Genomic DNA, 121896 nt, shown 5'->3' on the forward strand with positions numbered 1-121896 from the left:
TTCAAGCATCTTGGTGAAAAGTTTAAGTGCCACCTCTCCTTCCCCATGCAAAGCCAACCCAAGAATTACAGAAGTATATGTAAACACATCTCTATGCTCCATGCGTTCAAAAACTCCTAGAGCGTCTACTATGCTTCCGCACTTTGCATACATATCTACAAGAGCATTCCCCAGAAACCCATCTGCCTTAATTTGGCTTCTATCCAAATAGGAATGAACCCACTTCCCCAAGTCAAGTACACCTAAATTAGCACAGGAGTTAAGGACAGCAATTAAAGTCGTCGCATCTGGCTTAATACTATTAACCTGCATTTCCCTGAACAAATTCATAGCTCCATCAAAATCTCCTTTCTGAGCTAGTCCAGATATCAGAGAATTCCAAGAAACAACATTTGTCGCTGGCATCTCTTTGAAAACTCTACAAGCAGATTCAGCATCGCCACATTTAAGATACATATCCACCAATGCATTCCCAACAAATACATCAAAATTCACGTTGTTGTGGACTACATACTCATGTAACTTCTTACCAAGACTAAAATCCCCTAATTTAGCACATGCAGAGATTACAACAACCATCATCTTCTCATCAGCTCTTTGTCCTGATTCACACATGTCAAAAAACATGTCTATTCCTTCTCTCCAGTGCCCATTGTCCACATACCCTTGAATCAACGTAGTCCAAGACACCAAGTCCCGCTCAGGACTTCCATCAAACACCTTCCTAACACCGTCAACAACTCCACAAGCACCATATAAACGCATCAACGTGTTTACAACATACAAATCTAAGAAAAACCCCGTTTTCACCAGATGGGCATGAATCATTTCCCCTTCGCTCAAGGCATTTAACTGCGCACACGCTCTCAAAACAAAAGGGTATGTATAGCTATCAGCAACTAATCCATTTTTCATCAGCTCAAGATAAAATAACAGCACAACTATACAAGTTTCCTTGTTCTTGGAACCGGAAAAACATCGAATAACGGTGTTATAGAGATTGATATCTGGGTCAGACAATTGAGCAAACAGGGAGTGGATGTAGCTGAGATCAGTAAAGGGGGTAAAGCAAGCACATAAAGGTAGCATCTTGGAGTATAGTAGCTGTTGTATTTCAATTGATGGGCTTGTTTTCACGATCAAAGCATGGATTTGCTTAAGTTCTTTTATGGATTTGCATGAGTGGAGGAATGAGAAATCCTTCAGGCATTTGAACGGAAAATCTCGGGAGTTAATCAAATGGTGTGGTGAGAACGATGAAGAACAGGTTACCATGGTGGTTGCGAATTTTGATGGATGTTGGAGATGAACGGCTGGAAATTGGATAAGTTTCAAGAGCCCGAATTAACTGTTTTAACGGTATGACTACTGGCGGGAAAGTGGACCAAAGTAATAGTCTAATGAAAATATTTGCATCTTTGCCTCCTATACTTTTATTTCACGGTTTTTTATTAGTATGGTTTTCGGTTTGCTAGTTTAAGTCTGGGTTTTTGTACTTTTTTTTTTTTTTTTGGAAAAGGTTTTTGTATGTCATAATAATCAACAATTGATAGCCTCAACCCTCCTCGCTTTTTAAATCTTATTCCTCCTTTTGATACAAAAAAATTGATAATTTAGACTACTGATGTTATATTATAATTTTTTTAATTATTTGCTTTGCTTCAAAAGAAAGAGATAATTTTAAAATGAAAAGAGTAAAATATGCATAGAACTGTATAAAAGCCCATAGTACTAAGTTACAAAAACATCAGCATAAGAAGCACTTGTCACTTTTCTTTAACAAGACTGAGAAAAAAAGAATAAACAACAAAAACACAATTAAAAAAAGGACGGAAAAAAAAAAAACAATGATCACGAAACAACCTAAAAGTTTTTTAGCATCAATGGTGTGGTTGGGTTGATAATTTCATTTAAATATTTTCTCATTTTGTTAGCAGATGAACAAGTTGTCTATGAATGAATCACCTTTCTAGACAACCAAAAACAATACAATAAATAAAAAAAAAAGATCACTATGTCTAAATAAGAAAAATAGCACTTCTTTTATATTCTCATGGCTAGAAAAAAAATTGTAACTTGATTAGGTCAATATCACTTTGAAATGAGAAAGTAATATGTAGGGTTAATTCCAATAAACTTCCTAAAGAAAAATTTTTTTTTTTTTTTTAAAAAAGAAGCCTTTTCTTTACATTGCCCCCTTGAAAGTTTAATTGAACCAATCCCATCCTTATGCTATTACAACTTTCCCAATCAAATAGAATTGGGTCAAGCAATTCAATTTTAGGCTAAATTAGTCGTATGCAGTGGGAAATGATTTCGTGAATTGACTAAATTATCTTGCCCTTGCTATTTATAATCTCATAAAAAAAAAAGTTTTGCACAAACTTTCGAACTAATAAAATAAATCAAGATGAACTTTAGATAATTAGACTTGTAGAAAAAAATTTTGAAGTAATAAAACATAATAGAGTGCAATGTACTAAACAATCATGTTTTTCATTATGTTCTTATATGTAATAAAGAAACAACAAGAATTAGTAGCCATAAGCTAATAGATTTTAGTAGCCATGAACCAATATACACTAAAATAAACTTCAATTATGAGAATCAATAAACTAAAAGGTACACAAAATTAGAACTTTTGAGGGGGGTAATTTGGTCACTTCACAAGACCATGCGCATTGCACATGACACATGACCATTTTAGCCAATGATTGGATCACCCACAAGGCTGGATTTGGGGCAGGGACGGTCATCAGTATGACCGTCCCTGCACGGTTCATGGTCCAGATTGGACCTCAAAAAAATGTGCGGCTCAGATAACAAGTGGTAACTCGATTTCCGCGCCAAGTGTGGGGCCCACCACTATCTGTTGTGAAAATACAACCTGTGGAAAAAAAGTTACACGGTGAACAAAAGAAGTTACGCGCTGTTGATGAAGAGGAAATTTGTCAGGGACGGTTGCACCTGTCCCACAAGGCAACCGTCCCTGCCCCGAGTCCCACAAGGCTTGAATTGGTTCAATTATAAGTGGGGTTTTTTTTTTTTAAATTGGGATTAAACTAAAATTCGTACATTTCAGACAATATGCGAAGCAAGAGTAGCTTAATGGTTGAGAAGATGGAGTAGCCTTAAGCGTCATCTTACATGATTTTGATGGGCAGAACCATAATTATGTGATATGCGTTCAGTCTCATCTTACATGATTTTGATGGGCAGGAATATTAATTAATTAATTAATTATGATATGCGCTCTTTGTTAACGCATAACAACAACGTTGTAATAATTGTTAATAGGATAAATCAAACAGCTCTTTATGGTGATCAATCACATCAATTGATGTCTTCATGGTTTATATTTAGCAAATGATGGTAAAAACTAACCAAGAACTCAATAATTTTGTTTGGACGTCAGATTATTTGTCGAATTTTATTTGTTTACATTATCAACGTCTCTTCTGATTACTATTTTATCTTATATACATCGCATCTAAAAACGCATTACACTATTTGTTCAAAAAAATTATCTCAAATAATTTACTATCCAATAAAATAGAGACATTGCATATCGAGTCATTTCACAATATTGAAATGACTCGACGTGCATAAGTAGAAAACTAAATAAGAGTCAATATATGCAGCAATAAACATGGACACATACTTCTGACCAATTAATCATGTCAAGATTCAAGAACCCCGTGTACGGTATCCTGATGTTTGAACTTAAATTAATTGTTGCTATTGTGCCCCAATCCTGATTATATTACATGGGATTTGCACGCTCTATTCTATAAATACCCACGTCCATCAACCTTCCTGTCAATACAAATAATGGCATCCAAATCAGAGACTTCAGTTGCATTTTCCTTGTTAGTATTGCTATCAGTAGCACTCGGTTCTAATGCAGGTGGAATAGCCATCTACTGGGGTCAAAATGGAAACGAGGGTACATTATCTGAAACCTGTGCCACAGGGAACTACAAATTTGTGAACTTGGCTTTCCTTTGTGTGTTTGGCAATGGACAGACTCCTCAACTCAATCTCGCAGGCCATTGCGATCCATCTGTCAATGGCTGCACAGGTTTGGGTTCCGAAATCAAATCCTGCCAAGCCAAAGGAATCAAGGTGATGCTGTCCATAGGAGGAGGTGCAGGGAGTTACTATCTTGCCTCTGCTGAGGATGCCAGACAAGTTGCAACATACCTGTGGAACAACTACTTGGGAGGACATTCATCATCAAGGCCTTTAGGGGATGCTGTTTTAGATGGAATCGACTTCGACATCGAGGGAGGAACAAACCAGTACTGGGATGTTCTTGCCAAATACCTCTCTGCTTATAGCCAACGCGGAAAGAAGGTCTATTTGACGGCAGCACCTCAGTGTCCTTATCCTGATGCTTGGGTTGGAGGTGCCCTTCAGACGGGTCTTTTCGACTATGTTTGGGTACAATTTTACAACAATCCTCCATGCCAGTATTCTGGTGGGAACTTGAGGAATCTTGAGGATGCATGGAAGCAATGGACTTCAATCCCAGCTGGGGAGGTGTTCCTTGGATTGCCTGCAGCTCCTGATGCTGCTGGAAGTGGCTTCATTCCTGCTGGTGATCTTACCTCGCAAGTGCTTCCTGCAATCAAGGGTTCCAGCAAGTATGGAGGCGTTATGCTGTGGTCTAAGTTTTACGATGACCAAACTGGATATAGCAATTCCATTAAGAGTCATGTCTAAACACTAAACAACTTCTTCTTGTTTTCACCCGTGGACTGAGCATGAAATGTATGATTCTACGGTGTCCTTTGCTGTCAATCGGTATAATAAAAATTTGGGCAAATTCCACTTTATCCCCTGTGATTTAGTATTTTTTTACATAACCCCCCTATGGTTTCAAAAGCTATACATAACCCCTCATAGTTTGGATTAAAGTGTCAAAGTGACGGGAATGATCATTCTTAATGGTGTCACCTAAAATGTCAAAAATACCCTTATGTAAAGTTGAAAATTATTTATTAACCAATGGGGGTTATGTATATATTTTAAAAATCATAAGGGAGTTATATGGTAAAATATTAAACCATAAGGGGGTTATATGGTAAAATATAAAAATCATACGAGATTAATGTGTCATGTATTTATAAGGGTAATTTCGACATTTTTAGAAGTTCCGTTACAAATGACTATTTCCCTCACTTTAACACTTTAATCCAAATCATGAGAGAATTATGTATAACTTTTGAAACCATAGGGGGGTTATGTAAAAAAATGCTAAACCACACGGGGTAAAGTGTAATTTGCCCTAAAAATTTTGTCCAAAAATGTTAATAATTCCCTAATTTTCAATAACCCTTCTTGAGATTTTGGTTGCCAATTCACTTATTAATGAATACTGATTTTTTTAAATCTTGGTTTAATTATAAATTGTAAGTGCCAATAAAATAGAAATCACATAGATCAACTTGATGAATTTAACAAGATTCCATGTCCAAGACTTCACCTAAATCATTTGGGCAGCTAATGTGGTTCAATGGTATGTACTAACTATTTTCCCTCATGCTTCAATTCCACCACTATATTATATTTGCCTTTTTGAGTATCAAGTAAAGGGTGTTTTGGAATCTTTCCCAAACAAGCTAAGGGTAAGCAATAAATGATTCTTTAATTCTTTCAATAGACTTCTTCAAAGAAATATTATTGCTCCAAGCACTCAATTAAGACTTTTCGAATATACTCATGATTTCTATTAATTTAATATCAATGAAATAAGAAATAAGCTTGCGTACACATTTGAAAGATTAAAAATGTCTTTTTCTTTGTTTTATAAAAAGTCCTATTTCGTTGTGGATTAGTCGTTCCTACACACGGCCAACATTAGATAAATAATAATTATGCAAAATTTAAATTTAAAATTCAAATTTTACATATATGGCATGGATCTAACGGTAATAGTATATATACTATTCACGTAGACAAAAATTTACTCTGTGGTTATTATAATTCTTGACAATATGTGCACTTCAGAGTTTAGTTGACCCTATCTTTTCCATGTGATAAATAAAGTTATATGATACAATCATACAATTAAATACTTTAGTGTCAATTTATGCTATTGATATTCATGTTATGTTAAGGATCAAATGTAATTATACCAATATTATATGCCTTTTCAAGCCTAATCAAATAAATAGTAGCAAAGATTGAAGTCTTAGAACAGTTTTGGATTCTAATTCCTTTGTCCCTTCCTCGCTTCTTAAATCTCACCCCTCCCTTGCTAGATTTTTTTTATATATATAAAATATGCCTAATCAAATAGGATTTATTTTCTTCAAAAATTGTGAAAAACAAAAAGATATAGAAATTATGTATTACAATTTGCTTGATTACTGGCTACTACATATTTTATAAGAACCACCACGTTGTTGGTGAAACTATTGCTTGGTCAAAAAAATATTGACACGATTATTATTTTATCATAGCTCATAGGTAATTTAATCATTTAGTAAGGTAGATTAATGAAAATAATTTCTCCATCTATTTTAATATACACCTGAGAAGAAGGCGAAAGCAGGCTAATCCAATCACAGTTTCAGCACCTCTTTATAGAAACCCAATTACCACATTTCACATCTAGTAAGAACAAGAAGTTTAACCTATATGGGAATCGTTGATGGTTTAGCAATTGGGACAGTTTTTTCTTATTGCACACCAAGTGTTTGATATAATGTCCACGCTAATGGTGCTGCTATTCTTGTACAGGAGAGAGTGATCAGTGCGAGATGGCAAAGGGTCTGATATGGGCAACAGCAGAGGACTTAGCAAGAAACAGAGGAAGAGTGCTTTCACTGTATAGACAGATTTTAAGGAGCCTCAACTCGCCTGCTTTGCCTTTGAATTTGGCTGCTAGATTGTCCAAGAAAGCCGAAGTTCGTGCAATCTTTATGCTGGGTTCTGAAGAACGATCCATCCACAACATTGAGGACCTTATAGATGCCGCAGAGTACTCTCTATCTCTGTTGAGGAAAGGTGAAATCCCAAAGCACATCCAGTAAATGAGTGATGGATGTCTATATCACTTCCTATGGACTAAGCAAGTGGAATTACTGTTGAGAGATGCTAACTTAGTTGTGTTCTTAGAGAGTAGGTACTAGGTAGTTTTATTTTATTTTATTATTATTATTATTATTTTGTGTGTGTGTCCAATTTTACTTTCTTTTGAACTAAGATGGGAAGATGATGGAGCTTCTCGGATTTGTTCGATTGGAAATTTCTGAATCTCTCAACAAATTCTGTCTTGTGGGTTGCCTATGGTTCTGCAAAAACTCATATTCTCTCAGCCTTCTAAAATTGAGCTATTAGATAGGTCTGTATAGCCATTTAATTGAGCATACTTGATCCTGTTGCTGAATTTTACGATGACATGCTCTCTGGTTCATTTCCCATGAAAGTTACTGCAATTTGAAGTTGCAGTCATGCACTCCAGTGATTAGTGGGAGATCTCAAGTGGATGGTTTCAGCATAATGATTCTAGAAATGTACTTCATAATTTCTATGCACTCTGGAGTTATCTGTGACTGAAAAGACAAGGTAAATGTGGTGTGCCCGTGTTCGTTACCAGATAACAGCTTGGATGATGCATAGAGAAATAATGGTTTAACTTTGCAAAATACGCAATCAAAGATTTCAGTACAAGACCCTGCACTTGCTGTGGAGAATGGAAAAAGATCTGATTTATAACTTGCCAAATTCACAAATTGGCGCATAAGGAATGTAAAACCATACTGCTCAGAAGATCAAGAAAGGCATCCGATTTGCCAAATACAGTGGTGAATTGAATTCCATGCAAATAACATTCTTGAACGGAAGATAAAAGGGGTGCAAAGTGAAGCCACTGAGATGCGCTAGAAAGTTATAAATGACAAAATTGAAAATGGATCGATTTTTGAGTGAATGTGCAGGGTTCCAGAAGAAGTGCCATTGCAACATCATCTATACTCATGAATATTCGCAGACGTAACATTTGTTTCACTATACATTGGCAGTCATGGATTCCTAGTCTTTTCCAATGAAGTAAGAAAGACCGTGGATCAAACTAGCACTGAACCTTTGGCAAAGTGAAGCCCTTTAATGAATTTACACAGATACTAGTTGTCCTTAAAAGCCGCTTAAATTCCATTAAGAAGTAAGAACAAGCTCTCACATACTCACATGAACGTAGACAGGAAACAAATGATTATAGACACAAGCTGGACACATTTACATGACACTTCAAGGAGTTAAAGTTTACAGATGCCTAACATCAAGGATTTTTTTAGGCATCACCCTTGATGGATTTACTATATCCAGTTTCATCATCATAATACTTAGACCACAGCATAACACCTCCATACTTGTCAGAGTCCTTAACTGCAGGAAGCACTTGTGAGGTAAGATCAGTAGCAGGAATAAAGCCGCTTCCAGCTGCATCGGGAGCAGCTGGCAATCCAAGGAAGACCTTCCCTGCAGGGATGGATGTCCATTGCTTCCACGCATCCTCAAGGTTGCTCAAATCTCCACCAGAATATTGGCATGGAGGATTGTTGTAGAATTGTACCCAAACATAGTCGAAAAGACCAGTCTGAAGTGCACCTCCAACCCATGCATCAGGATAAGGACACTGAGGTGCTGCTGTTAAGTAAACTTTCTTGCCGCGGTTGCTATAAGCAGAAAGATATTTTGCAAGAACATCCCAGTATTGGTTTGTTCCTCCTTCGATATCAAAATCAACCCCGTCCAAAACAGCATCACCTAAGGGCCGTGAAGATGACTGTCCTCCTAAATAGTTGTTCCACAAGTAAGTTGCAACTTGTCGGGCATCTTCTGCAGAGGCAAGGTAATAGCTCCCTGCTCCTCCTCCAATGGAGAGAATGACCTTGACTCCTTTGGCTTGGCAAGATTTGACATCAGAACTCAAACCGGTGCAGCCATTGACTGATGGATCGCAGTGACCTGCAAGGTTGAGTTGAGGAGTCTGTCCATTACCAAATGTACAAAGGAAAGCTAAGTTCACAAAATCATAGTTCCCGGAGGCACAAGTATCTGCTAATGTGCCTTCATTTCCATTCTGACCCCAGTAGATAGCTATTTCACCAGCATTAGAACCCACAGCAAATGCTAACAGAAACAAGAAGGAGAATGTTGCTGAAGTTGCTGGTTTAGATGCCATTTGTGGTAAGAATTTATGTTCTTCAATTTGCAGTGCTTGGACGTTTTCAAGAGCCTGACTTTTATAGAGGAATATTTGGACATCCAACTAGAGAACAGAAGTTGATGCTGTTGCGTTGTCTTATGGATTGGCGTAGCTAAACAGTAAAGCTCAAACATCAGGACAGCGTATACGGGGGTCGTGATGATTAAATACACAGGCAAAAGTTCATCCGTTGCTACAAAAGTTGACTCCTTTTCAGTTCTTTAGCAGGGCTAAAGGCCCTTGACTCAACCATCCCTTTGCCATAATGCGTTCAAGCTGATAAATGTAACTTTGATGGATCTTTGAGTGTCATCCTTTGATTTCATATTGATTGTAATTGAATGCTCCATAAGTTGTTAAATGGCTTCAAACTCATTCCGGACCTTAATAATTGAGCCCAATTGTCTTGAACCATTCCTTCTGAGGTTGTTTTAATGTTTTATGCAGCCATCAAATTTGCATCTACGGCAAAAGATTGATTTAAAAAGCTGGTGCAACTTTGAAAATATTCAAATTGAAGTACCCATTACCCCTCGAACCACATAGGCTGCCTCTTTACATAACTCAATTTTAAATAAACTTTTGACTCTTTAAGAACACTTCAGAATGTCTTTGTAAACTGTGTATTCTGAGAGTAAAATCATACCATCAGAAGTCAGGTTGATGGACTTCAAAGAGAAAAAAAAAAAAGGATGGTTGGTAGGGATGGCAATTGGGACGGGTACTCGCAGAAACTTGATGGAGGCAGAGCGGGGGATCATTTTCTACCCCTACTAAAAATGGATTTAAGAATTTGTGTTTTTTACTAATTAGTAATACCAATACATTTAAGAATTTGTGTTTTTTACTCAGGAACTGCAACATTTCCCCTTCTCATAATTCTTTTTCTGTTAGATGTCCAATTGTCTCTTGCTTTTTCTTCTTTTCACTTCCTTTCCTCTGTTTCGTTGTGCAGAAGTTGTTTTTATGGCATGTGCACGTATATGAATTTTGTATTGCAACCAGTTTAATCAAACATAAAATGCCAGAGCCATGCAATCATGTGTATTGCTGTTTTGCATGGTAATGTATAGAATTCATGTAAAATTAGTGTTGTAAATATAGACTTCATGCATAGGCAAATTTCTATTAGCCCACAAGAAGTGGATGCTGCTGAGCCGATTTCAATAGGTAGGGGTGCAATTTGCAAACCACGACAATGAAGATGGAATGCTAATGTACCATAGCTCAAGAGGCTAGCAAGTGACTTTCGCTTAAATCTTGTACTTCTCAAAATTTTTGGAATCTTCAACGGTTAAAGTGGTGAATTTGAAGTTGGGACTTTTTCCAAAATTTCAATAGAAATCATCACCAAATTCCTCTGATTTTGTGCATGGCCAAGGTGTAAGCATGATTAAGTTGTCTACAGATGGACTAAGCTCCAAAATAACCAATCCTCTCATTCACAGGTGCAAAAGTAAGAAAATCCAACAATGAGCTTGTAATCAACTAAACAACAATGAGAACAGGCATGATAAAATATAGGAGGAAAGAAAGATTCTTTCCTGTCTGTTTCTGTTGCAGCTGGCAAACAGGGTTTCTCAATCAAAACAAAAGAGTAGTTGAACATCTTCTAAAGTCGGCAACACCACATCTTCAAGATCAAATCCTCTTGTAAAATAAGCAATTACAAGCACAAGACATAAAAACCAAGTAAAGATGATTCATTGGGACCAGAAACCGGCACATGTATGCAGCGGACCAAATGCCAATTTTTGGGACCTTTTAGCTGAGGAACTCAAAAACCACACCACTGAGGATCAAAAATGGTGTCCATTTGTTGAAGACAGAGTAGTAATTAAATTGCACGCTACTCAATCGAAGACTGGATGGATGGAGAGTGAAGCAAGTTTGATCATAATACTTTAAATGTACAAGCATCCAAATGAAGTGCAATAACAACATCATCTGATTCAGAAGTAAACAGACACATTCATAGAACTAATTACATCCATAATGAAGTCCAGAAAAGAGAGTTTCCACGCTTCATGCAGGTTTTCTTCCAAGAAGATAAATTTCAAAGTTACATTACACTGACCATTGATGCACAAAATTCAATTCAACAAAATTCATCGCCTAATAGACTGTCATTACAGAGTGAAACAAGGCTTTAAATCTTCCTCAAGAGTAAAAACAACCTTTGATCAACCTTGTATCCATGCATCTTTATGGGAGCACCCCTTACCATCAGCTGAAGCCCTCCAAATGATATATACACGACCCTGCAGAAATATTTTGCAAGCTAAATCATCAGGGCTAATCCATGTGGAAACTCAACATTAAGCAAAAAGCTTGAAATTTTCTCTTCCAGTTATGAAAATCGTTTAATCAGTGGTACAGTTTTCTGAGATTTGTTCCCAATCCAGACAGGACTGCCAGTTCAACCGGAAATAGTCCTTGTCAAGTCTGGTCCTAAATAACACTCAAATTAGTTAACCGGTAAAGACTGATCAAATAGATGAAATTGGAGTTGGCTCCCCATTTTTTTGCAATTCCTTTTTTCTGATTTCTTTCCTCAAAGAACTTGACATAATCCTTCAGTTTGGCAAGACTCAAAACCAGCCAGAACAGCAACCTATTCAGTTGCTCGTCAATTTTGACATCTAACCATGTTGAGTATGATTTGCAGTAAATACCGATGTGTTTCAAATATGAACCAAGAAAAGACATAACCACATGATGATCACCTCTAATACCAAGAGGATTGTAAAACGAGAAACAGGCAACACACTTCTCATGAATAAGCAGGCACAGAATACATACACTTTTACACCAGCTTTTGCTTTCTCCTCCGAGATCTTATACAGCAGGCCGTGCATGACATACTCAAATTTGTCTGCAAGAGACTTCTGCTTGGCCTGCAATCAGAAAGCAGATAAGTTTATTAACCACTGCAGGCCTTTAAGATTTTGAGATCAAACACAAAAGTTCATCATCAGAGACCAAACATCCTGAATTGCTATAAATGACAGTAACCAAAAATAAAATAAAATATAACAAAATTTTAAAAAATCAACTTTTCGATTGTTAATCAAAGTTTCTAATTCAGGAATTGAACTAGGATAACAATATAATACTTTGATCTACAGACTCAAGAGAAGGGAAATAGTTTTGTGTATAACCAAAATAGAAGCGTAAAATAAACAATTGCCGAAAATTAAATGAGCATACTTTAAAAGAATCACGAGAAAGGTAATAGCCACATAAACAGCACTAATTCAGCTGCAAGAGATAAGCTGCAAATCTATGTTAACAAAGAAAAGAACTGCAGAAGTTTAAGAGCACTAACAAAAATCAGAGGGTTTGTACTTTCAAAAAACTCATGCATAAAGTAGTATCAACTTGCTGTTTTCTCATTATACAAAAGACAACAAACATGATATGCTGTTATCCGTAGAGAAACAACATTTGAACTGTGTTATCCATAGAATTCCAAGGGCTTGATATGCTGAGAGTCAAACTTACAACAATCAGCAAAAAGCAGAAAACGGAAAAAAGGATGAAGCTCCTTTCGAACACAACTTGTCCTGGCCCTAAATCAGTTATGCTCCATCAACTCAGAATATCAATCCTCATTTTGTTCCATTAGTACATTTAAACACAAATGGAATACGTATAGATACACTGAAAGAAACTAAATTACCTTTACAACGTTATCAAATATTGACCTTTTCTCTTGATATCACTACGTTCAAGCAGTAATTACACTATCTATCAGTAGACTCTGAAAAAAAGGGAAATAAAATAACTTGCATCCCCATTTTAACAAGTCTTGACCCTTAATTTTCCTTATATTAATACATGCACTGACAAGAAAAGAAATTTAGCATGAGGTAACAACATTACCCCGCTTACAAGCCAACTAAAGAGTTATTTCATCATGTGGTGTAACTGTCATAAATAACTTCTCATATGATAATTTTTATATTGTAATCTGGACTACAGACTACCATCTCAAACCTTTGTGAGAGCCTTCTAAAGTTCAATTTATATTGAGATACTCCAAGCTTTGTTGTTTCCAGGACCATAGTCACCAAAAAAGAAGGGAAAAAAAGCAATAATAATTCACAGTGGTCAGTATCTTGAATCCCAGAAGCTACAAAACCATGTGTAAATCCACAAGGTCAAAGAAGAAAACTACGCAAAGCACCACTGAGACAACTGATAACATGAGAAGGAGCAATTAGTCACTCATTATGCCAGAATCCTACAGCAGCAACCTGTATGTATAATTTAGTTTTATCATGGAAGAAGTATCCATACAAAACGCAAAACAAGAGTGAAGTACGTTAACTAGGAAAGACACTAAAAATACCAAACGATGATTGGTCCATGTTATAATTTGGTCTTCAAACAGGACGAGTACCATTTCTGGAAATACAATTTTCTGATTTGCAAAGAAGAAGCATGTGATATTAGAATACCAACATAATTTTTTATTAAATTCCAGCTGTCCGCAAAAAGCATAACATAAACTAAAACATTCTAGAAAAATGATGCTGAGGGAATTTCGTTTGCAGTCTTTTAAGTTCAACTCCAGACAGAGAAGAGTAGCAGAATTTTAGAAGGAAACTGACATCCGGATAAGAAATTGTGACCGACAAAATGAAAATTGAAGTTTTCTTCCCTCAAACCTTGGTCAGAACAAAAACACATACTGTAAAAGGACGAAGAAGGAAAGAGCACCTCAGAATGGCTTGTAACAGCTGTCCCATCTAAGTTCAAAGTCTCAGATAACACCATCCTGTACTTTTCTTTTGGATGCATAGGGTATAACTCGGAGTTCACATCTAGCTGCATATAGATCTCACCATCCTCACTCTTTGCATCGACACGAGAAACTGTACAAACGCATCAGCAAATCTTAGCTAAATCTCCAGTAAATGCAATTGCATGAGACAGAGACATCCAAAATACCTACTTGATCATGTTAATTACATAATTTTCACAGTAAAGTTGAACTCAATCTAGAGCACAAAACCATTTCCATTTTCCTGAACTGTTTTAAATGTATTGCCATTACAAAGATATGAAATCACCAAATGATGTTAAGAAAGTTATGAAACACCTCTATAAATAAGATTAGGTAATCACTTCAGGAAAATGAACAATAAACAAAATACTATATCATGAATGTCCATGGGCACCAATCAAACATGTCCAGGACAGGAAAATGAGGATGGTTCCCTTTTGAACTGGCCAATGTGAAAAATTCAGTATTCAAAACCAATTGCATGATTTTAATATTTTAAATGTATCTTCCAAACAATAGCCAACAATGCAGCATTACCAAAATCTACCAATCAATTGACTAACAAAATAGTGAAATTCTTTGTAATATGCATAATATGATAAAAGGCACTACAACTCATCAAAATCACACCACATCAAACATATCAGGGAAACACACTTTGTAGCTGAAATCTCCTAACACGATTTCATAAATGCTATCCTTCAATGCAATACAATGGAAAAACAAAAGCCTAAATCCTTTGTTGCAGGCTCATATATCTAAGTCCACAACTAGAGACCTGGAAGAAGCATGAGATGCTATTCTTTGCTTCCCCTGCCTGGACCTAAATAATTTTTGGGATCTTATCTATGTACACAGAGTGATAGAATAAAGGTAAAGATACAACCAAAACAAGACTGCAGGGATTAAATCGATGAAGAAACAAATCCATCACAATCTAAAGCACAAGAAGACATGAATACAAAGTCTATCCATAGAAAAGCTCTCTAAACATCAACTGGAATGGGAAAATCCAAACCCCAATAAGAATTTTGTTGCAATTATATACAGCCAAACATGAACATTCTGGAAGCAAGCATTATTCAGGAAAAATCAATAGCGGGCGAAAAGCATTGTTTTCACAAAGAGTAGACAGAAGGTAAAATACCTTTGTCATACTTTTTGCCCTCAACATTCACATCCTGAACCTCAATGATGTCATCAAAATGAAATTTCACCATCTTCACCGGAACTAAACCTCCCCAAAGTGATAAACCTATTCCAATATACAATCTGCACAAACCAAAAATTAGTCGACCTGTTAGTCTAAGTACGAATCGTAATAGCATCCGCAAGCTTATAAAACAAGCGGGCTTTGACATATAATTCAACATTACAAAATCAAAAGCCTAAAATATAAAGATGAAAAAAGAATCTTCCAAATACTAAACATTCCCCCTCCCCTCCCCCTCCCCCCCCCCTCCCGCCGCCCCCAACACAGACACAACAAAAGGAAGTTGGGGGATGTGAAAAGGGGAGGGGGGGGGGAGGGTTTAATTCACCAGCTAAAACCACTGGACCAGCTAAAAGCACCACTTAAAAATGTTCAGTAAAGAAAAATCTGCCTTTTTCTCACAGAAGGAAGAAGAAAAGAACGCAATTTGCAAATGTGCATCAAACCCAGAATTTTTAAATGTAAACATTTCAAGTCAATTAAGACAAGGAAAAGGGCAAAAAAAAAAAAACCATCAAGAAAACCACCTTATTCTCTGTGCAGCAAATTAGTCAATTAATAGAAAAAGACAGAATAAACACCAGCACTATAGTTTAATGGGAGACAGAGAACCGACCTATAATGGTGGTAGCTTAATTGGTTGGAAATGGAACGAAGAAACGGGTAAAAATTGGTGAGAAAGGAAGGGTTTATAGGGTTTAGGGAACGACAACGTGAGCGGAGAGCCGAAACGAATGAAGGGATCGTTCCCTTTTGTATTTGTTTCCTTTTTTACTGGGTAAATAACGAAAAAGCCAATCCCAATGGTTTCAAATCATACACATCGTAGTACCTCATAGTTTAAAATAAAGTAAAAAATCAAAAGAAATTATTAAATTTAACGGGTGTGATGTACACGTGCTCGAAATGCACATGATTCTTCTAAAAAATAGTTTTTTTGCTTATATTATTAGTGAATGAAACTAATGAATCCAAAATCGTTTGTTTTAGACTATTTTTTGCTTATATTATTAGGGTATTTCTTTCATGTCACTTAAAACCGTTTGTTTTAACGATTTTCATTATTATTCAAATTCTTGCAAACCATGAGATACTAATACGTATGATTTTAAATCATAGGGAGCTTTTTTGTAAGATAGCTATACACAGGAATTTTTTTGTTGTTTACCCTTTTTTATTTCCCCTGAGATTGAATATGATATGAAAGCAATTACGTAATATATATATATTTAAAGAATGATCCTGGAGCTTATGTCATGTGACAATTTGGCCCCTTATGCTTTTGCAAACTATGGAATTCGCCTTCTTCTCCCCCCGGCCCCTCTCAATCATCTAAAATTTACCGAAATATTGATAATGATGAGAAAGAAAGTCCAAAGTCAATATAGTGACTCTATTTTGTTGTTTTTCAATGCAAAATGGAAGGCATCGTGTTGTGGTTAGGACTATAAACGAATCAAGTCATTCACGATTTCTCGCAAGTCAGTTCGATCAAAATTTGACTCGAACTTGGTCAATATCGAATTCAAATTCAAGTACAAAAATACTCAACTTGTTAACTTGCGAGCGCTCGATATGTTATTTTTTATTTCATTTGTAAAATTACATATGTATTCCTAATATTTAAATATTTGTTAAGAAAATAATAATTATTTTATTAATTTAAAAAATAAAATAATTATTTTTTATTATTTAAGCTCCAGCAGATTCAAGTTTGAACTCAACTTGACTCGAATTTGACATCAAACTCGAGTCAAGTTCAAATTTGGTAAAATTGAATCGAAACTCGATTCAATTAGACCAAAACTCGACCCAATTTGATTTGTTTGCCATCCTAGTTGTGGCGATTGATTGATTAAAGATTAAACAGTATGTATATATATATATATGATAACTAATTTGAATATATATTATTATCATAATTAATTTAAATTTAAATTTAAAATATAAATTTTATATGTGTGTCAATACATCAATACTATACTATTATATAATAGTAGTAATTATCTTAACTCCTGATTGAATGATTGACCACCAACCTTCCAAACTCCAAAGCTCAAATATTAAAATATCTCACGGGAACCAGCAGACCACTAGATGTTCTGTAGTAGGTCCTTAGCACACGCTACTCTTCATCTCCAGAAAGCAAAAACCTTCTTCCTGCAACGAAAACCGTCCCTGCCCCATTTCTCTTCCTCCTGTCATCTGCTCCAAAGCCATGGGACAAATTCTTGACAAAGTCCAAGGTAAGATTAAGAATTTCAGCTTTTTTTTTTAGCGTTGTATAATAACATGCAAATACAAACTCACATGACACGCTGTTTTCTTGAATTCTTTGTGTTTTAGTTATAGCGATTGAACTGATTTTGTTCTTTTTGTCTATTAATCCAAGTGGGCATGCATTTGTTTGGTTATTTAATTGATGTAAGTGCTGATAAATGGATTATTTTCATCGCTCCATGAATAATTTTTTCTGGGATGTTACTGGATTAGTGAATTGTTTCCGAGTGCTGTGTTAAAAGTCAAACTTTTGGAAGCTATCATATTATTTAACTGACATCCTATTCTTGAAAAATTAGATGCTTATCTTTATTGTCTTGTTCATTTAAATAAGAGTTGCAACTTTTCACGGCCTAATGGTCTTTAGGTTGTACGTATCAGAAATAGGAACTTTCTTTTGCGTTTCTTTATTTTTCTGGGTTTGGTGGCTTGGTGGACGTGGGGTTTTTTTTTTGGGGGGGGGGGGGGGGGGGCGGCGGCGTGGTTGATGGTTAATTTGTTATTTCTTTTCCTTTTGAAATGGAATTCTGAGGGGGGAAAAAGGTTTCTACTAGTACCTTGGTCTAATTGAATTGGTTGTGAAGTTGGAGCACTTGATATGTATGGAGAATAATGAGGGCTTATAGCAGAAGATAAGTTGAATTATTTCAGCTAGTTCATTTGGATTTTGAGATCTGTATGTGATTTTATTCTAAGACGAATGAACATACCATTGCCTCTGTATAATCAATTTAATTTTCTCATTTGCTGGTGCAATTTAAAATCCCAAAATTTTGCTTCAATTTCACTGTTTTTTGTCATCTCAACAAATTAATGTCATGCTGCTGAATTATATGCATTTGTATAATGTTTTGACAATTTATTAAATGATTTTCTGCCTATCAGAATATGGGATTTTGCATAGGTTTCTCACCTTGTATTGATGTTAGGTTCTGATGGAGATCATTCATAAAGATGTCATTCTCTAACCCTTATGAAAATGGTCCCATGTTTTAATTCCAAAATCAGTGTGTTGGTTTCTTGGGTTCTTTTTTTTCTTCCAGAGATTCAGCAAGCTTGTTTTCTTTTGAATTGGGATGTTTTGACTTTTGGTTGGATATGTTGTCTATGCTGCCATTCTCATTGTTTGACTTGGTGTCAAAATATTGTAATTTCTTTGCTTTTTCATGTGCTGATTTGATGAAACATATGAAAACCTTTGTTGCAGTTTCTGCAAATTCATTCTTGACTTGGTAGGGGAAAACAACTTGGTCTGGTTGCCTTACGTATGAGTCTTGCAATAATGTTCTAAGTTAAATAGTTTGGTTCATCTAAGGATCATGTCTTGCTAATGTAACTTGAATTAGTCAACAGCATCTGGCCATCTTGTGTTCACATTAATGGAGATGAACACGAGAGTTTTGTAGGAAATTGCAAACCCTGAATGAAGCATTTGGAGCACCATTTAGTTTTGTGCCTCTTTTGGACTGGGGATACACATACATGGATACATCCTCCTAGAAGTGTTGTGCTATAGTTCTAGTTAGTAAAACATTGTGTATTTTGGAAGCAACCGTTCACCAAGACAAAAGAGTTGTACGTATTTTGAAAAATGTTTAAGGTTAAAATTAACTGTTAGCAGTTGTAACAAGGTGGAAATGGATTTATAACTCAAAGCAGTCTGTTTAAAGAATCTTGTTGCACTGTAGAAATCAGTGAGGTTCACTACATGGTCAAGTAATTGGGATGGTCTTTCTTTCTTTTTCTGGCTGGGTTTAGTATCATTATCTTAAGCCTACATCAGAGAAAATCATCGAAGTGCATTGAGACTGTTAACTAACTATTTATTGTGCCTGGTGAACTTGTGGTCATTTGGTCCAGCTTCCTTGTCTACTTACCAGAGCATGCCAGCGTTTGTATGAGATTCACATTTTCACCACCTTATGCAGGTAAGGAATGGAGACAAAGGCAAATCAGAAAAATAACAGACAAGGTCTTTGATCGTTTCAAGAATGAGCAAGGAAGGGCTAATTTGACATTTGAAGATCTGTATATTGCTGTGCTCTTGGTGTTCAAGTAAAATATTACTCCCAGACATATAGCAAACTCTTAGCATTCTTGACCACTTATGGTATTTGTAGAAGTATTCTTATCACAGTTCAACTCTTTGATTGTTAGTGATATTAATAAGCGCTTGCCTGGGCCTCATTTTGATCCCCCCTCAAAGGAGCAAGTCAGAGCCTTGATGCAGGTGTGTAATACATATTGTTCTCCTACATCGTTACCTGAAGTACATAGCAACCAAAGTGCTTGTTAATGACTTAAGATAACATCTGCCATTTGAGTAGTTTATTACTTTATTACATATTCACTCTTCCTGAGGCAGTATTGACATCTTATTGATTGTGCAGTAAATTCATTGAGCTTATCCTGACAATAGTATAAATCTGGCTGCAAATTATCATGTAACTGCCACCAACGCAATCTGGAAGTTTCTTAACAGAACAAATGATGATCTAATGTGACAGTATCCAATAACTGTTTTCAGACCTTTTTCTGAATTTAATCCATGTACTTGTCATAACTACATTGTATACAGGATACCTTCATCTTGGCCACGAGTTTTATGCTAGAGTAAACATTTAACCCGTGACCTTCTACTTTTTTGCAATATGATTAAAGGCCATAGCTCTTAAGCAATAAGAAGGATAGTAAGCATTCTGATTCAGCTGACTGTGTGAGAGTTGCTCTCTGTGGAATTCTGAATTGGTTATGTTGTTCAGGAGTGCGATATCAACCTCGACGGTGAATTGAACCGTGAAGAGTTTGTGAAGTTCATTCAACAGCTAACAAAAGATACGTTCATCACGGTTAGTCAGGGATTGATCATCACTTTGGCTGTGGCACCAACTGTTGCTCTGGTGACAAAGAGGACAACGGAAGGCGTTCCTGGCGTTGGAAAGGTGGTGCAGAAATTGCCTAATTCTGTTTATGCATCTCTGGTGACTCTTGCAATTGTTCTGTTCCAGAAGGCAGCAGCTCTGAAGGAATAGATCCTTAAAGTCCCCTTGTAAATAAAAAGATACCAAGTAGCACTGAATACCTAAGCTAGAACTTCTGCGATTATAGTTTTCAAGCTTCTTATGTTTGTTGACAATACGTGCTATGGTTGGAATGTCTGGCAACCAACTTCATAAATATTTATACTGAATTACTTTTGGCATGTAAAGGTAAATTATGGGCCACTTGTCCTTGTTTTCTTTTCTTTCTTGGTGGCAAGATACAATCATCAAGATCGCTTTCATGTCATAATTAATCTTGCCCATTTTTGTGGGAGGTATTGGTACACATAGATGCATGGTTAAACTGTCTGCCTAGAAGAAGTCGAGAGCTTATTGTCAGTTTATCAGGAACATTAACATTCTTAGTCCGACAGCTATTTATATGGTTTTGCATATTGGGTTTGACAAAACAATGCATTAGGAACCAATAGCATAGTTGCGTATCAAAAGCAGAGTCATCAATTGTATGGGCTAGCTGACTTCAGTAATGAAGGAACATGAAACAACCCCCCCCCCCCCCCCAACAACAAAAACCCCCTAAAACTACAGCTACTACCACATGAAAAATGTTGGAAATAGTGTATTTGGAAAGAGTATTATTTAAAATATTATTTGGAATAATTACTGTAGCACTTTTTATGATGTAATGTATGTAAGATAAAAAGTATTTGAGAATATAAAAAAGTAAATTAAAAAATGTGTTTATAATACAAGTGAAATATTATTTGAGATAAATTTGCAATCCAGGCAACTATCTCTTGACGGGATTGCAGCATGCATGCTGACACCAAGTTAATATGAGGCGTTCTATTTCCTTTTCCTTGGCAACACAACTCATAGAACATTTGGATCAAAATATCAACAATTCGAACACAAAAGTAACCTAATAAAACTCGAGGAACTGTATTTGCATCACCATCATATGAATTTACTGACAAAAGACTTGGAAGAACAAACTAGGTGAGTTCCAAACCCCCGGAATAGATTAGATATCAGTAACTCTCTTTTTTAGCTCACATCTTCAATTCTGTTGTCCAGGTACCCTGAACACTAGGGTGCTTGGTAACGTGCCGAGTTTTCAACTTGACCACCTTTCTTCCAAGTGAATTTCTTAGCCTGGTTGCACATGGTAGTATGTCCTCGGGAGTCATATTTTTAACAGATACAACCCGCTCATTTTTGTTCCTATACAGTCCCTTTAAATATGGATGCTGACCACGATTAAGCTCCGTTACAACCTCCAGCTGGGGGGAGATCTCTTTAAAAGCTGGCAAATGAGATTCCATAAATGCTCTGACACCTCGGCTGCTCCCTCCCCAATCACAATAGCTAACAATCAGCTTATTTAACTGCCAGACACCTCTCAGTGCCATCTCGATAGAGTTTAAAGAGTAAACAATGAGCTTGGTTTTGGAGCTTGATTTTAGTCACTCAGCTGCTGCACCTTGACTTTGGCAATATCCAATTGTTCTGTCCAATAGTCAAACAGCAGCAATAAGAAAAAAAGGTACTAGAATAACCACAGAAAATACGAGGCAACCATGGAATTCAGTGGAAGATCTCTCACTCTGTGCTGAAGCAATTGCTTTCTGGATAGTTGTACGAAAAAGAATGTTCCCGTTTCTCTGGTAGACACCCTGAGAATCAAGCAATATAACTACTTAAATGGGTTAAAGGCTTAAGGCAACTTCACCATATTCGAATCATAATAATCTGCAGTTGGAGCAGTTAATGGTTGCAAACTAGACACAATAGGGCAGTCAAGTGCTTTCCAGACAGTGCTAAACTTGAATAGGAATTGACCATGGTTAACAAAATGAATTTAATACTCACTAGACAAATGTTATTTAGCTCCCCCATCCTCTGGAAAGGGATAGTATCAGACTTGTGCTTAATTTAATGAAACTCACCAACTTAGCTCAGATTCTAATCAGGCCAAACTCAACCCTTGAGAAATCAAACCAAGCTTGAGAGTCAGATATATTGAACTTGGTTCAGCTATGTCCATCCACCCCTACCCCTAATTGGACCTCCATTATTCAAGAAGAAACACGCTTTATCTAGATCTTTATGTCTCAAGGCTTGGAGAAATAAACAAATGAGAAATGTTGAAAAGGTTCTCATCTTCTGTAACTAAAAAGCTTAAAGAATATGCACCTTTAAATTCTCATCTAAATGTCTACTTTTTATTACCAAACAACCTATATGCACCTTGGAGCACAAACTAAAGCCCAAAATGCTAAGTTTCAAGACAAAAAATGGTTTTACCCCCTACTTATACTACATCTTTAGTCAATGTAACACAATACATGAGACAAACGAACTATAAAAATTATAACAAATTTAAAAAAAGTGAAAAAATATGGGACACGAAAGTTTCCACTTCATTAACAGAACAGATGCACAAAATTTTTTCCCCTTGTAGAAACTTCCCACCTTTTCTCCATTCAACAGTAGTGGACTCCATGAACCCATAATCAAACATTGGCTTCTCATTTCTCTGCTTGGTAACTCAATTGTATATTACAAACTCACTAAAGAGAACAGTTGAACATTTTTCTCACTCTTTTATTTATTTATTTTATTTTCTTAGTTTTTGCTCCAAAACCCACCAAGCTTGTCTATGCTCTTCCCTTCTGCAGAAATCCTTCATAACAGATACTTATCGGCAATTAGACTTAAATCTATTTCAATATACAGGTTAAGGGTTAAATCTACACTAGTGTTTGTTCTTTCTCTATGACTGGACCCCTTGTCCTAATGATCTCAAGAGTCAAGGAGGGGAAAAAAGACAAGATTTTCAATACTCACAACCAGTCAGTCCCATCTCCTGGCATATCTTAAGGAAACCACATAAAACTTCCAACCCACTAAACTAAATCTTCTCAATAACTGTAAGTAACAAATTTCAAACTACAGATACATTTTCTCTTATTTTCTCTTTTGGACAGTCTGATACATGTCAATTACTTGCTCTTCTTCAGGTACCAAGAATTTATATACTCCTATACTCCCAAATGCCATCTTATAACATGATTTTTAACAAAAAAAAAAAGGAGCAAATAACATATTTCTTTCCTACTTTCTTTAACCACATGCATACCCTTGAAGAGGATAGACTGTTGAGCTCAGCTATGGCAATTTCGTGACTCCTTATCTGTATTATTCAACAACAACAACAACAAAACCCATTAATATTTCTTCAATTTCTGACATTTATGAACCAACCCACAACTTAGAATTGAAAGACTTGCCTGTTTGAGAAGATCCCGGTGAGATTCTGCGGCGGCTGTGTTGGAGGGCTTTGGTGCAGACGATGAAGATACTGATGCCATACAAGTTGTACACTGGCTTACTATCGGTGCGATTTTACGGAAACTCGTGCTGTCTTCAAAGGTTAATAGCGCCCCGCTTTTCCGAATTTTAGAAGAGGTCCTTTCTTCTTTTCTTCCTTCTTTTTCTTTCCTTGTAACATTGACACACCTCTTGTAAGGCTCCAATGTATATTTTGTCTACTATACATGTTTTGGAATAAACATGTTCGAATGCATTTTGTGCAAACACAAAGAATTTTAATACTACATGAAGGTTGTGGGCAATAAATTTAAATTATATAATACGATAATTGTGCATGCGGCACACTAACTTTCTCTATAATATATCATTAAAATTGATTTTTTTTTGGTTTTTCTAAATCCATGATGCAGTGAAAACTCCAAAGTTATACATACTATGGTAGTCTTAATTAGTGTTGATCTTCCCAGTGTTTTTGTGAAAAATTTGTGTTGAGTGAGATAAGTTACTGGCTAATGAATAATAAAGGGACTGAATTGGCGTAATTGTCGAATACAAAAGGACTAAAGCATAATTTTGTCCCTCAACTTTCTTACTCTTGCATTTTTATCCTTCCCTTGATTAGTTACCTAAGACTTCGTTTGGGAGTTGAAGATTGGGGTAAAAAAGAATGGAAAGGAAGAGAAATATAAACTTTAACTTTTATTTAGGAGCTTTTTCGCCATGAAAAGTAAAACAAACTGGGGCTACACCGCTACAGTTTAAAAAAGTTTTCTGCCTAGTCCGTAAAAAAGGACTGAAAGCTGGCAGGAGTTTTTATACAACTTTTTAAATGTTAATTTTATCATTATATGTCTACAACACAATTTTTTATTTACGTATCTATCCCCTATTCTTCACTTTTATTCTTTAAACTCCATACAATTCTAGTTCATTTGTTTTTTTTTTTCCCTAAACAATAACAAACTTGTATTGATCACGATAATCTTTACACTTTGGAGCAAAGGCTGTTCATTTCTATGCACGAAAGTGCATCAATAGCATAGAGGATTAATCCATTCCTCATCATGTAAAATACCTAAAGCACAGTCACTAATTCTATTACTAACATGGTTATCATTCTTAGTCATAAGGCAAAAGGAGCACATGTAAAACAAAGCTCTTAAGCTAAGTATATCCTCAACTAGAGTGTGCATTTTGATATTTGTCACACTACGAGATTGGATCTGCTGGAGTCATTGCTTATTGCAGCTCTGGATTATGATCTTCTTCCACCTCTTCATTGCCAGTTTACTTATGACTAGCTTAATTGCCTCAACTTCATCCAGTTGTTTGATAGTTGTAGCTTCTTTCATGCATTGTCCAAGCTGCCACTATGATATCCCCTTCGATCATAGCAGTCCCACCTATGCCAACCTCATTAGTTTTCGTTCTCCTGTGAGTAGCAATACTCACTTTAATCAACCCTGCATCCTCCACTTCTGTACTCTTGAGTTTGGTTAGCTGCTGTTTCTTCTGTGCTCATCTTCTCCGAATCTTTGTATGCTTGACTGTATTCTATCCACTCCACTTGAGCTTTCTGCACTGTTACCATTGCATGTCTTTGTTTGTTGTTGAATTCCCACTCATTTCTGCACTGTTTTTCCTAGTTCACTTGTTTCAGTCCTTAGTATTTCTAGTTTATTTGTGTCACTCCGTATATGAAATGCCACTATCAACTCCTACCATCCAATCGATGCCTTTTCAGTCCTACAATTTAGTTAGTTGGCCTTGCTCAACTATAGAGTTCTGGGAGAAATTTCACGTTCAATTGCTTCCCCTTACCACGCCAAAATGAGCTGGCTTAGACCTGCTTTAAAATTTTGTTAATCATCACAGTCTAATCAGTTCCTGTTTTGTAAATTCGATAAACTGCAATAAGAAAGGATGGAACTAGTTTGCCAGGTACTAGCTATACATTATGTTTTTTTCAAGAATTTCCCAGATATTCATCAAATCATCTTCTTGCGGAAATTTTTTGGTCAGAAAGCCAGCAAATCAGAAATAAACGGCCAATCCAGCACTAATCAATATTCAGAGTGCCAATTTCTTATGGCACAGGTACAGATATACCAATATGATTGTGCTGGTAGTAAGATTTCCATAATAACCAAAAAGGACTAAGTAAGTACATGATCCAAACAACAAGCATCATTTGGTTTAGGTAGCTTTACACTTGTGAAACTGAAAACGATGAACTGAGCCAATTCCAGTCTGGAGAGTGAACGTCAATGAGCAATACAAAGAGACCTCCTAATTCCTTTCCCACCTAATATGCTTCCAAACCCAACCCACCCCCCCCCCCCCACCACCCAACAAAAAAAAAACCCACCCCACTTCCCACCCCAATGCACGACATCCATCTTATCTTGTTTGGCCATGCTGAGATGCATATAGAACAGTAGAATTTTAAAAACTTCCACCCCCGTGCATGCTAATCAAAGGCCCCTCTAATACCATCCAGGCTCTCTCCTAAAGATACTCTGCCAAAAAAGAAACAAACGTCTGATAAGCAGCAGCAACATTGAAAAGAAACAAAAGATAAAACAGGAAGGATGAAAGAGTGACAGATGATTAGGGATCAAGTGATTATCATAGTTAATTATAGACAAGTAAACAATGTAGAGATGTGTAACTTGAAATAAAAAAGAAATCATTACAGCTGTTGCAGAACACAGAGACATGCAGCTTATATTCTAATTACTGATGATTGTAAAGCCATCTTGATTGAGGGTGCAAACTGGTTTAGTATTTGGGGATATCTTCCTAGTGAATGGGCACAGCTTACTTTAGATTAATATTGGTCCCTCCACCATTATCACTGTCCCAAAAAATGATCGTCTAATCTAAGCCCCTGAATCCCACCCCCTTCAGGCTTCCTGGGCCTTGCCAAATGCCTCCTGAAGTTGCGGTATAGAATTCTCCTGGTATAACCCGGCTAGTCACTGAACTCATTTTGTTACTAAATGAGAATTGTGCCTTTTGACAATGTCCCTAAAGGGTAATGCAATGGAGGACATGGACTTGAGCTGGCCAACACAGTTTTCTTCTGAACTACTCCTCACTGGACCTCACTGATTCACAACAGGCAGCTGGTTTACGGAACCCACCCAGTATTAAGATAAAAATTCTCCAAAATACAAACATCAATTGCCACAGATTTCATCCACCGCCTTCCTCTCGTAATCCAAAACACTGTCAAGATCGTTTTGCTTCTCGAGCAGTAAAGCACTTTCATTTATGTTATCAATAAGCCTGTTGGTTATGTTATCATAACCATTCGACTTTCTGATGAATAAATCGTTTCAGCATGACACCGAGTCTCTTCAAATTTGAGGTTGAGTAACAGTTGAATTCCAATATTTCATGACATGCGGATTTTACTGGAATCAATCTCTACAAACTACTCAATTTTCAATTAATTTCTCCCCGCCTATTATGCATTTCATTCTACCAAGACTTCGGAAGAAGAGGCCCTGACACTAGTTACTGTAGCTGCCAGAATTTTCTCATACTATTATTGCTTCTCTTACCTTACTCTTCCACCCTTGAGTCAACAGGCAATTATTTGGCTTCTCTCACCAAACAGTAAGCTTGTGGAGCTGTAGTGATGCAATTATTTATGTTTCACATCTTTTCCACAAATAGAAAAGGCAACGATTGATTCAATCTGAGTTTTGAAAGTGAAATAAGCATCATAAAATGTCGTAATGGATGCAAAACACATTCAAAGAACCCACAGGCAACATATTCTATCAATCATTCTGGATTAATTATCATCGTAGATGCTAATGCAGTTAAGCAAGGCACATATGGCAAAAGAAACATTAAAACATGATATTCCATATAATTCTCCAGATATACAAGGCATCTGTCTTACTTGTGCATGCAGTACTTGTACTCTTGACTCCTGATGTAATCTTTTTCTCCTTCTTCCAACTAATTCAAGAAAACCAAAAAAAAAAAGAGAAGAAAATTCAGATTAATCATCAGCCACCACAAAAATTGCACAAGCAGACCACAAGTACCATTATTAACATTCATTTTCCTTTTCCTTTTCCAAAAAGCAAAATCAACTAGATGCTACTATCAAAGTTCATACCAGTCCATTTAATCCTGAATCATCTCAAACAATGTAGTATCAAAACAAACTCTTTTTGCAATAAAATCAGTCAAATCATAATTTTTTACATAAAAATCCATACAAAAATTTTCCAGACCGACTTTGATCCTTACCGGATCACTCTCATAGACGAGCTGATAACAGGTTGGTGAGAGGCAATTCAAGGCACAATTCTCCTTTGCTATCTTGGAAGATTTACATTGCTGACCCCATAATCCACTATTCACCAAAAATTGCACCATTCAACAAAAAATTAGACATACCAAAACACCACAAGACTAAGTAAGACACAATGAATTAAAGATAAAACAGAATGATTCCTTTCTTCTTGACTATCACCCCCTTTTATGCCAAATAATGATAATTATACACAAAACCCATCAAAAACCCTAACTTTCCATCTTAAACGCGTATCTAATTGAGTTAGTCTCGAGAAATAGATACAATTTGAAAAAAGAAAAAAAAAACTTTCTTTAAACTGAAAGTACCTTTCAATGTCTGCATAGCACTGGTTTCTTCTCTCTCGAATCTCGGATTCCTCTCAAAAATAAATGAATAAGAGGAACAAGATCATAAAACCTTAAAAATTATGTAAAGATCACACCTGACAGCAAAAAATAAAATAAAAGGATAAACTTACAGAGATTGGCTGACGAGATTTAGCTGCTACATCAATGGAGGAAAGCAGAAAAACAAGAGCCCATATGGTTAAAACTATGTAACTTTTGTGTTGTTCAAGGAAACTCATGTTCTAGCTCTTGTTTTAATTGTTTATGAGGTTGGTTTTTTCACTCTGATTCGAAGGACTGGCTGGGGAAAACTGTGTAGTCTTATGGAAAGTGGTGGTGTTGGAAACTTGAATGCTGAATATTTGCAGTTTTGTGCCCTCAGGATTAGTTTAATTTCTTATTTTCCCCTTTCGTTTAGAAATTGGTGTTTTTGCTGACCCAAAGAAGAAAATATTAGTTTTATGTCCTTTTAAAATATGGAAAGGGGAAAAATTCGTTTTGATGTTTTCAAAGTAGAGTATGCAGTATGCCTTGTAGATTTATAGTTTTTTAACTAAGGAGTAAGGAACATATTTATATTTATCAATTAAAAGTAGTGTTTCTTCTGTTCACATCTATTTCTTACTTACACTAGCATAAAATTTTGATTTGTTACACACTTATTTCAATGTAGCTTAATTTGATTTCTTGCTCAAAATTATACATTCTTTTGATCTGTATTGAAGTTTCTCCAAAAAATTTATTTATCTACCACTAAAAAGTTTTGCTAATTTCAGTAATTTTGAATCCCTAATTAGATTTGCTAATTGCCGTAATTGAGAATGGCATTGAGTTTAAAAGGTATATTATTTTAAGTCATGATTGAAATGAGTCTTTAACTAGAACTTTACAAATTTATACATCATTGATGAAGTCGGGGGCAAAACTCATAAGTAATCTTCGAGGTAATTTTCTTTTTGTAGGAAGATTGATTGGAAATTGAAGTTTTATCTGTGGAACAATATCTTGAACCATGGCGGTGATGGCTTTACGTTTTCTCTCCAAGGTTTTGATATCTACACAATTAATTCCAGAACAGAACTGCTATCAAGTCAAGTCGAGTTCGAATAGAACTCGAGTAGTAGTGCACTACTCAACCTCTACTCAAGTAAAAATGCTTGAGTTTGAGGTTGAGTAGAGGTTGAAGTTGAGCTAGTCGAATTCTTCAAAGTAAAGTTCGAGTTCATTTTACCTTACTCAAGTTCAAGTTCGAATTCAACCAAATTGAGTTTAATTAAGTTCAATCAAGTTTAATCTAGTTTAATTAAGTTTTCAAGTTCGATTTTTTTATTAAATTTCATAATTTTTATATATAAATACGCTACTTCATAAAGTTCGATGAGTACTCGAGTTTTGATTTTTTTCTACTGGAATTCGAATCGATTACCTTATCCTGTAACTCGAACTTGACTTAAACTTAGTCAATGTTGAGTTTGTGTCCAACCTTTCATCAAGTTACTGTATTTCTGAACAAATTCCTGGATAACAAGTCTAAAGATTTTCTTGTTGGTGATATCAATATTGATCATAGTGACGATATTGATGCTAGTGACGATATCGATCATGACCTTGATATGGAGTTGGAGTTGCTAACTATGATGATGCGCTAACTATGGATATGATGCCGAAAATAGACCAATTTTATATCATCCTTCAATTTGAATTAGCAAAATAACCTTGCATAATATGAATTCCAAACATTATGATTTGGATGTGATTGAGTCAAGTTTTTCGAGTTGAATAGTTTGATTAATTTACATTCCTCCTCTGGGACGAACCTCATAACCTTCTTTCACACCTAATTGTCCGTCCAAGACCTTCCATCATATCCCTTCACTCGAAAACCATCACTGTTTGGAAAGAACAAATTTTAGAAAGCAAACTTGGAGGTGGAATACTTCTTTTTGCTAATAATCTCATGATCGTACTTCAATAATAATTACTGCTTTGAAAAGACTTACAATTGTTTTTATAGTGAATTTAAAATGGTGATAGTATTATTTGGTTGATTCTAAGATTGTCTTCAAGACTTGATGCTCGATTTAGTTGCCGTTGTCTAATTCATCTACACCTGAGATAATTGTTACTTGTGATTATCCATTGACTAGAATGAATTAGTTTTCCATTTCCTTCTTTTAGAGTAGTTTAAAGCTCGGGCCGTTATGTGATATAACAAAATTTTGTCATTCATGATGTCAATTTACTCTTATTTCAGGTTGGTCCACGATAAAATTTTTTTTGTCCCTTACCTTGATAAAATTCTCATGGTCTAGTTCTTTAAGTAATCCACAAATTTTAATTAGGAAAAGATTAAGCTACTTTTGTTTCCCTTCCCTACGGTTTATCTCTCATTCAGCTCATGGAATAAGAGTTTTTTTTTTCCTTAAACGTCTTACAATAATGTTCAATTCTTAAAACTAGCTATTTTTCTTTCTTGGCAAAAACTAAATAAGTAGAATTAGTTTTCTACTAGCAAAACTGATTTTTGCGTCAAATGCATCACCATATACAACTCCCTTGATCAATATTCTCATAAAAAAGCTTCCCGCATTATTCTCCCCTTGTTTTCCTTCTTGAAAAATTTCATCATTACATAATTTTCTTGCAACTCAACCCTAGATCTGGAAGACAAATGAAACATTCTTGAACATCAGCTTCTTCCCAACAAAAAAAGAAAAAAGAGAAAAAAAATTTAACCTAAAGACAGAGAAAGAAAATCCCGAAAGAAAATCCCAAAAGAAAATAAAAAGGAATAGAGGATCTACAACATCTATAGAGGGTGACAGGCCCTTGAGCAAAAAATTAAACAAGAATGGAGGAATCAAGGGAAGGAGATTGTAGGGTTCCTTTGATCTCTTCCATATTTTGTGTATGCGTAACGACCGGTGGAGTCCTCCTGGCTATGTATGTTTTCATGCCTTCAGTCTCTGAACCATGGTTTCCAATTGCAGCATTCATTTTGATAGGTTCCCCATGGATTTTTTGGGTTTTTACATATATATATACCTGCATAAAAGCTTGTTGTCGTCATAATGGTCTTAATGATCGAAGATTGTCAAGGAGGAGGAACGCCACGATTTCAAACAACGCAATGGCAAGAAATGAATCCATCAACGATCAGCCTTCTGCTGCTTCTGCTGCTGCTGTGAATTCTCCGCGCGAAGGAAAACATGTGCAATTTGGTGGTGTGGTTGTAATGGATAGCGAAAACAGCAATGGTCACGAAAGCCACCAAGATCCATCGGTTGCCTCTTCTAAAGAATGTGAGATGCCATTACATTTAGGCGTTTCATCTTCATGATAGGAGTTATGGGTAATTCTTCCCTTTTTTTTTTTTGGTCATTTTTGTGGAATATGAGGATAGTTTGTATCGTGATCTCCTATGCATTAATAAGTGGAGATTAATCCTTTACTATCATGGATAGATAATGAGATTATTTGATGGAAATATCAGATGAATTGTTGAGAACAAATTGATAAATCTTGGTCGGCCAATGTGACAACATCTTTATGGTGTATTAGTATTTGGGACGTAAATGGTTGATGCTGATCATTAAAACTTAAGAAGGGAAACGACTACTTTTTCGATCCAGCTCATAGAAGAAAAGAAAAGAAAAAAAAAAAGGAATGTGATCCTGATCTCCCTTAATTTCTTCGATATTTTCTTCTTAGTTTCTCTTCATATTTTTCTTTATAATTTTCACTATTCCCATTGACATTCTACCTTAATTTGCCTTTGGTTGACGAACTCTTAAAATGGTTTTAGTTGTGCAGCTTAAGTCAATTTAAAGATGGGTTTGATGCATAATCTAATTCATTTGGAATTGTTTGTTGTTCTGTGTTCATTGTTGCTGCTCTCCTAGTTGAAATAAAAGCTTTTTTTTTTTGTTTGAAACATTCCTTCAATTCTTCAACTGGCACTTACTGCAGCTTCAATTGAAAATAAACAAGGAAAAGGTTAAATAATCTTTTAGTTTAAGATGTTTAATGATGCAACTCTATGAAGAATTCAACATCATATATAAAAGGCTTAGAAGCACCAGCTTTGATTTGTAAACCGCAACATATAAACTGAAAGCATCCATTATGCATATCTACCGTGGACTTGGATTAAATAAGCATCCAAATATTTTTGAGAGTTTAGCTATAAGGTATTTATCTTTCCTATTTATTTCTCTGTGATTTTGGTCATTAATGAATGGTATGTTAGGAGAATGTACAAACTTATGAATCAGGAATGACTATTTATAGAAGAGGAATGGGACAGGGTTCAGATAAGTTTTGCACCATTTTGTTGGATTGGTGTAATTCTTACTATATTTGATGTAGTTCCCACTAAACTTGAATACAAACAAAATTCACAATAAAACCTAAATTGTTTGGATTTACACTAAATTTTATAAAAACTACAATGAGTGGTTAAAAGTACCTTAAAGGAATTAGTAAACTTCTTTAGTTCTTTAGTTCTTTTTAGCAGAGTTTACTATTAAAGAAGGTCAAAAACTTCAGGGGAGATTTCTTGCTATTGCATTTGGCACCCTTAAACTTTAAAAAATTTTACTTGGTTCCTCTACTTTAAACTTTTTGTAACATTTGAAATTCATTTCAAAATATAATATTAAAAATCTCATTTTTTGAGAGAGGATACAATTTCAATCCAAATTTGTATTTTTCTTGTGCTAATTATCATAACAGACTAAATTTGTCTCTTAATTTTTCTTAATTGATCGATATTGTTCTTTAATGAAACTTTAAAATTCTTTAATAGATAACAAGATCAAAAAATTTCTTTAATATTTTTGTGTCATTGATTTGAACAAGAAATGTTAAATTATTTAAAATTATGAATGACTTATAATACTCTTACAAATAAATTGCAATAATTTACAACTATGAGAATCTATTTTTGTATTAGCTTATAAACAATGCAAACAAATTTATATATAATTTTTTGGTATCTTATATCTTTCATTTTTCAAGCCATCGATTTGGAAAAAATTATAAAATTGAAAAATATGTAAAAGATTTACTATAAAACTTCTTAAATTAACTCAAAACACAGCACATGAGAAAGAAAATATTATCTTTGTAATTTGCAAAAACTTTAATAATCATTCAAATGTTAACGTTTGATATTTGAAAAACACACTACATTTTGTCTAGTTAGAATAAATCTTCATATCTTTTGTTTTTGTTTTTAATTTGTTATTAATATACTCATAATTGTGGTAATAAAAAGTTAGACAACAAAAGGGCGAATTTGGAATGAGAATATATTTACTCTCTCAAAATGAATTTTTTAATATTCTATTTTAAAATGGGTTATAAATGAAACAAAAAACTTAAAGTAAGGGAGGCAAGTAAGATTTTTTAAAGTTTGAAAGTACCAAGTGAAACTGTCAAAAACCTTAGGAGAGGTTTTTGAAATTATCCCATTAAAGAATGTATATTCCATTATCTATGTGAAATTCTCAAATTAGACAAGACAAATTTTATTGGTCATCTGATGGGACAAATTCTTTTAGTCACAGAAGTATGTCAATGCATGATTGTCGTCCTGGTCCCTTCCAATTACCTGCTTATACTTGTATAAAATACTTTGTCGTTAATAATGTATAAGATGTGCATATTATGTCATTTCAATTTCTGCTAATACCATTTAATGTTTATCGGTGATGACGGTCCCCAGATAATACCATAACTAATCTTCCTTTTTTCTCTTTTCCTTTGCTAAAAATAGGAAATCTTCAGTTTTTTGAATTTCTGTCCCAGTCCCTTCTCAACTGTCTAACTTTTTGGCTTTCTTTGTTCAAAAAAATCACACCACCTGACTAATTTTATACCATACTTCTACTTATAGCTGTCAAACAAATTCATTTAATTAAGTTTACCCATACCCGCCCATGAATAGATGAGTATGGGTATCTTAAAATTTTACATATGGATATAAATGAGTTACCCAATAATACCCATTTCCATTTAGAATTGTCTTCCCCAAAACCTCCTCTCTTCTCCCACTCATTTTTTTTCAAATTTTTCATTTTGTCATGATGTTAACTGCTTTTGTTTCATTATTATTATTATTTATTGATTTTATCTTATCATTTTATTTTCTCTTAGTTTGTTAACTTGCTCATTTTTCAGTATTACCAATTTATGACAAGTTTTAGCCTCTTTTCTTACTTTTCCAAAATGAAATTTTAAATTTACACATGAAAAAAAGTTAGAGGTTCAAAATTTTTGGATTAACTTTTTATGTTAACTTTTATAGTACTTAGTTCAAAATTTTATATTCTTATTGTTTAATTATTAAATAGTATGTAATTTTGCGACATAGAGTACAGATGAAAAAAAAATTGATAATTAGGTTTATTGAGCATTATAAATAAATATTTAAAACTAATGATGGGTGCAAATGATGGTATAAATTGATAACTTAGTTTGCAAAAATGAATTTAAATGAATTTACAAAAAGCTAAAATAAATGGGTTATAAATGGGTAATTGTTACCCAATTCATTTTTTGACTTACCCATTTATACCTATCTAATTAAATGGGTATAAATGGGTTGACTCACTTATACCCATTACCCATTTTATCCAACCCAAACCCGTCCAAATCACCCATTTTGACACCTCTACTTCTACTTTATATTGTTACATAGTCTGTCACATTTGAAACACCCAATACACAACATATTATTATCAATAATAATATATTCACCTGGCTTAATACGAACCAAGGTCTAGTTTAATTTGAAATATTATTTCAACATCAAATGGTGTTCCTAAAATTTATGTGAAAAATTAAGATGACAGTTAGAATAGTAGAAGATCTTGATTTTTGTTGGTAATTAACTACTGATGTGCAGCTGCACAATAGGTGGTGGCCAACAATTGCAGAAAAAAATTTACAATTCACAAAGGTTTTGGGACGCGGTTGCAGCACAACATTTTGCTATTGCATGCTTTTTCTTAGTAAACGACATGTTGCCTTAATTCTTCTTTTGTTTCTAATTTTTCAACCTCGTAAATGAGAATACAAGTTCCCAAACTTAGAGCGTGGAAAATGTAATAGCTCACGCACTGGGCATAAGATCCAGAAAACACCACAATTCTATGTCACCAGGGCCAAAAAGTTCTTTGGAATACCAAAGTTTTGACATCAAATCTTAATGAAAGTAGTACCAGCCCGATAGTGTCCATGATGCATTTGGCATTTTCTTCTTCTTTTTTTTTTAGGACATAGCCAATTTTTGCTGTTATGATTCCCAATACATCTTGACCAAAATAGGAAAAAAATAAATAAATAACCACAAAGTATCCCTGTTTCCATCTGATAACGATACAATGAACCATGTGATTTTTGTTCTACTATCTATTAAAACAAAAACCACTCTATTGTCTTACATAACCATTGTCTAAGGACACATATTAAAAAGGCCATAGCTAATTTTGTGTGGCCTGACATTTTCTGTGCGATATGCAACAGCAGGCACCTTTTCTGTTGTCTTCATACGTTGAATGCATATCGTGAATACACTAGAAAGAAGGATCATACACAGCTGCAGCAGGGTCAGAAAATAAGGACAATATGACGTCCAGACGAAAAGAAAAAGGACAAATACCTCAATACCAATAGGCAATACTAGGCAAAAAATCTGTCCAAGTTTCCCAATTAATCCTCTATGGCTTTCTGAAAATGAGCTCACAAGGACAAGGCATGTGAAGGGCAGCAAACAAGTCTAGTTGAGTTAAGTTTTGCCTTAATCAATTTGATTCTTGATTTAATTTTATCAAACTTGAACTCGACGAGTTTTCAATGTAAAGTTTGAACTTGAGTTCAACCTTAGTCAAGTTTGAGCTAGAGCTCAAGTTTAAAAAATAAAAAATAATTATTTTATTTCTAAAAACTAAATAAAATAGTAATTTTTCTTGATAAATAATAAAATATTAGAAATATATATATGTATATATATATAATTGAACCGACATGTGAAACGAGTTGAATATTTTTGAACTTGAGTTTGACTTGATCAGTTCGAATTTAACTCAAGTTTGATGTTGACTGAATTCGAATCTATTTTTAACTCAAACTGCTCATGAGCCGACTCGTATGCAGCCTTACGTGGACCATCATGCCAAACCAAGAAAGAGTGGCAACAAAGGAACCTTAGCTACGTAAACAAAACTAGTCAAACTACATGTGTCTGGCACGTGAGACTTATTATCATGCATGCAAAAAAAAACTAATAATAATAATAAATAAATAAAAAGTTAATGAGAGCTAAAGCTGTGTTTGGTAAAGGGGTTCAACTTTCTATTTGGGAATGGGAAAACGAACCAAAATTTATGAGCTCACAAGAATGTATGCAAGTCTTTCAATCCTCTGTGGTTTTCTGCAAAATGAGCTCATAATGCATGTGGAACATTATGCTGGACCAGGAAGCGGTGAGCGACAACAAAGGTAGCTTAGCTAGGTAAACAAAACTACTCCCGCAAGATGTGTAGGACACGTGGACATATTATCATGCATGCAAACAGAATTGGTAAAGGGATTTCAACTTTCCACCACAAGAATGGGAAATCATACCAAACTTTTTGTTTAATCAATCAGCAATGGAATTGATTCGTGAGAAGTGTTTGGAAAAATTTAAAGTTGCTAGGACCAAAAATTTAAAAAAAATAAATCAAAGTTAATTCCCCTAAGTGTTTGGAAAGAAAAAACCCATTGAAGTACATTTTTCCCACTCTCTCGATCTTTCTTCCAAGATATTGAAAAGTTTTTCAAGAAATCCACGGCCCCGTTTGGCAAGTGAGTTTTTTGGGTGTTTGTCTAAAATTTTACTGTAACTTACTGTAAAAATTTTTAAAAAAATTTTTAAAGTGTGTTTTTTTTGAATAATTTGAAATGTATAGTTTAAAAACTTTGAGAAATTTTTTGATGTTACTGTAACTAAAGTTTTTAAAAAACTTGTAGCAAACAAACTTTGACAAAAAACTTGGCTGTCAAACAAGGCCCACAGTTTTAGCCTCTAATCAGCTAAAGTATCTATTTATCAAACGTGGGTGACCAATAACATTGATTACGTTCCTCCACATGATCATCATTTATAATTAAAACACGTCCTGATCATCATTATATACTGTATTACGTTTCAATTAGTGATGTTTTGCTTTAGGGGTATAGGATCAAGAATGGATATCAAGTTTAATGATATCCATCCGACTTGTTATATGTGGTGAAATATTAAAGGAAATATTAATTTGAAGGAAATAAGATTGTTAAAATATTATCTTTTATCATCCTATGTAACTTAATTTTCAAATCTTCTTCCAAACATTCTATCGAAGGGCTAAAGGAGAAGTTGACTGCACAACGGAACACATTGACCCTGTCCCACACTTTAGAAGAGACAATAAGTACTGCATATTTTGAAAAAAATTACCCTAATCATCTCTTATATATTCCTGATGATAATTTTTTATCCCCCAACATCAAAATGAATGATATTAGTGTCTTACAATTAAAAAATGCTTATGTTTTGACCATAGTCATTTATCCACTCAAATTTTGACCGGAATAAATCATGGACATTTCATGTTATCAATATTTAAAGGACAAATTTAACAGCTCATTTAATGTTGATCCAATTTCTCAACTATTCTTAAACACAAGAAGTGAAATTGGGTCAATTCACTCAATTGTTGATCCAATTTTTCTAAAACACCTTCTTCACCCTCCCTCCCTCCTCTTCTCTCTCTCTCTTTTCTCTCTCTCTCTTCTTTTTTATCCATCCATCACCCTTTCCCCCCTCCTCCTTCCTCTCCCTCTTAAATTTTCACTTCTACTACCTCCCTTATTTTCTCTTTCCTCTTCCCTACCCCTATCTCTTCTGCTTAACTCCCGTTTTCCTTTGCTCCCCTTCCCCCTATTTAGTCTCGCGACTAGATGGGGGATAAATGGGGAGAAGGAGGAGACACGGGGGTTGTGGAGAGCAAGTAGGGGAAGGAAAAAATAGGGAACATGGTGGAGGTGGAAAGAGGGGGAGTGGGTGAGACTAGAGGAATTGGAGGTGAAAAAAGGGTGGCAGGTAAAGAGAAGGAGGGAGAAGAGAAAGAAGATGAGGGAAAGAAGAGGAGGATAGAGGGAGAAGGACAAAGGTAGAAACGAAGAGTGAGAGAGGGTCAAGAACACCAGAACTGTGGTAGCGATTTCTGGTGAAAGTGGGAATAGTAGTGATAGAATAGAGAAATAATGACGTAGTTTCGGGTTTGAGAAATTAGAGTTTGGATGAAGAAAAATGGATAAAATTAGTGAATTAAATGAAATATTGGGCTATTATTAAGTGAATTGACATATTTGCCTTTAAATATTGACAATATGTTATTTTCATGACTTATTTAGACCAAAATTTGATTAAAAATGTGACTACAAATAAAACGAGAACGTTTTTTTATTTGATAAGAACCAAAATCACTCAATTTTTATTTTGAAAGACTAAAATTTATCATCGATCATTGATATGTGAGGAAGGATTTGTGCAAAATTTTCATACATTTTCTAATATTTTTGGCTTTACCAGTTTTTTTAAATCCAAGAAAGAAAGTAATCTTTTAGTAAAGCTGTGGTCCGGTATTCTTCCTTTTACAGTTTTTGTTTGCTTGAATATTCCTTTATGGAGTGGTTGAATCATTGATGCTTGCCTTTTACTCCCTCAAGTCATCATAACCGACTTAAACATCTATGCATATAATAAAATGGAAAAAAAGATTAATAAAAGAAAAGGCACAACCACCCAGCTTTGCTCCGGCACCACATATATATACATATATTCCATGAAAAGTGAGAAAAGCTACTTATTTGCTCATTCTCAAAAGGCTCAATATCCCAAACCCAAAAAATCACAGCCATGAATGCACCCACGGGAATGTGCAAAAGGCAAGACAGATCTAAAACTGATGACAACCATCAAACACACGATGAAGATCAGATGGTGCTGATTCCAGGCCTACCAAACCACCTTGCACATCTTTGCCTCTCAGCCCTTTGCCCTTCCCTCCTCAATTCAGTTTGCCAATCTTGGCGCCGGTTCATATATTCCCCAAACTTCCCTCCATTCTTCTCCCTCTATGCCCTTCTTTCCTCAACTTCACCAACCTCGAACTCGGTTGAATTCTTCTGCTTCGACCCCATTTCATTAGCATGGGAATCTCTCCCCAGCCCACTGTCCAATCCACCCCTGAAGCTCCTCCGCCGCCATTCATCTTTCATATCAAGAATCCTCCCAATTCAGTCCCTAACTGTTTCTGGTCGGTTAGTTCTCATTGCCGCGACTAATGACAAGTTCCTTCCTGCCTTCCATCGTCCGTTAGGCTTCGACCCTCTATCGAACAAGTGGTTTTTCGGCCCTCCACTTCTCACCCCGCGTAGATGGTGCATCACTGGCTCAGCTGATGGAGCAATCTACGTCGTAAGCGGCGTCGGATCGAACTACAGAGGGGATGTAGCAAGGTCTGTGGAGAAATGGGATATGAAGAAAAAGGAAACTGAATGGAATTGGGAACAAATGGCAGCACTGAAAGATGGGAGATACAGTAGAGAAGCTGTTGAAGCTGTCGGATACAATGGGAAGCTATGCATTGTTAACGTTAAAGGGAATGCTATTAAAGAAGCTGCTGTTTACAATATCATGACGAATCAGTGGGAGGTGATGCCTGAGGGGATGCGTGGAGGATGGAATGGACCAACCGCGACGGACGATGGAGGAGTAATGTATGTGGTGGACGAGACAACGGGGGTTTTAAGCAGGTATACATCTGAGAATGATCATTGGGAGGAGTTGATTGAATCGGAGCTTTTGAAAGGTGCTGATCAAATAGCTGCTGGAAGAGGAAGAGTTTGCGCAGTTTGCGCTGATGGTGCACGTATTGCTGTGGTGGATGTGGTGGATAAACCAGCAAGAATTTGGATAGTGAATCCCCCACCTAAGACGGAAGCTGTTGCTGTTCATATATTGCCAAGGATGATCCGACAAGATTATGATTAGACTAATGTTGAAAACCTGTGCATTGATTAATCTGATTAGTTATTATGGAAGAAGATATATATGACCAATAAAAAAAAAATAGAGTGTTTCGAGCTCATAATGTTTATCTAGTGCCCTTAACTGGTTGTAAAGTTTGTACCTCATGATCTTTCCCCTGCAGAATTAGTGTGTTGTATTCTGGGGAATTTTATAATGTATTACGTTAAATTTTACATAAATATGTATGTCATTTGTTTATTAATATTTCTTCAATCTTGTGGTTTAGAAGGAACATCCAAATTAATCTGATGGACTAATTAACTTGAAGAGTAGTAATGCCCTCGCCATGGTGTTGGAGGTAATTATAGTAGTGTATTCTGCTGTCTGAAATCCTGTACTAGAACTGTATGAAGAGCTTCAGGGAAAAATTTGTTTTCGGTTATCCTCATGACAAAAAGTTAGAAGAGTCATGACTCAGATATTTTGTAATATCCTTCCATTTTTTTTTGGAAGGCTTTTCTTTTAAATCAGGGAAATTTACCTTGGTTTTTAATCATCTTCATTGCCTACAGCAAAAGAAAAAAAAAACCCTTTTTTTTTTGAGGTAAGAAAATCATCATCCTTCTTCAAAAATATATGAATGCCTAATATGTTTGGAAAGATGAACTTGACCATCTTTTATGGACCCTTGCATCGGAAGGAATATCTCTCTTTTGGACATGTATGCGTATCTTCAAACAGTATCATGTTCCTCAATAGACATTCATTAGGTATATGGCATGATCATCATACTTCTGTTTCATGAGCAAGTGGCTAAATGGGGCAAAAGGTTTATGAAATAATTGATCAATTCAAGAAACATTTTCAGTGAAGTAATCTTAGCTTGATTATGTGAACATCTCTACAATAATAATAAAACCTCCGTAAATGTTAACTTTATCTGTTTTCAAATTTACCCTTATCTCTATTATTAATTAGTCGTTATCTCTATTATCAATTGACACAAATCTTACTCAACCAAAATCACCTCCTTTCAATTCTCACCTTCTCCCTTACTAACGATTTTTTTTACTTCCAATTATACATATATCTGCATAATACACTTTTTATTACATATTACATAAAATAGTTATATCCACGTAGGGCTGTCAACGGGCCGGGTCCGGGCCGGAATTCATTATTCCGGACCCGGACCCGAATTACTATGCCGGATCCGGATCCGACCCGTTTACCCGACGGATCTTTTATTCTATGTTCCGGATCCGGATCCGGCCGGATCCGGGTCTACCCGAACAAATTTACCAAAATTTATAATTTCTAATAAAAATGAGAAAAAAATATATTTGTAAACTAATTTCTAACTAATGCAAAGAAAAAACCAAATAAGAAAAGAAATCAAATTAACTTTATTAAAATACATCACCCTAATCAAATTATATTGATAAATATATATTTTTTAAATTATTAATTCATTTATATCCGGATCCGGGTCTAATACGGGTCGGAATACTATATTCCGTATCCGACCCGTTTTTTTGTTTGACAAAACGGATCCGGATCCGGATCCGGGAAACGGAATTAAATCCCTACCCATACCCGCAATAATTTCACGGATCCGGGTCTAGACCCGACCCGTTGACAGGCCTATATCCACGTACACTATTTTTGTGATTCTTTCAATTAAAAATATTTTTTTACAAGTTACACACATCAAATATGCTTCGATAGCTAGTTATGATAAATCCAGCCTGATAGTTAGCTCAAGCAAGCAACTTTCTTTGCGTCCCTGCCCACCTTTAAGCTGGATTAATGCCGAGTATCAACCCATCTCTTTCTGAAATCCTAACATATTGTCTTCACAAATATGGTAATGTAACGTTCTAAAATCGAAACAAAAGGAGCAAACTGCTCATACGAAGTTGCCCTCCATTATCTGATCAACTAACCCACGTAAAATTATGTAAGAAATTTGTCCTGCAAGAAACACGAAAGAAAAGACCAACAAATCTTGAAACTTCTTGAAGAATAACAAAAGTCAATTTGATGCTTGGACTGACTTTTGTTGATCTTCCAAAACGTAGATAACACGTTAGACCGCATGAAAGCAATTGTAAAGATGCCAAGATGAAAACTTTTTTTGTTGGAATGCGACAAGAAGTGGTTAATAAAAAGCCAAGTTCAAAAGCCTTAAATCTGAACCTCTCCAACTCTAACTTTTGACTCTTTTTCGCAATCCACTATTTATTTATTCCCCCTCCTTCCTACTCCTACGTTCCTTCTCATATCAAAATTCATACTATAAATTGTCGGACCAAATCTTAGTTGATTTGAGACCCAAATAATTTATAAACAAACAATTTTGATATAAGTACTTTTAAATTATCAAAAATTCGACTCATGAAATCACAAAAAATTAGCTATCAAACATCTTTAAAATACTTTTAGTACTTAAAAGCGCTTTTTTTTTTTTTTTTTTTGTAAATGCATAGCAATGCTAACCGGGTCTTTAGAACCTCTTTGTCATTCTCAGTAGGCGTCATTTTGAGATGGAATAAGTAGAATTGAGAAAAAGAAACTAAATATTTTTTTCTATAAGGCTTTTTTTAAAGATTAAAAGAAATCATGTTAGCCAAAAGCAAAAAAACTAGAGTTGTACTTCAATCTTTATATGACGGTACTTTTTGCTTCATTTTTAGTGGGTTTGCAACTATGTCCATCATCAAAAGTTCTTTTTATTTAACCTACTTAGAATTCTATTTTTTTTTTAATTTCTAGATAATACCTCCATATTTAAACATTTTTATTGGACAATTTGGTAGTAATTTGAGTTCATTTATTTCTCAAATTATAGAAGATGTTCATTCTAACTTCTCAAACTATCTAGTAGTTTCCTTCTACAGCAACGCCAAAAGAAAACAACCCTTTTTAAGTTCTCTTTTATGGCACTATATTTAGAAAATGCTTACATTGATATCTTGTTTTCATCACAAGTGATATACATCATACCTTATTCGACAGATTGCTGGCTTATGCAGTTTTAGAAGTCACCACATACGAAATTTATAGCAAACTGCGTACCAAAAAGTATTGAAGTTAGAATCCAAAAAAAAAAAATTTTTTAAATTTTTGTTTGGGTGCACATCACAAGGACTCAATAAAATTATGTTTTATATGGTTCTGTTCAGTCGTTGTATATATTTAAATTTTTTGTGTATAAATACACCGTAATATTATATTAAATATTTTATTTATATCTATCTCAAATATAATAATAAAATATAGGGAAAATCGTCCAAAACGTCCCTCACATTTTGTAAAATAACTTTTTTCGTCCCTCACTTTTAAAAGTATAATTTTATATCCCTTACATATTCACTTCGGACAAATTTAGTCCCTAACTAGGTTTCCGATCATTTTTTGGCCGGAATCCATCATGTGCAAGGCACGTGATCATTTTTTAAGGGTAAATTTGTCAAATTATATTTTACATAATCTGATCTATAGTCCTCCACATTTTATAAAATAAATTTTTTCGTCATTTTATAAAATGATTTTTTTCATCCCTCACATTTCACAAAATGAATTTCTCCATCCCTCATATTTCAAAAAATGAAATTTTCATTTCTTACTAATTATGTGTGTGAATACATTTTTTTAAACACATGTATATGCTTATTTGATTTTGCTTAATAATAATAGCATAAACACATGTATGTAATTGGGCCCAACTTGTGGGCTATCTTCTCTTTTTGTATGATTATGACTAATATTTACCAATAGAACCTTAATTTGCATATTTTTATTGTATTTTGACCGAAAATAGTTTTATTAGCCAACTTGACAATGAATGTAAGATTATTTACTAGCTAATACCAGATGAAATCAAATGATCACGTATAATATATGGTATTCGTATTGTTAAGTGAAATCAAATAGACACATACATATATTTATGCTATTCGTATTATTAAGCAAAATCAAATAGACATATACATGTGTTTAAACAAAATGTATTCACACACATATTTTTTTAGGATTTCCCTCACATACATTATTAGTGAGGGATGGAAATATTCATTTTTTGAAATGTAAGGGATGGAGAAATTCATTTTGTGAAATGTGAGGGATGAAAAAATCATTTTATAAAATGTGAGGGACGAAAAAATTTATTTTATAAAATGTGGAGGACTATAGATCAGATTATGTAAAATATAATTTGACAAATTTACCCTTCAAAAATGATCACGTGCCTTGCACATGATGGATTCCGGCTAGAGATGTAATCGAGCCGAGTCGAGCTCGAGTAGTGCTATACTCGAGCTCGACTCGACTCATATATCCCTAGGCTCGAGCTCGGCTCGAGCTCGATCGAGTCAAAAAAATTGATACTCGAAACTCGACTCGATGTACTCGCGAGTAGCTCGAAACTCGACTCGATAACGAAGGGTATTTTGTAAATTCCATATAACTTATACCCATAATGGTCATTTTATAATTATAATACATATATATTATTTAAATTATAAATATATTATTTAAATAACCCCGGTTCGACGAGCCTCGAGTCGGGGATTTTTGACTCGAAACTCGACTCGATTTTCATTCGAGGTACTCGAAACTCGGCTCGAACTCGGTCAACCCGAGTTCGAGCCAAGTCGTTGACCAAGCTACTCGCGAGTAGCTCGCGAGTAGCTTGGCTCGCGTACACCCCTAATTCCGGCCAAAAAATGATCGGAAACCTAGTTAGGGACTAAATTTGTCCGAAGTGAATATGTAAGGGACATAAAATTACACTTTTAAAAATGAGGGACGAAAAAAGTCATTTTACAAAATGTGAGGGATGTTTTGGACGATTTTCCCTAAAATATAATTATACACCAAATAATGTAAAAAATATAATAACCAACGTGCTAGGTTTCAACAGCCCCTAACACAACAGTACGGAAATCCAATGGGCTGAACCAGACCTTAGCCGAGTGACAAAAAAGCAATGAATGGAGGAAGGTGCTTTTCTCTATCCAGTATCCTCAGCTGACTCAAATATCAAGTTAACATCGGAAAGATCAAAATCAAAACAAACAAGAAGTGATAACCACCAGGAAGGGATTTAAGTCCCTCCTTGGGTAACCCTCACCAGCAGCGAAAAAAATCTAAGGGTTGTGTTATAACACTCTCTTGGTCTAGTTGGGTCTGCTTGGGTCTGCATTTGTTGCTCACAAAAAAAAAAGAAGCTATTTTTTTCCCCCCCAGATTCGGGTTGAGATATAATTTCATTGCCCAGATCCAGATTATGCTCGTTTATTCTAATAAAGAAGTGAGTCGAATACGGAATATAGGATTTCAATCTGTATCTGATCTGGCTCCATTAAATAAATTAATAATTATAAAATATAAATACTTCTTAATACAATAATACTTCTTTTTCCAAATTACCAAACCCTAATATTCCATATAAAATGCATTATTTTGTCAAGTTTTATTTCTGCCAGATAGACCCGAGACCCCACCCGGGATCAGTCGGATCCGGTTCCAAGATTATAAGTATATGACTTGTTGAGTAGACGGTTCGAATCCAAAACGGGTAAATTATAACGGGTTCAAATTCGGAATGTTCAATTTCGATCCGGACCTAACCCGCCTACTTATAACTCACATTTTGGCGCTCGATTGTATTGATCGCTCATCTCTTAACTTTTCAGTTTTCTTTGGTTGCAAGTGAGGTGTATGTTTGAGGAATATAAGTTTTTTTTTTCTATTTAGGCAATTATATTTTCTATCAATTGTATTCATTATGGCATTCGGGGAAAGATATAAAACTTGTGAACCTTTAGAAGAATTTGCAAATTTCACCTAGGGCCTGTTTGGGACATGAGGGCTTTACCAAATTTGTTAGTTACTAGTTTTTTAATAACTTTAGCTACAAGAACCTAAAAAAAATTATCAAATTTTTTAACCTACACACTTCAAAATATCTAATACACAAAAAAATTCCTCTTTTCTTCTTCTTTCTCTCCCACCCCGATCCACCACATCTTCATCACTGGCTACCACCTCCGTAGCTGCTTCCGGTGCAGGCCTTCCTTTTTTTTTTTTTTTTCCTTTCTCCCTCTCCCCCTCTCCTACCCCCCCTCCCCCCTTTGACCGATCTGTGACTCCTCTCTTTTCTTTTTTCTTTTTTTTTTCTCTCCCTCCCCCTTTCCTTCCCTCCCCTCTCCCCCTTTCCTCCCCCTCCCCCGCCACCCTCCCCTTTCCCCTAGCTGCAATTTGGTCGCGCGACCAGATCGCAGCCAGTCGCGGAACCAGACCGCATCTGCGATTTGGTCACACGACCAAATTGGGGGAGAGGGAGATGGAGAAGAGGGGGAGAGAAAAAGGAAAAAAAAAAAAACCATGGCTGCTGGTTCTCTGGCTTCGAGAGGGTGAAGGGGAGTAGAGGGGGAGAGGGGAGCAGAGAGGGAGAGGGACAAGAGGGGAAGAGAAAAAGAAAAAAATTTTGGACCATGGCTGCTGGTTCTTCAACGCCGGAGGCAGAGGTGGCGGGGGAGGGAAGGGGGAGGGGGAAGGAAAAAGAAGAAGAAGAGAGGAAAGAAAGAAAAAGAAAGAGAAAGAGAAAAAAAAGGTTTTTATCTTAAAAAATTTTTCCAAAAATTTCTACAGTGCACTACAGTAAAATTTTAGACAAACTTCCAAAAAACTCAGGTGCCAAATGGGGCTCTACCACTCTAGTTTGACAAGATATACAGGGAGTTCAAACCTCATCTAGTACATCACAAGGAAGCATAATGCTTCCTTGTTTTTAAAAAATTCAGATAGTGCAATAGTGCACTTATCTAGTTTGGAATTTCATTCCCTAACCCCATATACAAGTTCCTTTGGACTCTCTTCCTCCATAGTGTAGAATCAATCCGCTTGCACTTGTCTAGTTTAGAGGATCACCTCCCAATCTCCATACAAATCCCATTGGGCTCCTTCTTCCCCATGGTGTAGGATTAGTGTAGATTAGTGTCGAAGCAGTGTAGAATGTTACTGTTGTCCTAAAAAAAAAAAAAAGATATACTGTAAGGTAGAATTAAAACTGTCGGGCCGAAGTAGAAAGGAGTGCTTAAAAATCTACTGCATGTATTGATAAACCACTGCTAAAAGGACGCACATTAGGCCAGTTTGTGATCTGGCCTAGTGAATCCATAATATTGGGTCATCTCTATGGATAGCCGACAATACGTACTCGTTTCTATGCACAAACTTATGTGGACTTACGAGGTACGGGCTGTAGTGCAAAATCAATACCTTTTTTGGGTTTTCTACCAAAGAAAAAAAAGAAAAATGCCCGATAGCTTTTACATTGCGCCTTAGATAATAGATAGTAGATGAAAAGTGAAAATTTCCAGTGGTAAAGAAACAACCCATGCGCTTATTAATTTTGCTCACAAGACAGTAATTCACAACAGCTAGAATTTCATTAGTTGTGTGGTTTTTATTGACTATTGGGTCATCTAAAATAATTTTTAAACATTTTCTCTACAACGTTTCACCAGCTAGCAATTGTTAGAAAAGGGGAAAAAAATGGGGGTTCAAGACTGAAAAACAAAAGCTGTAAAGCTCATCTTGCAACAATAGTTATATTTGTTAATTTTCTCTCCAAGTATGTGCTTCTATAAGGATAAGACATGGACTTGCATATAAAGAAGGGATAATTTTAGAAACCTCGTTTAAGGTTTGTGACAATATCACTTAGCTGGACTTGGAAAAATATCACCTGCCTCCCTAATATTTAATTTTTTGTAACATTATCAGCTTATTTTAAAATATATTATTAAAAAACTCATTAGAAGGTGGAGAATATATTTTCATTCCAATATTACCCTTTTCCAGTAAACCATTTTAGTTTCATAAGAAATCTAATTAGTCCCTTTACTTTTGAAAACTCTGTTGATATAATTTTTTAATTAGGAAGTACATGGGTTAACAAGGTTTAAAGATCTATTAATAATTTTTGTGTTGTTAGTCCACACAAGAAAAATAGCGAAATTTTGAGATTCTAAATAATTTAGAAAATCCATAAAGTTATCTGAGAATTTTACAATGAAAAAAATAACATTTTGCACTTTAAAAGCACCTCAAATAAGTTTCTAAATATATAGTTAAGAATTATATTTTTCAAGCCATTGATCTAGGTAAACAATAGGAAATTCAAAAAACTTTTGCGTAATTTATAAATCTTTAAATTCATTCGCAAGCATCTTTTGAATTAAAAAATAAAAATTGCCATTGAAAAACCCTCAAATGATTTTGTAATCATAAATATTTCATTGTTTTCTAGTTTTCAAGTCATCAATCTAAACAAGAAATTTAGAAAATTTTAAAAATTGTCAAAATTTGAAAAAATTCCTCAAATAGATTGAAAACACTTCACAATAAAGGAATAGTCTTTTTGGCTTGAAAACACATTGAATATATTTCTAAAACAAATTTTTTAATGTCAAAATACCTATTGTTATATTGTGTTTATAAAAATTACACATTTATACAATTTGTCCTTATTTTCAACTTTTTATTACATATATTCAATTTTGAAAAAAAATTAGGACAATAAAGGGCATTTTTGGAATGAAAACATCTACTCTATTCAATAATGAGTTTTTAAATAATATATTTTGAAATTGGTTGACAATGTTACAAAAAGTTAAAAGTAGGGCGGCAAGTGATTTTTGCTAAGTAAAATTGTCACAAACCTCAAGGGTGATTTCTGAAATTATCCCCATAAAGAATTCTAGTACACTCAATTGGTCAATTGTATTTTGGTTAATTATCTCTTGGGTTTTTCAAGTTTGATCTTTTAACTCAATTAGGACGGGCCTGCCTCTTGTTAAATCACAGACCACAACAACATATCTTCCCCGGCAATGTCCAGTAGCTTCCCAATTTCAGCAAATTTGACACAGAAACTATGGTCCGGCTAAAGCACCGACTCCTTCCAGAAAAGTTATTCAGACATGTTACAACACAATTTGTTTTAATCAGCTTTCATGGTAGAAATACCCAAGTGCAACTATTTTAATTTGTTAATGACTGTATCCATTTACAAAACTATGGAACAACTGACCAATTCCTAGAACACAAGTCTTATATATATATATATATATATATAAGTTTTGATAAGTTCGATTTCAATCATCACTACGAGTCATGGCATATCTCGAGAACCATAGATCACTTACAAATTGCCTACTAACATAACCTTCATATCGACAACATGATTGGAACATACGATTTTTTGTGAGGAAGTGATTTGTCCTTATCAATTGAATCAATTTGTGTTGTTACAAGAGTCATGGTTACCAGTAATCCATATAAACTTATTGCACTGGAAATTTGGATTGTTCAAACAAACTATCAAAAACTTTAAGTTTGGATAATTAGCTTCGAAATTTTCTTCCATTTCTTGGATTAACCCACCATCCAATTGCAGAACAGAAGAATCTCAAAACACTAATCATATCCTTCGACAAAAACCTTGTGCGGTGAATTATAGGCAAAATTTTTGGTTATTTGATCAGCTTCATCTATGTGACAGTGATTGGAAACAGACATCCACTTCAAATAACACCAATCGTACAGGACAAAGACGGCCAATTGAATTAAAGCCAGTATCTAAATTCCACATAGGGCCTGCGATGTTACCTAATTAAGTTGACAAAAATAAAGTGAACCATCATAAACAAACAAAGGAAAAGACGATTAAAACACGTCTGCTCAGAACTGATTGAGCTGAAGAAACCTTTTTTCTACATAACATAGCCATTCCAGGTTGCTTGCCAAGGCACTATGGCAGAAGAAGTGAAGCTTTTCAGGACATGGTCCAGCCCATATGCTTTGAGGATTGTCTGGGCACTGAAGCTTAAAGGGATAGAGTATGAGACCATCTTTGAGGATCTTACCAACAAGAGCCCTTCACTTCTCCAGTATAATCCTATTCATGGAAAGGTGCCCGTGCTCGTGCACGATGGTAAACCAGTCTGTGAATCTCTTGTGATTCTTGAGTACGTTGACGAGACATGGAAGCATAATCCTCTCCTACCTCAAGATCCTTATGAGAAATCCATGGCACGATTCTGGGCGAATTTTGGAGATGATAAGGTATGAAAACGTTTGCTAGCTCAAATGGTTTAAATCATTTGCCCTGCAATACAATATAACACTAAGCATTTCAGCATGTTTGTTCCAGCTTTTGGTCATTTGAAAATATTATGTGATGCTAAACCTTAATTTCCAAGTGTAGCTCATGAAATCAATATGGCAACTTTTCATTGCACATGAGAAAGATCAAGATGTAGCAGCAGTTGCAGCACTGGAGAATCTAAAACTTGTTGAAGAGCAACTAAAAGGAAAGAAATTCTTTCACGGAGAGACAATTGGGTACCTTGATCTCGCATTTGGTTGGATCGCTAACATAGTTAGCATTCTAGAAGAAATAATGAGTCTAAAGTTGGTAGATGGAGAGAGATTCCCTCACTTGTCATCCTGGATCCAACATTTCATGGATGCTCCAGTAATCAGAGACTGCTGGCCACCTCGAGACAAAATGATCATCAAGTTCCAAGTTATGCGCGAGAATTATCTTGCACCAGCAACACCCAAGTGAAGCCGAATCTAGCAAGACTTCCCATAATAAACACCATCCAGCATGGTGCCTTCACTCTTGTCAAACAAAATGGATTTTACATGACATTAGAAGTGCAACTTAATTGCTGAAGCAGCACACTTCCTTGCATTGTAAGATATTTATAGTCACCGGCTACCTTAAGAACAAGGAATCCACAACAAAAGTAGTACATCTATTTCAAGCATCTACAGTTTGTAACTTCTCCTTGGAATGTTTTATAGCATAAAAAATGTTTCTGCAATGCAACACAAGTGAAAGAAGAAAAGTTATTTGAACAAGATTGTCCCCAAAATTATAAATTTTAGAAAAGTTCTTTTTATTAGTAGCAGGAGGTTAAAACTCATCAACACCATCATAATGCATTATAAGCTTTAAGCAAAACAAATTTGACACATCTTGTGATAATCAAAGGACATGAATAAACGCATCTTACTTCTTTTTTTTTGAATTTTCGCAACTTCTTTTAAAATTATACATCATCTTACATGTTCTGAATCGCCTATTAAATCTTGTTATTTCTGGAATTGGTTAAGCGAAATCCCAGCTAACCACTTTGTCAGTCACTTTAATAAAGCAGGGGATTTAATTGAACATAAGGAAAGAAGAAAAGTGCGGTAACACTTCCAATAAGGACACCATATCAATTTCCAAAAGACAAAAGTAAAAAGACTATAATTCAGAGTACAGAATAATTGCATTGGAACGCCCTCAGTTAACCTTTTCTGAAATGGCATTAACCAAACATGCATCAAGATAGTATGAACTTAGACAAAAGCAAATAATCATCTGCAACAGCAAAGCAATGCATCTGAGCTTCTCCATTTTCCCTTCATACAAATTAGAAAACAAAAGCCTAGTGCTTATCTTGTTTGTACACAGCATTTGAATTGCAAAAAATACTGCTGTCCATTCTACATTTGCCTGCCCCTAGTATCATGCCAGGCTGCAATCATGTTGTGGATTATTTTCAATTTTAGCCAGAGGAAAAACAAACAAAATACATGTCCTTTTGCCATACTAGTTGTGGGATATTATGCCAGTTATTTCCACCACCCTGACTGGCACTGCAATGGGTGCATCCACCTATAATGAGAAGCTCTAAAAAGTAGACAGTTAGGGCTTTTAACAGGATCTTTTATTTAGCTATGGAGTACCATTATTTTGTAGTCTTTCTTCGTGGAGAAGTCAAGAATTGAACTCATGATCTCCAGAACATGGAGCATGCATTGAATCCCTGGGCTATCGATCCCTTTTCCACCAGGACAGACTTTGCCGCCACTAATAACAGCAACAGGGGCTAAAATTAGTCATTGGCACTTTCTGAGAAGGGGTACAAAAGTTATCCACCACCATGTTTTAGTACCTACAGTTTCAAGTAAAGAAATAATTAATTACTTAACAAAATGCATATTCAAACTGGATGTGACATGTTACAAAAACCAAATTATGCGGCAGTTCCAAGAATGCATATTCAAACTGGATATGACATGTTACAAAAATCAAATTATGCAGCTGTAAGGTAAGAAATATACAGAGAAGATTAGAATGTAACTTCTCTTATTGCTGTTAAAAGTTACTTTAAAACTCATACTCTGTCACAAAGTAGCTCAATTTCCTCCCCTCCTATAACCATGGGTGCATAAAGCAAAACCTCTCTCAGCTAACAAACAGAAATGAATATCGTAATCTCTTTCAACCAAGAGATTAGGACCATCAAACTTGAAAACCATACGAGGGAGACTGACTAAAGATGCTAAGCTACCAGGCTGAAATAAAAAATATGGGAATATGAGCTTATAGACTCTGTAACAGTTTAGCCATCAATACTTTCCATTAAAAAGATAAAACTATTAGTAACTTCAAAACTCTCTCAATATAGGTAGACTTTCAGGTGCCAAGCTCCAATGCTGTAACACCACTTCCAACGTAAGTGCCATTTTGACAGAAAAACACCTACCTGCTATCATAAGCATCACAAATAGTGCACTAGTTCAATCTACCGGTCATAAAAATGTAAATTTCTTTGGGCAAGGACCTTGTCCATTACTAGTAGCACCTCCAATTCTTAACATACTGTGCAGTAAATTCTAACCTTACAGATTTGGAAGATTGCAGGCTCTTTTCTCTAGTTCCAACTTCCTTGGTGCCAATGGGCACACACATGCTCCAACATCAATCAAGTATAGAACCCAGTTCATTGAATGTTAAGTCCTGGAAATTTTGCAGTTTCTCACATGCGAATGCTGAGGATTTACTACAATTATTATGTACAACAAATGTGCTGTGAATAAAAATAGGAAAAGGATAAGCTAATTTAATCTTTTTTTTCACAGAGAGCTGTAGCAAACAGACGTAATTCTAATATTGCCCTTCATCAGAATTTACGTATAACAAAACTATCACCAATGATCTCCACAGCTACAAGTTCCATCCTTGAATAAATGAAGCCTATTTGCATCTCTGACTAAAATTACTCGTTGCAAGATCTTCGATATATATTTGGTTGCAGTATGGCAATCTCCACAAACACGTAGGTTCTTCATTATTTGCAAAGGGGAACCTGGTTCTGTATTCAACACACCAAATGCAATGGCAAGCCTTTCACTATGCCCACAAAGCATTTCAACCTTTTCATCATCTTCAACATCATGCAAGGCAAATCTTAGATCAGCCACATAACCTTCCTTGGCCATTAGATCTGAAAGGACAACAAGGAAATCATGCACCTCTTTGTACTGTTCAAAGAACCTGTGTCCGGTGCCAAAAATATAAACCCTATTTTGAATCTCCAACCAACTAAATCCAGGTTGCTTTTTCAGACCTCTTGCTCTCAAGGATTTTCTTATCATTTTCACTTTATCCCACTTCCCTAAGGCAGCTTAAACATTTGATGCTAAAACATGATATCCTGGATCATCTGAATTTAATTCAAGTAGACGTTTTGACACACGTTCAGCAATCTTAATATCTCCACTGGATCGGCAAGCACTAAACAGAGCTCCCCATATACTTGCATCTGGTTTTTGTGGCATCAAAAGGATGAAATCCTCTGCTTCAGCTAACAGGGCAGATCGAGATAGAAGATCAACCATGCATGCATAATGTTCTTTCCTTGGCTCAATACTATAGTCATTCTTCATTTGGTAAAAGCAATCCCATCCTTCTTGCACCAAACCAGAATGGCAACATGCAAACAATATGGCAACAAACACAACATGATCAGGAGCAATACCAACTTTCTTCATCCTCTGAAAAACTTTTAGAGCTTTCATTCCTTCACCGTACATTCCATATGCAGAGATCAGTGCAGTCCATGATATGACATCCTTTGTTTTCATGAGCTTAAAAACTCTCATGGAGTACCACAAAATTCCACTTTTGGAGTACATTTCAATCACTGCATTGCCAATTGAAACATCTGACTCAAAACCAAGCCTGAAAATGCAGCCATGCAACTCTTTAGCTTGACATTTGGCACCTAGAAAGGAACACAACGATAAGGTGCTCAACAGGGTAGGTACCTCAAAAGTAATTCCTTCATTCCGCATTCTGCTGATCATTCTTAAACCTAAACTACAGTCTTCGCAATGACCACAAGCAGCTATAATAGTATTCCATGTCACTACATCCCGAGCTTCCATGTTCTCAATTGTTTCAAAGAATTGTCCAGTTCTCCAACTTTGGCATACATATCTATGAGTGAGTTACCCACAGTTATGATGGAATCAAATCCTTGCTTTAAGAGAGTGCAATGTAGCTGTGTCGCAAAATATCTGTTAGTAGATTGTATACACAGAGTTAAAAGAATCACATACGTGATGGAATCAGGCTCCAATTCCATCTTCATCATGTTGAAAAGCTCTATTGCTTCCTCATAAAATTCATTTTCAGCATAACCACTAATCATAGAGTTCCAAGACACTAAATCTCTGCTTTTCATACTGTCAAAAACTTCCCTTGAAGCCAATAATTCACCGCACTTTGTATACATGTTTATTAGGAGATTGTTAGCTGTTATGTCACCCGTGTATCTATTTTTCACCATGTAGTCATGCACTGATCTTCCCGACTTCAAGTCCCTGACATGACCACAAGCTTGCAAAACAGATGAAAGTGTTATTGTATCAGGTTCAAAATCATGCACCATTTGAAAAAACAACCTGATTGATTCTTCATACAAGGAAGAATGAAAGAACCCACAGATCATAGTATTCCAAGTGACTGTATCTCTAACATCCATCTTATTAAAAACTTTTTCACAATCGACTAACTTATCGAATTTGAATTACATAGAAAGCAAACCATTACTCACAATGACGTCTCTCATAACACCAATCTTCTCCACTAAACCATGAATTAGTTGACCCTCCACAACCTCCATTAAGCCACCACATGCTGGTAAAACACTCGACACAGTAAAGCAATCCGGTAGCAAACCAACCATTCTCAACTTATAAAAGAATTCCAATGCTTCATCTCAATACCCATTTGAACTATACCCAGAAATCAAACTATTCCAGGTAATCAAATCTCTTTTAGACATTCCATCAAACACATTCCTTGCTCTATCCAAGTTATTCAGCCGCGAATACATATCTATCAAAGCATTGCATATATACAAATCTGAACCAAAACCCACCTCTAAAACATGATCGTGAACAAGTTTTGCCGTCTCAAAATCCAACAAATTCGCACACGAATTAATAACCGACGGAAGGGTATAATTATCAGGCACAATCCTTAATTCCCGCATCTGGGTGTAAAAATCTAGTGCTGTAGAGTATAATCCATTATGGGTCATGGCTCTAATGATTGTATTCCACAAATAAACATTCTTTTTATGCGAACTTTGTCCAAAAATCGACAATGAAGCAAGTGGGTCTTTAAATTGGGAGTACTTGGAAATGAGTTTTCCTGAGAACAGTACAGAATTGTGCAGGCCCAATGTAATTATCAAAGAATGGATTCTGCGGAGGTTTCTTTGGTTTGTAACGGAGGACAATGCATTTGATAGTGAAGTGTAAAAGAAGTCTCGGCTTCCTGCGCTTAAGCTACACAACTTCCTGGTGTTCATTTGGCATTGCAGCAGCAACACCGCAGCAACAACATCAAGTGACCTGGAAGCCACCGAAGAAGGGACTCATTAAGATAAATAAAGAAGCAGCCATATCAGCACAGATGATAAGGACAGGGAAAGGGAATCGTAGCTAGGCGCTGGACTGAGAACATAATGAAAGCAAAAGGGATTATGGAACCCAAGAGAGGGGGAAAGCAATCGAGGAAGAAGCTCTAGCAGTAAGGACTGCATTAATGATGACCAAAGGATACAGGATGGACTAGGATGGACTAGGATGACCAAAGAAGCAAATGTAGGACTTTTTAGGGATAATTTCAGAAACCTCCCCTGAGGTTTCTGACACTTTCACTGACATCCCCTGAGGTTTTCAAAATTTCACTTACCTCCCTTGATAAAAAATTGCGCCCCTTTTCTGACGTCATCAGGGCCAAAATTACAGATATATCCCAAGTAGTTGGGGTTAATTACTACCGTTTATGTTTAAGTTACATAATGAATTTTCTTATTCTTTACGTACCTATTCTTGTCATGCAAGATTACACGCCTGACTTCAAATTACGTACTTTGCAAGAAAATGTCTGTGGAGTCATTTGTTACAAGACAAGAAGTTCAATCAAATAAGAACAATTTATGTACACAGGTGGGATTGGGAATTCAAGCTTGTCCTTTTTGGTATTTAGGATAATGTTTTTATATGAACTCAAGGAAGATGGATAGCCTATTTTGCAAGGTTATTAGGCAATTTACCTTTGTGGAATTCTTGATATCAAGCCATTTGATTGCTAATGTGGACAGGTGGCTTAAGCGCGTAATAAGTGCCATGGATTCGAAGTTCGGCTGAAATATCACATATCGAACGAAGTCTTTATTAGAAACCTAATTAGAAACCTATTAGAGTTCAGTGAGCTCTCGTACTAAGCTCCACCGCCAACCCTCCATTTCGAAAAAAAAAAGACAAAAGCAAACACACGAAGCGCAGAATAACGTTGAAACCCGCAAGCGGGATTATGTGTTTTTTCTATTTCAAGGTTAGCTCGCATGCGGGTTAATGTTATATTTGAGCGCGAGAAGAAAAAATTGGTAATTAGGCTCTTTGGGCATTATAAGTAAATATTTAAATTAATGGCAGTTTTATTACACCAATATTATTGTATTATCATTATTATGATTATTGTATTATTTCTTATGCAAATATAACATTTAATTATTTAAATTTGATTTTATTTTTACAATTTATAAAATTTTTATCACTTATATAATATTTTTAAAACCCTAATACATCTAAATTTGATTTTATTTTTCAAATTTATAAGATTTTTATTTAAAAAAATGGGATACGGATAAGATATCCGGTTGGTTCGATTTGCATAGGTGCATATGAGAATATCCGAATACTCCTGAAACCCGCAAGCGGGATTCTGTGTTTTTTCTATTTCAAGGTTAGCTCGCATGCGGGTTAATGTTATATTTAAGCGCGAGAAGAAAAAATTGGTAATTAGGCTCTTTGGGCATTATAAGTAAATATTTAAATTAATGGCAGTTTTATTACACCAATATTATTGTATTATCATTATTATGATTATTGTATTATTTCTTATGCAAATATAACATTTAATTATCCAAGCAGTTTGATTTTATTTTTACAATTTATAAAATTTTTATCACTTATATAATATTTTTAAAACCCTAATACATCTAAATTTGAATCTAATTTTCTACAAGTCATACTTATAAATGCGAAATCTAACAAAAAAGTTAAATACAATTTTTGCAGGTCAAATTTAACAAATGCGAGCTATTTGCAAAATTTTAAATATTTGCAACATTTTTTAAAACAAAAATTAGAAGCTTTCTGCAAATAATTCCCTACCTCTCAAAAAATACCAAAATAAAAAAGATAAGAGCTCGCATTTGCTTCCTAGAAATAATTCCCTAGCTCTTAAAAAAGGAAAAAAAAAAATTGAGAAGAGCTCGCATTCGTGGAATGCGAGCTCAATAACCAGAGCTCGCATTCCACGAATGCGAGCTCTTGTAAGCTCGCATTTGTGAAATTCACAAATGCGAAGACCCCCCTGACGGAAATTAAACCCAAAATCACCCCTTTTGTAGAATTTTTTTAAAATTCATCACAAAGTTGGAAATTTCTCAATAGAAATACAACTTGTCTGGATTCCTTTCACTCTCTGATATCATTACGGTTGCTTTGCGATTACAGCGGCAAAACCTGTTTTTAATGGAGAAAGATGTAGGTGAATTCCATGATTCTCCCCTATGGCTTGAAGAGGCCATGGTTGCAGCTAAAACTTTTTACTCAGAGCTCTAATTGTAGCACAGCAAATGCACTTGTTATCATTCCAAATTAGTAGCAAAGAATGTTAATAGCTTGAAACCTCAGAGGTAGTTAAGTTGCTTTGCTTTATATGCTATTGCTACTGAAACAGCAAACCTTCTGGCCGTTGCAATTTGCAGCTAGCCGTTGCAAAATCTGCCAAATAACTGTTGCATGGCACATCTGGTGCATGCAATTTTTTGTATTGCACTTACCCCCCCCTCAACTTTACTAATTAGTCCAAATCATTTATTCTTCTTTGAATCTTCTACTAATACAACTTCTGCAAAGGGTAGCTATGGAATAAAAATATCTTCTCACACATGAAAATAATATTTTAATCTGATTTGGACTGGATTGTTACCACAAAATCAAAAACAAGGGAGGTAAGTGAAATTTTGAGAACCTCAGGGGATGTCAGTGAAAGTGTCAGAAACCTCAGGGGAGGTTTCTGAAATTATCCCGACTTTTTATTACATTTTACTCACTTCGCGTGGACCAACAGTGGTATAATTGTCACACTTGCTTAATCTGCTGCAATTATTCGAAAGACACAGATTAGAGATCATTACAAAAAGGGGTAAGCATCTGGGTTTGAAGACATTAGGTCTCATCACAATTTCCCAATTCTATCTGCAAAGGTGCATATGTAAGATGCATCAAAGGAGAGAGTATTTCAATAGAGCATCAAGTTCGTGCAGCTACCAACACTCAAATCATAAAGATGAAGAAAGCGAAAAAATATCAGGGGTGAAGAGAGAGAAGGTAAATCAGTACAATGGAGATGAGACTGTGTTTCGTGATTGTGATGAACCATGTCGAATAGCTACTTCGTGGACATTGTCCAATCCAGAAAAAGGATTCCACGGCTGCAAGAATTATGGAGTATTTTTTCTATTTTGTTAATTATTTCAGGGGAATTAATTTTTTTATTTTGGCAGTATAATCAGATATGGGTATTTAGTAGTAATTTCTGCTTTAGATTAATTCTGCAATCTAATTGGGGTATTGATATTGATCATAGTCACCGAAGGCTTACAAGTACTTTTTGTGGTATGATCCACCAATGCTGGAGATGACAAAAAATACAATGGCAAAACTTTTAAAGGAACTAAGGAAAGCTGAACAAGAGAACCAGTTCATGAAGATTGAACTTGCAAGGCTAAAAGAAGAGAAGAAGATTATGAAAGGTGAAATTCGAAAGCTAAGAAATAAGAGCAAGTTGCTAGTTTTTGTTGTTCGTTGTGGTTGCTTGTTAATTGCTGTGCTTGTTGGCAACGAGAAAAGAGGACATGGTAAAAAAGACTTGGGGCTTCAAATGTTAGTTTAGATGAATTAGAGAAACCTATGTAGTTACATTTAGCCTTTTGTTCATGAAGTTGCAAGGTGGCTATGATTGGCCTTAATTTTGTCGGATTGTAAGACTGTGCTCATTAAATGCAAGTGGTCACTACTCCTCTTCTCTCTATATATAGTACACTGCCTGTGCAGTTGGGTCATTCTTCTTCTTCCCCAGTTCCAGTCATCTGTTTAAGCTATACGGACCAATAAAGGAGCTTCTATCTGAAACCAACCTACCTTTATACAGGAAAGTTAGTAACATGGAATACACTACTGCATACCAAAAAAATGTAAGGCACCGGACTTCAACTCTGGTTGTAATCTGAAACAGAAAGTCTAATTTGGATTTGAAATCTGAAACAGTGATTCTGTAGCTGCTAATTTAGAGCCTTGGCAGGATGAAAACATAACATGCTCAGATGATAAAACCAGGCCTTCAAAAGGCTTTAAATCTCAGTCTTGATCGAAAGAAAGTCTAATTTGGATTTGAAATCTGAAACAATGATTCTGTAGCTGATAATTAAGAGCCTTGACAGGATGAAAACATAACCTGCTCAGATGATAAAACCAAGCCTTCAAAAGGCTTTAAATCTCAGTCTTGATCGATGGTTTAGTGAAAATTTAAATCTTTAAACACCTCTGTGGCAGTCAAACGCATGATGATGATAGAACACAGAAGCATAGACTTCAAGAGCAATCAACAAAAAATATTAGGAAAGCTGTCATATAACCAGTGAATTCCAGTTGTCCACAAGAGATCAATGCCAACAGCACAAGTTGAAAGTCATGTCTAGACAACGAGATACATGCCAAGGTAATATAGGCAGGCTTTTACAAAACAATCACATAGTTCATTCCCTATTCTTTCCCCCACAAGATCAGTACGCTATAATTACAATTGTAAGATCTATATTAGAGAGACTCCATTCTCTAAACATATGCAACAAAAAATTTGGCAGTCAAGGGTGTTGACATGCTTTTCTTCATCCCTCCAGTATCGTTATGTCAGCTTCATCATCATCTTCATCTAACAACCTAAGTGCCTGCATAAATCACTTACATGCGTTGGGGAATAGACTAGACAATGAATTCATATTTGGTTAACAATTATACAAGCAAACTGACCGTTTGTTTTCTCCTGGTCCCTTTCCCTTTTGAAGGAGGAAATGGATCATAAACTGACATAGCAGCCCGTCTTCTTATCCAAGATCGAGCCTGAAAGGTATCACATGTTTGCCTATTATGTCCAGTTTTCTTGCAAACTGAACACTTCATGACCTTTTCAGGCAAATCAGCAGAATTTGCTTGGGGAGCCGAAAGCTGAAAGTCTATCATCTTAGCATCTTCCGAACCAGCTTTTGTAATTCCACCTGGGACTAGGAAAGCTTACAATTAATTGAGCAAAAGAACAGCAGAAATTAAATTAACTGAAGTCAGAAAAAATTAGAAAAATATATAATTGCACAAACCATTATTTAATGAAGATACAGTAGCAGGTTTTGGAAGGTCTCTTCCACTTTCCTCATCATTGAAAGCTTGCTATACATCTATTAAACAAAAAATAACAATCATTCTGTTAGTTTCATATTAATCATAAAAAAAAAATAATTGAGCAAGCAATCTTAATTACCAGCAGTGGCAGTTGAGTCATGGTCTTCATTCGCATTACTCTCATTTGTCTTGCTTAGTTGTGGACAAATTCTCTTGTTATGGCTTTTCTCCTTACAAAAGTTGCATTTATTGAAGTTAGACGATGGTGGCCTACTAGAGCAAGAACCGGGGAGCTCATTCGCTGGAATGATCAGTGGGCATTTTTTAACAGTATGACATTCTTCATGGCAGTTTGAACACTTCATTTTCACAAGTCCTCTTCTAGGCAATTTTGTTACACCTACGGAATTGGGCCTTGGTTCAGCAGGCTCTCTTCTCCGTACTTTTCGTGGCCTACCAGGGAGTTTTAACTTCTTTGGAGGTAGCATCGGCTCTTTTTTTTACTGGACCCAAGTATTCGGACCACTCATTGGAGCTATGGCTGGTTCATATGCTTTCAAATAATTGTCTTTTGAGTAATATTGATGAACCATCGATTCAAGAGTTGTACCAGTCAAGGAAATACAACATATGCATGGCAACAAGGCCAGCTAGTCAGGTCCCATCTTCGGTACGTGCACGTTTGGTTTTTGAGATCAACCACATACTTTCTGCCAAACGCATGTGTCACTTCAAACTGGTCCTCCTTGGACCATCGTGCAATGTTTGAAACAGCTTTTATTTCTGCCTTCTCAAGTTTTTTTTTGAATTTTGGGACATATCTTGTCATTCCCCTTGTTCATCCACTCTCTTTTGGTTCTAAGTCTTTCCATTAGATAAATTTTGAGTGTCTCAAGCATTCCCAAAATTGGTTTTTCCCTAGCATCCATAATGACTGAATTAAAGCTCGCATAAATTGTTGAGCAGAATATCGCACTTTGGTGTGGTCCGAAAGTGGGATCTTGACCAATGATAAGGTGATGTGTTTTCAATTAGCCATTTCCATGCTTGTTCATCATATTCCTTCAAGCTCTTCATCCGATTTTCAATCATTGTCATGTAGGACGACTGAGTACAAGTCCAAAATCTCTCATTCAATGCTTCGCCCGGGTTCAACTTCTTAAAAGTTGTTGTAGAGGTGCCTGACACAGTGTCTATACTCAATTTCTGGAAGCACCTCATGAATTGCAGTCCCTAAACCCTGTTATAAAAGCATTACATATTAAATTAAATATTAAATTTTAGTAAAAATGAAAATTAATTAATTCAGCAAAAATTAACCTTTTGTCTATCACTAATAAGTGTCCATTTTCTTGGTCATAAATATCCAAGTCGTACTTCAAAAATTCGATGAACCACTTCCAATACTTCTTGTTTTCAGCCTCTACCACTGCATAAGCAATGGGATACAGGCAATCATTCGGATCAATCCCAACAATTGTCAATAGCACTCCGGGATGTGGACCTTGTAAATGGCAGCCATCCACTGCAATGACGGGCCTACATGCAGACTTAAATCCTTTTTTTAGTGCCCCAAAGCAGACATATAGCCTTTGGAATCTCTCTTTCCCAATGTTTTCATCTAACTCTGCTCCATGTACACAGTAGAACCCGAATTACATTTTAGCAGCTCGTCACAATAATCTCAAAGCCTTTTAAACTGTTCTTTATAGCTCCCATGGATTATGATCTTGGCTTTCATGAATGTCTTGTAGACCTGTGCTACAGTGATGTTAACATTAAGTTTCGAATGCACCTTCTCTCTAAATTTCTCAACAGTCATTCTCTTATTCAATCTTAAAATGTCTGCATACTTTCTAACCAGAAAACCTGAAGTAGCTCTCTTGTGGTAGAATGTCCGGCCACAGGTGTGCTCATGTCCCATAGTTTTCATCACAAGAGAGTCATCACCGGCCTCAACTTTAGAGGCAAACAGCATCCATTGACAATTTTTTGCCTTGCATTTAACTCTCATCCGTGTAGCATCTTGTTTTACCCATTGAATATCCTTGCCCCACTTGACTGTGTAGTTGTCCACAGCTAACTTGAACAATTGTTTATTATCGAAAACCTATCCAACATGAAATTTAGGATCTTCCATATCAACTTCAGGCCTAAATCTCACAAGACTCAGGTTCTTAGCCTTTTTCTTCTTTTTATTGTCTTCATCCGAGGAGGACTGATAACTTTTCAACTCATCTGAGGCAAGTGAATCAGATTCCTCATGGACTGGAATCTGATCTCCTTTATCTAAGTGCAAGTCCTTAAAATAATTATCTTTAGCTTCATCTTTTTTTTTTCTTAGCTGCGGGCAATGACATTTTCTGTTTGTTACACTCCTTGCCCCTGCTTTTTCCTTCACCATCAGGTTGTATCTTTCCAATTCGACCACCTAACTCTTGCTTAGGTGTAACAACGCAACCCTGGAATATCACATCTTCATCATCATGTCTAAAATCATAATCGCTGTCATGGAAGCTTTCAGCTGTGGATGAATCCAAATGGACATCATCATCATCATCATCATTTCCTCCATGTTCAGCAGGCTCTGTTTTTTTATTTTTTGACTTCACATGCTCCATCATTTGCTTCACACGAACAGGTATTTCTTCGAAGTCAACTAGATTAATATCATTAAAGGTTATATCCACATATAAATTATTATCTTCTAGTTGAATCTCCTCAACTATTACTGCACCTAAATCAGTGTTGCTATTAACATCTCTTATATGGAATTCATAGATATCATACACATCAACTTTTTCATATTTTTTATCAATACAAGCCACGTCTATTACATCATCATCACTATCTATTTGCCGAAGTTTCAGCACATTTTTTTCATAGGGGATTCTATACATCATCTTTGAATCCTCCGGATAGCCCACAACTGTGCAAAAGTCATGCAAAATTGACTTACTAACTCTCTCTGGAATAACTCTTTCAAATGTTTCCACGCTACCCCTACGTATGCTTCTTGTGGATCTTTAACATACACACCACCATAATGTACTTTCAAAGTAAAATAGTCCACATCTTGACCTGTTTTTTTATTTAAAGAAATAGAAATCTGGGTTTATTTAGAATTTTCAGAATTTTGGCTCCAATTATGTCTCACTTTTCATCAACATGAAAGCAACGGCATAATATAGTTTAAAGGAACAGGGACCACATCATAGTTCACAAACAAACAAATTTGCTTTAACCGAGACCAAATTTCACCACCACAGACAAAAGCATACATATTCAATTAAAAAATTACCAACATTTCAACATCACAAATGTCAAGAAAATAAAGTAAAATTTTTAAAGCACCATACCAAGCTAAATTCTTTATCTTTTCCATGTGGAATCTATAAGTACTTTAACAAAAATTTCAACATCCCCTAACCTATTCATGCCCACCACTGCTATATAATACTGCCAAATTAAACCCCCCTCCCTCAAGTCCCTCCATTATCAATGCTTTTATCATCATTCCAACACACTAGTGGCAGTCAACTCAAGCCCCTCATGCATACGGTTGATGAGGTTTAGGTTTGAAGTGCAGACTTACTTGATCTTGTTGATGACTCCACTTGATCATTGCCATCCTTGTCAGAATCGCCATTGTCCATTGCCTGAGGTCATGGCGTTCCCTGTTCGATTCTGGCCTCCATCGTCCGTTCATCTCAGCCCTAGTTCTAATCCCAATTTTCCCCAATTTTGTTCTATTTTCCACGGTTAATTGCATTGAAGGGGAATGTCTTTCGAATAATTGCAGCAGATTAAACAAGTGTGACAATTATACCCCTGTTGGTCCACGCGAAGTGAGTAAAATGTAGCAAAAAATCCTACATTGAAAGTAAAAAACTAGTTCAAGGACTAAATTGGTTAAAATATTTCATTAAGGACGAAATTGGTTTAAGTGAAAATGTTTAGGGATCAAAATGGCAAAATTCCCTTTTTCTTTTGTGCATGGGTCAAGAAATACAAGTAATCATATACTAGTTCAAAATGCAATTAGGCTAGTTAAGGGCATAGAATGTTGCTCGTATGGCTAATGAACATAGCAAATAAAGAAATGAGGGTAGTTGTCCATTTCATAACTAAATCCTGTATTATCAAGTGTTAACATATATAAGGAAAATTTGCCAATTTGATACCCACATTTTCAAGAAAAACTTTTATTGTCCTTCGCATTCAAATTCAGCCAAAATAATCACTCAAATATATTTTTAAAAAAAGTACGCCTATTTGGTTCTAAAGCTCATTTTCGCTTATTTCTCCAATCAAAAACTGCATACTTGCTTCATAATAAAACCTATAAAAAAGGAATGGGACAGGGTTCAAATAAGTTTTGCACCATTTTGTTCGATTGGTGTAATTCTTACTATATTTGATGTAGTTCCCACTAAACTTGAATACAAACAAAATTCACAATGAAACCTAAATTGTTTGGATTTACACTAAATTTTATAAAAACTACAATGAGTGGTTAGAAGTACTAGGGGTGAGCATCGAATTATAAATCGGTAATTCGGTAGTTTGAAATCGATAATTTTCTGAAAATTGTTCTGGAAATATTCGACCTAATTCGCATTTGAAATAGAAATTATCGAATTCGAATTCAATCCGAATTCAATTCGGAAAACGGACATTTACCGATTTAACCGAATTTCAGAAAACAAATTCTTTGGACCATTTTTCATCAGCAAACAACAATGCTAGGCTAACTGAGCCACAAACATGAGTTGTAGTCTGAACAATCTATAACACACTGATCCACAAATTACAAACTGATGAGTTGTAACGGATCACAAATGCACAAATCACTCCAGAAATCACAAATATCACACTGATCATTGAAATCCAGAAATCATAAACAAATCCACAAACAAATTACATTGATCCACAAACAAATCACAAATCACAAACAAATCCAGAAATCACAAATCACAAATCCACAAATCACAAATTACACTGATCCACAATCATAAATCAATCCAGAAATCATAACTCAACAGAAATAAAAGTCTAAATTAACTTGTCCAGAAATCATAAAAAACAATCCACAATCCAGAAAGCCAATTATCCAGAAACTGCAACTTGCAAGAAGAGTTGGTTTAACTCTCAAAATGCAAACTTCAGCATTTGTGACCTCTCAAAGGTCAATTATAGTTGGTTCAACTCCGGTCTTCAACAACTCTGCAAGAACAAACAAAATTCATGATGTATCATAAAGGCAATTATTAGAAATAAAGAAATACTTCAAATTCTGCAATAAAAATTTTGATAGCTTACCAGATTCGAAGGTTTCAAGCTCTTCCAGATTTTCTTCTACATTTAATTTTGTCTTGAAGGACCGAAGTCAATCTTGAGCACATATTAAACCTTGCACAATTCTAGGAGTCAAAAAACTCCTAAATGTATCAAGAACACGACCTCCAGTACTAAAAGCAGATTCGGAGGCCACGGTAGAAATTGAGACTACTAACACATCACGAGCAACTTTGGAAAAGATTGGGAATCTAAGGCTATTGGCCTTCCACCATAACAAGATATCAAATCTCTCATCATCTTCCTCACAATTTTCATTCAAATATTTCTCTAATTCAGATTTTGCATCCCTATCCCCAAGTTCCAATTTTCTCTTCTTAAACTCCAACTTGTACCTATCAGTGATTGTTTTAGAGGCATCCGCATGTCCACGAAATGTAGTTTTACTCCATTGAGAATCACTTGAAAGTGAAGAAGCATGAGACGCAGAATGTGAGATAGGTGTGTTGAGCATCTTGTATTCATTAAACAGCTCAAACATTGCATCTTTTGCAAGGCCAGCTATTGTTGTACTATTGGACTCACCATACATTTGGCAAACCACAAATTCAAGATATTCAAGTTTAGCTCGAGAATCAAGAATGGAGGAAATAAAAATCAGCATATTCATCTTTTCAATCTTTTCCCAATACTTATCATATTTCTCCCTTATTGATCTTGCCATTAAACTCAATTCATCATTATCACTTGCTGTTATTTTATTTAAAATGCCATGAATGTGACTAATATCAGTGAAAAAATTATTTTAAGTCACATATTTGGAACCGGAAACCTTCACAGTTAGCTGATAAAAGTTTTCAAAAAAATTACCAAGAATCTAGCTTTTGTCCAATCAGATTTTGTTGGTAGATTTTCTAACTCTTAAAGCATATAAGGATCCTGCTCCTCAAACCTCTCAAAAGCCCACTCAAACCTTTGAGCTTTGTCTAGCATTAGATATGTAGAATTCCACCTAGTAGAGACATCTAAACTGAGCAATCTTTTGCATTCAATTTTTTCAATTTCAACACACTGCTTGAATTTTTTCAATCTAGAAGGTGACTGTCTAACATATCTAACTGCTGCCCTGATACAATCATCTGAATCCCTAAGTTTTTTGATGTCATCATTAACAATTAGATTCACTATGTGAGCTACACATCTCACATGAGTCCATTTCCCCCCTAGCACAGCTTTTCCCCAATTTTGAAGTTTTTCTTGTAAATACTGGACAGTTACATCGTTGGAACTTGCATTGTCAACTGTAACAGTTAGGATATCATCAACTCTCCATTCTAGTAGACACTTTTCTATGGCCTTACCAACTTCAGTTCCCTTGTGACTAGCAATAGGACAGAAATTTAGGATCTTTTTGTTCAGTTTCCAATCATTATCTATGAAATGGGCAGTAAGGCACATATAGTTTATCCTTTGAATGGATGTCCAGGAATCTGTGGTTAGACAAATTCTGCCACTGTTATTCTTCAAGAGTGTTCCAACTTAATTTTTTCATGGGCAAATTATCCAATTGGCCCTTGAACTCTTTGTCTAGGTAAAAATAAGCCCCTCATCTATTTTTTGTCGACTTTAAGCTCTCGAACTTGTAAAATTGGGCACCCGTGACCCTTTTAGCCAGTTTCTCCGATTTTGCAACCGGAAGGCCAATTCACAAGAATACCAGTGTGTTTCTTCAAAGGGCATTTTTGTCCGCATCTTCTAAGCAAAAAGAGAATAACTCCTCCTTCTTCCCTCCATCTAACCTAACCCAACTGCTAACTTATTCAACAAACGAATTGCATAAGGAAGAGAGAGAAGTCTGCAAAGAAACAAAAAAGGGAAGAAGGTAAGGAACATAGCAGAATATCTGCAAATATCTATCATACATCAAAATGCAAATTATCCCGGTAAAATGCATAAAATGGTATGAATGTTGGTGCAACCAAAAAGCATCAATATTCCTTTGGAGGTTGGAGGACGAGACCAGGATCACACATGGTGGCTAACAAGAGAAGGTTGTTTTCCCTTGATGCGGTTACTGCAATAGTCTCGGTCATGTCTAAGTCGTTGTAGTTGAGGCCAATGGCCAGTCAAAGCAGTAGAGCAGAAGAGCTAAAGGGAGCTCAACATTCGCTAAACCAAAAGAAATTCCAAGACAAATCCTCCTTCTTGCTCCAAATAGGAGATACTCAAAGTTGTTTCCAGTGAAATCAACAGGATGGTTCTCGAATCTCTCAGGTTTAAAACTCTCCGCATCATCCCAATACTTGGGGTCCCTTCCAATTGCCCAAGCATTGACCATAACTCGTGTTTTAATTGGGATGACATATCCATCAATTTCACATTCCTCCCTGCATTCTCTGGGAACCAATAAAGGAATAGGCGGATGTAACCTGAGAGTTTCTTTTATCACTAATTTTAGGTATGGCAATTTCTCAACATCAGTTTCTTCAATTGTTTTGATTCCCATGAAAGCTTTCCTAATTTCATTCTGTGCCTTGGCCATCACATTTGGATTCCTAATCACCTCAGACATTGCCCATTCCACCGTTGTGGATGAAGTTTCAGTCCCACCTGTGAATATATCTTGCATCAATATCAAAACCTTCTTTTTAGGGAATGCCATCAATTGATCAATTCTTTATCACAGTATAGGAGTTAAACTTTGACTATTGACATCTGCCTTGACCAAAGAATCAGAAATTGAAAAGAAAAAGTAAGGCGTGAAGCAAAAGCTCATTACAATAGCATTTTACCATCAGAACAGCTTTGATATTATTGTTGGTAACTGGAAAGGTAAGGTCTCCACTTTCTTTAACTCTTAATAGAACATCAACTAGATCTTCATTTCCAGACTCGCCTGTGAGGACCCATAATTTTATTATTTCAAAATATTGTTAAATTGGTCATTTTAAAAATATTTCGTACTCGAGTTACCCAAAAAAAAAAATTAATAAAATAAAAATAAAATAAAATATACTAAAGTACATGAATTTCTCGAAAATAAATTTTTCCGCTCGGTTCTTTACGCGCATATTATTTTAATGCCCAAATTTATTCAAGATGAATTGCTTATCGTGATTTTTATTGTTATATATATATACTTGGATTATCATATTTTAGAGTTTTAGAATCGAATAAGTTGAATTTCCAAGTTCAAACAAGAAAACCCTTAAGTTTGACCTTTATACGCGCGCGTGCCGAAAAGACCCCGACAGGCACATTAATTTGATTAATTGGAGATTTTAAGAACATGATATTAGACTACTAGTAATATACTATTAATGTACTAGGGAAATTACCTCAGAGGTTTAGTGCACAAAAGTTGCAAACGAGCGCGAAAATTGGACACGCAAAGACCCTAAACGGACCTAGCATGAGTTGACACTTAGACTTAACCATTAAGTCACCAATTCTCTCCACTTTCATTACAATACCTGATTTCACTCTCTCTCCTCTCGTCACTCTCTAGTTGGCCGAAGATGGGAAGAAAAAAAAATCTAGCCAAAATCCTCACAAACTTGCTTCAATCCACTTCCAAATTTCATCATCCATTAGAGGGCTTTGATCCTAGCATGGAAGAGGGGGCTGTTCATCGGTTTTCTTGGAGGAATTTCAGTCAAGATTTCTGCCCTAAAGCTGTCCAACTAAGTTCTTGAGGTAACTCACCCACCCACACTTCAATCTTGCAAAATTATAGCTCAAATGGAGCAAAGGTAGCATGGGTTTGCAACCTATGGCAGAATTTTGGTTGATTAATTATTTGATTGCAATTTCATGACATGTTGGACGGCTTGAGGATGCTTATTGGTGGCTGATTTGATGAATTAACATGTTTTGGTTGCTGATATTGTGCTATGTTACATGTATATAGAATGATTGATGGAATGAAGTTGGAAGAAAGTTAGAAATTTGGAGAAGGTACTGTCTGAAATTTCTGACTTGCTGCCGACTTTCTTGTTTGCTGCTGCCCTGTAATTTCGAAAATTTTCTGGTGCAAATTGAGCTTCCAAATTGGTGTAGATATGTTGTGCAATGTGTATTGTGGTTGTCTACCAAAAATCAACCGAAATGGTTGGTTAAATTTTGAGTTACAAGTAAAGAAGCAAAACTGGAACAAGCTCCAGAATTTTCTGACCAGCAACATTTGTGTAGCTATAACGTTTTGCTCGTTGATCAAAATGGAGTGCCATTTGTGGCATTTGAAAGTAGACTCTTAGAGCTTTAAAATGGTACCAAGCTCATTTTCTAGTTCGTCCCGAGCGATTCGTGGCGAGTTTTGAAAGTTGGCTGCCTGTTTATTACTGTTCATCCGAGACTGTCCAGAAAATTCATTTTGTTGCTTGATTTTGAACCGCTTATGTCTGGATTTTGGAAATGATTTCTTCTACACAAATATAGCCTTGTAAACCTAGTTTCTAAAGCCACCAGCCATTTTCAATTTCACTGAGAATCGAGTGAGATACGGCCTAATTAGCGAAGTGCTTTAAATCTGGAAAATTTCTGGAAAGGCCAACAGTCCAGGAATTTTAGCAAACTTCAACTTTTTATTTCTTGAGCTAGGAACATCGGAATCGAGTTCCGTTTTTTTTATTTGAAACCTGGATTGGAAATTTACATGCATGTCAAATTTCAAAGGCTGGTTTTGATTCTATGATTTTGGTAAAAATTCCAAAGTTATTGGAAAAACTTGGACTGTTTTGACCTATCTTCAATGCATAGTAAACTTTCTTGGAGAAATTGACTTGTTTCTGAGTTGATTATTGGAAAGTGACCCTCTGTAAAGTTGTTATGCTTCGAATGAAGTTTTTGACGGTGTAAAATTTTCCATTTTTAGACTTTCCGAACTTCCGGACTGATTTTTCTAAGAATGACTCGAAAAGTGAAAATTTCCAATTTGAACCTAAATGTTCTTTTAAGGGCCTAGGTTACATTTTTACAACTCTTAGAGCATTTCAAACCTATTTTCATGGTGAACTTGAGTTCACCTATCACTTGAGACCTCATTTGAAAGTCGGTTCCTTATGAACTGAAATACTTTGGAAACTGGAATATTGGAGTCAAAATTGACTGTTTCTTTTCCTTACACGAATACTGTATGGCCTGGAATTTGATATACAATGCATTATTGCATACCTTCAGGATCTCAAGAGGACTTCGAGGGAACTCCCGGCGAAGCGTCTTAGAGCTAATTTCTCAAACTTTGATTTTTGATACTTGGTGAGTATCAAGTGCATGTGAAGTGTATAAATGAAATGATTCTTGTACTTGCTAGTTAAGGAGGCTAGGGCGTACTTTATCGCCCTTGTCCTCTCTTTCATGAAATTGCTTGCTTGATAAGTGATACGTGTTACATGTGAATGCAAATTAAAGTGTTTTTCGTGAGCATTGAGCGGCAGAATGTATCATGCCCTTTTAGGGTAGGAGGTACCGCTCATCCCGTCTCAATGCTATGACCAAATCTTGTCGATTGGAGCTTCGTCTCATCGACCTAAAAGTGAATGGGGGGGACGCCCCAACCCATTGGCTAGCCTTGTAACTCGAGCCGGCAAGGGCTTGGTCGAGAAACTTGGTGAACCTTGGGAAGTATTATAGCTTGATCCAAATAAGGGATCTTGCTAGGTATACTTGTTAAGTGATACCACCTACATGCTTGTTTGGTTACGGATCCAAGAGGGTGTCATGGTGGCTGGAGGTAGTAAGTGGAGTTCTACATGGATAACTGCGAAAGTTGACGGAGGGTCAACTACCTGAGCTTGGATCGCACGTGGATTAGCTCCTGAGAGCTCCTGTATCCTTTTATTGTGATTAAATTCCCTAATTGCTTAATGTTTCGCAGTTACTTGTTACTCGAGTTATTGCTTTATATTGTGTCTTTGCTAGCATGCTTGCATGTTTTTCCCTTGGCCTCACTGAGCGTTAGCTCACCCCAATTTATTTTCCTTAACAGGTTTGGAAGTGGAAGTTCTGAGGCTTAATTAGTGACCCCCAAAAATAATTTTTCCCCATAGGGCTCGAGGCCAAAGAAAGCGCTTGTATTAAGTTATTAGTGCCTGAAGGGATATCTCATATATAATTTGAATTTGATTCACTTGATAAGTATTTGATGTAATTATTTGAGAACTGAGAACTTTTGTCTTATTCGGGGAATGATACCCTTACTTGAGATTTGTAATGTATCTTATCTCATTCTAAGTTTGAAAAATGTTATTTTGTTTATTCTTGAGGTTGTACCCTATGTTATTGGATGTGAGTGATGTATTTTAATTGAGAACTGTAGTGAGTCCCGGCGAGAGCTGGGCAGGCGGTCCGCCAAACCCTTTGGTTCGCCTTAGGGGGAGGTGGGGCTGTCACATCGCCCATGCCCCTTTTTGTTCTTTTTAGGTTCTCAACATGCTCAGCAATTATTATATCAAAAATTTTATCAATTCTTTGGTGCACCTTCATTAACTTAGGCTTAACTCTACTTAACGGATGAAGTATCTGGTATGAAGGAAACAGATCTGAAATCTCAAAAGCACTTGAAATAGGCAGTGATTTCTTTAGAAGTCGCAAGAAATGTCATTTGGTGAACTTTGCTTACTTTCCCAAATGCTGCTGTCAAAACCATAGAACTTGTGTACGTGGAAAAATGCACATTTTTTCCTTCCCTTCACAAAGATGTTACCTTCTTCCCTTTTTTTGTTTCTTTGCAGACTTCTCTCTCTTCCCTCTGCAATTCGTTTGTTGAATAAGTTAGTGGATGGATTAGGTTAGATGAAGGGAAGAAAGAGGAGTTGTTCTCTTTTTGCTTAGAAAATGCGGACAAAAATTGTGACGACCCCACCTCCCCCTAAGGCGAACCAGAGGGTTCGGCGGGCCGCCTGCCCGACTCTCGCCGGGACTCAGTCGTTCACTAAAGTCCTCAAATGAATTACAAGAATAAACCTCAAATATATATCACATGGTCCACAAATATACATCCAAGTCTCCAATAATTACATGTCACAAATGCAGCGGAAACAATTCTCAACTATACATAAAATGATTTTCAAATCCAAACTGTACAAGATATAGGCCATCCAGACATGTGAATAAGCACAACAAGCCCTCCTTCGCCACGAGCCCTGTGAAGGGGAATAAAATATTTTTGGGGTGAGTTAGAATCTCAGCGAATAACCAGTAAAAGTAGTCATCAAATATATTTCACAGCAATGCATTTCAATGATGTCATGATTCCAAGATCAAATGTACGTTTATTGCTCTCGTGAGCCAGTGAAATCGTTGCACTTGAACACCCAACGCTCAAATAGATCATTTAACATTAACAGAAAGGGAGCCCCTTTTTGAGCTCTAGATACACATGAACATGAACCATAAACAGAGTGGAGACGTTGGTGTCCAGCACAAGACTTTCCCAGAACTCATTGAAGCCAAATCATGTCATGAATTCACATGCAAGCACGCATGATATGCAATCGAATAAATAATGCAAGAAACATTTCACAAGTACTTTGGAAATAGTTTAGGGTCACTCACCTCCATGGCTCAGAAACCATCCATCATATATTATTGCCTTGCTCAAATCCAAGTCTTAGATCACAAACTCAATGCAAACAAGTTCCTTCAAAGTTCGGACAGCACTTCCCCTGAATTTACTAACTTTTCCAACCATCATGGCTTCATTATTTCCTCATTCCAACCCAAAGGTACACACACAATAACAAGTTCATCCGATAGCCATTCAGCAAGCTCCAAGTAGTACTAATACAAGTCAAGCTAGGGAAAAGTTCGGAAATGAAAGTTAAGCTCAAAACCAGAAAAACAGTTTTGACGTCATTTTACGGTAATGGCACCAAAGGCGGTACGATTGTCGGATGAAGGTCCAAGACCCACCGTTTTGAAGCTTAGAGATAGGGGTACAATATTGCAGAAGGTCACTCAACCCAGTTTCGAGTGTAACCAGGTCAAAAATGCAAGAAACTATACCAGAATCACAAAAACAGATTCACAAAACGCATTCTAGCGGAAACATCATAACTCAGGCTCTCCAAGTCAAAATCCATAAATTCCAAAACCATCTGAAAGCTAAGAAACAGGGCTACATTTCATCAGAAGGCCTCAACAACCAATTCGGAAGCAATTCCAGCCAAAACAACCAATTACAGTCGCAAATCCCAATTTCGGGTAAAACCAGAACAGCAATAGTAATTTTGACTTTTCTCACTCTACGCTACTCCGATTGACCTGAAATTTTGTAGGCACATTTAAAATGTCATTTCCTACAACTTTCATGTTTTGAGCTAAGGCCAATTCGGACTCTATCTAGGACCTAAAAATTCGGACAGAATGCTCCTTCACAAAACCTGATTTTCTGAAACTTCTTCCAAAACAGAAATTGATTGCAATTAATCACTTTTTCCACCTCATAGAGTCCTTAAATATCATTTCCAATCATCATACATGACCCCATAATCATATTCATATGAAAACAGAAAAATCCCCAATAATTATAAAACTTCATCAATTCAACCAAAACTCAAGAAATAATCCATAAAACCATCTCTTTAGCCATCACAAGTCTCTAATTTAGCATAATCAAGAACAAAGAAAGGATGGCTAGACATGATACCTTCAAATATCAAGAAAGGTGATGACTTAGGGATTTTTCTTCCAAAACAACTCCACCAAGAGCTTCAATCTTCCTTAGCTAGCAAGTTTTATGGAGTGATTTGCAATTTAATCGGTTGGAACTCAAGATTTGGACAAGAAATTGAAGTGCAAGATGATGGATTTTCTCTCTCTTTTGCTCTCAAAATTTCGTCCAAGACAAGCTAAAATGGAGAGAAATTGGGTCCAAATTGGTTTTAGTAAAGTTAGAAAAGTCTTGGTCAAAAGTCAAGGTCCAATGGTTTTGTGACAAATGGTCCTTTAGGGTTTTAATCTTATCTTTTTGTCTCTCCAATACAAATATCTTAACACATTGTAAAATAATATCACTTAATACAAAATTCCAACAAGTTGTCAAAAATATAATGCATTTATCGCACTTGCGGGTCCCACGTCCAAAATACGCTTTTAATTTCTCAAAAACTAACCGATACTAGAAAAATCATTTTAAAACTATTTTTGCTCATAAACTTTATTTGGGGAATTTTTCTAATCAAGAAAATGTAGAAAAGGCGGGCGTTAAAAAAATAAACCCTAGAAAATTAGAAAATTTCCGGGTTCTCAAACTCATTTTTTTCGGGGCGTCACAAAAATGCCCTTTGAAGAAGCACACTGGCATTTGTGTGAATTGGCCTTCCGGTTAAAAAATCGGAGAAACTGGTTAAAAGGGTCACGGGTACCCAATTTTACAAGTTCGAGAGCTTAAAGTTAGCAAAAAATAGATGAGGGACTTATTTTTACCTAGACAAAGAGTTTAAGGGTCAATTGGATAATTTGCCCTTTTTTCATCTAAATACAGCTGATAGCAATCTCTAAAAATAGTCCATCTCGAAGGAATTCTAAATGATGGACAAGCAGTCCGCATCATATATTGAAAACCTCTTCCCTCTACATGTTTAAATGGCAATTCATCAACAATTACCATATAAGCTATGCTTTTTCTAATGGCTTCCGCATCAAATTCCCAACTTATGAGTGCCCCTTTAACCTCTCCCTCTAAGGTTTCAGTTTCACCCAAACACAAAGTAGCCTGGCCAATGTGCTTATTTTTAGGATTTAGAGGACATTTAGCTACATGAGTATTAAGGGGAGTCATACCATGACTTTTGGGATCCGCAGCTATGTCCTTCTCACAGTACTTGCAAATTGCATGACGAACTCTATTCACATGTTTTACATGAAAGATCCCAAGCTTTGGATCTCTTCTTGTACTCTCCTCTTTTCTTGACAAAACCAGATTCTTCACAACTTTGTGTAGTAGGACTAGGATGAAGAGTTCCAGATGATCCTTCTTGTTCCAACTCATCGCGACTTGGATTACACTCACTATCAGTAGTAGACATAGTTTCAGTTTTTTGAAAATCTGAGCAAGTAAATTATATAATTTAGTGCAATAATCAATTATCAATAAATACGAATTCACTTACAAAGTGAATCCCCTGGCACTTGTTTAGAAGTAAAATCACTTATAAAAACTTGACAGCACAATAATGACAGCAATCATCCCCTGGCACTTGGAAATCATGTTGCTTGTTTATGCAGAAGTAAAAACCACTTCTTTAGTACTAATTTGGCATCTGATTAGAGTCAATTATCATTTTGCCAACAAGACTCGTTTTGCACATCTCATTAGTGTCAACAATGACAGCACTCATTTGATCATCAATACAGAATTGTCATCACTGGATAGTAGAAGTACTAATTACTATGCTGACAGACAACCGACAGTAGAAAAAAAAAACTCTTTTTGTGCTTGTGCGTGAGTCAATGACAACAAAATTTTTTCAGTTTCACACTTTCACCCAAAATTACACATGTTTCAAATCAAATAAATTTTGAAATTAGGGCAACTTATTAATCTACAAAGTAAAGCACTAAACTTACCTTCGGCACTAGTGAATAGGGATGGCAATGGGGGCAGGTGCCCGCGGGCAACCGCCCCGCGGGGGGCTCTCGGGGCGGGGGTTGGGGCGGGGGCGGGGGGGGTATTTTTTCCCCCTGTTTAGAAACGGGGCGGGGGGGCAGGGGAGTATACCCCGCCCCATCCCCCGCCCCGCCACCCGGAAAAAAAATTATATATATATAATTATATATAATATGTAATTTAATTAGTTACAAACTTATGATAATGATATTATTAGTTAGATGTATTATATAATGTATAATAGTGTATGTAATATAATTAATATTATCAATTATATGAATAATTAGACATGTCTACTAATAGAATTTATTAATTAGTTATACTAAATTTACTAATACATTTATACTAAATTTCTATTTACACTTAATAGAATAACACCTTTTTCTAAAAAAAAAAAAACACAAACACAATAATGAATTAGTGATTGTATTTGTACCAAAAGTGAAAACTTAACTATTTTAGTTGTATTTATTTCATCATGTTGGATTGTATTCAAATAATTTTTGTTTGATTGTTTTTATGAGTTTCAATTATAAAATTAAAATGAATAATAACTTGATGATGTGTTGATATTTTAGTACTTGATTATTTATTAAAATTTAACTATAATTAAATTTTATTAACCCAGCGGGAAAAATTTTATTAACCCTGCGGGGGAAGCGGGGCGGGGCGGGGCGGGGGGAGTTTGTAGGTAGCGGGGCGGGGGATGGGGGAGAGGTCCCCCGCCCCAACCCCACCCCGTTGCCATCCCTACTAGTGAACCGTGGTCCTGGTGATGGTGGAGGCTCGATCAGCAATGGTGGAGGCCCAGTAAGCAATGGTAATTAGTGATATGGAGAGAGACAGGCATGGACCATCTGCATGGTGAGTGAGCCTGTGAGTATGGAGAGAACCACAGATAGAGAAAAACAGAGACTCAGAGAGGCCTGACTTGCAAGGAGCCGGTTGGAGGAGGCTTAGGGTTTCTATCTTCAGTTGAGAAACCAGAAACAGAAAGCAAAAAGCAAGCAAAAACAGAACGAGAAACGGAGAAAGTAGTTCTGTTACTTCTGTAGTTGAGGAGAGGAGAGGAGAAACTGAGAAAGTGTCTTCAGTTGAGGAGAGGGGAAACAGCTTAGGCTTAGACTTCAGTGGGCGGCGGCGCAAAGGAACGAGAGGAGAGCAGAAATAGTCAAATTAGAACGAATGCTAATTTAGGGTATGGAATATCCAGACATATTATTTCATATTAAGCTTTATTCGGAATTTCGAATTTGAAAACGGTAATATTTTACCGTTTTACTGAAATAAATTCGAATTCGGTAAATCCGAATTCAAAAACCTCAAAACCATTTTTAACCCTAATTCGATTCTTACTAATTCGATATCACCGATTTACCGATCGAATTCCCGAATTACCAATTTCGAATTACCAAATTCAAATCGATTTTGGTCGGTAATTCGGTAATTATCGTAATTGCTCACCCTTAAGAAGTACCTTAAAGGACTTAGTAAACTTCTTTAGTTCTTCAGTTCTTCTTACCAGAGTTTACTATTAAAGAAAGTGAAAAACTTCAGGGGAGATTTCTTGCTATTTCATTTGGCACCCTTAAATTTTAAAAAAATTTACTTGGTTCCTCTACTCTAAACTTTTTGTAACATTTGAAATTCATTTTAAAATATAATATTAAAAATCTCATTTTATGAGAGAGAATACAATTTCAATTCAAATTTGTACTTTTCTTGTGCTTAATTATCATAACAGACTAAATTTATCTCTTAATTTTTCTTAATTGATCGATATTGTTCTTTAATGAAACTTTAAAAGTAGATAACAAGATCAAAAAAATTCTTTAATAGTTTGTGTGTCTTTGATTTGAACTAGAAATGTTAAATTATTTAAAATTATGAATGACTTATAATACTCTTGAAAATAACTCACAATAATTTACAACTCTGAGAATATCTTTTTGCATTAGCTTGAAATCAATACAAACAAATTTATATATAATTTTTAGCATGTTATATCTTTTTTACTTTTCAAGCCATCGATTTGAAAAAAATTGGAAAATTAAAAAATATGTAAAAGATTTATAAAACTTCTTAAATTAACTCAAAACACTTTACAATAAAGAAAATATTAACTTTGTAATCTGTAAAAGCTTTAATAAACATTTAACTATTAACTTTTGATATTTAAAAAACACACTATATTTTATCCAGTTAGAATAAATCTTCATATATTTTGTTTTTGTTTTTCATTTGATATTAATATAAATCTTCATATCTTTTGTTTTTGTTTTTGTTTTTCATTTGTGGTAATAAAAAGTAAGACAACAAAATGAGAATATATTGACTCTCCCAAAATTAATTTTTTAATATTCTATTTTAAAATGGGTTGTAAATGATACAAAAAAATCTAAAGCAAGAGAGGCAAGTAAAATTTTTTAAAGTTTGAAAGTGCCAAGTGAAACTGTCAAAAATAGGTTTCTGAAATTATCCTATTAAAGAATATATATTCCATTATTAGGAAGGTGTATGCAGCATCTATAGATGTGAAATTCTCAAATTAGACAAGACAAATTTTATTGGTCATCTAATGGGACAAATTCAGAAGTATGTCAATGCATGATTGTTGTCCTGGTCCCTTCCAATTACCTGCTTATACTTGTATAAAATACTTGGTTGTTTTTTGCCAAGCCCACAGGCCAGATAGAAACACACACACACCCAAAGTTAAATTAACACTCAGGAAGTCACCAAAGATTCGGCCCAAACGGACAGTCTAAGGGGGACCCACAAAGCAATCCTGTGCAGCCAATTGATAACTGAACAGAGCACCTGTGTATATAAAATACTTGGTTGTTAATAATGATAAGATGTGCGTATTATGTCATTTCAATCGTACAGGACAAAGACGGCCAATTGAATTAAAGCCAGCATCTAAATTCCACATAGGGCCTGGGATGCTACCTAACTAAGTTGACAAAAATAAGGTGAAAACACGTCTGCTCACAGTCTAGTTTATGAAAAACAGGGGAATCCAAACAAAGCCTAGCCATTCCAGGTTGCTTGCCAAGGCACTATGGCAGAAGAAGTGAAGCTTTTCAGGACATGGTCCAGCCGATATTCTTTGAGGATTGTCTGGGCACTGAAGCTTAAAGGGATAGAGTATGAGACCATCTTTGAGGATCTTACCAACAAGAGCCCTTCACTTCTCCAGTATAATCCTATTCATGGAAAGGTGCCCGTGCTCGTGCACGATGGTAAACCAGTCTGTGAATCTCTTGTGATTCTCGAGTACGTTGACGACACATGGAAGCATAATCCTCTCCTACCTCAAGATCCTTATGAGAAATCCATGGCACGCTTCTGGGCGAATTTTGGAGATGATAAGGTATGAAAACGTTTGCTAGCTCAAATAGTTTAAATCATTTGCCCCTGCAATACAAAATAACACTAAGCATTTCAGCATGTTTGTTCCAGCTTTTGGTCATTTGAAAATATTATGTGATGCTTAACCTTAATTTCCAAGTGTAGCTCATGAAATCAATATGGCAACTTTTCATTGCACATGAGAAAGATCAAGATGTAGCAGCAGTTGCAGCACTGGAGAATCTAAAAATTGTTGAAGAGCAACTAAAAGGAAAGAAATTCTTTCACGGAGAGACAATTGGGTACCTTGATCTCGCATTTGGTTGGATCGCTAACTTAGTTAGCATTATTGAAGAAATAATGAGTCTAAAGTTGGTAGATGGAGAGAGATTCCCTCACTTGTCATCCTGGATCCAAAATTTCATGGATGCTCCAGTTATCAGAGACTGCTGGCCACCTCGAGACAAAATGATCATCAAGTACCAAGTTGGGCGCGAGAAGCATCTTGCAGCAGCAACACCCAAGTGAAGCCGAATCTAGCAAGACTTCCCATAATAAACACCATCCAGCATGATGCCTTCAATCTTGTCAAACAAAAACGATTTTACATGACATTAGAAGTGCAACTTAATTGATGAAGCAGCACACTTTCTTGCATTGTAAGATATTTATAGTCACTGGCTACCTTAAGAACAAGGAATCCACAACACAATTAGTACATCTATTTCAAGCATCTGCAGTTTGTAACTTCTCCTTGGAATGTTTTATCGCATAAAAAATGTTTCTGCAATGTCACGCAAGTGAAAGAAGGAAAGTTACTTGAGTAAGATTGCCCCCAAAATTATAAATTTTAGAAAAGTTCTTTTTACAAGTAGCAGGAGGTTAAAACTCATCAACACCATGGTAATGCATTATAAGCTTTAAGCAAAACAAATTTGACACAGCTTGTGATAATCAAAGGACATGAATAAACGCATCTTACTTCTTTTTTTTTTGAATTTTCGCAACTTCTTTTGAAATTATACATCATCTTACATGTTCTGAATCGCGTATTAAATGTTGTTATTTCTGGAATTGGTTAAGCGAAATCCCAGCTAACCACTTTGTCAGTCACTTTAATAAAGCAGGGGATTTAATTGAACATAAGGAAAGAAGAAAAGTGCGGTAACACTTCCAATAAGGACACCATATCAATTTGCAAAAGACAAAAGTAAAAAGACTATAATTCAGAGTACAGAATAATTGCATTGGAACGCCCTCAGTTAACCTTTTCTGAAATGGCATTAACCAAACATGCATCAAGATAGTATGAACTTAGACAAAAGCAAATAATCATCTGCAACAGCAAAACAATGCATCTGAGCTTCTTCATTTTCCCTTCATACAAATTAGAAAACAAAAGCCTAGTGCTTATCTTGTTTGTACGCAGCATTTGAATTGCAAAAAATACTGCTGTCCATTCTACATTTGCCTGCCCCTAGTATTATGCCAGGCTGCAATCATGTTGTGGATTATTTTCAATTTTAGCCAGAGGAAAAACAAACAAAATACATGTCCTTTTGTCATACTAGTTGTGGGATATTATGCCAGTTATTTCTACTACTCTGACAGGCACTGCAATGGGTGCATTGGATTCTTCCGCCTATAATAACAAGCTCTAAAAAGTAGACAGTAAGGGCTTTTGTCAGGATCTTTTCTTTAGCTATGGAGTACCATTATTTTGTAGTCTTTCTTCATGGAGAAGTCAAGAATTGAACTCATGATCTCCAGAACATGGAGCATGCATTGATTCCTTGGGCTATCAACCTCTTTTCCACGAGGACAGACTTTGCTGCCACTAATAACAGCAACAGGGGCTAAAATTAGTCATTGGCACTTTCTGAGAAGGGGCACAAAAGTTATCCACCACCATGTTTTAGTACCTACAGTTTCAAGTAAAGAAATAATTAATTACTTAACAAAATGCACATTCAAACTGGATGTGACATGTTACAAAAACCAAATTATGCGGCGGTTCCAAGAATGCATATTCAAACTGGATATGACATGTTACAAAAACCAAATTATGCGGCTGTAAGGTAAGAAATATACAGAGAAGATTAGAATGTAACTTCTCTTGGCCCTATTGCTGATTAAAAGTTACTTTAAAACTCATACTCTGTCACAAAGTAGCTCAATTTCCTCCACTCCTATAACCATGGGTGCATAAAGCAAAACCTCTCTCAGCTAACAAACAGAAATGAATATCGTAATCTCTTTCAACCAAGAGATTTGGACCATCAAACTTGAAAACCATACGAGGGAGACTGACTAAAGATGCTAAGCTACCAGGCTGAAATAAAAATATGGGAACACGAACTTATAGACTCTGTGACAGTTTAGCCATCAATACTTTCCATTAAAAAGATAAAACTATTATTTAACTTCAAAACTCTCTCAAAATAGGTAGACTTTCGGGTGCCAAGCTCCAATGCTGTAACACCACTTCCAAGGTAAGTGCCATTTTGACAGAAAAACACCTACCTGCTATCATAAGCATCACTAATAGTGCACTAGTTCAATCTACCGGTCATAGAAACATGAAAAATGTAAATTTCTTTGGGCAAGGACCTTGTCCATTACTAGTAGCACCTCCAATTCTTAACATACTGTGCAGTCAATTCTAACCTTACAGATTTGGAAGATTGCAGGCTCTTTTCTCTGGTTCCAACTTCCTTGGTGCCACTGGGCACACACATGCTCCAACATCAATCAAGTATAGAACCCAGCAATCAAGTATAGAACCCAGTTCATTGAATGTTAAGTCCTGGAAATTTTGCAGTTTCTCATATGCGAATGCTGAGGATTTACTGCAATTATTATGTACAACAAATGTGCTGTGAATAAAAATAGGAAAAGGAATAAGCTAATCTAATCTTTTTCTTCACAGAGAGCTGTAGCAAACAGACGTAATTCTAATATTGCCCTTCATCAGAATTTATGAATAACAAGACTATCACCAATGATCTCCACAGCTACAAGTTCCATCCTTGAATAAATGAAACCTATTTGCATCTCTGACTAAAATTACTCGTTGCAAGATCTTCGATATATATTTGGTTGCAGTATGGCAATCTCCACAAACACGTAGGTTCTTCATTATTTGCAAAGGGGAACCTGGTTCTGTATTCAACACACCAAATGCAATGGCAAGCCTTTCACTATGCCCACAAAGCATTTCAACCTTTTCATCATCTTCAACATCATGCAAGGCAAATCTTAGATCAGCCACATAACCTTCCTTGGCCATTAGATCTGAAAGGACAACAAGGAAATCATGCACCTCTTTGTACTGTTCAAAGAACCTGTGTCCGGTGCCAAAAATATAAACCCTATTTTGAATCTCCAACCAACTAAATCCAGGTTGCTTTTTCAGACCTCTTGCTCTCAAGGATTTTCTCATCATTTTCACTTTATCCCACTTCCCTAAGGCAGCATAAACATTTGATGCTAAAACATGATATCCTGGATCATCTGAATTTAATTCAAGTAGACGTTTTGACACACGTTCAGCAATCTTAATATCTCCACTGGATCGGCAAGCACTAAGCAGAGCTCCCCATATACTTGCATCTGGTTTTTGTGGCATCGAAAGGATGAAATCCTCTGCTTCAGCTAACAGGCCAGATCGAGATAGAAGATCAACCATGCATGCATAATGTTCTTTCCTTGGCTCAATACTATAGTCATTCTTCATTTGGTAAAAGCAATCCCATCCTTCTTGCACCAAACCAGAATGGCTACATGCAAACAATATGGCAACAAACACAACATGATCAGGAACAATACCAACTTTCTTCATCTTCTGAAAAATTTTTAGAGCTTTCATTCCTTCACCGTACATTCCATATGCAGAGATCAGTGCAGTCCACGATATGACATCCTTTGTTTTCATGAGCTTAAAAACTCTCATGGAGTACCACAAAATTCCACTTTTGGAGTACATTTCAATCACTGCATTCCCAATTGAAACATCTGACTCAAAACCAAGCCTGAAAATGCAGCCATGCAACTCTTTTGCTTGACGTTTGGCACCTAGAAAGGAACACAGCGTTAAGGTGCTCAACAGGGTAGGTACCTCAAAAGTAATTCCTTTATTCCGCATCCTACTGATCATTCTTAAACCTAAACTACAGTCTTCACAATGACCACAAGCAGCTATAATAGTATTCCATGTCACTACATCCCGAGCTTCCATGTTCTCAAATTGTTCCAAAGAATTGTCCAGTTCTCCAACTTTGGCATACATATCTATGAGTGAGTTACCCACAGTTATGATGGAATCAAATCCTTGCTTTAAGAGAGTGCAATGTAGCTGTGTCGCAAAATATCTGTTAGTAGATTGTGTACACAACGTTAAAAGAATCACATAAGTGATGGAATCAGGCTCCAATTCCATCTTCATCATGTTAAACAGCTCTATTGCTTCCTCATAAAATTCATTTTCAGCATAACCAATAATCATAGAGTTCCAAGACACTAAATCTCTGCTTTTCATACTGTCAAAAACTTCCCTTGAAGCCAATAATTCACCACACTTCGTATACGTGTTTATTAGGAGATTGTTAGCTGTTATGTCACCTGTGTATCTATTTTTCACCATGTAGTCATGCACTGATCTTCCGGACTTCAAGTCCCTGACATGACCACAAGCTTGCAAAACAGATGAAAGTGTTATTGTATCAGGTTCAAAATCATGCACCATTTGAAAAAACAACCTGATTGATTCGTCGTACAAGGAAGAATTAAAGAACCCACAGATCATAGTATTCCAAGTGACTGTATCTCTAACATCCATCTTATTAAAAACTTTTTCACAATCGACTAACTTATCGAATTTGAAGTACATAGAAAGCAGACCATTACTCACAATGACGTCTCTCATAACACCAATCTTCTCCACTAAACCATGAATTAGTTGACCCTCCACAACCTCCATTAAGCCACTACATGCTGGTAAAACACTCGACACAGTAAAGCAATCCGGTAGCAAACCAACCATTCTCAACTTGTAAAAGAATTCCAATGCTTCATCCCAATACCCATTTGAACTATACCCAGAAATCAAACTATTCCAGGTAATCAAATCTCTTTTAGACATTCCATCAAACACATTCCTTGCTCTATCCAAGTTATTCAGCCGCGAATACATATCTATCAAAGCATTGCATATATACAAATCTGAACCAAAACCCACCTCTAAAACATGATCATGAACAAGTTTTGCCGTCTCAAAATCCAACAAATTCGCACACGAATTAATAACCGACGGAAGGGTATAATTATCAGGCACAATCCTTAATTCCCGCATCTGGGTGTAAAAATCTAGTGCTGTAGAGTATAATCCATTATGGGTCATGGCTCTAATGATTGTATTCCACAAATAAACATTCTTTTTATGCGAACTTTGTCCAAAAATCGACAATGAAGCAAGTGGGTCTTTAAATTGGGAGTATTTGGAAATGAGTTTTCCTGAGAACAGTACAGAATTGTGCAGGCCTAATGTAATTATCAAAGAATGGATTCTGCGGAGGTTTCTTTGGTTTGTAACGGAGGACAATGCATTTGATAGTGAAGTGTAAAAGAAGTCTCGGCTTCCTGCGCTTAAGCTACACAACTTCCTGGTGTTCATTTGGCATTGCAGCAACAACACCGCAGCAACAACATCAAGTGACCTGGAAGCCACCGAAGAAGGGACTCATTAAGATAAATAAAGAAGCAGCCATATCAGCTCAGATGATAAGGACAGGGAAAGGGAATCGTAGCTAGGCGCTGGACTGAGAAAATAATGAAAGCAAAAGGGATTATGGAATCCAAGAGAGGGGGAAAGCAATCGAGGAAGAAGCTCGAGCAGTAAGGACTGCATTAATGATGACCAAAGATGCAGGATGGACTAGAATGGAAGTCCAATCAGACTGTAAATCAGTTGTGGACCAAATCAGGAGGACATCGAGAATTGGAAATGGGGCAGGGACGGTTGCCCAGATTCCCTCTAAAAAATTTGTGCGGCTGAGATAACAAGTTTTAACTCGATTTTCGTGCTGTGTGTGGGTCCCACAAAAATTTGCTCTAAAGTTACGCGATGTATTAAAAAAGTTACACGATGTACAAAGAAAATTACGCGCAGTTGATAATGACCAAAACTGGCAGGGACGGTTGCACCTCCGTGCCCCGAGTCCGAGAGAATTTGATAAAAGGTTTTTTAGTTTTTTAGTTTTTTGAGGGAACGAGAAAAAGTTTTGAGCAATATAATTTTTCTTTTGTGCATGGGTCAAGAAATGCAAGTAACTATATGCTAGTAGAATATGCAATCAGGCTATTTAAGGACATGGAATGCTGCCCGTGCCGCTAATGTACGTAGCAAAGAAAGAAATGAGGGTAGTTGTCCATTTCTGTAACTAACTCTTGTACTATCAATCAGGTGTTAGCATATATAAAAAAAAATTTGTTAATTTGGTCCCTCACATTTTCAAGAAAAGCTTTTATTATCCTTCGTATTCAAAATCAGCTAAAATAATTCCTCAAATATAAAAAAAAAATATGCTTATTTGGTTGTAAAGCTCATTTTCGCTTATTTCTCCGAAACAAAATTGCATACTTGCTTCACGTGCTCTCCTTTGTGAGCGTGACTTATGCTTGAAATTATGGATAAATGAGGGAGGGTGCATTTTTGGGCCAGGGTAGTGAGCAAAAATGAGATTTGGAACCAAACAGGCAGACTTTTTCATATTTGAGGGATTATTTTGGCTGATTTTGAATGTGGAGGACTAAAAAAGTTTTCTACAAAAATATGAGGGATCAAATTAGCGAATTTCCCTATGTATAAAATGCTGCATTTGTAGGGAAAAAAAATTGGCATCCTGAAAAGTTACCATAAGAAGTTAGAATGGAGTGGTAAGGTTGGCCGACCACTACAATGATAGAAAGGAAAAATCATTTAAAACATCTCTTATATTTTAATAAATGAATTTTGTTCTGTTTCATTAATAAAATTTTAATTCTATGTCTCTTATAAATTCAAGTCAACAAATATTGGTATCAACTTTGATTTTCTATCACTTTTTACACTGAATCTATTACATAACTCACACATGGTCATTTTTTAGGCATAAAAAAATTAGATTCCATTTATAACTAAAAAAATGATTGATCTATATTCAATTTTTCTCTAAAAAAGTGAAATTTGATCCAAAATTTATTTATTTTTCTCCTAAAAGGTAAGTTCTTATCCGATTCATATTTATTTTTGCCCTTAAACAAGTGGCATCTTGATGTTTTTGTATTCAAAAAATGAGCGCATGTGAATTACATGGTGATTTCAGATTAAAAGATGTTCAGAAATTCAAGTTGGAACCAAATTTTTCTAACTTAAATTTTTGAAGGACATAAAGTTAATATTTTAAAAGTGAAAGACGAAAAAATTCATTTAGCTAGGGAAATATAAGAGACATTTTGAACGATTTTACCTAATATGAGTAAAAAATAACAAAAAAAAAGAGATTTTTTTTGCTTTTTGCCTTTTGTTTGAAAAAAAAGGGATAATTGTACTACTATATTGATTGATTATTGACTTTTTTGTTTTCCATTTTCAAGTGCTTGATTATTGATTTTTTTTTAATTCCAAAACTGGCTCTCTTTGGCCAGACGTGACTAGTATGTAATCGGTTCTAGCAACCAATCCCACTTGATTGAACTTTGGAGCCAATTAGACACAACATCAAAATGAACCTAGCGAAGGTACCCTCAAAAAAAAAAAAAAAAAAAAACTAGAGAAGGTGCTAGAGTGACACTCATTTAAGAATTTGGATATCATTGGAGTCATTTACTCATAAATAATTCTATCCCACAAAAGTACAAAGTAACTGGACAGATACCAATTTAAAGAAAAGGTAATTAATATGCAAATTGTAAGACAAGGTACCAAAGTGTCACTTGTTAAAAATTTTAGCTATCATTAGTGTCATTTACTCATAAATAATTCAATGGCATAATGAAATTTGCTTTTTAAAAAAAAAAAAAAAAAAAACCCCATGGCACAAATGTCCAAAGTAATTAAATGGATACCTCCAGCTCAAAGCAAAGCATTCACGATCCACTCACTAAAACCATACACTTGAAATTGGATAGATTCAGTCTACAAACTCACTTATAAGTTCTTTAGGCTATTGTACCGATGAAATTAAATTCATCATTGAATATGAAATAAGAACTATCAACCCTTAGATTATTTCAAAAGTTTAAACCACTAAACGATGCATCAAGATATAAATGGATTAGAATCATACGTTTTATGTCAAAAGGGATTGTAGCATTTTCTGTAAATTGTATGGATGACATTGATTTTTTTACATCACTCTTCTAATACCATCCCATATCACTATATCCTTGTGGCTACTACATATACTTACATGTTCTACAAATTGACTTGTAAATCAGTTATATCCAACTATTTTCCTAGCTGAATACAAATCTTGTTCACTCCTTCCACATTAGATTCATTCTACTATAAAGAGTTTGAAAGCAATACTTACCGGTGATGTATGCGCATCCTAAACGTGCGTGCAATTTTGTAAAAACTTCATCTATGTGTATAATTCGTCGAATATGTATCCATTAATATGTTTTTTTATGACCTTGAAATACTAAATAAAAAATTGAAAAGCAATAAATGATGAGGACATTTAAGGAATTAGCAATTTTGAAAAGTGTTATACCAAAGCAATAATGTTTCATTCTGTAAAGCAGTAATACTCTTATGTTTCTCATAAAAATTTTAAGTTTGGGAGAAGTGGAAAAAATGTGGGGGAGGGGATAAAACACTGTTTTTAAACATGAATGATATTAAAGACCCGTCACTACTTATTCCTCGATAATCATTTACTTTGTTTGTAAATCAATAGGATATACTTTTATATTTATTTAGGTACATTGCGGTGAAGGGATTCTAGACTCGTATTCCTTATTTATTCTTACTCTTAATAACGGTTTGTTTTTCAACTGAAAATAATACTACTAATTTTTGTTAATGGGTCCATCTAACGACTGAGTACCCCGTTAAAATGTATTTTAGATGTCATATTTTTGAAAATATAAAATTAATTACGAAAAGTAAATAAATATAAGAGAAGGTAAGTAAGATTAAATAGTGAAAGTATATAAATACAATGAATGGTAATAATTATTAGTATATGCATATACATAATAGATTAGATAAATTATAGGTGTGTTAATGAGTGTCCAATGGGCACCCGTTAAAAAAAATCCTTTGTTAATTATTAATTGTTGATATATAATTGCTTAAGATGCTTGATGCTTCATTGGTGCCCAAAATAAAAAGTGCAATTATCTTTTGTTAAAATAAATGTCAAGATAGCAAAATCAATGTTTGATTAAGTTAGAAGCGCTCATGATAATACAAATATCCTAAACAACAATTTAAAACTCCGAAATGATTTAAAACTGATTAATTCACTAACTAGTACAATCAGTAGGCTTAAAGGAAATTATCCACTTTTCTATGTCATATCCTACCTTGATATTAGTTTGTGCCACATTACCAAATATGGGAACACTTTCACTTGGTCTAAATGCAAAAGCACAAAGAAGTCTCAGAAGTTCTCACAAAAATGTTCTGATGTGAACTCGATTCTCCAAGTTCCCGCTCTAGAAGAAACGAATTGCACAGACAGCGGAAGGATCTATTTTGACTAGGTTATGGATACAAAGATAGAACAACCTCGACCCCTCCAACCCAAGAAATTGCGAATCTTGAATTTAATCGTGACCCACAACTCAACAAGATAGCGAACCAAAATGTGTTGGTAGAATGGCGCCATATTCAACATGGTCTTGAATTGATAAGCCAAAACTCGAACAAAAGAGATCGCTCACTTTGTATCAAGAAACGTTCCCAAGGAACAAGAAAGAGAAACTCTCAAATTTTATTCATCATCTGACTTGATTATAAAAAACGTTGACCCTTGACATTTATTTATAGCCTTTTACAAGACTCAAAGACCTAAACCAATTTGGAAACAATTAACTATTTTCCTAAAACTCTAACTAGACTAGAATAGAAAACTAACTAACTCAAATTGACTTAACTATGATCAACATGACCTTAGTCTTTATTGTATGAAACTAATGACTCAACATCAACTAATTAACCACCTACTCTTTGCTGGAAATAGCGAAACACACATGGCTGGAATTTGTCAAACAAATGATGCATAATAGTTATAAGTTAAAATAATGACAAACTATAGAATACTACTCCAAACCAAGGAAGGGATCCAAATTTGTTGAGATTCAATGGATCAACCGCTCTTTTATCTTGAATCATCTTTAGAATTTTACACCAATGATCACATATTCGTATCATGTTCAGTGGCTTTAACTTCAAATCTGCACCCTTGAAATGTACTGTCACGGAGGGTACATTTGTATCATCCATTGAAGAATAGCACAGGTCAAAAATTTCCTCAGGATCAGGCACGATTTTCTTCTTGATTTCATGTTTTATAGTTGATCCCAATTGATTGTAGAAATCATGTGGAAGATAGGATAAGGTTGTTCCCGAGTCTATAATAATGTTGCCTTCACGAAACATCTTTTCAGGATTTTGAAACTTCAATGTTGTGTTTGAAACACTGATCCCTTCAAGAATTGTCACATAAAAGTGCTCTGAAAATAATGGAGTTGAAACCGCTCCTTTACCAGAAACCAAAGCATGATTTCCAAAACTTATTTTTCCAGGCTTTGAAGCTTCATCTGATGGCCCTAAACACTAGGAAAATTTACCTCGAATTGAAGAAATTAATTGAGAAGTAAGTGAAAATCCCCCTGGCCCTAAACCAACTAGGCCAGTCCCCTTATCCGGGAATGTACCACCATTATCATGTCAACATCCAAACACAAAATTTTGGAATGACAATTTTTTGTGCTGAGAACCCAGGGTGATAGCGTCTGTTGCAAGATCACCATAAGTATAAGACGAATCTGCATGGGAAACTTGGTATTCACAAGGTTTATGGCTTGATTTTGAATAGCAAGTATGTTTCTGTTCAAGAAAATCATGACATATTTTTGAGGTACAAGGAACAGACCTAAATGTTGAAGAGTTCTTGGGATCAAATGGTTGATAGTTTTCCTTGTAGCAGTGAATACAAGGTAAACATTATTGTAACCATGTAACATGACTACCAGTATCAATAAGGGCTAATGTCTCAAATGGTGGTGTACCATATGATATTTTCATCGGATATTCACCACCACTTGGTATTACTTTAGCTGATGCCAAATGATTTGCACACTTGAATGAACGTCTAAAAGCATTGTTTGCATGATGAAGAGGGGTTAGGGAAGGATTGTACAAAGGAGATTTTGGTGAATCCCGATGTAGAAGATCAAGTGTAAAACCCCCATTGTTAGCTTCTATTGTAAGAAGCACAGCAAAAAATATAAGGTGAAAACAATGAAGGCTCCGGTTTCTTGGCATGGTATAATTTTGATTTTTTGAGCTAAACAGAAATAGTACATTAGCAAGTGGTAACCATATTTATAGAGTCTAAAAATCTCAGTCATCATTTATTTAACTTTTTTCCCCCTTGTAAGGAGGAATATGATTCGTCAGAAAATTATCTAGTGGTATTATAATGATGGATCAATATACTATGCCAAATTTGGTGCACAAATTTACTTTCAATGAATATAGGAACATCAATATTGCAGTTATGTCCAATGAATTAGCTATTGAGAAGTTGGTAAAACAGAATCAAGCCGGCTGTATTTAAATCTCTAAGATACTCACAATTAGTTGATAAAACAAAGCAATGGAGTCCTTGTGTCTTTCTTTGTTTTGGGTGTTCTGATTTTTCATTGTTTTATTCTGAGTCCGAACTTACCTCATTTCACAATTGTTCCAACTTTTTATCAAACTTTGGCAATTTTTTTGCTATTCTGAAGGTTTTGCGCTGCCGTGAATGTTTTAAGGATTAGATTAGTGCAGAATTACATGATAATGTGATAATAATTAAAACTTGAAAAAAAACGAGTGCCTACTCATTAGTACTTTTTTTTCCATACCTATCTTAACTGTTACACACTCATTATTTATTCTTCACTACTATTAAACACTAATCTAATTTAATTTCACTTTTCCAAAAAAATTAAAACTTGATACTTGTTTTAAGGAGTCCTTACAAGGCATAAGTCAAACAATCCCATGTGGAATATGCACTGTTTTATTGGGATAAAATACAAAAAAGCCCCTCATGGTTAACCTAACCTACGGAAAATCCCCTTATGATTTCAAATCATACATTTCGACTCCTCATGGTTTGAACTAATGTGAAACAGCAACGAAAATCGTCAAAACTAACAGAGTTAGATGAAATGACACAATTACCCTAATATATATAAGCAATAAAAGACCTTCTAACAACGATCCTATTGAGCAAACTTACAGAAAAGCTCCATGTGGTTAAGCCAATTCTACTAAAAAGCCCCCTATGATTACATGTTACTTTTATTTATTTATTTATTTATTTTGTGCATAGGAATAAGGTAAGTTGTATTTGAAAGTTTTTATTTATTTATTTTGTATATAGAAATAATGGTTAGTTTTATTTGAAAATTTTTATTTATTTATTTTATTCATAGAAATAAGGAGAGTTGTATTTGGGAGTTTTGGATTTTTTCTGCAAATTTTATGAGTTCTAAGGGGTTTAATAGGTATATCAGCTAAAAATTTGATTTAAAAATTTATTTTCCATGTGAAGCAACCTCAAACTCGTTAATTTAAATGAATTTTGTCAATTCTTACATTAGTTCAAACCACGAGGTACTGAGTTGTATGATTTGAAACCATAAGGGACGTTTCTATAAGTTTGCTTAACCACATGGGGCTTTTCTGTATTATAACTCTAAGGATATATTAGGTATATCAACTAAAAATTTGTTTGTTTCCAATAGAAATACTCTCAAAAGATTCTCATGTATTTCAAACCTGTTAATTCAGACGGTTTCTATCACTTTTTAAATTAGTTCAAACCACGAAATATTGGAGCGTATGTTCTGAAACTATGGAAAACTTTTTTGTATGTTGGCTTAACTTTAAAGGATTTTTCTATATTTTACCCATAATGAGATGCACACCAGTCTGTGCGTGCTGCAAACTTAAAGATGGATCAGTCCGTAGTCATGCATATACATGTCAAACACAACCAAACAATGCTTTAATAATTTGTTACAAAAACTGCGATTCTAATATTCAGTCGCAAAGGTCAACATTTATTAGATTAACCTATTAGTACTATGCTAGCAGTGAAAAGGTAATCAATGTATTCTGGGTGAAGACAAAATTTTCCGGGTTAATGCGGTTAATTGTCAGAAATAGTCAAAATTTAATGAATGAACAAAGGCATATATTTGACCAAAAAAAAAAACAAAGACATATAGTAATTAAAACTTATAAAAAGTGAAAGGAACACAAAAACTCCAAAATTGATTACGTTTTTTGTGAATATATTTTTTAATTAATTTTTTATGTCACGTATATCAAATCGTTACAGTATATTTTTTTATAAAAACTTCAAAAAAAAAAAAAAGGAATCCAAACAAGACCCTAGTATGCAAGATGATGGTACGGAATTAAACAACCATGCTGCCATTGCTAATAGTTTTTTACTCCTGTGCATTATTCCGTATTTTACAATATATTGTATTTTATTTCAGAATTCCAATGTATCCCTTTATTTGTTTGTTAGGTTTCTTACCTATCTCCTTAATTTTGTTCTAAGTTGGTAGATTCCATTTATTCCTTTCTTTTATTTTTCTTCTATAGATGTGCTAGAATCTCAGGTTGTTTGTATTGTTCTTCTAAAATACTTGTTTTTATATAACTCTTAATATATTTTATGACTGTCTAACTGGTACCTATTGGACACTCATTAAAGTGTATCACAAGAGTTAGATTTTTGAAAAGTTAAGATTAATTAAACAAAAAGTGTATAAATGCAAGAATTGGTAGTAATTATTAATGTGTGTATATACATGATAAGTTATGTAAAATTTGGATGGGTTTAACAAGTACCTATTGGGCACCCGTTAGAAAAATTCTATATTTTATAATCAATTCTTTATCTCACATATTTTTTTTTTAAAAAAAAATGGAAGATACTAGCGCTCGTGTTGACTAAATAAATTCTTTATTGTAAATATTTTGGAATTGGCAAGCGGGGTTTTCTTTCCATGTATGTTTTCTTCCATGACAACTCATCAATTTTGGTCTTATGTCAGATAACAGCTAGGAAAAGTAAAAGTAAATTAAATTAGCATTTAGCAGCCAACACAAGCCTTCACACAGTTCTAGCTAACTAAAAGTTTAAACAGTTTGACTAACAGGTGTTTAATAGACATTCGTTAAGAGGAGTCTCAATTTTTTGTTATTTTAAAAAAATATAATTAATTTCAAAAAGTATCTAAATACTGGGGTGTAATAAATGTAATTGTGTGTATTCACACGATAAGTTTGATATAATTTAAATGCGCTAACGAATATCCACCTGTTAGAAAATTGAAATTTCAAAACATGAGAATATGGAAAGCGCGTTAAAGCTTTGGGAGGACTTGAATATTGGCTCTCATGGAAAAGAGTCTAATAATTTTTGTAATAGCTGGATACATTTATGGCTCTATGGTAGGAGATTTAGACTAAAAACTTACTCAAAATTGCCCAAAAAAAAAAAGAAAAAAGAACCTACATTTATGGCATACATTTAATCACTAAACACTAATAGGATGATACAATTGTTCTAAACAAAGATTACAAATCCAGTTCTGGCATCCAATAAAACTGAAAAATCTCATTTATGAGAACAATCTTTTGGCATAAAGGAAATAATCTTCTTCACTAAGTCATATCCCACCTTGACATTCATATGTGCCACATTGCCAAGTATAGCAACAGAATTACTCGGGAGAAAAGCTAAGCAAACTGAAGTATTAGAAGTTCTGTAAAATAAATTCACAGGCTCTAACTTCAAATCTGCACCCTGGAAATGGAATGTGACTGCAGGCACCTTTGTTTCATTCACAGAGGCATAGCATAACTCAAAATTGCTGAATGGATCTGGCACGGTTTTGTTTCCCATTGCACCACCTACAGCTGATCTTAATCCAACGTATAAATCAAGAGGAAGAAACGTTATTGTAGTTCCTGAGTCTATGATAATATTTCCTTGTACTTGAGGCATACTCGAAAGGTAATTAGGGAACTTCAACGTTGTATTTGCAACACTAATTCCTTGGAGATTTATCATATAGTAAGGTGATCCAAGTTCTGTAAAAAATGGAGTTGAAACCACCCCTTTACTATAAGTTATGGACTGATCATTTCCAAAACTGATTTCACCAGGCTTTGCACTAGTGTCGAATGATAGCCCTAAGCAATAGGAAAACTTACCACTAAATGTAGGATATAATTGTGAAATAAGTGAAAATTCCCCGTAGCCTAGACCAACTAGGCCACTCCCCAGATAAGGGAAAGTCGTACCAACATTTTCATATCCACATCCAAAACCAAAGCGTTGGAAGGACCTAATTTTGTTGGAATCACCCAAGCTGATAGTATCAAATGCAAGAACACCTCTAGTATACGATCGATCGTTGTACACAATACCATAAGGACAGGGCATGCTAGGTTTGATTGAATTTGCTCCGCAGGTATTATTATTTGCGTAGTATAAATGACAAGTGTCCGAGCTACAAGGGACAACCCTAAATGTTGAAGATTTTTTGGGACTAAAGGGACGAAATTTTTCCTTGTAACAGTTGATACAAGGTGAACATTGGACCCAAGAAAGAACGCTACCTGTATCAACAACGGCTAGTGTCTCTTCTGGTGGAGTACCATATGATATTCTCATGAGGTACTCCCCACCATTTGGCAGAACTCCTGAAGAATCTAAAGTAAGAGCACGATCAAATGAACGCTGGACAGCATATTTGGCACGCTGGAAAGGAGTCAAGGAAGGATTGTGCAAGGGAGACTCTGGTGAATCTCGGTGGATGAGGTCAAGAATCAAGCCATTTCTATCTGCTTGAATGGTGAGAAACATATAAAAGGATGCAAGAAACAATGGAAGATAAGTAGGGGAAGGACAAAGAAGGATAAATCTTTTTGACATGGTTTTGGATGCTAATACTTTATGAGTTGGTTATACGAGGAGAAAGCAGCTTAATGCCATATTTATAGTGAGGAAAAATCTTGAGTAATTATACAGTGTTAATGTTCTTTGCAATTAAGCAGGAGAGAATACATGAACACGTAATCTGATTGGGTTCTGCCAAATTTGGAGCGAAATCTCAACTAGCATGCCTTAAATGCATGATGAATAAATTCAATTCTAATAATTCTAGTCAATTTTGATTCTTGAGTAGGAAAATTAATGTTGATAAATAACGGATCAGTGTTTAAGATTAAAGAAGCTGGTAGACTGGGTTAAAAATAAGGGCAAATTACACTTTACTGCCTGTAGTTTAGTGTTTTTATACATAACGCTCCTATAGTTTCAAAAGCTATACATAACCCCCTAATTGTTTGGATTAAAGCGTCAAAGTAACGTAATTTGCAATCTATAACGAAATCACCTAAAATATCAAAAACACATCTATGTAAAGTTGAAAATTATTTATTAACCACGAGGGAATTATATGTTTTGAAAACTATAAGAGGTTTATATGGTAAAATATAAAACCATATGGAGTTAGTGTGTCATGTATATTATGTTTATATATTTTGGTTACTTCACCCATTTTAATTTTTAAATAAGGGTAATTTCGATATTTTCAAATGTTCCGTTACGAATGATCATTTCCGTCCCTTTGATACTTTAATCTAAATTATGATGGGGTTATGTATAACTTTTGAAATCATAGAGGGATTATGTACAAAAATACTAAATCATAGGGGGATAAAATGTAATTTGTCCTAAAAATAAACAGTTTGTCTAATGGGTGCCCTATGAACACTCTTTAGATATATTTCAAGTGTTAGATTTTTAGAAATATAAGATTAATTTAGGAAAGCATATAAATGTAAGGGAATTAATTAGGGAAGATGTATAAATACAAGACAATGTAGTAATTGTTAGTGTGTGTGTATATATATGATAGATAGAGTGGAATGTAAGTGTGTTAATGATAGAAAAACCCAAAAATAAATTATATCTGAACTTGTATGAGTTTTTACTTTTTAGAAATGTTGTATGAAGGTTTGTCCATATTTCGTTTTTGGATTTTTCACCCAAGTATCGATGAGGATTTATTAGCATGCATAATTGCAGAACAAATGTACAACTCACAATTATTACTCCATTTTGCATTATATACTATTCGAATTTTATTTACATTTTCAAATGCTAAAATTTGAACCCTCTCTTAGTGTGTCCTTTGCAAACCGGTAAGATAAAATCCTCCTCTTTTTGAGCTTTTAGTTGATTTCTTCTTTTTTCCTCTTTAAGCCCAAATGAACTTCGAACCTAGTAGTAGCAATGTTTTGAAACTCGGATAGTTATTGAATCGGTGAAACATTCAGATCAAAGTTCAACTGGTTGGACCAGTTCAACTCTGGTCAATGAATTTTTTAAAAAATAACTTATATAAATATATACGCACAAAATAAGACATGCATTGGACTAATTTGGGTCTTTATATGATGAAAAGTTTAATATTTTTTCAAAAAACCTGGATTTTCACAAATAAATTTTTAATTATAAGTTAAAATAAATAAATTTCATCTTAATCTCAATTGTATCTATCAAAAAATTAATTTTAAATCCAACCCAAAAGTACCATAATATCCTGAAATTATAAAAAATTCACATCTATGGGAATTAGACATTGTAAGTTTAAATTTTAATTCATGTTTTATAGATTTAGAGATTGCAACTTAAAAAAAAAAAGTTTGAAATTTAGACGAAGTCAAAAAAATAGAAAATAGAGATACAAACTCAATAAGAGGCAAAAAATGAGAAGAAAATGAGTGGATGTTGCATTTAATAATTAGTTTTTAGAGTTAAGGAAAACCTATTCTTTTTTTTTTCAATTTAATAGATAAAAATTAAAAATCGCTGGTTCAACGGTTCAATCCGATTTTTAAATCCAATCAACCCAAAATATGAATCGGATCAAAACTATGACCGATTCGCAGTCCAATCAATCGAATCGGCCGGTCTGGTTCGATTTTCAAAACAATGAGTAGAATATAGGAAACAACCTGCCAATCCGACTACAATGGAGCTGCTGATGGGGCCTCGCAAGTATTATTTCTTACAAGTTTACTCTTGGGCGCAAGTCAGTTGAAAGATGTTATAACAAAAATTTTAATATGGCGTAATTAAATTAAAATTTAATCTAACAAAAATCGAAATTACTATTTCAATCCGAAATGGAGTAAATAGAACCTGTGAGACCCCCCCTGGATCCCAGCCGAGCCACCCTTGAGACCAATTTAGTTTTCAAAATGACTAACCAATTAAACATGCACCAATTTTGACCCTTCTAATTATTGATTCTTTAAGTTTGTACTCGAGATCTTTTAACTCTCTATATTTCCCTGGGAAGTATCTTGGAAGAGGAATTTTTGTTCTATTTAGTTGGTTTAAGTTATAGCTATTGGGATACAATGCCAACCTTTTATAGATGGAACAGATTACTCCAATCCAAGGCACATCCAAAAAAAAAATAAAAACTACTTATATATCTTGAGTTAAACGTAAGATAAAATCACTAAATTAAGAAAACCAATATGCAATGTAGATTGGTCCTCCAAGATTTGTCAAATGGTGGAATTAAAGGATATCAAATCACCAAATCAAGAAACCCAATGAGAGCAAAGAATTGTATATCCTAAAAAGGTCTCAGCCAAGAAACTCTTAATATTTCACCTTCTATTCACTCTTCTCCATCCCATAAACTATTTGTGGCATACATAAAATTACTTAACTTTAATGGGATGATACAAAATTGCTAAACAAAGAATATAAAATTAAACTCTAGCATCCATCCAATTAAGCTGAAAACCTCACTAATTACTAGAACAATCTGTGGGCTTGAAGGAAATAATCTTGTTTACTAAGTCGTATCCCACCTTCACATTCATTTGTGCAACATTCCCAAACACAGGAAAATCTGTACTTGGGATAGATGCCAAGCACACTGAAGTATCAGAAGAAGCACATCAGTTTCATTCACTGAACCGTAGCACAAGTCAAAAGATCTCGTTGGATCTGGCACGGTTTTGTTTCCCATTTCTGCTACAAAAGATGATCTTAACCCATAGTAATAATCCACTGGAAGAAATGTTAATGCAGTCCCCGAGTCTATGATAATATTGCCTTGTCGAGAAGTATTTGAAGGATAATTAGGAAAGTTGATTGTTGTGATATTCTGTTACTGTTCACGTGAGTTCTATATATAATAACTGCGTCTCTATTGTAAAGTTTTATAAGTAATTCACGTAGAATTACATCTCGTTCAAAAAAAGTTGCACTGATTTGTGTCCCTGGTCCGAATGCAGGATCCTCAACCCAACGGACTAATGTAATTACCTGACAATTTGGGTCCAAATACTACCAAATTAAACACACATGGTCTTTCTGTCTTGTCACCTCTTACTGGACAAAAAGATTTTAATTCTGTGGCTAATCTAAGCAGTATCATGAATCCAATGAACAAACCAGAACTCCGAAAACTTGGATACAAAAAACACGAACAAGGTATCCATCCATTGTTACAGGAAAAAAAAAATTCTTAGTATTCAACCAGCAGCGTCAGAAAAAGCATACCATTCATAGAACTTTCAAAACCATGATTTAGAATTCTATTCTATTAATATTGGAGTTGCCACAGTCTCACCATTCACTTGTGCCTGCAGTTCACTGGGGAAGTCACCTCGAATTATTTGAACTTTAAAGCTCACCTTCTCATCACTGCTCTCCATTAATTCCCAGAAAATCGCGTCTCCAACTTTCAGACCATTGTCACTAGCAAACCGTTTCCAAGATTGTACTTCGAAACGTAATTTTTGGCTGCCTCCCAAGAACGTCATCTCCCAAGATTTTCCGCGACAAGTGACAACAGCAGGAACTGTTTTAGCAGGAAGATTAGACCGCAGTCTGCTAGGAAACACCTACAATATTCAGAATCACAAACGCATAAAGATATTCATTAAACTCATGGTTGCTACCTTATACAGCCATAACCAGTTTGTGCACAGAAAATAAGTCCATACGACCTGATTAAACTTACTTGGTTGAGGTTAATTAGAATATCTAGTTACAGTACTTACCATGTGACATAGTTTATTAACATGTGACAATGAAACAACATGATGGTAAAATGGTTCTTCGGAAAGTGGCGAAAACTCATCATCAACCAGACTTTGGTCCAACCCATCATTGTCGTGGTGGAGTTCAATATCTTTTGCCTCTGAATCCTGTACATTTACATCAATAACTTCTCCATCGGCTGTATATGCGGAGGAATCCACCTAATATGAGTGACCCACAAGTTTAAAGGACAAAATATATATAAAGCTGTCTTGATTCATGTAAAGAAACAATATAAGTGAATATTGATAAAAATGAGTTCATGTATACTACAATGACTTCATGTGCACAACATGGATGGTTGCTGTGAAAGAAGAGCTTCACAATACGGGTGCAAACCGTCTATAAACCGAACCATAAAAGATATCATTTACTTGTTTTAGATTAGTCAAAATCCGCTTTGACTGTTAGACAATGTCCGCATGCAAAATGGATTCTAGTTTTAGTGCCATTGATAGTCAGAAGCATTCTTCCACATATATTGCCAACAAGCAGGAGAAGTAACAACAGAAATTGACCAGAAGGAGCAAAATAATTTTCTGAAGGCAATAATCACATTCCATGCTATATATAACGAACTGAATGCTTGGAAAAGCAAAGCGAAGCGAAGTATAAAGAAAATGTATATTAGGAGAAATTGAAAAACATCTTACATGGCACTGTGGAATAAATAAAATCTTTGTATTTCAAATGAAAAATCATACTCAAAAAAGGAATACAGAGCAACAACTTTTTAACTACAAGTTATAGCTTTCAGTACTATTTAACCAAGGTTTAACTAAATGATCAAAGCATAATACATTGTACTTATGAAATCATATCCTAGTGAAGAGATACCTTAAGACACCCTTATGAACAAAATCATGCACTTATTTACATCTTTTTCCAAAAGATATTGAAACTAAGTGCAAACAGCTAGGCATAAAGATGTGCAGTTTGAGGTCTGTAGATGCATTCATGTAAGCACTTAAAGCAGGTACTAATCAAGAAGCTTATCTCTTAACTCCAAATCTCTACAAACTATGCACATATGCAAAATATTAAATTGAAATAAACAGCCCTTAAAGCTTTAGGTGAACCACCTTCTCGTTTGATTCCATTTTGCCCTCCTCAGACATTGCTTGCCTAGTAGCCTGCCTGGCAGATATTCACAAGAAATTAACGAATAAATCAATGAAAGAACTGAAGTTATTCTTAATTTGAATGATAATGCAGATCATGTTATTCAGTTTCCAAAGCAAAGTAGAACTCTCAACACCGATAGATGTTTCTGGTCATGGACACCAGTCACATTATAAAAATTGTTTGTGATAAGAGGGAAAAAAAGAAGAAGAAGAAGACCATTTTGACTCCATCTACATCAACATAAGGCACCAAGATCTAAAAAAATAAATATTGTAAATCACAAATAAATTCTAGTAATCAGATTAATCAATATTTTTCACGTTCTCCAAAACCTTTAGTTAATTCCTAGTACCAAAAGGAGACAGCTTCTATTTATGATCCTTGAACTGTGGAACTATAGATCCACCATATCTGATTCCCTGGAAATTAAAGTTTTAACATCTATTAGAGTATTACTATCAATTTAAGACATTTGAGCTCTACCAGACAAAAACAAAGCATGGCTACAACCATCAAATAGTAACTGACTGCCCTTTCAGTTTCCATTTTTTATTTTCCCCATTTTACAACCAATCAACACCATTATGCCCCAGAAATTATCGCAAAACTCGTGGCTTCAGCAATGTTCAAAAGAAGCTAATAATCAAGTTACATATGCAGTGAACTACAGATGCAGAACAATTTGAAGAAATGACCTTAAATTAGCATATAATACATGAATAAGTAATATTCAGCAATTAGTACTTCAATTCAGAAAAAATTATTTTGATGAATTGACCATCCAACAAACACAGATCAAATCCATAAAGCAACAATCCTTTCTACTTAGATCCTTCTGTTTGTGATTTTTTGTTTTTCTTTTTAAGATGAATAGTAAAGAAAAAGTCGGCTGCATACCCTCGCTTGTGTAGTCTGCTGTGCCGCCTAATATTTCAACACTTATCTTAGTCATTCTTGTGGTCTCTTGGTATTTATGGTTCTTTTCTGGCTGCCACAAAATTTTCTCAATTTACCTTTCCATATAAGGCTCTTGTCATGAAATATCTTACATGGCCTCATCCTCAACCGTAAATTAATTCCTACACTTAAAACAAAAGTACTTACTTTTCCAAGCTTAATTACATAATGCGTGCATCGACATACATAAGCTTAACTAAGTTGCTTCTAAGAAAACTCCTAAATTAACATTGTCAATTAAAGAATACAAAAGCAGCTTTTTCTTGTATACATAATCATATCTTGTGTATCTAGGACTTTCAAACACTAAAGTCAGAATATGACTTAAGGCTTTTTTTTCCCCCTTAAGATGGCACTGTACCATTTTCATATTTATAGTCGATACAACCACTTTAGCTATATATTATCCAATTTGAATTAGCCAGTTGCAGTGAAAATTAATAAGTTGATGATAAGATTCATTTATGTATGCAAAATGACACATGCTTGACATGTTAGAATTTGCTTAGTGCCTCGGTAGTTACCCAAAATTAGTTTGAAAAGTTGGAACAAGCTGAGGATCTATCAGAAGTTCTCCTGATGTGCCAAAAGTAGATTGATATTTATGAACTCTGGGGTGAAAAACCAGGGCCAAAAGGAACCAATTAGCATTTCAAATAGTATCTCACAATGACAGACAACACTAAGTAGAAGGGAGTTTGGTGCATTTGTAGATACCTGAAGATATATCTAGAAACTTATAAGGTCTAACGAGGCTAATCCAGGCTTTCCATATCTACCTGTCCGCATTCCCTCTACCCTTGGCACACATTTTCCCCCAATCCTAGTAATTAGTAGTTCAAATTTAATTGAGACATATGGTTAAGTGTAATCAATACACAAGTAAGTATTTAAGCAATCAATACATTTCATAGATTAAAGGAGGGTAACCTACTCCACTAGTCCTTAAACTTTTAAGCAAAACTTTGCACAGTCCCTAAACTCAAATCCTCTAACCAAATACTTGGAAAGCAAATTCCCTTCAAACTTTTCAAAAGTCATGTGCTAGTCTCAATTTTGTGATCATTGAACAAATCTGTCATTCACGACGATTGATGAAGGATTTCTCGAAAAGTTAAGAAAAGAAACTTACAGTACTTGGATAATATGTTTAAGGTCCCTTGGATTGTAAAAAGGATCAACATTGCTTAGGCTATCAAAGAGAAATCAGCTAAAGTAAAATTTTAACCAAATAGTCGGTGTTACAAGATTATTCTCGCCCCTAAATTTCTAACTATTGGCATTACAACTTGCAAGGTCGAGTATGCAAATTTGCTTGATAGAGAATTCATAGATGAATTTTCCACTGAGCATCCTCATAAATTGTCTGCTGGAGTAATATGATCAATCCACATTTACTGTTTGCACAAACATTTAAATAGACATCAGGAGGCCAATCTTGTGCTCTAAACACTACAACGATTGAAGAACAATTCCTTGAAAAGTTAAGAAAACTTACAGTACTTGGAAAATATGTTGCAGGTCCCTTGGATTGTGAAAATGCTCAACAGTTAAGCTATCAAAGACAAATCAGGTAAAGTAAAACTTACTGAATTGTCGGTATTACTAAATTATCTCGCCCTGAAATTCAATGAAGTGGTGTTACAACTTACAATGTCTAGTATGCAAATATGCTTGATGGACAATTTATAGAGGAATTTTCCCTGAGGAGCCTCATAAATTGTCTACTGGAGTAATATGACCATCCCACGTTTGCTGTTTGCACAAACATTTACACGGCCATCAGGAGGCCAATCTTGTTAGCTCCAAACACTACAACCTCACATGAAAAAGAAATTTAAACCAGATAGAACTTGCAGCTTTTGACGAATCGCTATTTTCATCAATTTAGCACTATAACTAACTGATTGTTTTTTGGTAGCCTTCCCCTGACCTTTTCGAATTGGACCAAAAAAAAACTTTACGGGCGAACAAACTTTTGTCAGTACTAAATTTCCCAGGATAAGACGAAATCTTCCGAGGTACCCACTGTCAATCATGGGTTTTACTTTTTTCCTATTATTATTCCATTCTAGCGTCCCCGTGGGGGAAAAACACCATAACGGGTCCAATTACATGCACACTGCTCTCTAAGATCTTGAAAATTGCTGGCAGATGTTCACAAATGATTACTGTGGATTACTCTGTAAATTTCACAACGTTTACATACTGTAACTACATACTTCCCCTCAATTAGGATTCCGGGAATGACCAAGTTTGATCCCACTAAAAAAAAAAAACACCACTGTTCTTTTTTCCCCAAAAATATATTCTTCCAAGCCATCAGACAAAATGCATGATTACAATCACATGGTTTAAGCTAATGCAGACGCTTAAAGTTACTATCTTCAGGACAGACGGGAGGAAATAAGGATTTTCCAACATAAAGCACAATTCCAAATGATCACTCAGAACAGCAACACTTCAAATTCAAGAAAAACTTCTATTGGGACTCACCACTGAACAAATTGATTAAAACCCATACATCAATACTACTTTTTTTCTCTTATTCAAAATATTGAAGATCAAAGAAGTTCATGGCTTACTTACCTTTTGTTGCAGAAAGCAAGCACTTCTTTTTGGTTGCCCCGATCGATCCCGCTCTTTCTATTTCTCCAGCATATCCATGGAATTATTTTTTTTTCTCTTCAAAAAGTCTCTTCCCGGCATTACCCAGCGTCTAATACTGTCGCTTGTGCCTCGAGAGTTTTCAACTCTTTGGTAGGCAACAATGAAAAACCAAATACGAGAAAGAAAGCGGGTTTTAGACCGTGGACTAGACTGATTGAGCCCAATCAATCACTTTAGCATTCAATCTTGTTTCATTGATTTTTCAGCCACTTCAATTGTTCTTGGCGCCAAGGAAATTAGTGGTTTGATGTTATGAAGCCTTGTGAATATGTTTGGGACACTTGAGATACGGTTAAACGGCTGATACTGCCTGCTCTATGACTTTGAAAAAAAAATTATAATATAAAGAAGCTTTTTATATCAAGGGATAATTTCAAAAACTCCGCATGAGGTCTCTAACAATTTCAGGAAGCTCCCCTTAGGTTTCAAAAATTACACTCGCCTCCCTTCCTTTCACCATTTATGCTTCAAAATAGGCCCAATAGGCTACCAATTCCTTCAAATATCTTACAATACCCTTTTTGTCAAAAAGATAAAAAGGAATAATAAAAAGAGCTTTGTTGATTGTCTTTCTTCCGACACCAAAGCCAACAAGCTCTTTCTGCCAAAATAAAAGCTTAAAAAAAAATTCAACTATGATGATTGCCTTCTTCCAAACAATGCCACCACAAAAGCCAAACAAACATCCGTATTTAAATCAAAATAAATTCCAATAATTCTAGCACTCAAAACACTACAACCTAATTTATGTCCAGTAGCCCCAACCCCTACATTTACTATACAAGTCAATTAAATCCGTCACTTAGTGCTAAACTGGATAAATCCAACCTCAAATTTTATCCAAAACTAACACTTCATTAACAATCAATAGCGTAGCTCTTTCGTCTTCCTCTCTTTGCAACCTCCTTTATTTTTTTTTTCAACCACCCTTTTTTAAAGCTCATCCATCCCTCAAATTCTTGACTTTTGACATCATTAAGTTTTATCACCCATAATCAACCAACATTTGATAAGATAAATAAACGCAGAAAAATCAAACCCATTACACTTAGAATTAAAAAGATAAAAAGGATGAACCTAATCATATTTGCAAAAAAAGAAATGAGAATAGAGATTAAAAAAAGAAGAAGAAGAAGAAGGGAAGGAGGGGGATAAATATGGGCAAGGGATGATAGATAGAATTGGAGGAAGAATATTAGACAGAGATGAATGGACGGCAGGAATTTAGCGAAAAAAGAAATGAAAGAAAGAGTAAGGCAGAAGGAGAAAGTGTGTCTGTTTCTGTGTGTGTGTGTGAGAGAGAGAGAGATAGAATAAGTCAATTTTGATTTTTCTTGGAATTTCTGAAATTTTCCAACAAAAAATGTCATTAAGTATCCTATATAGGGGTAGTAGAGTACTTTTGCATCAAAAGGGGAGGTATGTGTAATTTTGAAATACTAAGGGGACTTTGTGAAATTGTTAGAAACCTCAGGGGAGGTTTATGAAATTATCCCTTTTATCAACCAATAAAAGGAGCTAAAGTGGGGTTGTTTCAATGTATTTACGTCTTGGACCCAAGCTTCAATATTGTTCGAACTTTGAGTAGTTAGTTCATATAAACAGTCAAATTTCAACAAGTTCTTTCTTTAAGTATACTTAGTTAATAGCCTAAGTGACTTAGCAAGTCTTTCAGGGGTTAAAACCAAGACCTAATTTAGCTTATAAGGCTTAGAATCCTTTTCAAGTCCAAAAACAAAAAAGCAAGGAATAATGGACAAATCACACAAACGTCCCTCTAATATCAAATGCATACTTTTTTTTCACTATTCTAGAAAAAAAAAAAGAATTTCAATAACAAACTTGGCTTTAGTAAGTTAGTCACTAAAAACGAATTTACAATTTTCTTGGACGTAAGTCGGATGTTTAACATTCCCGTCTACAATTTAAAAAATTTCAAAAGGTACATAATATAATAATAGTAGTGCACCTTTGTAGTTTAGATTGGCGGTCTCCCTTTAATCCCTTATATAGCCTAATTGGATCTTTCGTAGAATAGAATAAGTTATAGACATTGTCACGTAAAAACAAAAATAAAGAAAAAGAAATTCAAGAGTTTACTCCAAATTTTTCAGCCTGACCATTTCTACCTTACATAACATATAATGGTTAAAAGAAAACACGCACACACGCACAAAAGTAGAAAAGCTTGGAAACATATTACACGTATTGTGAAGGAGTAGTGAACAGGACATACCTTTCTCCAATAATATTAGCAAGGTGGTGATCCACTGTTAAGAGTTAAGACAAACCTTTTCTCTGATCTTTTCAAGGTGGTGATCAACTATGAAAGGTGTGTGCATGCTAAGACCTTGAATACTAGCACTACTGCTTTCTATCCCCTTTTTCTCTCCTTCAACTCAGCTGCTATGCTACCCAACCAGCCCCAAGGGATGGGAACATTGTGGGTAGCTTGATTAGTCAATGCATCAGGGAGAAGGCAGGGTGGTACTTAGTGCCGGGTTGGGGAGGAGTCGAGGACAAGGCAGTGGGAATGATGATTTCAGCAAATGAATCCTCTGAAGATATGAAGATGATTCGTGACGGGAGGAGGGAAATGACGTGTGGCAGGCTGGTCATAAGTGGTAACAATCACCTTGACCGGATCATTTGTACGGGACAAAACAGTTTGTCTACCGAGGGGTAAAATGTAGATTCGGGACACTGGAGTGTCCGGCCTCAATTGTATAGTAAAACACATGCACTAGTACAGTTTTTTTCAATAGAAGAGTGGTGAAATTTAAGAAATGAGAAGAGGCACGAAGATTTACCGTCAAAGATCTGAAGTTTAATCACTAAATCATGATATATTTTCAGCCACTATCACAATAAATATCCTTATACTATATAAGATTGAGTTTTGATCAAAAAATAGGTTGAATTTCAACCGCATAGGTGGGGGCTTTCTGAGAATGTGAAATGTTGTGTATTAGTTTAAAAGTTTTAAGTACAAGTTAAGGAAGCATGTATTTGGGTATGTTTACTGAAATGACCCCATTTTAATACATTTAAAGTTGTCATTGATGAGCCATTTGGGTATTAATGGAATGTGTAATTAGTGTGCAATCGTTTTTGCATTTTGTACAACCCATATATGCTTGTGTGTTGGTGTAATTACTGGAATATCCCTTAACTACCAATAATTCCCCTTTTCAGCCGCAAATAACCGTTTGAGATGTTGTTTTGTCTGAAACATTTGAATGGCAATCGAATTTAGGAAATGAGCCAATGATTTCTCTATCAATGGTAGGAACCCATTTCTCTATCATTTATAATCTGCATTTATGAGCCACAAACGTTGATCATTTTATCCCCTTTCAGCTTTAGGAGTTAAGTTTTCCCTTTTTGCCTTTGTCTACAACGATTTGCCTCATCGTTTTCTCTTCCATTCGAGCTCAACTCTGAAATTACCTATTATTTCATCATTAATTATACCCAATTCATTGCTGAACCATTGGTATCTTAATGCCAAAACGGTTGATTATCAGTTTCTCCCTGTTCGCATTCTAAGATTGGGATAATTCTACCTGGTTTCATATTAATTAGCTCAGAATGCTCTTCAATCCCAGCTACTCTCGGTGGTTCAGCGTGAGGTTAGATTTCACCCCCCCTAATTTTTCAATTCCTCCCTTAATTTTGTCGGTGTGTTCTTAGTACCTACAATTAGCGACTCTTATCGCGTTGCCTAGCTGCAAGATAGCATTTTTCGCGTTGCCTAACCCCAATTGGTTTGGGTTGGTTATAATCTTATAGGTTTGGAGCAACAGCAAGAAAGAGCTCTTGGTGGGGATTCTGGAATAAGGTTAGCTTTCTGTGTTGCTCTGCCTTTCTGCATTATCAACGACCTTCAATTTGACAAAGTTTTATTGTAACGTTGTGTGAATTGATTGATTATATCGTTTATTTTTTCATACTAAGTTTTATTTCTTCTCACAATGTACTATTATTTGTTCAACAAAAAAACCTCGTTCCCCATAAGCACCAAACACCCGCGCGATGCGCGGGCACTCCCCCTAGTAAATATTAATATGATAAAGATAAATAGTAAGTTAGAAAAGTATAATACATTTTGTCAGTTATTAAAAGTTGTGTTTCGCAATCAATTTTATTCATTTAAATTCAATATTAAACATTTTTGAACCATCACTTGCACCATACAATTACTTTGACAATTGCATAAAATCTTGATCCATAAAATGAAACACTTGGTAAGTTTTGGGACTCATTAGATGTTTTTCATGTAGAAGGTGTACTAACCCGCATACATACACTAATACAACTTAGTGGCATACATACATAAACTAATACACTAATATGTGGCAAATCAGTGAAATTCAAGGGTCAGACGGGACAACCAATCAGACCGCGACTCAAAAATATATCGAATGACATCAACATAATCTCACAAATATAAACATAAGAATGTTAATTAGTTAATGCGTACAAATTCATGTAAATGTATACAACCATTATCAATTTGTCAGTTCATTTTTTTTCCACACATATTATATAATTCAAAACGATAAAAAAAGTAACTCCAATTTGATATTGTTAAAACTTAATTCATGAGTTCGCTAGCTAGAACTAAATTATTGATGTATACTTAATAAATATAAAAATTAGGCCACAAATTGAAATAAGAAAATGTTTATGCAAGTATTTAAAAATATTTCAAACGATAAAGGGTCAAAAGAGAATACTAAGAAAGTTTTGGATGTAAATTTCGATCTTTTTTTTCCTCTTCTAAGACAACTTGTCTAGCTATTTCTTGTTGATGTTGTGTCAGTTGAAGAACACAAGCAATCTTCTGCGTCTATCCTACCCATTTTCATTAATTAACGTCTACTTTTTTTCCTTTATTTTACTAACACAACACAAGATGTATCTTACTCTTTAATATTTTCCTTTTAAATTCTTATTTGTTCCTTTCAAGCCGTTTTCTGTGTATCTCCCTCTCTCTCTAGATTCTCCTTCCTTTTTTTTTTAGATTCGAATTCAGATCTGGCAGTAGTGATTGTTTGAGACATGACATTGGGGTTAGACTTTGAAGAGCTTTAGGAAGAAGTTGAAAATAGAAAATTAAAAAAAAAGAGTCAGCAAAAAAGAATGAATAACTCAACTCTTATCGGTTGAACTGAATTTTTTTAATCAAACTTGACCAGATTTTGCCAAACGATTCTTGATTTGAGAGGTTCTAGTTTAAAAACATAGCTCAATGGTACGTCTCTTGCACTAATTCTCAACTCTACATGCCTCCATACTTAGATGTACAACGGTAGGGTCGTATCCGGCATGTGATGAAAATATGAGTAGCCTAGTTAACGGAAACATTATCATCACGTAATGAGGTGGCTCTCCTACGATGCCTACTTCCCACGCATCTGCTTGGGTAGATACTCGATAGACATCGAAAGGTGCAGTGTGAGAGGCAAATGGACCGATATTCTGATGGTCAAAGGGTCCAACTACAGTTCGAATTCCCTGATTCAAATATTGTAATGTCCTGAATACCTCTTCCCGTATCAAAGTAAGCCCGAGATGAGCACATGTGTGCTCCTTCACAAAAGTTATAATTTTTCACATATTGTGTGTGCATCTTAAGGTCGTTCTAAGCTGTCAATTACATGGTAGTGAAGCATTGTGGGATCGGCACCTAACATATCAAGTTGTTGGTTAACTTTTTCTTACTTTGTATTCCCTATTGTGTTTGATTGACCACAGTTTAATGGCTTGTTGCACATGTTTCTTTATTTCAAACACCATGTCCAATCTTAACTATTTTGTACGCTCATCCTACACATTTTATTTATCAACAGCAATGATGTGAGTGAGATTAAATTCTATTATATCATCAACACCATCTCTATCCTGCAAATACGGGGCCGTATAAAACTTACTTGATGAACTCGGACCCGACCCAACGTCAAGATTGAACTCTTGTTGGTCGCTCCATCCTGTTCCTCATCACTATCGTCGAAATTATCGCCATCAGGTTTTGGTTTAGTGTTAGAATCTACATCAGCTCCTTCGTTTTCTAGTATATTTGGTAGAGGGGAAGTTAGGGGAATTTGCGGTGAGCATAATTCATCCCTAGAAGCACTGTTAACTCTCCAATTACTTTTGCCCCACTCATACTTTCGACTTACATGATCCTTCCTTCGATTGGACTCATCATGTATGCAAACTCCGATTGTACTAACATGATAATACGATACGAGGTTGTTGATAGCATATGGTTTGACTCTACTTGGGGACCACCTTGAACAAATGAAACTTGTCCAACATTGACATTACTATGGTCTGGTTGGGGCGCTGGGCCGGGCCGGAGTGGGGATTAGTCGGGCCGCCTTTACGGACTTGACCCGGACACCCCACTCCGTCGACAAAAAAAAAAAAAAAAAAAAAAAAAAGACATTACTATGGTCATACCGGAACTATTGCTCCACCTCTATGTATATGTCACATCCCATGTGCAGTGATATTATTTTCATGTGGTACATCATATCCATGTTTTCTTCACACCCCAAGCGCAATTCAACAAAAATACCTGACCTACTGAATTCTTGGACCACATATTCAAATTGAACACAGTTCAATTTACACTCTATTCTTGGACCTCATGTAAATATACACTCTATTAACCAACTCGGCGTAACCTATTCTATCTTTCACTAATATTACTTTTTTGCACCTTAGAGGATCATATGAAAATGATCCTTCAGTCTCCACTATTTTGCCTTACCAATAAAACTAAATCACAAATATTTTCTTCACACCACAAACGTAGTCTAATAAAGGCACTTAGACTTACTGAATTCCTGACTATAGATTCAAATTGAATACAGTTCGATCTAGGCCCATGTAAATATACATTCTATTAACCAACTCAGCGTAACCTATTCGATCTTTCACTAATATGATTTTTTTACACCTTGGAGGATCATATGAAAATGATTCTCTGGTCTCCACTCTTTTGCCTCTCCAATAAAACTGAATCACCAATGCAAGGTTTGTGGACATTTTTTGCCTAATTTTATAAATATTATTTATTGTAGATTCGAGCGCTTATGTGATTCCAAACATGGATTTACATTAACTATACTAAAATTAATTACATCGATAATAAAACAATCACGAACGAAATAATATGCAGTAGCAATAACTAATAGAATAACTAAACAAGCAAGAATTTGTCATTAAACATAAAATTAACGGCAACTTATGCTATTACTATGTAATAATTTAATGATTCCTATTTAGTATTAATGAAACACTTATTACTATTTTTTATTCACTATTACTAGTATTAATATTTCTAAATAATTACTACTACTTACTACTTTTTTATTAATGAAACCCTTGTTACTATTTTTTATTCACTATTACTAGTATTACTATTACTAAGTAATTACTAATATTTACTATGACTAGTATTACTATTACTATTTACTATTATTATTTATTATTATTATTATTATTAACTATTTACTATTATTATTTATTATTATTATTATTATTATTATTATTAACTATTTACTATTTACTATTTACCATTTATCCTCTTCTACTATTAACTAATTATTTTTACTATTATTATTACCGTTATTTTTCTTTACTGTTAATATTCACTATTACTATTGTTGCTATTACTATTTACTTTTACTATTGCTGTTACGATTTATTTTTACTGTTATTTTTGCTATTTACTTTTATTATTATTATTATTACTATTACTATTGACTTTTACTCTTTTTTTTACTATTTACTGTATAGTACTTGTACGTAAGCTGTATGATGGGTTGTCCTATATAGTACTTGTACTATTTACTTTTACTTTTTTTTTAACTAGTCTAAGTTTTGACAATTCTAAACACGAAGTTATTAAATATAATTATTAGTAACTATTTGTATTAAATAGCAACATTAAGACATAAAAACATGTAAATCCTAAACATGAACACTATTAATTAATAAACCATTCCTAATTTAACTAACTCAATTACTAATCAAATATAATAATTAACACTGATTAAATGTAATCAACTAATAAACAAACTAATACTAGTTAAATATAATTAAATGTAACACATAAGATTTGTCTTCGTACTTGTTGGTTCGTTAGAAATTCTAGCCGTCTACCAATTTCAAATCCCAACAACAGCTTTTTTCGACCAATACAGGAGCTTTTTGACAAAAAATCCCAGTAATGGAAGGAAGAAACTGGAGACACTCGGAGTGTAAGGGTACAACCGTACAAATGGGGTTGTGCCAGTGATATATTTATAACCGAAGCATGTTGCATCATTTAACCGAAGCAAGGCATTTTTTTTAAAAAAAAGTTTCATTCTTCTTTTAAATTGCTGTGTTAAAAAAAATCAAAAATAAATTAATTTTCTCTCCACACCGTAAATCTCATTTGTGGCGACCCTGCTAGAGCACAAATTTGTCCAAAACACCAAATTTGTCATGATTTCTTATTTTCGCAATATTGACAGAAATTTGCCCATTAAAAGTGTTACAATATTTATTTTCAAAAAATTATTCCAAATTCCAAATGACCTCCGATCCGAACACTCTTTTTTTTTTTTTTTTTGTCGAAACGATAGATGTCCTATAATCTAATCTAGCCTAGTCTAAGGGGAAGGGGAGGAGGTTCGATGTGAGTACAGACTCCATCGATGAAAGTCAATTAAGACCACCACAAATTGTGACAAATTTGTGGGAGGCAGGGATTGAACCCCTGACCTCCAGCATCACCTTTAATGGTGATGACCACCGGACCAAATGGCCAGTGGCCCGATCCGAACACTCTTGACATTAGTGATTTTGCATAGAATTTGAGAAAGTGAAGACAACTAGACAAGACAATGGAAGGTCATCGCCAAAACTTTTTACTACTCATTTACTGCTGTAAAGCTTCAGGATCTCAAATTCAAATGGCAAACCAATACTTATTTAAAAAATCAACCCTTCTCTTCACTGTTCTCTCTGGAGTCTGGTGCCAGTCGTAGACTACAAGTAATAAGAAATTGAATTGGACTCTTGAGTTGTCGATCCAATTTTTCTGGGAATTGAAGGAGAAGTTGAAAAATGGCAACAAAACAAATGGAAGAGATACAGAAGAAACTATCAATGTTGAATTACCCAAGAGCAAATGCACCTGCTCAATCACTTCTCTTTGCCGGCATGGAACGCTATGCTCTCCTTGAATGGCTCTTCTTTAAGTAAAGTTCATCACTTTTTTTGAAAATTATTTTGGGGCAGGATTTAATTTCGTGTTTATGAGATTTTCTTATCTGGGTTTTTCTTTTTGCAGGCTATTAGGTGATAAATCTCCATTTTCTCAGCAGAACCTACAAGGAGATGCGATGGATCGTGATGAAGAAACTTCTCGAATTCAATGTTAGTGCTTCTCATCCTCAGACTTTGAACTTTAGCGAGAATCATGAATAATTTTGTCTTTTCGATTTTGATTTGATCAATTGAATTTATCAATGTACAAGGTCTAATTTTTAAAATACTCAAATGGGTAATGAGGAGTTTGAAGGTAAATTTTTTTTTTTCCTGATTATGGTTTAAGAGGTATAAGGACTTTCAGAATTTGCTATTTTATTTGCAGACTTGGCCGAGATTGCTAAGTTTCTGGGCATTACCACTACTGTAGATACTGAAGCAATCCAAGTGAGTTTGGTGTCTTTTTACCTGCCTGCTTTGATTCTGAAAAGGTTGTCCAAGGCTTATGTGGTGATAACAATTATGTGAAACGCACTCTTTTCATAATATAAAGTCTGGCGGTTTGTTTTTCTCTTGTTTTTGTTATTTAACATCAGTGGTTGTTTGACCAGATATTGGAAGCTTGTAGGTTTCATAGGTTTTTCAGTCTTGTTGACATTTATCTGTTATGTGAGAGAAGTCTTTCTATCATCTAGAGTTGCCTCTGCCATTTTTATGGTTTTGAGATGATTGTGGATTGGGTAGCAATCAATGGCTCTTGCAAGCTTATGTCTAACTTATGGGCTATAGTAGCTGAGATTAGGATCTCCATTCTCTTGGAATGAAGACTGCTAGCTGCTTCATTTGGTCTTTGAGAAACTACAAGTCCACAATGGCTGAGATGAAGAGCGTGTTATTCTGTTTTCATGATATTCTTCATGTTTACAGTATTTTCTACAGGATATGTAGGGTTCAGCTTTTAGCTGTAGAGAAAATGTTCATAGGGCTAGTTACTGGTTACTGACAGTTTAGATCACAAAATTGGGCCCTTCTAATGTTCTGTTGATTAGGTGAAAAATCAGCAAGGAGATGGCCATTTTTCTTTGCATTTCCTAGTTCTCTGTAGCAATTTGGAAGATTTATATGTACTCCGATTTGAACTTTCCTGATATGAGATCTTCTTTCGCAGGGAAGAGGTAGTTATGAAGACCGTACAGAAATGCTTCGTCTTATTGTAGATCTTGTTGAGGCTAGCATATATGCTGATAATCCCGAATGGAGGTTGAGATTTTCTTTGTGTTCTTTTGACTAACTTTAGCAATGAAATCTTGTTTTGCTGGGATATCATTTTGTTTTGATAAAATTCAAAATGTTGAGAAATTAATTGATGTATGACAACCTTGATTTTCTCTGTTCTGCTTTCCTCTTTATCCATTAGTAAAAACTGTTGCCCCTCCAGTGTTGATGAGCAGGTAGCAAGGGACATACAACTTATAGATGCCATTGCAGAAAGACAAGCACAGATTTTTTCTGAAGAATGCAAGTTGTTTCCTGCAGATGTACAGATTCAATCTATATATCCATTGTAAGCAAGTACTTTTTGCAGCTTTAACTTGATGTGACTTCCTTTTCATTGAGTTTGTGGTGAACATTCGTAGGTTTAAATATCTTGCAGCAATGCTTTTTATTTTAGTTGCTGTTTTTAGAACTTTGTATGAGCTTAGTTGTATGAGCATTGATTTCTGTGAACTTGGACATTCAATGTTTTGGTGCATCTATATTTTGTCGAAAAAATCATTGGTCATCTATAATGAGGATTCCTCAAACTGCTTGCATTGATGCTTTCTGTTTTGGGTGGATGTGGTTGGGTAGAAGGATTTCCTTCTCTCTTTGCTGATAAGTTTCATTGGTTTGCCTTTTATTTCTTTTGCCTCTTGTTTTGCTGCTCAATTGGTGATACTGGATCATTATGCTGTGTGGAGATGAGAACTTTAGCTCTAACAATGGAATGATTATTTGCATACTGCTGTTAACGAGTCGGCTTGGGTGCTTGGGGTATTCTTGTAGTTAAATATTTTCTGGGTGAAAGTTGGGTAGGGATTGCTTATATGAATGGTTAAACTTGCGAGGGAACACCAGCATTAAATCTAGTACCACTTCAGCATGTTTTAAGGACATCTATTGCTTTTCTTTTGGGATTCAGTCCGGTGACTGCAAGATCTATCTGTTCCCTCCCTATCAGTCCTTATTCTATATTTTGTTTTAGTAGTTCATATAAACAGCCGTGTTTGTGAAAATTTTTGTTCCATTACTAGTAAGTAAGCTCTCTAATCTGTTTGCAGCACACATATTATTGTTTTCTTTTAATTTTCTTCGCCAGATGTCGTAACTCTTTGTACTGTTAACCCAAGCACAATTGCAGGCCTGACATACCTGATCTGGAGAAACAGCTTTCCGATCAATCAAACAGGCTTCTGAGTCTTCAGGAGATGGTTGATGATTTAGCATCTAAGGTCATTCAACTTGCTAACCAGCTTTCTTTCATTAACTTCCTTGTCTTACCCTGGATGAATTTCTCCTGATTATGCTTCAAAAGATTTGGATCTTTTTACAGTGTCATGCTCAGTTGGAAATGATTTTCTCTTTTTATTTTCATGTGCAGCACTCATACAATCCGGATGAGGACTATGCGGAAGTAGAAGCAAAATTACGGGCATATTTGGAGTCTTTTCTAGAAACTGCAAGATCCTTTAATTCCATTTACACCAAGGTTGTGTCTCTTTCTCACATTATTCTGCTTTCTTAGGTTACTGAGATTTTGCAATTATCATATGGACCTCTTTTAAACAGCTTAAGTAGCTAGTACTTGCTAGTTGGTTGCTAAGGTTCTCCTTGTTTAACTTCTGCTTTGTCTTAAGTTAGAACTTTCCATGTTTATTGGGTGCATATTCACTTTCTGCACATCTTTGATTTTGAGTGGCCTCGGGGTAAAAAGCAAAGTGTTGCCCGTGCTAGCTTTAGCAAAGATCTAGTTGACTTCTGGAACAGTTTGGGTTTTTACAGCATGCTATACTTTGGTACGATTACCTTGGATGGCTTGGAATAGGATTTGCACAACAGCTGTTCCTTCTTTCTTCGTCTTCTTTCTTTTCTTAATTTCATGCATCTGCTTTACAAATTTGTTTATTGGTTTTTCATTCTGAATATTGTTTTATTTGTAGGAAATTCGTCCTTGGACACACATGATGGAGGTTCCACAATTGCATGGATTTGGTCCAGCAGCCAATAGGCTGTTGGAAGCATATAAAATGCTTTTGAAGGTATCTCACATTAAAGTTTGCTATTTTTATCAAGAAATTGTTTGGACATAACTGTTTGAAATGGTGATTAACCTGATTTTTTCCAATTGAAGTTTTTTAAGCATGATCAAATGCAAAAAGTTTTTGACAGAGCATGAGTTTAGTTCTATCTAGATTATAGGCAGATTGAATGTACTTTTTTTGCCCTAAATTCAGTTGAATGTACTTGAATTCATCTGAATAACCTTTTGGCCATTTTTAAGACATTACGATGGCAATTTTGACAGTCAAATAATAGTTATTCATAGACTAATATTAACTATTTAAGAAAAATTTAAATCCGTACATGCAGATAGCACTGACAAGAGGGTTTGGAAACCAGTAATGCTGAACCTTAATCTAGTTTCCAACTTATACAATTTCACTTTAGTGGGAAGTAATGGTGGCCTGTGTAAGGAAATGCCTGGACCCTTGAACCAAAAGGGGTAGAAAGAAGGACATTAACATGCTGGAGTGCTCAATTTGTGATGTGTGTGGACCTCAAAAACATTTTAAATAGACTCAGTCCAGTGTGGCAAAGTCAAAACTACCTAGTGCCTTCAAGGAGAGAGGAAGTTGAAATGGTATGCTAGCATATGAATCTGGAAAGAAAAATCAGTGTGTTGTAAGTGTTATTTAAGGTAATAATGTGATGAAGTCCTAAAAGGTCTTTATGGATGTGGTGGTTACGTGAAGGTGGATACAGTTTGGACGATGTCAGCATCCATTGTGTATTTTGGTAATTGAAGGGCAATGATGAATAGAACAACAGCGTGATTAGGGAGGGAGAAAATTTCAGCTTAATCTGCCATGTTCAGTGGTTACATGAAAGATGAAGTGCTGCAAAAAGCAAAACCAAGGGATAAGTCAGGTTGAAACCCATCGAAAAGAAAAAGATTGAAATGGGCATATTTGCAAAGACAAAATACAAGATTCTTGTTGAATCATACAAGTAGGGTAACATCAGAACAGATTGATTCATATTTAGATGCAGGATAACTTAGACTTTGAGTAATGTTGTCTCCTATCTCTTCTACCAGAACCTGTTCTATGGGTATTATAAATTATGAAAAGCAAAAGCATCAGACTTATATTTTAGATATTGACAATCTAGAAATTTAGTTATTACAGTGACTATGGACAAATGAAAGCTTCTACTAATTTGAAAATTCAATTAGTATGGGAAAAGGAAACAGAGAAATGAATCCTTCAATAGCTCAGGAAAAGAAATTGGTACTGGTATATGCAATAAGCTTTTGCTTTAGCTTTAGTTGCCCTTGTACTCCACTGGCTGGTACCATGCTTTTTTGTTTTATTATTATTTTTTCAACTGAATACTTGGTGGTCATCTGAACCCTTCTCTTTTCTCCTGGAATTTGCAGTTTTTAGGAAATTTGAAGAACCTTCGAGATTCGCATGCTGCAGTTGCTGTTGGATCATCTGAATCAGTTGGTGGTGAGCCATCTTCAGTCACGAGAATAATCTCCGAGTGTGAAACATCATTGACTCTCTTGAACCGTGATCTTGGTATTCTATCGGCTTCAATTGCTCGGGAGAAAGGCCAGGATATAATGCTGTGAGATTTGTAGTATTTACACAAGAAGAGGAGGTTCTCCGTCGCGATTGAAGTTTGAATGATAGAAACCATACTTCTTGGGGACTGAGCACTAATGTCATGTTTAGGCCAATATAGGGCATTGGCCTGTTGTATTACATTGTGAGTTGAATGTTATTAACTGTGCATGATGACCTGAGAGCACCTTGAATTGTACCAGTTCAAAATATTGATGAGTGATGGATCTTCATACCTAGAGTGATTTAAAGTTGAGGTCCTTCATGGTCATTGTCCGCCCTTGTAATCAAATTTTGAAGCTTCCTATTCATCATTTTGCTTATTTAGATGGTTACAATTTTCCCATATGAATCAATTGAATTGGTTAAATGCTAGTCTTCAGAGACAATAGTTTGCAGATTGCAGACTATCAAGTACTATCAAATAGGACTGAGAAGTAGAGGAAAACCAACTTCTTACTTTTATTTTGTTGAAGGAAGTGGAAAACCAACTTTTAACACTTGAGTCATATGCTGCAGATCTTTATTATAGCATCAGAATAGGAACAAGAATGACCTTACCTCACATGTATATTTACCAAAAGAACTATTCCATCCCATTGAAGTATATGATGTATACGTGGCAAATTCAGGTGTAGTAAAAGAGATCATCAGCTATATTTGTGGGATCAGGATCTTGTTTACCACTTTCAGGATCCTCATTAGAAACCTGTCCTTGATCATTCTTTCCCTCATCACTATCACTGAAGGCCCTCTTCGCCATGCATCCTCACAAGGCCCCTGGGCCGGATGGTAGGTTCCCTTTATTTTTTCAAAAATTTTGGAATATAGTTAAAAGAGAGGTGATTGATTTGGTTAGACAGTTTTTCAAGGGAAATTTCTTGCCTAAAGCTACAAATGAAACTCTGGTCACCTTGATTCCAAAAAATGATGCCCCCATTAATGTCAATCAGTTCAGACCCATTAGTTTATGTAATGTGGTCTACAAAATCATTGCAAAAATTCTCATCAATAGGATGAAACCGCTCCTTCCAAATTGCATCAATCCCGCCCAATCTGTTTTTATCCCTAGTAGGCAAATCGTTGATAATATCATTCTAGCTCATGAAAGCATTCATCACCTCAATAACAAGAGACGAGGTAAAAATGGCTATATGGCCATGAAATTAGACATGTCAAAAGCCTATGATAGAGTGAAGTGGAACTTTATTGCTGCGGTGATGGCTAAAATGGGCTTCTGCCCTATTTGGATTAAATGGATTATCACTTGCTTAAATTCAGTTTCATTTTCTTTCAATATCAATGGTGACAAAAAAGGCTATGTAGTTCCTTCTAGGGGCATTAGACAAGGGACCCCTTATCCCCTTACCTTTTCATTATCTGTGCTGAAGGCCTCTCTAGTCTCTTTAACCAAGCCTTGGAAAACAAAAGAATCTCTGGTCTGAAGCTGGCTAGGAACGCTCCAAGTCTGTCCCACCTTTTGTTTGCTGACGATTCCTTGATTTTTTGTAAAGCAAATGTAGGTGAGATAAAGGAAATAAAGAGAATCCTGAAAGTCTATGAAACCACATCAGGACAACAAATCAACTTGGAGAAATCAACGGCCCTTTTCAGCAAGAACACAAACAGACAGGTGTCGGAAGACATAATGAGGGAGCTGGAGGGAATCAAAGTAGTTGCTCAGGGTAAATACTTGGGACTTCCCCTTGTTATAGGACGGTCAAAAAATCAGATTATGAGTTTCATCCGGGAAAGTGTCAAAAAGAAAATTCAAGGTTGGGAAGGAAGATTGCTGAACCAAGCAGGAAAAGAAGTC

General features: G+C 35.3%; 16 protein-coding genes, 1 long non-coding RNA gene and 2 pseudogenes across 22 annotated transcripts in view; 9 read left to right on the forward strand and 10 right to left on the reverse strand.

Annotated features, from left to right (window-relative positions):
• Positions 1–1428, reverse strand: part of LOC113732108 (pentatricopeptide repeat-containing protein At1g08070, chloroplastic) — a 5949-nt gene extending 4521 nt beyond the window's left edge. For both annotated transcript variants that reach the window (XM_027257738.2, XM_027257739.2), the window contains exon 1: positions 1–1428. This exon is cut by the window's left edge and continues 836 nt beyond it. In XM_027257738.2, coding sequence (XP_027113539.1) covers positions 1–1275 — 1275 coding nt within the window. In that variant the 5' untranslated portion in view covers positions 1276–1428.
• A 2269-nt stretch (positions 1429–3697) lies between these two features.
• On the forward strand, positions 3698–4838 carry LOC113729695 (acidic endochitinase-like). Its single transcript, XM_027253947.2, has one exon. The coding sequence runs from the start codon at positions 3832–3834 to the stop codon at positions 4723–4725; it is 894 nt and encodes a 297-aa protein (XP_027109748.1). The 5' UTR covers positions 3698–3831; the 3' UTR covers positions 4726–4838.
• Positions 4839–6275: 1437 nt separating this feature from the next.
• On the forward strand, positions 6276–7283 carry LOC113728463 (uncharacterized). 2 transcript variants are annotated; one of them, XM_027252868.2, is made up of 2 exons: positions 6276–6474; positions 6748–7283. In XM_027252868.2, the coding sequence occupies exon 2, from the start codon at positions 6768–6770 to the stop codon at positions 7038–7040; it is 273 nt and encodes a 90-aa protein (XP_027108669.1). In that variant the 5' UTR covers positions 6276–6474; positions 6748–6767; the 3' UTR covers positions 7041–7283. The 2 variants fall into 2 exon arrangements, with proteins under 2 accessions (XP_027108669.1, XP_027108668.1); XM_027252867.2 differs by lacking the exon at positions 6276–6474 and adding an exon at positions 6483–6621.
• An 853-nt stretch (positions 7284–8136) lies between these two features.
• On the reverse strand, positions 8137–9238 carry LOC113729525 (acidic endochitinase-like). The gene has a single exon (XM_027253814.2). It carries the CDS (start codon positions 9191–9193, stop codon positions 8300–8302), a length of 894 nt encoding a protein of 297 aa, XP_027109615.1. The 5' UTR covers positions 9194–9238; the 3' UTR covers positions 8137–8299.
• A 1904-nt stretch (positions 9239–11142) lies between these two features.
• LOC113732109 (DNA-directed RNA polymerases II, IV and V subunit 8B) lies at positions 11143–15985 on the reverse strand. Its single transcript, XM_027257740.2, has 5 exons — positions 15839–15985; positions 15157–15281; positions 13943–14097; positions 12020–12114; positions 11143–11478 (listed from the first exon to the last, which is right to left on the reverse strand). Exons 2-5 carry the CDS (start codon positions 15227–15229, stop codon positions 11367–11369), a joined length of 435 nt encoding a protein of 144 aa, XP_027113541.1. The 5' UTR covers positions 15230–15281; positions 15839–15985; the 3' UTR covers positions 11143–11366.
• Positions 15986–17293: 1308 nt separating this feature from the next.
• On the forward strand, positions 17294–20829 carry LOC113732110 (uncharacterized). Its single transcript, XM_027257741.2, has 4 exons — positions 17294–17468; positions 19431–19557; positions 19660–19732; positions 20265–20829. The coding sequence occupies exons 1-4, from the start codon at positions 17441–17443 to the stop codon at positions 20532–20534; spliced, it is 498 nt and encodes a 165-aa protein (XP_027113542.1). The 5' UTR covers positions 17294–17440; the 3' UTR covers positions 20535–20829.
• Positions 20830–21422: 593 nt separating this feature from the next.
• Positions 21423–23932, reverse strand: LOC113732111 (large ribosomal subunit protein mL43-like). Its single transcript, XM_027257743.2, has 4 exons — positions 23798–23932; positions 23647–23700; positions 22111–22180; positions 21423–22013 (listed from the first exon to the last, which is right to left on the reverse strand). The coding sequence occupies exon 4, from the start codon at positions 21914–21916 to the stop codon at positions 21557–21559; it is 360 nt and encodes a 119-aa protein (XP_027113544.1). The 5' UTR covers positions 21917–22013; positions 22111–22180; positions 23647–23700; positions 23798–23932; the 3' UTR covers positions 21423–21556.
• A 2025-nt stretch (positions 23933–25957) lies between these two features.
• LOC113732112 (uncharacterized) lies at positions 25958–28857 on the reverse strand. Of its 2 annotated transcripts, none has more exons than XM_027257744.2 (5): positions 28640–28849; positions 28488–28537; positions 28113–28218; positions 27757–27815; positions 25958–26359 (listed from the first exon to the last, which is right to left on the reverse strand). In XM_027257744.2, the coding sequence occupies exons 1-5, from the start codon at positions 28745–28747 to the stop codon at positions 26311–26313; spliced, it is 372 nt and encodes a 123-aa protein (XP_027113545.1). In that variant the 5' UTR covers positions 28748–28849; the 3' UTR covers positions 25958–26310. The 2 variants fall into 2 exon arrangements, with proteins under 2 accessions (XP_027113545.1, XP_027113546.1); XM_027257745.2 differs by having other exon boundaries at positions 26259–26359; positions 28488–28528; positions 28640–28857.
• Positions 28858–31359: 2502 nt separating this feature from the next.
• On the forward strand, positions 31360–31848 carry LOC113728806 (uncharacterized). The gene has a single exon (XM_027253168.1). The coding sequence runs from the start codon at positions 31360–31362 to the stop codon at positions 31846–31848; it is 489 nt and encodes a 162-aa protein (XP_027108969.1).
• A 7538-nt stretch (positions 31849–39386) lies between these two features.
• On the forward strand, positions 39387–40848 carry LOC113728465 (F-box/kelch-repeat protein SKIP25-like). The gene has a single exon (XM_027252870.2). It carries the CDS (start codon positions 39460–39462, stop codon positions 40594–40596), a length of 1137 nt encoding a protein of 378 aa, XP_027108671.1. The 5' UTR covers positions 39387–39459; the 3' UTR covers positions 40597–40848.
• Positions 40849–50143: 9295 nt separating this feature from the next.
• Positions 50144–56560, reverse strand: LOC113732113 (pentatricopeptide repeat-containing protein At3g03580-like; annotated as a pseudogene).
• On the forward strand, positions 50401–51422 carry LOC113732114 (glutathione transferase GST 23-like). The gene is made up of 2 exons (XM_027257746.2): positions 50401–50712; positions 50855–51422. The coding sequence occupies exons 1-2, from the start codon at positions 50401–50403 to the stop codon at positions 51215–51217; spliced, it is 675 nt and encodes a 224-aa protein (XP_027113547.1). The 3' UTR covers positions 51218–51422.
• A 12202-nt stretch (positions 56561–68762) lies between the features above and the next one.
• LOC113728807 (cytochrome P450 CYP71D312-like) lies at positions 68763–76765 on the reverse strand (annotated as a pseudogene).
• On the forward strand, positions 70229–73029 carry LOC113728466 (uncharacterized). Of its 3 annotated transcripts, XR_011840538.1 has the most exons (4): positions 70229–70470; positions 70685–70731; positions 71953–72030; positions 72761–73029. It is a non-coding gene; the product is annotated as an uncharacterized lncRNA (long non-coding RNA). The 3 variants fall into 3 exon arrangements; XR_003458102.2 differs by lacking the exon at positions 70685–70731; XR_003458103.2 differs by lacking the exon at positions 70229–70470 and having other exon boundaries at positions 70479–70731.
• A 3443-nt stretch (positions 76766–80208) lies between the features above and the next one.
• LOC113732115 (pentatricopeptide repeat-containing protein At3g03580-like) lies at positions 80209–86904 on the reverse strand. The gene is made up of 4 exons (XM_027257747.2): positions 83405–86904; positions 82451–82659; positions 81044–81521; positions 80209–80803 (listed from the first exon to the last, which is right to left on the reverse strand). The coding sequence occupies exon 1, from the start codon at positions 86406–86408 to the stop codon at positions 83733–83735; it is 2676 nt and encodes an 891-aa protein (XP_027113548.1). The 5' UTR covers positions 86409–86904; the 3' UTR covers positions 80209–80803; positions 81044–81521; positions 82451–82659; positions 83405–83732.
• LOC113732116 (glutathione transferase GST 23) lies at positions 80448–81470 on the forward strand. Its single transcript, XM_027257749.2, has 2 exons — positions 80448–80759; positions 80903–81470. Exons 1-2 carry the CDS (start codon positions 80448–80450, stop codon positions 81263–81265), a joined length of 675 nt encoding a protein of 224 aa, XP_027113550.1. The 3' UTR covers positions 81266–81470.
• An 8641-nt stretch (positions 86905–95545) lies between the features above and the next one.
• Positions 95546–96947, reverse strand: LOC113729690 (aspartic proteinase CDR1-like). The gene has a single exon (XM_027253943.2). It carries the CDS (start codon positions 96892–96894, stop codon positions 95641–95643), a length of 1254 nt encoding a protein of 417 aa, XP_027109744.1. The 5' UTR covers positions 96895–96947; the 3' UTR covers positions 95546–95640.
• A 3484-nt stretch (positions 96948–100431) lies between these two features.
• On the reverse strand, positions 100432–106187 carry LOC113729582 (B3 domain-containing protein Os04g0386900-like). The gene is made up of 4 exons (XM_027253858.2): positions 105838–106187; positions 102249–102303; positions 101127–101327; positions 100432–100967 (listed from the first exon to the last, which is right to left on the reverse strand). Exons 2-4 carry the CDS (start codon positions 102282–102284, stop codon positions 100659–100661), a joined length of 546 nt encoding a protein of 181 aa, XP_027109659.2. The 5' UTR covers positions 102285–102303; positions 105838–106187; the 3' UTR covers positions 100432–100658.
• Positions 106188–114822: 8635 nt separating this feature from the next.
• LOC113732118 (AUGMIN subunit 7-like) lies at positions 114823–120426 on the forward strand. The gene is made up of 9 exons (XM_027257750.2): positions 114823–115181; positions 115274–115359; positions 115577–115638; positions 116360–116451; positions 116630–116755; positions 117593–117683; positions 117833–117940; positions 118392–118490; positions 119891–120426. The coding sequence occupies exons 1-9, from the start codon at positions 115048–115050 to the stop codon at positions 120086–120088; spliced, it is 996 nt and encodes a 331-aa protein (XP_027113551.1). The 5' UTR covers positions 114823–115047; the 3' UTR covers positions 120089–120426.
• Positions 120427–121896: the final 1470 nt, after the last annotated feature.

The sequence above is a fragment of the Coffea arabica genome, chromosome 2e (assembly GCF_036785885.1).
Source record: "Coffea arabica cultivar ET-39 chromosome 2e, Coffea Arabica ET-39 HiFi, whole genome shotgun sequence".
In the NCBI taxonomy this organism is placed as follows: Eukaryota; Viridiplantae; Streptophyta; class Magnoliopsida; order Gentianales; family Rubiaceae; genus Coffea; species Coffea arabica.

What these genes read in the sequence shown, in the direction of transcription:
- LOC113729695 (XM_027253947.2), top strand. Translation starts at nt 3,832, where the DNA reads ATGGCATCCAAATCAGAGACTTCAGTTGCATTTTCCTTGTTAGTATTG.
- LOC113728463 (XM_027252868.2), top strand. Translation starts at nt 6,768, where the DNA reads ATGGCAAAGGGTCTGATATGGGCAACAGCAGAGGACTTAGCAAGAAAC.
- LOC113729525 (XM_027253814.2), bottom strand. Translation starts at nt 9,193, where the DNA reads ATGGCATCTAAACCAGCAACTTCAGCAACATTCTCCTTCTTGTTTCTG.
- LOC113732109 (XM_027257740.2), bottom strand. Translation starts at nt 15,229, where the DNA reads ATGGTGAAATTTCATTTTGATGACATCATTGAGGTTCAGGATGTGAAT. An exon ending in GGGCAAAAAGTATGACAAAG is followed by an intron (nt 14,098 to 15,156) that starts GTATTTTACCTT and finishes GCGTTTGTACAG; the next exon opens with TTTCTCGTGTCGATGCAAAG. An exon ending in GCAAAAGCTGGTGTAAAAGT is followed by an intron (nt 11,479 to 12,019) that starts GTATGTATTCTG and finishes ATATTTCTGCAG; the next exon opens with GGTCGTGTATATATCATTTG.
- LOC113732110 (XM_027257741.2), top strand. Translation starts at nt 17,441, where the DNA reads ATGGGACAAATTCTTGACAAAGTCCAAG. An exon ending in GCTGTGCTCTTGGTGTTCAA is followed by an intron (nt 19,558 to 19,659) that starts GTAAAATATTAC and finishes TTTGATTGTTAG; the next exon opens with TGATATTAATAAGCGCTTGC. An exon ending in AAGTCAGAGCCTTGATGCAG is followed by an intron (nt 19,733 to 20,264) that starts GTGTGTAATACA and finishes TATGTTGTTCAG; the next exon opens with GAGTGCGATATCAACCTCGA.
- LOC113732111 (XM_027257743.2), bottom strand. Translation starts at nt 21,916, where the DNA reads ATGGCACTGAGAGGTGTCTGGCAGTTAAATAAGCTGATTGTTAGCTAT.
- LOC113732112 (XM_027257744.2), bottom strand. Translation starts at nt 28,747, where the DNA reads ATGAGTTTCCTTGAACAACACAAAAGTTACATAGTTTTAACCATATGG. An exon ending in AATCTCGTCAGCCAATCTCT is followed by an intron (nt 28,538 to 28,639) that starts GTAAGTTTATCC and finishes TATTTTTGAGAG; the next exon opens with GAATCCGAGATTCGAGAGAG. An exon ending in TGCTATGCAGACATTGAAAG is followed by an intron (nt 28,219 to 28,487) that starts GTACTTTCAGTT and finishes TTTGGTGAATAG; the next exon opens with TGGATTATGGGGTCAGCAAT.
- LOC113728806 (XM_027253168.1), top strand. Translation starts at nt 31,360, where the DNA reads ATGGAGGAATCAAGGGAAGGAGATTGTAGGGTTCCTTTGATCTCTTCC.
- LOC113728465 (XM_027252870.2), top strand. Translation starts at nt 39,460, where the DNA reads ATGAATGCACCCACGGGAATGTGCAAAAGGCAAGACAGATCTAAAACT.
- LOC113732114 (XM_027257746.2), top strand. Translation starts at nt 50,401, where the DNA reads ATGGCAGAAGAAGTGAAGCTTTTCAGGACATGGTCCAGCCCATATGCT. An exon ending in CGAATTTTGGAGATGATAAG is followed by an intron (nt 50,713 to 50,854) that starts GTATGAAAACGT and finishes TTCCAAGTGTAG; the next exon opens with CTCATGAAATCAATATGGCA.
- LOC113732116 (XM_027257749.2), top strand. Translation starts at nt 80,448, where the DNA reads ATGGCAGAAGAAGTGAAGCTTTTCAGGACATGGTCCAGCCGATATTCT. An exon ending in CGAATTTTGGAGATGATAAG is followed by an intron (nt 80,760 to 80,902) that starts GTATGAAAACGT and finishes TTCCAAGTGTAG; the next exon opens with CTCATGAAATCAATATGGCA.
- LOC113732115 (XM_027257747.2), bottom strand. Translation starts at nt 86,408, where the DNA reads ATGAACACCAGGAAGTTGTGTAGCTTAAGCGCAGGAAGCCGAGACTTC.
- LOC113729690 (XM_027253943.2), bottom strand. Translation starts at nt 96,894, where the DNA reads ATGTTTCTCACCATTCAAGCAGATAGAAATGGCTTGATTCTTGACCTC.
- LOC113729582 (XM_027253858.2), bottom strand. Translation starts at nt 102,284, where the DNA reads ATGTCTGAGGAGGGCAAAATGGAATCAAACGAGAAG. An exon ending in AAATGGAATCAAACGAGAAG is followed by an intron (nt 101,328 to 102,248) that starts GTGGTTCACCTA and finishes CACTCATATTAG; the next exon opens with GTGGATTCCTCCGCATATAC. An exon ending in TTAATAAACTATGTCACATG is followed by an intron (nt 100,968 to 101,126) that starts GTAAGTACTGTA and finishes TGAATATTGTAG; the next exon opens with GTGTTTCCTAGCAGACTGCG.
- LOC113732118 (XM_027257750.2), top strand. Translation starts at nt 115,048, where the DNA reads ATGGCAACAAAACAAATGGAAGAGATACAGAAGAAACTATCAATGTTG. An exon ending in TAGATACTGAAGCAATCCAA is followed by an intron (nt 115,639 to 116,359) that starts GTGAGTTTGGTG and finishes CTTCTTTCGCAG; the next exon opens with GGAAGAGGTAGTTATGAAGA. An exon ending in TTGATGATTTAGCATCTAAG is followed by an intron (nt 117,684 to 117,832) that starts GTCATTCAACTT and finishes TTTCATGTGCAG; the next exon opens with CACTCATACAATCCGGATGA.